The sequence below is a fragment of the Pelophylax lessonae genome (genome assembly GCF_965119305.1).
Source record: "Pelophylax lessonae genome assembly, chromosome: 3".
NCBI lineage: Eukaryota > Metazoa > Chordata > Amphibia > Anura > Ranidae > Pelophylax > Pelophylax lessonae.
Genome location: NC_138770.1, coordinates 467,792,612 through 467,936,790, shown reverse-complemented (window position 1 = coordinate 467,936,790; position 144,179 = coordinate 467,792,612). Strand labels below are relative to the sequence as shown.

At 43.0% G+C, this 144,179-nt stretch overlaps 2 protein-coding genes across 13 annotated transcripts in view; both read right to left on the bottom strand.

The window, feature by feature from the left end:
- Nucleotides 1-23,147: 23,147 nt before the first annotated feature.
- KIF25 (kinesin family member 25) lies at nucleotides 23,148-111,840 on the bottom strand (the record flags this gene model as incomplete). The annotated part of the gene is made up of 15 exons (XM_082252126.1): nucleotides 23,148-23,281; nucleotides 30,058-30,213; nucleotides 40,377-40,454; nucleotides 43,747-43,901; nucleotides 50,544-50,717; nucleotides 52,044-52,181; nucleotides 81,680-81,754; nucleotides 89,402-89,469; nucleotides 91,188-91,218; nucleotides 93,061-93,146; nucleotides 97,780-97,883; nucleotides 98,887-99,025; nucleotides 104,919-105,041; nucleotides 105,156-105,221; nucleotides 111,769-111,840. The coding sequence occupies 15 exons, from the start codon at nucleotides 111,838-111,840 to the stop codon at nucleotides 23,148-23,150; spliced, it is 1,599 nt and encodes a 532-aa protein (XP_082108252.1).
- A 26,569-nt stretch (nucleotides 111,841-138,409) lies between these two features.
- AFDN (afadin, adherens junction formation factor) overlaps nucleotides 138,410-144,179 on the bottom strand; it is a 438,519-nt gene continuing 432,749 nt past the window's right edge. For 7 of the 12 annotated variants that reach the window (XM_082249806.1, XM_082249812.1, XM_082249811.1 and 4 more), the window contains one exon: nucleotides 138,410-138,533. In XM_082249806.1, coding sequence (XP_082105932.1) covers nucleotides 138,448-138,533 — 86 coding nt within the window. In that variant the 3' untranslated portion in view covers nucleotides 138,410-138,447. The remainder of the gene's footprint in view (nucleotides 138,534-144,179) is intronic. The other 5 variants (XM_082249807.1, XM_082249815.1, XM_082249816.1 and 2 more) reach the window with 2 other exon arrangements.

The following is a 144,179-nucleotide window of genomic DNA, read 5'->3' as shown; positions in this document are numbered from 1 at the left end:
TTCTCACTCATGACATGGGTATTTGTGGAATGACACCCCAAAATACATTTGGGGTATCTCCCGAGTATGGGGATACCCCATGTGTGAGACTTTTTGCGAGCCTAGCTATGTACGGGACCCCGAAAACCAATCACCACTTTCAGGTTTTCTAATGGCGTAAATTGTGCATTTCACCTCCGCACTACCTGTCACAGTTTCAGAGGCCCTAAAATTTAAAGATAGCACAAAACCCCCCCAAATGACCCCATTTTGCAAAGTAGACACTCCAAGCTATTTGCTGAGAGGCATGGTGAGTCCATGGAATATTTTATATTTTGCCACAAGTTTCAGGAAATTTATTATTTTTTTTTTTTGTTTTTTGTTTTTTTACACAAGGTTGTCACTAAATGATATATTGCTCACACATGCCATGGGTATATGTGGAATGACACCCCAAAATACATTCTGCTGCTTCTCCTGAGTATGGGGATACCCCATGTGTGAGACTTTTTTGCAGTCTAGCCGAGTACAGGACCCCGAAAACCAATCACCACTTTTAGGCTTTCCAAGAGCGTAAATTTTGTAATTTGATGCCTTTTGGAGATTTTTCCATCTTTCCTTGGCTTCTTTATGCACATTAATACACATTTTTACCTGGGGTGCCCAAACTTTCAATCACCACTGTAGATGCATTTAGGCACATATAAGCATTTTTATGGTAAAAAAGCTCCCCTCAGAATGTGTAAATGTCCCTCCTCAAATACCCCATGTGAATGCCTATGTGTGCATGACCACATAGGCTAACATAGAGGTACTCTTACAGGCAAAAAAGCCTAATGTCTGTATAAACAGCATTTTTTAAGCTCTGTGTGCATGAGACCTATAGTATTTTCCCACTTTTGCAGGCAAATTGGAATAGCACCTACTTTGTATATGTTACATATTCCCTTTCATATAACCTAAAATCTAAAGGAGTTGGAAAGGCTCTATGCATTTATATGCATTAAGGTGAAAAACCTTTATGCTTCAGCTGGCCCCAGACCTCCCCCACCTTTTTCTTACCTGAACCCGATCGTTCCAGTGACGAGCACGGGCCCAGTGGCTCCAGCCACTGTCTGGGTTCCTCATTGGATAGATTGATAGCAGTAGGAGCCATTGGCTCCTGGAGCCGTCAATCAAATACAGTGAAACGAGAGCCGGGGGTGGGGCTGAGTCCAGCTGTCTGTGTCAATGGATGCAGCAGCGGGACTTGTGAGCGCGACCGCATGGGTGCCGCCATGGAAAGCGGCTCTATGTGGGGGCCCCCGATGAAGAGGCAGGAGCGACGCAGAGGAAACCCCAGAAAAGGAGGATTGGGGCTACTCTGTGCAAATCCCTTGCACAGAGCAGATAAGTATAACATGTTTGTTATTTAAAAAAAAAAAAAAAAAAACCTTTACAATCACTTTAACCACTAGCCACCCGCCCTATAGCAGATTGATGGCGGCAAAGTGGTTGCACTATCCTGACTGGCCATCATATGATGTCCAGCAGGGGGGCGCGCAGAGAAGCGATCGGTGCTGCGGTGTGTCACTCTGACCCACCGCATCTCCGATCTCAGTAAAGAGCCTAATGACGTAGGCTCTTTAACCATGTGACCAGCTGTGTCCAATCACAGCTGGACATAGTAAATAGGAAGTGCCATTGATCGGCTTTCCTCAGTTCGTCCCTGACAGGCATGAGTAGAGGAGAGCCAATCTGCAGCTCTCCTGACGGGGGGGGGGGGGGTCTGTGTTGGTACACAGAGCATTGTTTACCAGTGCAGACCCTTGGGGGGGTACCACTAGAGCCACCAGGGATTGCCTACCCATGGCCACCAGGGATGCCCACCCATGGCCACCAGGGTTGGCAATAAGGGCTCAGGGACCCTTTCAGTGCCCTTCCCTGCAGAGCTGCCCATGGTTGCCATCTATCAGTGCTGCCCACCAGTGCCCATCATTGCAATCTGTCAGTGCAACCCACCAGTGCCCATTATTGCCCACCAGTGCTGCCTATCAGTACCCATCAGTGCCACCTATTAGTGCCCATCAGTGCTGCCTATCAGTGCCCATCAGTGCCATCTATTAGTGCCCATCAGTGCCGCCTATGAGTGCCCACCAATGCTGCATATCAGTGCTACCTATCAGTGCCACATATCAGTGCCCATCAGTGCTGCATATCAGTGCCACTCCATCAGTGCCTCCTCATCAGTGCCTGTTAGTGTGGCCTCATCAGTGCAGGAAAAACCGTATCTATTTACAAAATGTTATTACCTAAGCAAAAAAAAATGGATTTTTGTAAGAACTTACCGTAAAATCCTTTTCTCTTAAGCTCATTGACAGACGTAGTCTTCTTGATTCTCAAGAGCTGGGTTATGTTGTCTCCGCAGGAGTAGGACTAGGCAGAATGACAAAAACGTTCTGGCTCCACCCTAGGGGGCAGTCCCTGAGGGTATATCCTCCCTCTCTCTGCTACAGGGAATCAGTTCTGTTTAAAGCAGTACAGAGAAATTAACCCAACCCAACTCAATGATAGAGGGGCGGGTACTACGTCTGTCAATGAGCTTAAGAGAAAAGGATTTTACGGTAAGTTCTTACAAAAATCCATTTTTCTCTATCGCTCATTGACAGACGTAGTCCTCTTGATTCTCAAGAGCTGGGACATCCAGAAGCAGTGCCACAAATGAGGGGTGGGATTGACAAAATCAAATCCAATCTAGTAGGCCCAACCGGTGCCAAACTAGAAGTTTTAAAGGCTCATTATAAACAAAGAATGAGACTAAAGAAAAAATTTTCCAACGGAAAAAAACCCTCGAGGTAGACCACTGGTCTCCTCAAATTGCGGCCTGCAAAACCTTGCGGCCAAATGAGGCATCAGACGATGCCATTACATCAACTTTATAATGTTTAGAGAAGGTATGCACCGACGACCAGGTAGCCGCCTTGCACACCTGGACCACTGACGCCTGATGGCGAAAGGCCCATGACGCACTAAGTGCCCGAGTGGAGTGCGCCTTAACAGGGAACGGGGGCTCCCGACCCTTAATAGAATAAGCCTGTACTACCGTCTGTCTGATCCATTTGGAAATGGTCGCGGCAGATGCAGGCAACCCCTTTTTGGGTCCATCTGGGATCACAAAAAGTGAATCCGTCTTGCGAAACGAGTCTGTCGTTTTCAAGTATACCCTGATCGCCCGTACACACATCCAAGGAGTGCAAAGCAAATTCCCGAGGATGACTGGGCTTAGGACACAGGGAAGGTAATACAATTTCTTCATTCAGATGAAATTCTGAAACTACTTTTGGTAGGAAGGATGGATTCGGACGAAGAACCACCTTATCTCTATGAACCACCAGATATGGTGAACGACAAGATAATGCGGCCAGTTCTGACACCCTGCGTGCAGAAGTAATAGCCACCAAGAAGGCCACCTTCTGGGACAACGTGGGTAGAGGAATCTCCCTAATATCTTCAAAGGGAGGTTTCTGAAGAACCGACAACACTAAATTAAGATCCCAGGGGGGTAACGGCGCGTGCACTGGCGGAGCCAGATGTCGCAGCCCCTGGATGAAATTCCGCACCAAGGAATGAGTAGCCAAAGGCTTCTGAAAGAAGATGGCTAATGCTGAGACCTGACCCTTGATAGTACTCAAGGCCAGTTTCTGCTCAACCCCTTGTTGCAGAAAAGCCAATATTCGACTAATCGAATAAGACCGAGGACGGAACCCCAAAGGTTCACACCATGCAATGTAGGACTTCCATGTGCGATGATAAATCTTTCTGGAAGTCGCTTTCCTTGCTTCAACTAGAGTAGGAATAACTGAAGCTGACAAACCTTTGTCCTTCAGCACCTGGGTCTCAATAGCCAGGCCGTTAAAGCCAGCGATCGTAAAGCAGGATAGAAGATCGGTCCCTGAGACAGTAGATCCTCCCTGAGAGGAAGTCTCCATGGGACGTCCGCCACCAGTCTGACCATGTCGGCGTACCAAGCTCGACGAGGCCAGTCCGGAGCTACCAGGATTACTGGGATTCCTTCCTCCTCTACCCTGCGAAGAAGTCTTGGCAGTAACGCGAGAGGAGGGAAGGCATATATTAGCTGGTATTGCCCCCACGGGGCGATCAGTGCGTCTGCGGTTTCTGCTAGAGGATCGCGGGAGCGAGCCACGAATCTCTGAACTTTCCTGTTGAATCGTGATGCCAACAGATCCACATCCGGGGTGCCCCACCGTAGGCACAACTGGTGGAAAACGTCTGGATGGAGGGACCATTCCCCCTGATCCAGGGTCTGACGGCTGAGATAATCTGCCTGCCAATTCTCCACCCCCGGAATGAACACCGCAGAGATTGCTGGAACAAATCGTTCCGCCCAGCGAAGAATGCAAGCCACTTCTTTGGCCGCTCGGACACTCTTGGTGCCCCCCTGGTGATTGACATAAGCCACGGCCGTGGCATTGTCCGACTGGATCCGAACCGGGCTGCCCTGGAGCTGCTCGGTCCAGTGAATCAGACAAAGTCTGATCGCTCTCAGTTCCAATACATTTATCGGTAATCTGGATTCTTCCGGGGACCAAAGTCCCTGGGCAGATAATTGACCGAGAATTCCTCCCCATCCGGATAGACTGGCATCCGTGGTCACTATCGTCCAATATATTGGCAGAAATGACTTTCCCTGGCTGAGCATTGGAGACCGAAGCCACCAAACCAGAGACTCTCTGGTCTGTTTTGCTCAATCGTATCTGATTGTCCAGGGATTCCGGATTCCGATTCCATCTGAGGAGAATCTCTTGCTGAAGAATTCGGGTATGGGACTGGGCAAATGGGACTGCTTCGAATGAAGCCACCATCAACCCCAGAACCCTCATGCAAGTCCGAAGGGAAGACCAGCTGTTGGACAGTAACAACTGGACTGCTGATTGAATCTTTCGAAGTTTCCCTACCGGAAGAAACACTCTTGTCCTGACTGTGTCTAGAATTAGACCCAGATATTCGAGCCTCTGGGTGGGAACCAGAAAAGACTTTTGCTGGTTCACCAGCCACCCGAATTCCTGTAAAGAAATCATAGTAATTTCTATGTTTTGTAGCCAGGTCTGAGGAGACTCTGCATGAAGCAGAAGATCGTCTAGGTAACCTAGAATCGATATACCTCTTTGGCGCAGAAGTGCCAACATTGGGGCCAACACTTTTGTGAAGACCCGCGGAGCCGTGGCGAGACCGAAAGGTAACGCCACAAACTGATAGTGGTTCTCCTCTACGGAAAAGCGTAGAAAACGCTGATGTCCTGCGAAAATGGGAATGTGAAGATAGGCGTCCTTGATGTCTATGGACGCTAGGACATCCCCTGGATGCAGGAAGGCTGCTACCGTGCGAATGGACTCCATTCTGAATCTTCTTATGTTGACGAAAGAATTGAGTGCTCTTAAGTCCAGAATTGGACGCACTTTGCCCTCTTTCCTGGGTATTGTAAACAGGTTTGAATAAAACCCTTGAAACCGTTCTGTCCAAGGAACGTGGACTACCACTCCTTGTTGTAGTAGATCTGTGACTGCTCTCCGCAGATCTTCTAGACGATCCGGAGATAGTCGGATATTGGAAGGGAAGAATCGCGCCGGTGGGAGAGATCGAAACTCGATCTTGTACCCTGACTTTATGACTTCGCAAACCCATTTGTCCGGGATTCTGGAAAGCCATGGATCCGGGAACCGGCGAAGACGTCCCCCCACCCCAGTTATGGGTGGGGGCGCACCTTCAGGCTTTGGATGGTTTATCTTCAGGTCTGGAGGGGGCGGGCTTTTGCTTGCCCGACCAACGACCCCTGACGCCTCCTGTAGGAACCTTGGAGGACTTAGTTTTTTCACCCGCTGGACGAAAAAACCTCTTGTGAGCAGAAAAAGAAGGCCCTCGTCTTTGACGAGTTCCTCTACCTTTAAAATTTTGCGGTAAAAAGGTGCTTTTTCCACCGGTGAGATCCTTAATGATCTCATCTAAGTTGGCTCCAAATAGACGTTCTCCTGAAAAGGGGATATTAGCCAATGCTTTTTTGGAACCTTGGTCGGCTATCCAACCTTTTAGCCACAGTGTACGCCTGAGAACCACTGCTGAGACTGATGCTCGCGCCATTAATGGAGTGGCGTCTAACGCCGCATCACATACAAACTGTAACCCCTGTATCATTTGTTCCAACAAATCTGATACCGCCTGAGGGACTTCTTCTAAGTCCCGGCGTAACCACTTGGTCCATTCAGTTACAGCCTGCGAAACCAGACCAATAGCAATTATTGGCCTGAAAGCTGATCCAATCAAGGAAAACATGGTGCGAGACATAGCTTCTATCTTGCGATCCACTGGATCTTTAAAAGACGGAGCGTCTTCTAAAGGAATAACCGTGGCTTTATTCAATCTAGCAATTGGTGAATCCACCACAGGTGGTTCTGTCCATTTCTTAATAAGGGTTTCCTCAAACGGATAACGCCTGTCAATGCGTTTGGAAATATTAAAAGTGCGTTTTGGCAGACGCCATTCTTCATCGATTGGATTGCCAAAACATTTGGGCAATGGAAAAACCTTTGCCACTTTGATGCGCTTTTTAGTCCCAAAAGGGATCTCAGTTTCAGCTATTTCTGATGGAATACCCTGTAACCTTAAAGTCTCTTGAACAGATACAATGAGTGCGTTTACCAACGCTTCCTCTCGGGCTATGGCGGATGCCGAAACATCCTCCTCACTGTCTGAAGAGACAGGACCCGAGACACCAATACCAGATGAAGTACCTGCAACTGCAGAAATAGGCTCAGAGTCTGAATCCGAGGTTTCAGATAATAAGGGGTTAGGCGGGGGTCGCTTTCTTGCGCCCTGTCCCTGACAAGCCACTTCCACCCGGGACACAAAAGTTTCCATAATGGCTGACAAAGATTCAATTGTCAATGGGGTGCTGGAGGATCCCGCAGACCCCTCGAGGGGATCCGGAGGAGATACATGAGTGGCAGGGTCCATGTTAATACAGGACACTTTTGCCAGCAATAAACAAAAAAACTTTTTTTTTTTTTTTGTGTGTCTCCCCCTAGCGCAATAGCGCCCCTCAGAGTACCTGCTTCTCGATCCCAGAGAGAGAGAGAGGGACCCCCAAGGCTCACCAACCGATGCAGTGCAGTTTCCAACAAACTGCAGCCAGCGTCTGTCTTACACAGACTGGAAGGAGCTGTTTGCTTTTTCCCGGGCAGAAGGCGTGGCTCCGCCCCCTGTGTACGCCTTCCGGCGTTCCCAGCCCTCCACGAGGAAGCTGGGCTCACAAAACATGGCCGCCCCCATAGAAGAGACATAAGACTCCAAAAACATGGCGGCCGGCGTGACCTGAGGACATACATGCATTCGGTCTACGGCAAAATGGCGGCGGACCGCCGATATAGTCTTCCCAGCACATCCACCTGCACTCTGCTGAGAGGTGACATATGGATCTACAGAGATACACTGCACATAAGGTAGGATTATACCTCCTATGTTTGCTGTAATGTTACAGTCTGCTGGGTAGAGTGTTAGCTCTTGAACCAAGTCCACTTCCCACAAACACATGCTGTATTACAAGGGGGACTTGTAAGTGTCAGATATATACTGACCATATATGGAGGGGCCCATAATATATACTGCCTCATAAATGAGGAAAAAAGGGAACGTTTTACTCACCATACCGAACCGACAGGCACCCTCTCTTCATAATACCCTCTCCACCGAGGTGGGGGTTTGTGGACGCCTCGACTCTCTGGTCCTGGCGTCCAAGCGAGCTTTTAACTCGCAAAGTCAGTCCCTTTACTGGGACTCCGTCGCGGCCGACTCAGCGCACTGGTCTGCACGCGCTTTTAGGCAGAAACCGGGGTGACCACTGGATCTCACATCCAGCCCGTCCCCCGGCCCCGCATACTTACTTGAATATGTCGCGGCCGACCAAGCGCAATGCCTGGTCTGCACGCGCTCGTAGGCCGGCTGGGGTGACCACAAGTGTCGCCCAGTCCGGCATTTTTGCTTGAAGATCTCACAGGAAAAAAACACTGGAGAAAACTACCTAAAAAATGTCTTTTTCTTAAAGAAAAAAAAAAAGTCTTGCCAGGACCAAAAGATCCAAGCAAGGAACTTAGGTCCTTACTCCTGACTAGACAGAAAAAAACTGATTCCCTGTAGCAGAGAGAGGGAGGATATACCCTCAGGGACTGCCCCCTAGGGTGGAGCCAGAACGTTTTTGTCATTCTGCCTAGTCCTACTCCTGCGGAGACAACATAACCCAGCTCTTGAGAATCAAGAAGACTACGTCTGTCAATGAGCGATAGAGAAACTTTTTTTTTATTTTTGTAGCAAAAAATAATAAACCTTGTGGTGATCAAATACCACCAAAAGAAAGCTCTATTTTGGGGGAAAAAATGACATAAATTTGGTTTAGGTACAGTGTTGCATGACCGCGCAATTGTCATTTAAAATGCAACAGCGCTAAAAGCTGAAAATTGGCCTGGGCAGGAAGGGGGTGAAAGTGCCCTGTATTGAAGTGGTTAAAGCCTTCATCTAGACAATTTGAAAAATTCTACTCGATCCTCCACTCCATCATGCTCCAGTAGTAGACTGTAACTAACTTGGCGTCATTGCATGCAATACAAAGCTAGGGACCCTGCATGGGTCTTTATGATGTCAGGACCTTAGATCACTGAAACATGGGGGAGAAGATGCTGAGGGGACCACAGCAGAGGGTCAGGTAAGTAAATCTTCTTTTCTATTCACCCTAGAACTAAACAAGCAGTTAATCCTTGCAGTGCATGCGCAGCTCGCTGCAAAGATGAATTTTCTATTTTCTTGAAGCCCTGAGGTTTCATTTATTGCATTAAAGACATTGCGTGTCTCTTCTGCAATAAAGAGTCTATCTGTTCACAGTTTTTAAAAGCAGGACTTGATCTGCTTTAATATAAATCAAATTTCTTTAAGTGGAAATTTCATCTGCTGTTTAGGTATGTATTGGTTGGAATCCAAATATATTATTGATTGATGTCTCTGTCAATGCAACAAGGATTTAAAGCAATAAAATAATCTGAGAAATAGAAAAATATTTAATTTTTTTTTTTTCACAAGAGGGCACTGTTGTGGCATGCACAATGCATTTTTAGACATACAGTAGTAATTTTTGGAGTTAACCTTACGTATTATGTGATACAGTTTATGTAACACAGCTGCATACATCCCAACTTTTTGTTCATAGGTTGAACTGGATGGACTGATGTCTTTTTTCAACCTCACAAACTATGTAACTATGAATAAGGGACACCTATTACCAAAAGTATGTAGTCATATGACATACCCCATGCCCCCTTAAAGGAGAATTATACAAAAAAAAGTTTAGTTAAACCCACAAGTGTTTTTTTTACCACTACTATTCTTTTTTGTTTTTGGCTTTTTTTTTTTTTTATAAAAGCCCGTGGTGTGTGAACACACTCGAACTGTCACCCGGTGCATAAAAAAGTGCACACACACAAACGTGAAGAACACAAAAAGTGCACAGGGTGTGCGGAATGATCCTCCTCCGAAGAGGGTGGACCCTGACCTTGATCCCCTGGGGGGCAAGACTCCTGACAGGGACTGAGGTACTTCACTTTGGCTTGCCCATCCAAAATCAGGCAAACCCCATTCTCCAGGGGGACTGCCGAAACAGTCCACCCCAAGTACAAGGTGGGGCTCCCCCGAAGGGAGACCCCATGAGAGAGGGCGAACTAAGACAGAAGGCAATATCCGCCCCCTCCCAAGACTTTCAAGGTAGGCCTGAGGACCCACACCCTACTCATCAGTGAAAAAGTGAATATGAAAGTGACAAACTACAAATAAAAAAAACATACAAGAGGGGGAAAGGGGAAGTGGAGAAGTGCAGGATTGTGTCAAGGTGCGAAACCTTGACAGGCCCCTCGGCCAGGGATAAAAAATCCCTCTGGTCCTGGCCAAAAGGCCCGTCCCAAGAGGCAGGTGTGAAAAAAGTGTGTGTGGTGCAGTGACCAAGGTGCCAAAAACTCAAGGTGAGCTGCCCCTCACCAGTGAGAATTACGGCACCCCTGGGCTGCCACCCCAGGGGCACATACACCATGGGCTTCATTCGGTCTCGGCTTGTTTTTGGCTTTTGACACATACAAATGCAGCTATTTAGAAATTGGATGAAAGGTTTAGTACTGGGAAACACTTTTTGAAAGATAAAAGTGCATTTTATATACAACTAAATGAGGGACAAAATGAGGGACAAATGAGGAGGAAAGAGGGGCAGAGGGACTTTGTTCCAAATCAGGGACAGTCCCTCAAAATCAGGGACAGTTGGGAGCTATGCACAGGGCCATTGCTACCACTAGGCGAAACATGCGGTCTCCTAGGGTGCAGCCATGGCCCCTGGGAGGGAGGAGTTTGGGAAGCATTCGGTGGGAGAAGGAAGTGAGGGGTGCAGAAATTAGTTCCCGTTCCCCAAAAAACCCATCCACCTGCTCCTCTTCTCCCCCCCTCCTCTTATGGCTGCCCTGTCCTCTGCCCTGTGTGTTACTGTGTGCAGGTGACGGCTCGGAAAGTGCAGCTGTTCTATGTGGAGAGGATCCATGCCCCACACTGCTCCGTCCACTCCACCTCCAGCATGCCTGCCGCCTTCTCACACATGCCATGGGTATATGTGGAATTACACCTCAAAATACATTCTGCTGCTTCTCCTGAGTACGGGGATACCTAATGTGTGAGCCTTTTTGTCTAGCCGCGTACAGGATCCCAAAACCAATCACTGCCTTCAGGCTTTCAAAGGGAGTAAATTGCTAATTTCACTTCCTCACTGCCTATCACAGTTTCGGAAGTCATGAAATGCCAAGATAGCACCCCCCCCCCCCCCTCCAATGACCCCTTTTCGGAAAGTAGACACCCCAAGCTATTTGCTGAGAGGCATGTTGAGTATTTTGCAGATCTCGCTTCTTGTCACAAAGTTTTGAAAATTGAAGAAAAAAAAAACATTTTCCATTTCTTTCTTCGTTTTCCAAAACAAATGAGAGCTGCAAAATACTCAACATTCCCCTTAGCAAATACCCTGGGGTGTCTGTTGTGGAAATTTTATTAATATTTATGTGGACGTTTCCTTAGGATATATTTTTAGTTAAATTGCCATTATCTCTCCCAGTGTCAGTTTACCAGTAATCGCTATGCACAGCGAATATTGCTTTAACTGGCATTGAGGAAAGACCTGTAACTATGTAACTATGTAACCTGTAGATGTGGAAATCTTCCATTAAATGGAGACTGCACGCTACTTGTAGCCTGATCATCCCTATCGGCTGTGCCGTTCCGGATCTATGGCAGTGCAAGGAGAATTCCACCACACAAATGTATATCCGTCAACTGTTGCCCCGGTATTCACTGACGGAGATGTGTTTGTGCTATGGAACGCTTATCGTATTGATAATATCTGCCCTACCAGGATTAATAGCTGGCACCTTTCTGTCATATTTGATTCATATGATTGAAATACTGCTGCTATTGTCTTTTACAGATATAGTTAAGTCTCATTCACTGGAACAATAGCATGATCACTATCAAATATGGTTCTGTATGAACTATATTATATAGGATCCACTCTAACATGTTGTGATGGAAGTGCATGCACACGTATTAGCGGGGCAATGTTCATGAGATACACGCTAGTTCCATTGCATAGTGTTTGGCGGGCATTTTGTTCTACACGTGGGTCTCATTGTAGTAATAGTGCATGGTCATGCGTGCACCCAACAGTGGGAAACTCAGGCACGCGGCTCCGCTCGTTCATGAACATGCACTCCCCTTCCTTTTTTATTTCTGAATGTATGCATGTCTGTGATTGGTGGTCTTGAAGCCAATCCCCCTGTAACCCCCTTTTTGATCTATGGCTATAAATAAACCTGCTCTGTAAAGCAGAGATACATCAGTTTGCATCGAATTTACAGCGAGTGTCTAGCTGTTTCTTTCTTTGCCACCTAGCGTGCTGGGATTAACTTTATACAAAAGAGCTGTACATTGTTCTTTTAAGCACAAGGGATTAATGGCGCTTTCCAGCGCAGTGAATTCTTCAGCGCACCTAAGAGAATTTCTATATTCCAAACCCCATTCATTTCCACAACATGTCCACTTTCCGAAAACAGGTCAGATAGGGGGGGGGGGGGGGGTTTGCTATCTTGGCATTTCATGGCCTCCAAAACTGATAGGTAGTGAGGAGTGAAATCAACAATGTATGCCCTTAGAAAGCCTGAAGGCGGTGATTGGTTTTCAGGGTCCTGTACACGGTTAGGCTCCCAAAAAGTCTCACACATGTGGTATCTATGTACTCTATTACTTTTGGGGTGTAATTCCACATATACCCATGGCATGTGTGAGCAATACATCATTTAGTGACAACTTTGTGCAAAAAAACAAAAACAAAAAACAAATTGTAATTTTTCCAAAACTTGTGGCAAAATATTCCATGGACTCACCATGCCTCTCAGCAAATAGATTGGGGTGTCTACTTTCCAAAAAGGTGTCATTTGGGGGGGTTGGAACTGTCCTGGCATTTTATACCAAATATTAGAAGCTTATGCCACACATCACCCACTCTTCTAACCACTTGAAGACCAAGCCTTTTCTGACACTTTTTGTTTACGTAAAAAAAAAATTTTTTACTAGAAAATTACTTTGAACCCCCAAACATTTTATATATATATATATATATATTTTTTTTTTTAAAGCAGAGGCCTTACAAAATAAAATGATGGGTGTTTCAAATTATTTTGTAACATAGTATTTGCGCAGAGATTTTACAAACGCAACTTATTTGGGGAAAAAAACACTTTTTAAAATCTATTGCACAAAAACACAATATATTGCTCAATTGTTTGGTAAAATATATAAGATGATGTTATGCTGAGTACAAAGATACCAAACATGACATACTTTAAAATTGCGCACGCCTGTGCAACGGCGACAAACTATGTACATTTTAAAAGCCTTTACAGGTTAAGACTTTAGATTTACAGAGCAGGTCTACTGCTAGAAATACTGCCCTCGATCTGACGTTCGCGGTGATACCTCACATGCATGGTGCAACTGCTGTTTACATACGACACAATGCTTGCGTTCACCTTTGTGTGCAAACATAGAGGGACAGGGGTGCTTTAATTTTTTTTTTATTTTATTTTATTTTTACACCTTCCTTTTATTGTTATAAAAGGGAACATAAATATTATCCCCTATGATAGCAATAAAGCATCTGACCACCTTAAGCCCCCGTTCACATGCAGGCGACGCTACTTCGCACCGCGACCTCGGAGCGGCCGCCACGGACTTCGTAACATTGAAGTCTATGGCGGTCGCCTCCTGGTCGCCCCAAAGAAGCTCGGGACCCTTTTTCTAAGTCGGAGCGACTTGTGTCGCTCCTATTAGAACGGGTCCGCAGCTTCCCTATGGGAGGCGACCTACGCCTTAGTGTGAACGGGGGCTAAAGCATCTGACCACACCAAGATCAATGTGATAAGATGCTTTCCCAATTTCCCAATGGCGCTGTTTAGAACCAGCAAAACTGAAGTGCTAAAATGCTCGTAGCTTCCGGTATCTTAGGCCATAGAGAGCCATAGGCCATCGAGCCGTTCCGCACTCCAATCAGCTGTTTGGTCAGCTGACGGAACCACAGGCTGCATTCTCGGGTTACCTGGTGGGACAGGTGAGCCCAAGAAAACTGTGGAAGGTAGTGGGGGGTGTCATATTTGCTAATTAGCTTGTAGGATTGCTTTTACATGAAAGCCGACCACCTCATCCCGATATGACCACTCAAAGTCCAGGGATGTACCAGTACGTTGCTGGTCCTTGTTGGGCATATATATATATATATATATATATACTGTATATATAATGTTGCGTAGTTAGGTTGAAAAAAGACACAAGTCCATTTGGCTCAACCAATATAAAACAAAAAACTGTAAAGAAAACCCAACCATACAATCCCATATACACAATCCTATGCCCGCAGTTGATCCAGAGGAAGGCGAAAAACCCCAGCAAAGCATGATCCAATTTGCTACAGCAGGGGAAAAAAATTCCTTCCGGATCCCCCAAGAGGAAATCCGATATTCCTTGGATCAACTTTACCTATAAATATTAGTACCCAGTTATTTATACCTAGGAAAGAATCCAGGCTTATTTTTAAAGCAATCTAGTGAGCTAGCCAGAACCACCCCTGGAGGGAGTCTATACCACATTTTCGCAGCTCTTACTGTGAAGAAACCTTTCTGAATTTGAAGACGAAATCTCTTTTCCTCTAGACGTAAAGTGTCCCCTTGTCCTCTGTGATGACCTTAAATTGAATAACTCAACACCAAGTTCACTATATTGACCCCTTATGTATATATACATGTTAATCCTATCCCTCCTTAATCTCCTCTTCTCAAGAGGAAATTAATTCAGTTCCGTTAATCTTTCCTATATATAGTAAGTTTATTTTTTCATGAACAAAAAAAGAGAACCAAACAGATTCCTCCATTCACATTGATCGATATGGATGAAGAAATCACTGCCAGAAAGTGTGTGCTATCCCCAACATTAGACCTCCCAGCATCCACCCACTTCTAATAATGGGCATACATGCAATGAACTTTTATTTTTTTAAGCCTATGGGCTGAATGAAAAAAAAGAACAAACGGATTCCTCCATTCACATCGATCGATGTGGATGAAGAAAAAAATCTCTGCTAAGAAAAGTGTGAAAAAATATATGGTGAAGCATAGGCGAGATCCGCCCTCTGTGTCCAACCCATCCCCTATGCTTAGCCATATATGGTCTTTTTTTTTAACTGCGGTGGTGAAATCACCTCCTACAGCACTGTAATCATTGATTTAAGTATATGCTGAAAGCAAATGCTGCTGCTGTCAGGATAAACAGATCAGTGCTGCAGCTGATGGGTGTACTTGCAAAGCAAACAATGGTTAACAATAAAACATTACAATATAATAGTATACAGTACCGTAAAAAAGTAGAATGGCAGTATCTGCAAAGCAAACTATGGTTAACAATGAAAAACAATAATTCTAACACATTACAGTATAGCAGCAGTATATTATAAAGTACAGTAAAACAGTTAGAACAGAAAATTACCTCAATAAAACGACAACTATTTTTGGCTTTTTTATTTTTTATTTTCTTATTTTATTTTTTTATGGTTTTTATTTTCACACTTTTTTTGTAACTGTAAAAAACTTTAAACGTTCCAGGCTAGGGTCTTTTAAAATGCGATAGCCATCTAACATCTTTTGAGACCCTGTGTGAAAGTGTGCCCTAGACTGTGCCATGCTGTACCCAATACTAATACTCCACTAGTGTGTGGTAGCGACGGAAATAAATAGTCCCCGATGCAGAGACCAGGTTGGCCTATATCCACGTTTTCCACAGACACGACATTTTGTTTGTGGTTCCTCCTTCCCCCCTCTGCCTCCTTACCTCCTTACTCCTGTCTCCCTGACCCCCTATCTCTCTCCCTCCCTGACCCCCTATCTCTCTCTCCCCCTTACCCCCTCTCCTCTTTCTCACACTCCCTGACCTCCTCCCTATCTCTCCCTCCCTGACCCCCTCCTCCTCTCTATCTCCCTCCCTGACCCCCTATCTCTCTCCCTCCCTGACCCCCTATCTCTCTCTCTCCCTGACCCCCTATCTCTCTCTCTCCCTGACCCCCTTTCTCTCTCTCTCTATCCCTGACCCCCCCCTCTTTCTCTCTCTCTCCCCCTTACCCCCTCTCCTTTTTCTCACACTCCCTGACCCCCTCCCTATCTCTCCCTCCCTGACCCCCTCCTCCTCTCTCTCTCTCCCTCCCTGGCCCCCTATCTCCCTCCCTCCCTGACCCCCTATCTCTCTCTCTCTCCCTGACCCCCTTTCTCTCTCTATCTATCCCTGCCCCCCCCCCCTTTCTCTCTCTCTCCCCCTTACCCCCTCTCCTATTTCTCACACTCCCTGACCCCCTCCCTATCTCTCCCTCCCTTACAACCCTCTCTCTCTCTCTCCCTCCCTGACCCCCCCTCTCTCTCCCTGACCCCCCTTTTTCTTTCTCTCTTTCTGACCCCCTCCTCTCTCTCTCCCTGCCCCCTTCTCTCTCCCTGACCCCCCTCTCTCTCTATCACCCCCCTCTCTCTCTCTCTCTCTCTGACCCCCTCCTCTCCCTCTCCCTCCCTGACCCCCCTCTCTCTCTACCCCTCTGACCTCCCCTCTCTCTCTCACCCCTTCTCTCTCTCTCTTTTTCTCTCCCTGACCCCCCCACCCTCTCTCTCCTTCCTTGACCTCTCTCCCTGACTTCCTCTCCTCTCTCTCCTACTTCTTGACCCCCTCTCTTTCTCTCCCTACCTGATGTGTACTTCGCTGGGGTGGGTTACATGCTATGAAATGGTGAGGGATGGGTGACACGCAATGACATGGTGGGGGATGGGTGACAAGCAATGACATGGTTGGGGATGGGTGACACACAATGATGGCGTGGGGGATGGTTGACACGCTATGATGGGGTGGGGGATGGGTGACACGCTATGACATGGTAAAGGGTGGGTGACACGCAATGACAGGGTGAGGGATAAGTGACACACTATGACATGGTGTGGGATTGGTGACACACAATGACAGGGTGGGGGGATGGGTAATACGCTATGACAGCATGGGGATGGGTGACACGCAATGACATGGTGAGGGATGGGTGACACACTATGACATGGTGGGGGGTGGGTGACACAATGATGTGGGGGTTGGAGGAGAGGACACACAATGCTGGGTGGGGATGGTTTAAAAATAGAAATAAATTTGAAGTGAAATAATAAAAAAAAACTATGAAAACAAAATATGCCAGAAGTTATATGTTAAAATATAACTTTATTGAAAATGGCCATGCCTTGTTCCTAGCTATGCTGCTGTCACTGTCCCAGGGTACATTTATCTTGGAGCCAAGGAACAGAGGACTATTCATTACAGAGCTGCTGTCAATCTAGGGTGAACACATTTCCAAACTGCCATTCAGGGACAATTTTGGAAAGTACCGAGGGGTGAAAAGTCTCAGGGTCGACTGGGATTTCTGTCGGACGAATGGCTGGTGTTAGCACTTAAATCATCCCAACACCATCCTTATGGTGTCAGGATGATCAAATCATATTATTTCTATTACTACATTGTAAAATATAATGAAATATTTCAACTCCCCATAATGCAGAATCAGTGGGAACCCTGCGCTTGTCACTTGTCATCAGATTCTGTGTGCCACCATTGCCTGCCAAGAGATGCAGCGTGTCACTTGCCACCGTTGCCTGCCACCAGATGCATCTTGTCACTTGCCGCCGTTGCCTCCCACCAGATGCAGTGTGTCACTTGCCACCCATAGCCCACCTACACATGCAGGAAATTATGTGGTCCTGGGGGAGTTGGTGGTCCTGTGTGGCTGAAGCCCTCCCGATTCATACAAAAGTGAGATTGCAGAAGGGAATGCAGGGAGGATCCCCAGGGCAGATGATCACAAGGTCCTGTGGGACCTTGAGTGGTCCCTCTCAGACAGTCGGGCCACATGGGCAGGAAGAGGAGAAGTCAGGCAGCCGTAGTAGATCTGAGCCAGCAGCACACAGAAGAACAGATGATCACTCACAGAGACACCAGTCCCGGCCGGGCAGCTGCTGTCACTCTGAGTTCCTCTGCATGCTGCCGCACAGGGGTCCACGGGTGCCATAGAAGGAGGTGGGTGGAGATGGAGACACTGTCTGGACTGGAGAGAGTGAAGAAGATTACACTGACCAGCCCCTGTGCGCCGGAGAAGGAGGTGGTGCCGGTGGGTGGAGACAACAGTGCAGCACTAGGCATGGGCCTCACTCTGATAGTCTGTGATGTCACTGGTTATTAGGCGGCCCTAGCAACCAGTTCCCACAATGTAGTTAGCGGGGTGGCTGTGTCCCCTACTACATTCCGAGACACTGTATTGTCCAGGAAAGAAGGTGCCCGGGACCCAGGACAGAGATAGCAATTGCGAGACAGTCCGGGACACGTGGGCACCCTATGCCAATCATGTGAGACATGGGGAAGAGCAGAGGTGGGTCTAAAGTCCAGAGCTTCACATTCCCATGCCAATCAATGGACATTGGAGGCCGAGTTACAGCGAACTCCATGGCTGGGGGGGGGGGCTCCTGTGCTTGCGAGCCCAGCCAGTGTCTCCCCCGCAGGGATGTAGTCCTAGTGGTGGAAGCGCACATGCATGGGTGCCCCCTTGAGAACGGCGCTGCAGAGGGGGCACCCATCTGGGAGAAGAACAGTAAGTGGGGAAAACAGACCCCAAAAAACACATTTCCAAACTAAAACGAATTAAAAGGTTAGTGGATATATACTACACTCGTGGAAAGGAGTATACTTTTTTTTTTAAACGGGACAGTTTAGTATCAACATTGTTTTTGCGAACAGGTACTCAATACTGAACTGCATACTCTAGATAAGGTCTTACTAATACTTTGTACAGGGGAAAAATTATATCTCTCTTGACTCAACACCTCTTTTTATGCAAGAAAATATTCTGCTCACTCAGGAAGCAGTAGTTTAGCATTACATGCTGTTATTAAGTTCATGCCAGAACACCCAGATTCTTCTCTCTCAGCCCCTAGATTGTAGTATGAGGCATGTATGTTTTTAGTTCCAAAGTACAATACTTTGCATTTACCAACACAAAACCTAATTTGCTGTATACAGCCATGTGAAAACACACACATCTGATTGAAGTTGCTGACTTTTTTCAACACATTTGAACAAGATTTTTATTCTAACTGAGCCTACAGATAAAGCTGATATGCTTAAAAAAAATACATAAAATTGACATGGTGCATTCATCCTCACACTCTAAACCAGGGATCCTCAACTACGGCCCTCCAGCTGTTGTGGAACTACAAATCCCATGAGGCATTGTAAAACTCTGACATTCACAGACATGACTAGGCATGATGGGATCTGTAGTTCCTGGGCAGCTGGAGGGCCATTATTTGAAGACCCCTGCTCTAAACTAACAAAAAATGCAACTCACGGAAAAAGCACACTCCTATATTTACCATCATTTTCAGTCTATGAAAGTCTAGCAAATAAAATCATGTGCCAATCATTAGATCCTTCTTAGAGAGTATGCAGGTGGAACTAATTTTTTTTTTTTTTTAACCTTATATATTCAGGAGTCTGGGGTTTCTCTTTGCTATCAGGACTTGTGGGGTCCTTTTGCCGAAATCAAAACAGTTCTTCAAGGCCCTCCGAAAGAAGTTTGGCAGTGCCTAGGAGTCTGGCAAAATGTAATGGCTAATTGGGCCCAATTTGGACATTTTCACTTAGGGGTGTACTCACTTTTGTTGCCAGCGGTTTAGACAGTAATGGCTGTGTGTTGAGTTATTTTGAGGGGACAGAAAATTTACACTGTCATAAAAGCTGTACACTCACTACTTTACATTGTAGCAAAGTGTCATTTCTTCAGTGTTGTCGCATGAAAAGATATAATAAAATATTTACAAAAATGTGAGGGGTGTACTCACTTTTGTGAGGTACTGTGTGTATGTTTGTGTATATATATATATTTATTTATTTTAGCAACAGGCAGCATGGATTCACAGAAGACCAAAGTTGTCAAACAAATTTGATCAAATTTTGAGCAAGCAAACAAAATTTAGACAAAGGAGTGACTGGATATAAAATACTGTAGTATACATGGGCTTTACAAAAGCATTTGGCACCGTTCGCCACACACAGCTAACATGTAAATTCTAACAAGCTTAGAAAATGTAGCTTGTAAATTGAAAGACTATATTTAAAGAGTAGAGATTAATCATTCATTCTCTGGTCTATGGTTATTAGTGGTATACCATAAGGTTTAGTGTTAAGAGCCTTTTTAACAGTTGTAAATGTTCTAGAGTTTGGGATTAAAAATACCATTTCAGTGTTTGTAGAGGACACACGCTGTTTAGTGGAATAACAACCGTACAAGATGTCTTAAATTTACAAGCAAACCCTAGTGCATTCTCTGATTGGGTAACTTTGTCTCAAATAGTTTTTATTGAGTTTTCAAATAACAAAATACTTGCATTAAAAAGAGAAAAAAAAAAGAGATCAGTTACTTAGTAGAATAGTAAATCTGATCAACAAACATTAGAATGAAGATTACTTCTCATCAGAACATCGTATTCAAGAACAACACATAAGGAGAAACAGAACAGATTAGCAGAGCTCTAATATATTGAAAGTTGTGAACGGACACTACCCGCTTCGAACCATTCAAGGGGGGTTGTAGAAAGATTTCCAGAGGCGCCAATTAGATTCATATTTTTTCAGTGTGCCATCTCTGCATGCAATACATTTTTATATTATGCAATAACATTAATCTGTTTAAGGAGTTCACAAATGTGGTACTTCATTGGATTTCCATCTACAAAGGATTGCTGACCGTGCGGCGTATAATAATTGAGTGGCAACAGGTCTGGCCAGCAGTGGTAGGGAGGAGATGTTGATGCCGAGTATGGCCTGTTCCATATTCAGTTTTATCAAAATTCCAGTGATTCTGGAGATTGTTTTGAAAGTTTCTGCCCAGAAACTGTGGAGATGGCGGCAGTCCCAGACCATATGGAGCAGGGTCCCCACCTGTCCGCAGCCTCTCCAGCACAAGTTACATTGTGTTCTATAGAATTTTGAAACTATGTAAGGGGTAAAGTACCACCTCAGCATCAATTTCATCGTCATTTCCCAGTAATTCGAGCACCTAGAAAACTGAAGATTATTCCGTATTGCTTGTATCCATTGGCATTCAGAAAACGATTTCCCCAACTCTGATTCCCACTTGAGCAGAGGTGATGATTTACTGAAGGTCTGTTTAGAATTTAGTTTAGAATAAAGAAGTGAAATTCCCCCTTTTTTGGCCATCTGAGACTGCCAGAATTCCCATACATCCTCATCTACTACTACATGGGTACCTTTAATATTTTTACTAAACGAAGATATTTGGTAATATGTCAGAAATTCTTTCGACGGGATCTTATATTTCCTAATTATTGCGTTGGGAGTCATAATTTTATTCTGATCTAGTATTTGATGAACGTTTATTATCCTTTTCCGGATCCAGGAATCAATTAATATGTTGGGGATTCTGATTGGGTAACTTTGTGGCAAATGAGATTTAATGTTGAACTGAATTCATTCTCTCTTGAGAAGAGGCAATCAAGGGGGATATGATCACCATGTATAAATACAGAAGTGGTCTATATAGTGAACTTGGTACAGAGTTATTCATGGTAATGTCGTTACAAAGAACAATGGGGGTACTCTTTACATATGGAGGAAAAGAGATTTAACCTTCACATACGGAAAGGCTTCTTCAATGTAAGAGCTGTGATAATGCAGAAAGGACTACTTCTGGCCAGCTCAGTAGATTGTTTTACAAAATAAAACTGGATGCATTCCTAAATGCACAAAACCTAACTGAATAATACCATTTATAGAAAATAATGCCAGAGATTGTTGGGCCAGGGAATATTCAATTGCCTTCTGAGGGATCAGGAAATAATTTATTTTTCCTCCACTGGAGCAAAGTGGACTATGCTTTATAGGGTTTTCTTGACTTTCTCTGGATCAATTAAGCTAAAAATTCTGTAAATAGATGTTTTCAATGTATTCCATTTATTTTTTTCAACCTGAGTAATTATGTACCTTTGTAACATTAGCTTGCATTGGCTACAGAGAAGTGAAGTTTTATACATAATACAGTCCTTACATTTAAACAACTTTGGCATGTACAAAACCACAGTAAAACCTTGGATTTGGGAGTAACTTGATTTGAGAGTGCAAGACAAGCAAAATTTTAAATTACATTTTGACCTGATAAACAATGTTACGTCACGTCACAACTAGGTATAAATAAGAAGAGAGGCGCCTCTAAGTGTAGCAATATGGTTACATTTAACCACTTAAGTCCTGGAAGATTTTACCCCCTTCCTGACCAGGGGGTATTTTGCGATTCGGCACTGCGTGACTTTAACGGACAATTGCACGGTCGTGCGACGCTGTACCCAAATGAATGTCCTTTTTTCCCACAAACAGAGCTCTCTTTTGGTGGTATATGATCACCTGTGCAATTTTTTGATCATGCGCTATAAACAAAAAAAGAGCGACAATTTTGCAAAAATAACAATATTTTTCACATTTTTTTATATGAAATTCCCAAAAAGAATTTTAAAAATCAAATTTTTTTAACATTTTAGGTCAATTTGTTTTCTGCTACATATGTTTGGTAAAAAAAATTGCAATAAGCGTATTTTGATTGGTTTGCGCAAAATTTATTGCGTTTACTAACTAAGGGAAAGATTTTTGTCATTTATATTGTTATTTTTTTTAATGACTAATGGCGGCGATCTGCGATTTTTTTTTTTGCGGGACTGCGACATTGCGGCGGACAGATCGGATCCTTGACTGACATTTTTGACACTTTTGGGGGTACCAGTGACATTACTACAGTAATCCGTGCTATACATATGCACTGTTACTGTAAAAATTACACTGTCAGGGAAGGGGTTAACTTTATTTGAGAAGGAGGGGTTAAGTGTGTCCCTAGGGGCGTGCTTCTAACTGTGCAGGGATGTGGCTGTTTGTGTAACTACAGAGATATACGATCCTGCATAGCAGGACCGTATGATCTCTGCACTTACACAAGGGAGAATGACAGGCGGCTTTGTTTACATTAGCCGCCTGCCTTTCTCCCTCTGTAACGGACGATCGCGAGTGACCGGCGGACATTGGGTCCGCCGGTCACAAGCGTGGGGATCACAGTGAGCGAGCGGGGGCGGGAGCGCGGCTCTGGCAGCGCATGCTCGCCCCCTATTGGCTCACAGGAGAGTGATGTACCCATACATCACTTTGCCTGCACGGGGCTGACCGCCACAGTATATGTAATTGCGGCGGTCGGCAAGCGGTTAATGAAGGTACAACATTTAGAAACTCCTATGGTTGATGATTAAAACAGGCACATCTAAGTATGCAGGCATCTGGGGTAAAGCTGTCCACATAGACCATCCTCCGCACCACCATTGATTAATTGTGTGATCATAACAAAAGGCACATGAACAGCAGAATATTAGTAGTGTGTTTTTAATTTAATGTTTCTTCTTTGCAGGAACTCTGGATACTTGACAGGCACGTGTTCCAAATCCCAGCGTCTGCAGGGTTTCAGTTGTGAATTTCTGACAAGGAGAAATACACAGCATCACCAGCAGCTTTGCATCACCACCTGTTGTAAGACAGAAGAGTTGAATGCTAGAAACAAACTGTCCAAAAAGTATGTATAGTTTTTAACTCACAGAATTTTCTAGGGTATATCTTAAAATGAACCTTTCTGTAATTATGCAAATCTGTATGAATGATTTCCCGATATGTTGCAATAGACAGCAACATTATAATAACAATTTAAATAAAACAACTCAAGATTGTATCATTAAAATTAAGTGCTTGCGCTCCAGTGACTTTACCTACTTTCATTTACATAATAAAATGTAAAAAAAAAAAATTAAAGAATTGCATTTTACCATTTTACATGCTGTTTTCTGATATCTACAACACTGAAAAATCCTACATAATTCTCTTTGTCTATGAGGGAGCCAGGGGGAAATGTGTTTGCTATAGACGACCCTGTCTGTACTGTGCTGGCTCATTATCAGATGAAAAAAGGATTAAGAATAGCTGGCCATCTTCATTGTATATAAGAGGGAGAGGGAGAGTTCAGCCTGTCCTAGGTCTTTCTATTGGGACACACTGAAACTGGTTGAGCTAGATGGACTTTTTTCAACCTATGGTAACTATGTTTAGAAATGCATGCAGTCTGCCATGACATCTTCACCTAAGAAACATTGAAAAGGTTAGAAACACAGGTATGCTGTGTGACAGGGAACATATAAGAAATATATAATTGTTTTCTCATATTTGACTTAAAAATTGAAAATATACTTTAAAACTATGTAGCAATAGTTAGGGAATAAATTTAGAAGAGACAAAGCCAAACCTGGCTGGCTAAACCGTAGCGTTAAAAAACTTATTAGGGGAAAAAAATTGGCCTTCAAGAAATATAAATCAGAGGGCACAGTATCGGCCTTCCAGCAATACAAGGAGGAAAATAAGAAGTGTAAACACGAAATCAAGATGGCTAAAATCAACTTTGAGAGACAAATAGCGGAGGATAGTAAAAAAAACCCAAAGAAATTCTTTAAATATATCAACAGCAAAAAAACTAGGGCAGAGCATATTGCACACATAATTAACGATGATGGGAGGATGGTTACAGAGGACACTGAAAAAGCAACCGTGCTGAATTCTTTTTTCTCGTCAGTCTTTACGCAGGAAAAGGAAGGGTACACTGACCATGACTGTATGGTTAGTAGTAATACACAGGACTTGCCACTATGGCTAACAGAGGGGGAAATCAGGGAAAGACTGGATAAACTTAACACAAACAAATCACCAGGCCCGGATGGCGTACATCCGAGAGTGCTCAAGGAACTCAGTATGGTTATATCTAGACCACTGTTCCTGATCTTTGCTGACAGTATTAGGACAGGAGATGTACCAGGGGATTGGAGGAAGGCTAACGTGATTCCGATATTCAAAAAGGGCCAGAGACATATCCCGGGAAATTATAGGCCTGTCAGTCTGACATCAATAATATGTAAACTTTTGGAGGGGATGATAAGGGACTATATCGTAGAGTATGCTAAAGACAACAACATCATCAGTAGTAACCAGCACGGGTTTACAAATGGGCGTTCTTGTCAAACCAATCTCTTAGCATTCTACGAGGAAGTGAGCTGTGAGCTAGATAGGGGGAGACCAGTGGATGTGGTGTACTTGGATTTCGCTAAGGCGTTTGATACAGTTCCCCACAAGCGCTTAATTTATAAAATAAGGTCTGCAGGTATCGACAGCAGGGTTTGCTCTTGGATACGGAATTGGCTAAAAGGCCGTGTCCAAAGGGTAGTAATAAACAGCGCATACTCAGACTGGTCTGAGGTAGTAAGCGGGGTGCCCCAGGGCTCAGTCCTGGGACCAACCTTGTTCAATTTATTCATAAACAGCATTGAGGAAGGGATCAGTAGTTCGTTATCAGTTTTTGCAGATGACACAAAATTGGCCAGGGCAATAACTGCACAGCATGAAGCAGATATCCTACAGAATGACCTGGACAAAATTACGGAGTGGGCAACGACATGGCAAATGAGGTTTAATGTGGAGAAGTGTAAGGTTTTGCACTTGGGGACCAAAAACATAAAAACACAATACACGTTAGGAGGGGAACCCTTGGGGGAATCAAAAATGGAGAAAGATTTGGGAGTCTTAGTTGATGATAGATTAGGCAACAGCATGCAATGCCAAGCGGCAGCTTCCAAAGCCAACAGAATATTAGCATGCATAAAGAAAGGGATGTATTCCAGAGATAAGACTATAATCCTTCCACTTTATAAAACTCTGGTCCGACCGCATCTGGAGTATTCTGTCCAGTTCTGGTCGCCAGTCCTCAGGAGGGATGTGTTGGAGCTGGAGAAAGTCCAGAGAAGGGCAACTAAACTGATTAGGGGGTTGGAGGACCTTACCTATGAAGAGCGGCTGCAATCGCTCGATTTATTTTCCCTGGAGAAAAGACGTCTGAGAGGGGACATGATAGCAATTTATAAATATCTTAATGGGGATCTCAGCTTAGAAGAAAAGCTGTTCATTCGAAGGAATTGCATGAGGACTCGAGGACATACAATGCGATTAGAGGAGAAGCGTTTTAACCTCAGGCAACGTGGGGGGTTCTTTACTGTTAGGGCTACAAGATTGTGGAATTGTCTACCACAAGAGGTGGTTTCTGCGGGTAGTATGGTGACTTTCAAAAGACTCTTAGACTTACATCTCAAGGATCAGGAGATTGAGGGCTATGTTAGATGATTACAGTCACACACACCTACACAGGTTGAACTGGATGGACTATTGTCTTTATTCAACCTCGCCTACTATGTAACTATGTAGCAATTAAAGAGTAACGCAACTCCAAGGGGATTGTCCATATCAGACATTTGTTATTACAGCCAAAACATTGTAAATGCAATCTGGTTCCGCTCTCGGTGTCATCCGTGCCGACTGAATGCCACAGGGGCATTTCTAAGTAAAATTATGCCCAATGTCATAAAACTTGTTCCTGTTAGTCTAGGTAGTCAATTACACACCCCTGCCCTGAGCTCGGCATCATGAGGCCAAGGCTCATGATGGATACAGGATAATAGAAAAATGCCTCATGCTTTTGGATGCATTTGGATTTAATTTGTGATCAGTTTGAGATGTTTCTGAGTGTCATTTATTTGCCTTCACATGTGCATTGGAATTGCAGTTGACTTATTTCTAAGCTGCTGTACACCAGAAGCCGGGCTGTAACTGCAGTAGAGAAAGTGAGCTCACCAACATGGCTCTGCTGTCTGGCAGGGCTGTGTAAATCACTGCAATGGTTTCACAAAATTTGCAAATTGGCATTAATAGGTAAAACAGCTCCATCTTTGCTTATAGTACAGCTTTAGGAAATAGCATATTTATGAAATGGAGACACATATAGTTGGAGTGTGCCAGTTTTCTCTTTCTTCTTTCATATCCTATATATATATATATATATATATGCACAGGAGAGGAGTCATGAAGACTATGACGGCAAGCTATATGTGCAGGAGTGCTTGAGGGTATGATGGCTGCCAGTATGTGCAGAAGAAGAGTGCCAGATGGGAAGATGGCAGTCATTATGTCCACAAGAGAAGTGCCGGATGGTATGGCAGTGGGCTGTTTTCTGTAACCGATAACTGCAAGGGGTATGAGAATGGGGGGTATGAGAATGGGCAGTATGAGCTGGAGAAAAGTGTGGAGGTTATGGCAGCAGGAAGTATGTGCAGGAGAGGAGTGCCAGATGGTATGACAGTGGGCACTATGAACAGGCATGGAGTGAGGAGGGTATGACTGCAGCCAGTATGAGAAAGAGAAGAGCACCAGAGGGTATGACAGCAGGCAGGGTGTGCAGTGCAGGAGAGGAGTGATTAAGGGTTTGGCAGCAGGTAGTATGTGCAGGAGTGGAGTGATTAAAGGGCAGCAAGTAGTATGTGTAGGAGTGGAGTGATTAAAGGTTTGGCAGCAGGTAGTATGTGCAGAAGTGGAGTGATTAAGGGTTTGGCAGCAGGTAGTATGTGCAGGAGTGGAGTGATTAAAGGTTTGGCAGCAGGTAGTATGTGCAGAAGTGGAGTGATTAAGGGTTTGGCAGCAGGTAGTATGTGCAGGAGTGGAGTGATTAAGGGTTTGGCAGCAGGTATTATGTGCAGAAGTGGAGTGATTAAGGGTTTGGCAGCAGGTAGTATGTGCAGGAGTGGAGTGATTAAGGGTTTGGCAGCAGGTAGTATGTGCAGGAGTGGAGTGATTAAAGGTTTGGCAGCAGGTAGTATGTGCAGGAGAGGAGTGATTAAAGGTTTGGCAGCAGGTAGTATGTGCAGAAGTGGAGTGATTAAGGGTTTGGCAGCAGGTAGTATGTGCAGAAGTGGAGTGATTAAGGGTTTGGCAGCAGGTAGTATGTGCAGGAGAGGAGTGATTAAAGGTTTGGCAGCAGGTAGTATGTGCAGAAGTGGAGTGATTAAGGGTTTGGCAGCAGGTAGTATGTGCAGAAGTGGAGTGATTAAGGGTTTGGCAGCAGGTAGTATGTGCAGGAGTGGAGTGATTAAAGGATTGGCAGCAAGTAGTATGTGCAGGAGTGGAGTGATTAAAGGATTGGCAGCAGGTAGTATGTGCAGGAGAGGAGTGGTTTAACCCTCCTCTTATGTTAGAATTCCGTTACTATCCATTATGTTAGGGTCAGTTTTGACCCGTGTTTTAAATCAGCCATAAAATACCCTCTGAATAATTATTTATCATCAAATTTGTTTCTTACCTCTTGGTTACCTTGTTAGGCTTCTTTATCCTTGAAAAGATTGGTTTTAATATTTTTGGTGTGACCCCTAGACCTTTCTTTTGATAGCATACCTCTCATTATCAAATTTAAAAAATGGTAAAATAAAGTCAGCAACTCTGAAATGAATTTGTCCTATGTTTCTTCACTTTATTTAGAGAAGCAGACAAGCAGGAAAAGAGATAGGCCCCTCCCTAACTACAGCTCACAGGGTTGAGAGGGGATTGGCTGTCACTGTTACTAAGCAGAGAGAGTGTTTATGATTTCAGTTTTGGCACTTATTAGTGTCCTAAAATCCTATATTATAACTGGGTCAGAATTGACCCTAACACCATGAACGTCTTAATTTTCACCACAGTATTTTATAATTTAGTGAAAAGGATTATTTTTCTATTACATTGTTTAAATAGAGGTTCCTGACAAAGTAAAAAAATCTTGATGCAATAAACAAATTTATGTGATACTTATAGACATTCAAAACCTGAAAACGGGTCAGTTTTGACCCTAACACAAGAGGAGGGTTAAGGGTTTGGCAGCAAGTAGTATGTGCAGGAGTGGAGTGATTAAAGGTTTGGCAGCAGGTAGTATGTGCAGGAGTGGAGTGATTAAAGGTTTGGCAGCAGGTAGTATGTGCAGGAGAGGAGTGATTTAGCGTTTGGCAGCAGGTAGTATGTGCAGGAGTGGAGTGATTAAAGGATTGGCAGCAGGTAGTATGTGCAGGAGAGGAGTGATTAAGGGTTTGGCAGCAGGTAGTATGTGCAGGAGTGGAGTGATTAAGGGTTTGGCAGCAGGTAGTATGTGCAGGAGTGGAGTGATTAAAGGTTTGGCAGCAGGTAGTATGTGCAGGAGAGGAGTGATTAAGGGTTTGGCAGCAGGTAGTATGTGCAGGAGTGGAGTGAAGACATGAATAATGAAAGATTATCTGCAGGGTGTAGTCACTACTGTATAAACACTTTATGCTTGGGACCTGTCGGCATTGCAGGAAAAGGAGAAATACAATATCTCTTTAAACCAGAAAAAAAAAAACGATTGAAACTCCCCTGTACCATGAGCAGGGAAAAATCATCCTGTCCTTTGAGACTACTATATGCTAAGAACTCACAGGAAACACATGGCAAAAAAAATTGTTTTAATTCTCCATTCACAGCTTTGTGTTTTCCGGGAGTGTGAGCAGAAATGTTTGTTTCTCCATACTTTCCCAGAAATATACAAAAATGCGCATTGCACTTGCAGTACCATTATTTCTTAATGGTACCCACAAACGCCGCTATGAGATGCACATTTTTTCAAGTGACAAAATACGTGAAACATCCGCCAAAACTTTCATTACAAAAACACCCAAGGCTTACTGACAAAAAAGGTGCAGGAGCTACTTTGGCATGTTTGTTGCACGACAGCATAGGGCAGCCCATTCTCTTGAATGGCCTGACCAACGTGTGACAAATGTGAGAAAACCACGCACATAAAATGTGTTGCATATCCTTCACGGGAGCCTTTAAAGCAATTGTAAAGGCTTCATTATTTTTTTATTTATTTTTTTAAATAACAAACATGTTATACTTACCTGCTTTGTGCAATGACATTGCACAGAGAGACCCTTATCCTCCTCTTCTGGGGTCCACCGCTGGAGCTCTAGGCCCCTCCTCTTTTTTGCGCTCCACCATAGGAAGCCACTTTCTATGTTGGCACACCTGCAGGCCCGCTCCGGGAGCCGGGCTGTGTGCGTCTATAGACACACACACACACACAGGGTGGCTCAGCCCCCCCCCCCCCACACTCCCTCCTCAATGGATTTGATTGACAGCAGCCAATGGCTCCTGCTGTTGCTTCTGTGCCTGTGTAAATAGAAAGAGAGAGAGCAGACAGAGCTGGATTGATATAGGAGCCAGGTAAGTATAGGGTGATGAGGGGGCAATACACTTATTGGGACATTTTTACCTTATAGCAGGGAATGCGTTAGGGAACAAATGCCTTGAAAGAAGTGGTTCTAAGGCAAGACATTTCAAAATGCCTACATCAACATCTCCTGCATTTATACACACAATTATACAAGGAAATGCACTCACCAATAGAATCCTGTAGCAAGTGTGTAAGTTTGCTGTTACGATAAGGAATGTGAGTGCGATGTTCTGCTAGGGCTCCCAGTACGTCTGACAGAGCAGATAGGCTCCGATTAATAAATGAAGCCTCTCTCAATGCTGCTCCCTGTACGCCAGACATACCTAATAAATAAATTAAAAAATATCCGGTTGTCATGTTGCCACTTCTTTTTTAGGACTAGGTTAGAAAAATGCATTTTTTAAAATTAAAAACAGCTGAAAAACGATTATTTTTTCAAAAGTTAAAGTATATCTAAACCATACCCTATTTCAGAAACCAAACCATGATGGGACATAATAGAACTCTATGGTAAAGAGCAGCTAACCAGCACAAAAAACGTGTGTACACTGTGCTGCAGTCAGAGATCAGCAGGGACAGTGTGAAAGCGCCATAAACATTATTGTTACATTGCTTTTACTGTTTTACTCCTCTGCAGATTAAAGAGATGAACAGCGATTTGCATATGATGTGGTTGTTGTTTTTTTTGTTATAGATTGCATAGAAAATATCAGCAAAAAACTCTTGCTTGTCCCCCAAAAAAATAGATATATCGTGTCATTAAAAGCAGAACTTTCGTTTTTTTTTTTTTTTTAATTGCTAGGAGATAAACGTTTTAGTTGAAGAGACTTTGAAACCCCTTTCCTGCTAAAAATAAACACTTTCTCCTAGCACTAGGCCATATATTATACAATTTTCTTGTATAGTACAATTTTCCTTTAGATTTACCTAAATACTGTCCTTTGTATGCAATCAGGCAGGCCCTTACACTACACAGTTGAAGGTAAGTCTAAAGGAAATTGAAGAAGAAAGTTGTATAATGTATAGCCAGCCTAAGTTTGCAATTGTGTGCTTTCACACTGCACTTTGGCCACAGCATGGGTACAGCGCAGTGCATCTGCTGTTTTGATGCAGGTCAATTGTGCCTTCCCATAGAGTTCTATTATGCCCCACAGTTTTGGTGTGCATTTAGAAAATGCATTATAATAATATTATCAGACATGGGAGTATGTCACACATGTGCAAGTCTCAAGTTTTAACCTTCAAGTCTCAAGCAAGTCCCAAGTTACTGTGGCGAAAAGCAAGCAAGTCAAGTCGAGTCCCTGCTAGAAGTCAAGCAAGTCAAGTCATTTATTTTGGTCAAGTCACAAATCAAGTCAAAATACTGATCTACCCCAATTTTCACCTTTAAATCAGTTAAAAGTCAGTGGTCAGGAAAGGTTTTGTTTTATTTCCAACATTAACAAAACTGCTTAGTGCTTTTTTCTTGGCATATTAAAGAAACACTTTGAATGCCCAAACAGTTCAAAATCCTCGTCCAGTCATGTTTCAACACCACAGTCACTAAAAACATGTTGAGTATTTCCATTGTTAAACAGCCAGTATCCTAAAAATCAGAACACACTGACAAGTGACTGTGGTGTCAGAAACATAACAGGCACATTCATTTTGCTTTAAACACATCTTGAGAAAATGCAAATATTGAATAACTTAACCGGTTGCCGACCGCCGCACGACTATATACTGCGGAGGTCAGCCCCGGCCAGGCAGAGTGACGTATGGGTACGTCACTCGCCTGTCACTGACTTGAGAGCCAATTGCGGGCGCGCGCCCGCCACGGCTCGTTCACTGACAAGTCAGTGCGTGTGACCGGCTGACCCGATGTCCGCCGGTCACACTACGATCGCTCCAGTGAAGGGAGAAAGGCGGAGCGGCTTATGTAAACAAGCTGCCTGTCATTCTCCCTGGTGTAAAAATGAAGATCAGACGGTTCTACTATGTAGGACCGTTGATCTTTGTTTTTACACCAATAGCCATGTCCCTATACAGTTAGAATCACGCCCCTAGGACACACTTAACCCCTCCCTCTCCAATACAGTTAACCCCTTCCCTGCCAGTGTCATTTTTGCAGTAACAGTGCATATGTATAGCACTGATTACTGCAGTAATGTCACTGGTAACCCCAAAAGTGTCAAAAATGTCAGTCAAGGGTCCGATCTGTCCGCCGCAATGTAGCAGTACCGAAAAAAAATCGCAGATCGCCGCCATTACGCGTTAAAAAAAACACCAAAAATGACAAAAATCTTTCCCTTTGTTAGTAAACGCGATAACTTTTGCGCAAACCAATCAAAATACGCTTTTTGCGATTTTTTTTTACCAAACATATGTAGCATAAAACAAATTGACCGAAAATGTTAAAAAATTTTGATTTTTACATTTTTTTTTGGGGAATTTCATATAAAAAATGTGAAAAATATTGTTATTTTTGCAAAATTGACGCTCTTTTTTTGTTTATAGCGCATGATCAAAAAATCGCACAGGTGATCAAATACCACCAAAAGAAAGCTCTGTTTGTGGGGAAAAAAAGGACGTCAAATTCGTTTAGGTACAGCGTCGCACGACCGCGCAATTGTCCGTTAAAGTCACGCAGTAAAGAATCGCAAAAAACCCCCTGGTCTTTTAGCAGCCAAATCCTCCGGGGCTTAAGTGGTTAAAAAAGTAAAGTCATTTCGAGTCATATGTCTCAAGTCAAAGTCAAGTCTCAAGTCATGAATACCAAGTCAAAGTCAAGTCGAGTCTTTTATTAATTTTAATCAAGCAAGTCTCAAGTCCTCAAACTGGTGACTTAAGTCTAGTCATGTGACTCAAGTCCCCCACCTCTGATGAATAGCAAGTCAAAGTCAAGTCGAGTCTTTTTTTAATTTTAGTCAAGCAAGTCTCAAGTTCTCAAAGTGATGACTTAAGTCTGACTTAAGTCAAGTCATGTGACTCAAGTCCCCCACCTCTGAATATTATAGAACTCTATGGAAAAGCACCACTAACCCGAATGAAAACTGTGGGTACACTCCACTGCTGCCAAATCACAATGGATCAGTGTGAAGTTGCCCTAAGAAGCTCGATTTCAGCCAGCAGCAGCTGCAGCCACTGTTGTGATGAAGAGCAAGTCCCATCTGTCATTGGTGTCATTGAGGGAGAAGGACATGGGTAAAAAAGGGGGAGGGGTATGTTTGTATATTAAGAACAGTATACAGGTAAATATGAGGGATGATATTAATAATGGAGCTATGGACGAAGCAGAATCCCTATGGGTAGAGCTTCAAAGGGAAGGCACGGTGGGGAAGGTAATATTGGGCGTATGCTATAGGCCCCCAAACCAGAGGGAGGAGGGTGAGGTGGACCTCATGTTACAGATAGGATTGGCAGCAAGGATGGGAAATGTCATTATAATGGGGGACTTTAATTATCCTGATATAGACTGGGCAGAAGGAACCGCGCATTCAGCCAAGGCTCGACAGTTCCTAAATGTTTTGCAGGACAATTTCATGGGTCAGATGGTGAATGCACCGACAAGAAACAATGCGGTACTTGACCTACTGATTACCAACAATACAGACCTGCTCACGGATATAGAAATACGGGACAACTTAGGGAACAGTGACCATAGGTCAATTGGTTTCAGTATTAATTACAGTAATAGGAAGCACAAGGGTAATATAAGGACACTGAATTTCAAAAGAGCCAATTTCCCTAAACTGCGCTCGCTGCTAGAAAATATCAAATGGGATAGAACACTGGGAACAAAGAACACAGAGGAAAAATGGGAGTGCTTCAAGAGCATACTTAACAAGGGGGTGGGCCAGTGCATTCCACAGGGAAATAAATTTAAAAGAGCAAAACTAAACCCTGGGTGGCTAAACTCCAACATAAAAATGTATATTAGAGCTAAAGAAAAGGCCTTCAAAAAATACAAGACTGAGGGGTCATTGGCAGCATTTAAGCATTACAAAGAGTGTAATAAGAAATGTAAAGATGAAATCAGGGCGGCTAAAATAGAACACGAGAGACATATAGCGGAGGAGAGTAAAAAGAACCCCAAGAAGTTCTTTAAGTATATAAACAGTAAGAAAGCGAGGCCAGAACACATTGGCCCCATAAAAGATGATAAAGGAAAAATGGCCACTGAGGACAGAGAAAAGGCGGAAGTGTTAAATAATTTCTTTTCTTCAGTCTTCACAAAGGAATCGGGGGGCTACACGAACCCCGCTTGTAAGGCCGAACTAAATAATACACCTCAGGAAGTGCCGCCATGGCTAACAGAGGATAGACTTAGAGCTAAACTAGAGAAACTTAACATAAATAAATCCCCGGGACCGGATGGCTTGCACCCAAGGGTTCTTAATGAGCTCAGCCAGGTGATTGCCAGACCATTATTCTTGATCTTTAAGGATAGTTTACAGACAGGTATGGTGCCAGCTGATTGGAAAAAAGCCAACGTGGTACCAATATTTAACCGGTTGCCGACCGCCGCACGACTATATACTGCGGCGGTCAGCCCCGGCCAGGCAGAGTGACGTATCGGTACGTCACTCGCCTGTCACTGACTTGCGAGCCTATAGCGAGCGGGCGCGCGCCCGCCGAGGCGCGCGCCCGCCGCGGCTCGTTCACAGGCAAGTCAGTGCGTGTGACCGGCGGACTCGATGTCCGCCGGCCACACTACGATCGCTCCTGTGAAGGGAGAAAGACAGAGCAGCTTGTGTAAACAAGCTGCCTGTCAGTTCTCCCTGTGTAAAAGTAAAGATCTGACCGTTCTACTATGTAGAACGGTTGATCTTTGCTTTTACACCAATAGCAATGTCCCTACACAGTAGAAAGCACGCCCCTAGGACACACTTAACCCCTCCCTTCCCAATAAAGTTAACCCCTTCCCTGCCAGTGTCATTTTTGCAGTAACAGTGCATATGTATAGCACTGATTACTGCAGTAATGTCACTGGTAACCCCAAAAGTGTCAAAAATGTCAGTCAAGGGTCCGATCTGTCCGCCGCAATGTCGCAGTACCGAAAAAAAAATCGCAGATCGCCGCCATTACGCGTTAAAAAAAAAAACACCAAAAATGACAAAAATCTTTCTCTTTGTTAGTAAACGCGATAACTTTTGCGCAAACCAATCAAAATACGCTTTTTGCGATTTTTTTTACCAAACATAGGTAGCATAAAACAAATTGGCCGAAAAATGTTAAAAAATTTTGATTTTTACTTTTTTTTTTGGGGAATTTCATATAAAAAAATGTGAAAAATATTGTTATTTTTGCAAAATTTACGCTCTTTTTTTGTTTATAGCGCGTGATCAAAAAATCGCACAGGTGATCAAATACCACCAAAAGAAAGCTCTGTTTGTGGGAAAAAAAGGACGTCAAATTCGTTTAGGTACAGCGTCGCACGACCGCGCAATTGTCCGTTAAAGTCACGCAGTAAAAAATCGCAAAAAAACCCCTGGTCCTTTAGCAGCCAAATCCTCCGGGGCTTAAGTGGTTAAAAAGGGGCCGAGATATATCCCGGGTAACTATAGGCCGGTCAGCCTAACATCAGTAGTCTGCAAAATTTTGGAGGGGATGATAAGGGACCACATACAAGACTTTAGTAATGAAAACGGTATTATAAGTAGTAATCAGCATGGATTCATGAAAAATCGTTCATGCCAAACCAATCTATTAACCTTCTACGATGAAGTGAGCTGCCACTTAGATAAAGGTAAGCCTGTGGATGTGGTGTATCTGGACTTTGCAAAGGCCTTTGACACCGTTCCCCACAAACGCTTACTGTACAAACTAAGGAAGGTAGGTATGGATCATAAGGTGAGTACCTGGATAGAGAACTGGCTCCAGGGGAGAGTCCAGAGGGTGGTGATTAATGGGGAGTACTCTGATTGGGCGGGTGTGGAAAGTGGGGTCCCCCAGGGTTCTGTCCTGGGACCAATCCTGTTTAATTTATTCATAAATGATCTAGAGGAGGGGATATCTAGTACAATCTCAGTATTTGCAGATGATACTAAATTAGGCATGCCAATATCTTCTATGCAGGATGTGGAAATCTTGCAAGCAGACCTGAACAAAATAACGGGGTGGGCAACTACATGGCAGATGAGATTTAATGTAGAAAAATGTAAAGTAATGCACTTGGGGGCCAGAAACCAGAAAGCAAGCTACTCACTAGGGGGGGAACCTCTGGGTGAGTCTAGGATGGAAAGGGACCTGGGGGTACTGGTAGACAACAGGCTTGGAAGTGGCATGCAATGCCAAGCCGCTGCAAGCAAAGCCAACAGAATACTGGGTTGTATAAAAAAGGGGATTCACTCCAGAAATAAAGAGATTATTCTCCCACTCTACAAAACTCTGGTCCGGCCACATCTGGAGTATGCTGTCCAGTTCTGGGCACCGGTCCTCAGGAAGGATGTGCTGGAACTGGAGAAAGTCCAGAGAAGGGCAACAAAAATAATTAGGGGAATGGAGGACATCAGCTATGAGGAAAGACTACAAGCACTGAACTTATTCTCTCTGGAGAAGAGACGATTGAGGGGGGATATGATATCAATGTACAAATACTGTACTGGCGACCCTAGCATAAGGAACAAACTATTCAGAGAAAGGAGATACAATAAGACACGTGGCCACTCACTAAAACTTGAGGAAAGGCGGTTTAACCTTAAAGTGCGTAAGGGGTTCTTCACTGTAAGAGCGGTAAGGATGTGGAATTCTCTTCCGCAAGCAGTCGTATCAGTGGGGAACATTGATAGTTTCAAAAAACTATTGGATGGACACCTTAAAGCAGTGGCGGAGCCAGAGGGTTAGCTGGGGTGGCAATTGACACCCCAGAAGAAGTCATTGCCACCCCTGTTGCCACCCCAATCCTGGGTGGGTGCATGGCAGCGGAAGAATCACACAGGGGATCGCCGTGCGGTATGGCCGGGAGCTGCGGGGGGAGGAGGGAGGCGGAAGGAGAGCAGTTAGACAGGAAGACCGGACAATCGTCCTGTGTCTTACTTTGTGTCCTCCCAACTCTCCGTGATCATGTCATGAGGGAGCAGTGGCGTCGGCAGGGGGGGCTGCTAATTCAGCCCCGAGTGTCAGTGTGCCCCCAAAAAGCCCTGCCCCGGGTCTCCTGTGGATCGTAGCCCCCGAGTGTCAAATATGCCATTGCTTGCTCCGGCTCCTTCCTTCGGCTCTCAGCTGAGCAGCGCTGCAGCCAGAAGAAGACGGAGGGGGTGGAGGCGGAGCCAATGCTAGCCTAGGCGGCAAGGAGAGGAATTTGAAATCCTCCTCCGCTCCGAGAACCTCTTCTGCTGTCACATGACAGGAGGAGGAAATTCCTCTCCTTGCCGCCTAGGCTAGCATTGGCTCCGCCTCCACCCCAAGAATGTGAGTGCCCGACTGCCCGAGGGGGGTGGAGGAAGAGGAATGTGAGTGCCGGAGGGGGGGGGGGGAAGAGGAATGCGAGTGCCCGAGGGGGGGGGGAAGAGGAATGCGAGTGCCCGAGGTGGGGGGGAGGAAGAAGGTGAGTGCCTGAGGGGGGGAGGAAGAAGGTGAGTGCCCGAGGGGGGGGGAGAATTAGGTGAGTGCCCGAGGGGGGGGAGAATTAGGTGAGTGCCTGAGGGGGGGGGAGGAAGAAGGTGAGTGCCCAAGGGGGGGGGAGGAATTAGGTGAGTGCCTGAGGGGGGGGAGGAAGAAGGTGAGTGCCCAAGGGGGGGGGAGGAAGAAGGTGAGTGCCCGAGGGGGGGGGGGGAGGAAGAAGGTGAGTGCCCGAGGGGGGGGGACGAAGAAGGTGAGTGCCCGAGGGGGGGGGGGGAAGAAGGTGAGTGCCCGAGGGGGGGGGGGACGAAGAAGGTGAGTGCCCGAGGGGGGGGGAGGAAGAAGGTGAGTGCCCGAGGGGGGGGAGGAAGAAGGTAAGTGCCAGAGGGGGGGGGGGAAGAAGGTGAGTGCCCGAGGGGGGGGGAGGAAGAAGGTGAGTGCTTGAGCAAGTCTCCCTGTGTGAATGGATAGGAGGGGCATCCTTGGAATCCATCCACAGTGGCGGCCGGTGTACAGAGGGCGCAGGGGCGCCGCCCCCCCATCCATGCGTCCGGCCTCCTAATCTGCATGCAGAGGCGCTGGACGCATGGAGTTCAATGGGATTTTTTCTTTTTTTTTGCATCACCTGATTAGAGCCAGAGGCTCAAATAGGGCGATGCAAAGGGTGGACCCGGGGTGCAGAGCAGTGCGTCCCGAGCCCACCCATTGCGTGACAATAGCGAATGAAAATTCGCTATTGTCACACCGATCCTGGCCAATCAGGAAGCGCGTCCGATACGCGCTTCTTGATTGGCCGCAAGGCAAACCCCTTGCCATTAGCCGAGGAGGAGGCGGAAGGACTCGTGGAGAAGCGCCGCCGGTCACCGGGACTCAGAAGAAGCCGCCTGCCGCCGCTGCTGCTGGAAGGACTCGTGGAGACGCGCCGCCGGTCACTGAGACTGAGAAGAAGCCGCCCGCCGCTGCTGCTGCTCCAGGTAGGTAAGGGGGCACACACACTGATCTCTGCATTGGGGGCATGTATGCTGATCACTGCATTGGGGGCACGTACGCTTATCTCTGCATTGGGGGAATGGTATGCTGGTCACTGCATTGGGGGAATGGTATGCTGGTCACTGCATTGGGGGAATGGTATGCTGGTCACTGCATTGGGGGGATGTATGCTGGTCACTGCATTGGGGGAATGGTATGCTGGTCACTGCATTGGGGGAATGGTATGCTGGTCACTGCATTGGGGGAATGGTATGCTGGTCACTGCATTGGGGGAATGGTATGCTGGTCACTGCATTGGGGGGATGTATGTTGGTCACTGCATTGGGGGCACGTACGCTGATCTCTGCATTGGGGGCATGGTATGCTGGTCACTGCATTGGGGGCATGGTATGCTGGTCACTGCATTGGGGGCATGGTATGCTGGTCACTGCATTGGGGGGATGGTATGCTGGTCACTGCATTGGGGGGATGGTATGCTGGTCACTGCATTGAAGGGGGCATGTACGCTGATCTCTGCATTGAAGGGGGCATGTACGCTGATCTCTGCATTGGGGGAATGGTATGCTGGTCACTGCATTGGGGGAATGGTATGCTGGTCACTGCATTGGGGGGATGTATGCTGGTCACTGCATTGGGGGCACGTACGCTGATCTCTGCATTGGGGGCATGGTATGCTGGTCACTGCATTGGGGGCATGGTATGCTGGTCACTGCATTGGGGGCATGGTATGCTGGTCACTGCATTGGGGGGATGGTATACTGGTCACTGCATTGAAGGGGGCATGTACGCTGATCTCTGCATTGAAGGGGGCATGTACGCTGATCTCTGCATTGGGGGAATGGTATGCTGGTCACTGCATTGAAGGGGGCATGTACGCTGGTCACTGTGCATTGAAAGGGGGCACACTATACCTTAATTACTGAAGGCCCCTTTCTCACTTTTGCGACCTCAAAGTCACGCAATTTTTTATTATTTTTAGCAGAGTGGCAGATTTGTATGGGGCTAATAACACGTAGAGGGGTTCCAGTTGTGATCTAGACTTTGAGTTGCCTGTTTTTACCATCCCCTGACCGCTCAGAAAAAAGTCTTAAATGGGCAAAATTATCTGAAAAAACTGACCCTTTAACTACTTCAGCTCCCCCTTAATGACCAGACCATTTTCTGCGATACGGCACTGCATTGCTTTAACTGACAATTGTGAGGTCGTGCGACGCTGTACCCAAATACAACTGATGTATTTTTTTCCCCACAAATAGAGCTTTCTTTTGGTGATATTTGATCACCTCTGCAGTTTTTATATTTTGCGCTATAAACATAAAATTAGCAACAAATCCTTTTTACTTTCTGCTATAAAACATTCCCAATGAAAAAAATCAAATTTTTTCATAAATTTAGGCTAATATGTATTCTGCCACATATTTTTTGTAAAAAATCCTAAGGGTATTTTGATTGGTTTGCAAAAAAGTTATTACATCTACAAACTATGGAACTTTTTATTTTTTAATTGTTTTTACTAGTAATGGCAGCGATCAGCGATTATTAGAGGGACTGCGACATTGCGGTGGACAAATCTGACACTAAATAACACTTTGTATATTGACCCCCCAAAATAATACCTTGCCACCCCTTTGCCACCCCTGTTTTAAAAGTCTAGCTCCGCCACTGCCTTAAAGACCACAACATACAGGGGTATACAATGTACGGTTAAAAGCAAACACACACACACATCATAGGTTGAACTGGATGGACTGATGTCTTTTTTCAGCCTCACTAACTATGTAACTATGTAACTATGTAACATGGCATGTGACGTCGATAAGACGAAAGTAATTATAGAAATGTGCTGTAGTTAAGGTTCTTTTATGATATATTTATTCTAACTGCAACAGGACACATGTGTGAGTGATACATAATATGTTTTACATTCTATTGTAAAAAAAATGATAACACATACCTACACATTCACTTCCAGCTAAGTCAACCAACTGCAGTTTTGTTTTGACTGGTTTGTGTTTTTGACTGTTGAATGTACCTAGAAAAAAGAAGGTGTTAACTAAAACTGAATAAGTTCTTTAACCGCTCAAGAACAGGAATAAACATTAAATTGACGTAAGCAGCGCAAAGGGCCCATTCGCTCCAACCTGCGTTCCACGTCTACCAGCCCATGGACTTCCGGTTTCGATCTACTTCCAGACACCATTTGGCATACCATTCACAGTGAACCGGCCTAAGGACTCAGGACTTAGCCTCTCGGACACGCTACTTGTGGGAGATTTACCTCTGCTTAAAGAGATGTGGAAAGATGGACTTGACTTGACAGTAAGACTGGGGATACAGCAAAGGTAGGAGAATGGTCAGGCCTGGAAGACGGGTGAGTCCCCCCATGATACCCTGGACCTAATATACCAATACTCTGATACCCCATGCTGTGCCACATCAACCCCCTGTGACTGCATTGAGGTTAGTCTATCTAGTGTCCGACTGACTGGAACTACCAGCTACAATTGGGACTTATTATCAACAATGAAAAAAACACTTTTTTTCTGCATCTTGAAAAGGGTAGGCCACGGATTAACAAGACTTTGCTTCTTACTCCAGTGGTTCATCTAAATCGCCATTGTGGCTATGCTCCACTAGTGGAATTTAGTTCCCTATGACCAGCCTTTGAATTGACACCACCTAGACATATGTTCCTGTTAAGAGATTTAGACATGGCTGGATCTCACTTTGCACTTGTTTTGAGTCTGTGCTTCTATCAAGCCTAGGCTTGAACCCTATGGGAGTCATTCCTGGACATTTTTACAATCTACAGCACCGGCCATGAATATCCTATAGTGCTATGAGATTATTTGAGTGGAATGCGAGAGTGTGTGCATGGGGCCCGTTTTATGTGCTTGTCTAGACAACGGTATTTTTGTGTTTTCCACTGGGTGTTTTACATTTTTGTAATCTATACTTTATGCCAGTACGTGAATCAAAATTGTTGCATTATATACCAATGATGGTCTTCTGTTACAATTTTTCCTTTGGAGTACCCCCCATTTGGGGGATCTCATGTATTACATTCAAACCCATTTTTTGTGATTCGGCACTGCGTTATTTTAACTGACAATTGCGAGGTCAAGCGACCCTGTACCCAAAAAAAAAAGATGTCTTTTTTTTTTGGTGTTTGATCACCTCTGCGATTTTTATTTTTTGTGCTATAAAAAAAAAAAAAAAAAGAGCAACAATTCTGATAAAAAAAAAAATATATATTTTTTACTTTCTGCTATATAACATTCCCAATAATAAAAAAAAAAAATTAAAATCAAATGTTTTCATCATTTTAGGCCAATTTGTATTTTTGGTAAAAAAAAGTCCCAATAAGCATATCTTGATTGGTTTGCGCAAAAGCTATCGCATCTACAAACTAGGGGAAAGATTTATGTAATTTTTATTTATTTATTTTTTTATTAGTAATGGCGACGATCGTCGATTTTTAGCGGGACTGTGACATTACGGCAGACAGATCAGACACCTAATTGACGCAAAAACCTCCATGGTTGCTACTAGCAGGTGTATGAGTGTATTGCAGACACCTAATTGACATTTTTGACACTTTTGAGGGGACCAGTGACATTACTACAGTAATCAGTGCTAAAAATATGCACTGTTACTGTACTAATGACACTGACAGGGAAGGGGTTAACACCAGGGGTGATCAAAGGGTTAAATGTTTGCCTAGGGGGTATTTTCTAATTGTCGGGGGATTGGCTTATGGAATCAACACAGAGACCTGTGTTCCTAAATGTGAGGAACTCAGGAACCCTGTGTTAATTGCTGATAGAACAACGGTCTGCTGTGTTTACAACAGCAGACCGCCGTTCTGTCTCCACGGGAAGCGATCACGTGTGCCCGGCGACAATCGTGGCCACCGGCCCCGCATAAAAGCTTCCCCACTGGCGAATGGGGGCGCAAAGCGACGTACGGGTATGTACGGGATATCTGCGGCGGCTGGTTGGCAAATGGTTAAGCCAAAAGGTGAATAAATCTTTTTTTTTCTTCTTAGAGTATTTTGAAGGCTCCCTGCATTACATTTTTATCTGTGAAAAAAATGTTTTCATTATCTAAAATGACAAACATTTATATTTAAAGCTGTAGAAGTTCAAAAAAGATTTAAAATATTCCTAAAATATAGTAAAGATTCTGCAAACCAAATAGTTTCTTTTGGCCCCTGCTGGTCTTGCATGTGGTTATACCCTAGATATGTACGCTGAGGGTCTCGCAACACATTTTTGATATATAACGATTAGGATACATTTCATTAACCATTCACTGACCTGACCTTTTTCTGACATTTGTTGTTTACAAGTACAAATCAGTATTTTTGCTAGAAAATTACTTTGAACCCCCAAACATTATATATATTTTTTTTTTTTTAGAGAATAAAATTGCGATCATTGCAATATTTTATGTCACATTATATTTGCGCAGTGGTCTTTCAAAACGCAATTTTTTTAAAATTAAATTTTAGTTTAAAAAAAAAAAAAAACTGAGTAGTTTTATATAGCTACCCCAATTTTTTTTTTTCTATAATGTGAAAGATGATGTTACACCAAGTAGATAGATACCTAGCATGTCATGCTTTAAAATTGTGCATGCTCATGGAATGGCGACAAACTACGGTACTTAAAAATCTCCACAAGTGACACTTTAAAATTTTTTACAGGTCACCTGTTTTGAGTTGCAGAGAAGGTCTTGTGCTGGAATTACTGCTCTCACTCCAACGATCCCGGGAATACCTCACATGTGTTGTTTGAACACTGTTTACATATGCAGCGCAACTTACGTGTGTGTTTGCTTCTGCGCGAGAATTGAGAGATGGGGCGCTTTAAATTTTTTATTTTTGCACTGTCTTTTTTTTTTTTTTCATCGCTTTTGTTCCTATTGTTTATGCCCAAGAACCAGAAATGATGTCAGTTTGCTCTGGTCCTCCAAGGGCATAGAGCTGAGTGGGGGCCATCTGGACTTCCTGCCCAGCGATCGGCCGCATCGGATCGGTTCCAGGCTTACCGGAGGCTCCAGTAAGCTCAGAAATTACCGGGAAGCGGCGGGGGTGGGGCACTTCTCCAGCCACCTATAACAGAGATCTCCCGGCGAATCCGCTGCTGGTATCACTTTTATCGGAAAGCTGGCCCCCTGAGGGAAAATACCCCAGCATTTAATGGCAAAATCGTGACGTACATTCCCAGTTAGGCGGTAGGCAAGGGTATTGACATAAAAAGGTTGTCAGCGATATATGACATACTAATTCAAGTATTTATAAACTGTACAAATGTACTTACCGACTGTCTCACCAGACTTAGCACTAGTTGTGACAGTTAAGGTAACAACTAAATGGGAACGAGAAGAATTTGCATGAATAAGAGTTGAATGCTTAACTCTTAACTGTAAACCTTTTTTCACCAAATCCAGAACATCTTCAATATATGCAGCATGTCTGTAAAACAATAAAATAGTTTAAGCTTTGCAGGTTAGTGAAATCTTATCTAAGAAAAAAAAAAAAATAGGATAAAATAGATGAGTGTGCAATGTGTGCATTTTTTTTTTTTTTTACATGAATGGAATAATTTTACCACTTTGCCGTGAATGGGCTTTAATATAAGAATTCACACCCAGCTGAATGAAGGCAAAAAGATCAAAACTCCTTCCTGACCATATTATTCTAAATCAAGCTTTCGTTTGAAAGAAAGTATTTTTGAACTGCTAGGCTATGCTCTGCTAATACTACATAATAAAAGGGAAAACACAATAAACAAAATACCTAATATATTATAAATGGTGCACAATGTGAACATAAACGTGCTATAGAAATATGAGCAGTCCAAAACAAGTCCAAAATGAAAAAAAGGCTGAAATCTTCTTGATGGTGAATGAAGGTAAAGAAGAGGACGTGCAAACACCAAATCCCTCTTGGCACCCACGTGTAAAGAAAAGAGAGGTGATACCCTTACCAACTCAACATATTAGAACACTTGAGAAGATGACACCAGCCAGTGTAATAGATATAAAGTCCTGACCTTTCACTCTTCCACCCGATATGTGGTATATCAAAACTCTTACCAAAGGCAAGTATTTCACAGGTCAGATGGTGAATGATAATGTTCTCCAAATCATCAGGCAAATTATCCAGACTAGCAGGCAGTGAATTTTCTAGTAAATCTTGTTCTGACTCCTGTTGCTGTGAGGGGTTTGGTTTCTCTCCTATACCCCTCAAACTCAGTGACAGATAGTGCCCAAAAAAGAATGGAACAGGCAACAGTGCATTACCTCTTAAACGACTTTATTAAAAAAGGTAGAACACTTACAGTTAAGTTGATTAAATAGGCGAATGCAAATTCAAAGGTGGCCGCTCTGCAGAGCGGACCACGGATGGTGATGGCGCAGGCTTCTCCCCCCGACGCGTTTCCCCTGGTTCTACCTTTTTTAATAAAGTCGTTTAAGAGGTAATGCACTATTGCCTGTTCCATTCTTTTTTTGGGCACTATCTGTCACTGAGTTGGAGGGGTATAGGAGAGAAACCAAACCCCACACAGCAACAGGAGTCAGAACAAGATTTACAAGAAAATTCACTGCCTGCTAGTCTGGATAATTTGCCTGATGATTTGGAGAACATTATCACTCACCATCTGACCTGTGAAATACTTGCCTTTGGTAAGAGTTTTGATATACCACATATCGGGTGGAAGAGTGAAAGGTCAGGACTTTATATCTATTACACTGGCTGGTGTCATCTTCTCAAGTGTTCTAATATGTTGAGTTGGTAAGGGTATTACCTCTCTTTTCTTTACACGTGGGTGCCAAGAGGGATTTGGTGTTTGCACGTCCTCTTCTTTACCTTCATTCACCATCAAGAAGATTTCAGCCTTTTTTCACTTTGGACTTGTTTTGGACTGCTCATATTTCTATAGCACGTTTATGTTCCCATTGTGCACCATTTATAATATCTGTGTATAATTATATTAGGTATTTTGTTCATTGTGTTTTCCCTTTTGGTTCAACACACATAGTTCACATCTAGCGCACTGCGCACCCATTTTTTGCACATCACACGTTTACTTTATCAAGGTTAAGGTTTCGGATGCTGCTGGAGATTCATTTTTTGTTTGCGCACCTCATTCTTCAACACTACATAATAAAAGCCTCCTGCATTTAAATATGAATTTTTAAAATGTCTACAAATATTTTTTACAGTTATAGACAAGAATTTAATAAAATTAATGTAAACGACAATTTTTAGCCCTGTAAATACTTAACATATTTAAAATAAAATTGACTAATACTATTGTAGGCTCCATTTAAATGTTTTAGGTTCCAGGGCTATCAATGTTCTCATAATTTTAGGACAAGAGGTCAAACCTTTTAGTATTTTCTGGCTGCATTGTTGTCCCAGGTTAGTATGATATACTGTGATCAGCTTGAATGCTGTGGAAACTGAACCGCTAAAAAGACATCTGCAAAGACAGCTTATACGTATCTATATTCCTAGGTTCCCATTTAATGCAAATCTTTACACAATTACATTCTGCACTTATGCTTTATAATCATTAAAAACATTTTTTGCTCTTCAGCCATGTTAGCAGTTCTGACATTTTCTTTATATGTGATCTCTTTCTCACAGCAGTGCAGTGATACAAATTCATACATTGTGCTGTTGCATAATTCCAAAATTTCTTTAATTGCATTAATTTACAGTATCTACACTTTGTTCAGCTATACCAACCTAAAGCGTAACTCCACTTTTGTTGAGAAAAAACATTCCCTCTGGGTGATCTATGTACATTACAAGGACTTTAACAAACTTTGTTGCAGATTCCAACCTTTTGTTATTCTAAAGAAATCATTATTTGTTCCTCTGTGCTGAGTGGGTCAAATGGGAGTGGTTTCATAATTATCTATCAGCTGTGGCAGCTGCAGGGCTCTAATGAGAAAGCTGCTGGGTCTGCATCCCTTTAGACATGTTCCCAGTGGGAGTAGCCCACCAAAAATGACATTGTTGCAGGGGATGCCAGAAATCTGACTTGTATCTTAGGGAGACTTCTGGGAAAATTGGTGAGCCAATCATACAAGCAGGAAATGATGTTTCTGGGGGGTGGTCAGTATACATTCTGTGTACAGAACCCCTCCAGGTAGCCATATTGCATTGCATTTTCAGAAAATGACAACAGCTGCAAATTGAAAAGGAAAGGTCATTTTTAATAACATTCAATTACAATATGATTTGTATTGCAATTGTATATGCTATATTGTTTTTTTCTTTATTTGCTATTTTTTCCCCCCAGGAAAGTGGAGTTACCCTTTAAACTTTAATGTTCCTGTTGCATGCGTGACACTTTGATGGATCAATTTGACCAAACAATTTGCAGGGTTTATTGTTGCAAGGGTTTGTTCCCTTGTCAGTGTGTCTGTAATTGGTGCTGATTAGTCTGTATCTCAGGATAGCTGGTCATCTGAACACCATATTAGAGGCTGCCAGAAGCCTCCTTTCAGTGTTTCATCCTCTGTTTTGTGTTGCAGGCAGTTACCAATCATACATATATATTTTTTATTTTATTCTTTTTCTTTTTTTTTTTTATTATTGTAAATTCTACCTCTGGGTTTTTAAAGAAATATTTAAGTTTTCGTTAACCACTTCACCTCTGGAAGATTTACCCCCCCACCCCCTCCTGACCAGGCCATTTTTTACGATACGGTAATGCGTTACTTTAACTGATAATTGCACATTTGTGCAACGCTGTGCCCAAAAAAAAGTTATGTCCTTTTTTTCCTACAAATAGAGCTTTCTTTTGGTGGTGTTTTTTTTTTTTTTGCTATAAACAAAAAACGACCGACAATTTTTTTTTACTTTCTCCTCCAAAACACATCCAGTAAAAAACCAAATGTCTTGTCATCAATTTAGGCCAATGTGTATTCTGCTACATATTTGTGGTAAAAAGAATCCCAATATGTGTATATTGAATGGTTTGCGCAAAAGTTATAACGTCTACAAACTATGGGATATATTTGTGGAATTTATATTTATTTGCTTATTTTTTACTAGTTATGGTGACGATCAGCGACTTATAGTGGGCCTACGATATTGCAGCGGACAAATTTGACACCTGACACTTTCGACACTTTTTGGGGACCAGTGACATTATTACAGTGATCACTGCTAACAATATGCACTGTCACTGTACTAATGACACTGGGTGGGAAGGGGTGAATGTCAGGAGCGATCAAAGGGTTAAATACGTGTCTAGCTATTGTTTCTGTGTAGTGGGGGAGGTGCTTTTACTAGTGGAAGGCATGGATCGATGTTCCTGCTTTACAGGAACATAGGATCCATGCCTTCTGTATTGACAGAATGACAATCTGCCTTGTTTACATAGACTGCTATTCTGCCTGTGTACCGAACGATTAGCGGATGCCAGCGGACATCTGGAACGAGCCATCATCAGCGCACACTCATGCTGGATACCCAGAAGTGCAGGATCATGAAAATAAATGTGATCCTGAGCAGTGCGGCCTCCCTGTAGCAGTAAATGGGCTGTAGGGTGGTCGGCAAGCATTTAATGGTTTTGATGGAACCAGCATCCATTTGTGGTCTTTTGGGTCAGTGCATACGGTGGTATCTTATTGTCTGACAGTGCATGATAGGCTATTTGTTATGATGGGGTGAAAGCAAGAACTGCATCTATCAGTAGATGTCTTGTACACAGAATTAAAAAATCGGGCATTATTGACATACATTTAGGGTTTGATTTACTACTAAATGCAAAAAGGCTGTTCACTTTGTGTGGAAAGTTGCACTTTTTTCAAGCAATTCGCCCCAGAGCTTAGTGAATGAGATGAAGCTCTGCTGACTTCCATCATCCAATCATGTGCAAGCAAAAATGCTGTTTTTTTTATTTTCCTTGCACATTATTGGTATTCTTGCTAGGTGAAACTTCACCACATTTACTAAATTCTAGGGGAAACTCCATTGCAAAGTGCAACTTTAAAGTGAACAGCCTATTTGCCTTTAGAACTTTACGACAGAGTAAAAATGTTTTTGTTTATCTTCTCCTTCTACCCATTCAATAAAAATACAGTAAATTTAGTGGTAGCAAATACACTGATCAGCCATAAAGTTATGACCACTGACAGGTTAAGTGAATCACTTTGATTATCTTGTTATAATGACATCAGCAAATAAACATGTTGTCCCTGATACTATTGTGTGGAAAGCAGAAAAAATGGGCATTACAGTTTGTTGTATATGGGGTTGCGTAGCCACAGACAAATCAGGGTGCCCATGCTGACCCCTTGTCCTCAGCCAGCAGTGCCTACAATGGGCATGTGAGTATCAGAACTGGACAACAGAGCAATGGAAGAAGGTGGCCTGGTCTGATAAACCACATTTCATTTAAAACCATGGGGATAGTAGGGTGCGTGTGCATCGCTTATCTGGGGAATGGTTGAGAAGTAGGCAGCATGGGGAGAAGGCAAGCCAGTGGAGGCAGTGTGATGCATTGGACAATGTTCTGCTGGGAAACATTGGCTTCTGACCTTCAAGTGGAGGTTACTTGACACGTACCACCCACATACATATGAATTCACGGGAAATGTTGGATATAGTTACATAGTTTGTGAGGTTGAAAAAAGACATCAGTCCATCCAGTTCAACCTATGATGTGTGTGTGTGTTAGTACATTGTATACCCCTGTATGTTGAGGTCTTTAAGGTGCCCATCTAATAGTTTTTTGAAACTATCGATGCTCCCTGCTGATACCACTGCTTGTGGAAGCGAATTCCACATCCTTACTGCTCTGACAGTGAAGAACCCCTTACGTATTTTATGGTTAAACGGTTTTTCCTCTAGTTTTAGTGAGTGGCCACGTGTCTTATTGTATTCCCTTTCTCTAAAAAGTTTGTTCCTTCTGCTAGGGTCCTCACCAGTACAGTATTTGTACATTGATATCATATCCCCCCTCAGTCGTCTCTTCTCCAGAGAGAATAGGTTCAATGCTTGTAGTCTTTCCTCATAGCTGATGTCCTCCATTCCTCTAATTATTTTTGTTGCCCTTCTCTGGACTCTTTCCAGTTCCAGCACATCCTTCCTGAGGACCGGTGCCCAGAACTGGACAGCATACTCCAGATGTGGCCGGACCAGAGTCTTGTAGAGAGGGAGAATAATCTCTTTATTTCTGGAGTGAATCCCCTTTTTTATACATGCCAGTATTCTGTTGGCTTTGCTTGCAGCGGCTTGGCATTGCATGCCACTGCCAAGCTTGTTGTCCACTAGGACCCCCAGGTCCTTTTCCATTTTAGACTCACTCAGAGGTTTCCCCCCTAGTGAGTAGCTTGCTTTCTGGTTTCTGGCATCCAAGTGCATTACTTTACATTTTTCAACATTAAACCTCATCTGCCATGTAGTTGCCCACCCCATTATTTTGTTCATTGTCCGCTTGTAAGATTTCCACATCTTGCATAGAAGATATTGGCATGCTTAGTTTAATATCATCTGCAAATACCGATATTGTACTAGATGTCCCCTCCTCTAGATCATTTATGAATAAATTAAACAAGATTGGTCCCAGGACAGAACCTTGGGGGACCCCACTTTCCACACCAGCCCAATCCGAGTACTCCCCATTAATCACCACCCTCCGGACTCTCCCCTGGAGCCAGTTCTCTATCCAGGTACTCACCCTATGGTCCATACCTACCTTCCTTAGTTTGTACAGTAAGCGTTTGTGGGGAACGGTGTCAAAGGCCTTTGCAAAGTCCAGATACACCACATCCACAGGCTTACCTTTATCTAGGTGGCAGCTCACTTCATCATAGAAGGTTAATGTATTGGTTTGGCAAGAACGATTTTTCATGAATCCATGCTGATTACTACTAATAATACCATTTTCATTACTAAAGTCTTGTATATGGTCCCTTAACAATATAGGGCTGCTTGTGCCCACAATTATTTTGATGCAGGCTAGAAGGAAACTTCTCTGATGGGCATTGGGTGGGGGGTCAACATAAGAAAAGTACAGACATCTAGTTACTTCAGTGACTCTTCTCAATCAGAAAGTAAGCCATGGATGACTTGCACAGGAAAACTTACTTATATGTCAGTGAAGGCACATCACTCTTCCCATCTTTACCAATCACAATATCACGCTTTAGGCATAGATCTGCATGACTGTCATATGCCAGAAGATCATAAAGGTCATTATTATATACTTCAAGTATGGAAACTTCCACTGAATGACTTTCTTCTGGCTTTTCCAAAATGAGTCTAGAATGGGGTAAAACTTTTTTAGAATATGCAAGGTGAAAGGTCAAATTATTTACAAATGCAGTTCATTTGGGCAAAGGCCACATCATGCACCAAAATATTTCCCTTGTTTTTTGTATAAATATATTTCATCTACTAGGAGCAAGATCCATGTTCTATACAACAGCACTACATTCAAAATTCAAAAAAGGCAGTCCTCACACTATGACTGCACACACTGCAAGGGTTAAATGATCGTTTCTGTCTATCGGACTAGAAAAACACTTTTTCTTATTTGATCCTCCCTATCCTGTGGCAGCCAGCTTCAGGTGTAATGCAGGGCATCAGTCTTAATAATGTCACAGGTCCTTAGACCTCTAGACTGCAGGGCACAAGAGGCTGCCAGGACTGGCCTAGCAGCATAGAGAAACCTGCTGGAGTGGAGGATCAGGTAAGAAAAACTGCTTTTCCAATACCCTAAACATAATGACTATTGAAAGGTTTCCCCCTCACTTTCATTCCTGGGGATATTGGTGTTCAGGACAATTAGAGAGGGTGAATCTCCCTAAAAGCCCCTTTCACACAGCACCTCCGTGAAGCGGGATCTGTTTGCTCAGCGGGGGATCTCTCCGCTGATCCCCGCTAAGCAGGCGAATGACAAGTCTGTGTCCGCTCCGATTTGCAGAGCAGAAACAGAGGATACAGCCCGCTCTAGATAAAAACGGACCACCGGTCTGTTTACATCCTATCTGCCATACTGATGGGGAATAGGTCCCCCATCCGTCAGTTTTTGGCAGACCGAATTGGACCGGATAGTAGTGGGTTTCAGCGAACATGTGACCGCTGACATCCGTCGCTCCATAGAAGAAGCTGGAGGGTCCGATCAGGTCTGCCTGGACAACTGACAGGTGACCTGATCAGATCACCCTTGTGAAAAGGGCCCAATGGGGGGATTTATTTCTTTTTTTGCTATGTTTTATTTTTATTTTGCTGTTTTATCATTTAAATCAACACATTTGCTGCCTGCTTCTAAAACTGCCCATTTATGGCACCCATAGATAAGAAATTATCTTTTTTTTTGTGAGCCTTAGTGGATGCTGACAGACATCTACCACTGGCAAATATGGGGTAGATTATTAGGATGACATCTTTTCATGGAGAATAATCTGATAAATCATCTTGCCACATCCTTTGACTAAAGTGGGTTTTTAGTAGGGGTTTGCAGACGAGATGGTTCAGGATTCTATACTCTGATATCTTTAACATGTATTGCAGTGTTTTGATTCAGGTTATCAAGATTTAGTTACTGATCAATTCTGCATCCACAAACAGAATATCATTTTTTACCTGAATAGCTCTTCTGCTGCTCTTGGGATAATTCCAAGTTCTGTGTGGTTTTCCCTCTCACATTCCGAATGGGGTCCCATCATCGTGTAGGTTTTTCCACTTCCAGTTTGTCCATATGCCATAATGCAAACATTGTAGCTAAAGAATTAATTGAAAACATATTGTAGGTAAATCTAGGTCACACATCAGCCAGCAGACTAAACAATGAGCATAAACCTTTCCAGCATTTCCAACTACATGGTTGCCATTGCTTAAGTCCTTTTGTAATGCTAGTTGCCTGGTTAATTTTGGTTTCTGTGCTTTCTGAGTCACTGCGCTGGAAAAGGTATGCAGTCTGTGAAGTAAGTGTAAAGTTTGAACTCCTGATCTGTTCTTCTGAGTTTTAAACTTGAACCCATCGTGAATGATGGTGGGATAGATGCCTATATCTCTCATAAACCTAAGTGGAAAATCTCCACATTTCTCAGCCCTGCCTTACCTCCAGTGGCGTAGCGTGGGGGGTGCAGGGGGGCCACTGGCACCGGGCACAACATTTAGGGGGGCGCATCCCACGCCCGCCATCTGCGGGATCATAGCATCCCTTTACAGGCATCTCAAGTCTCCCGCATTTCGCCCTGTACTCACGGACACCCACGAGCGCAGGGCGATATCCCGGCAGGGCTGAGGACGGCAGTGTCAGAGGTGAGCTCAGCTGTAATGACTGAGTAGGGAGCTGCTAATTGCCACATAGTACCATATCTTCATGCTACACCGGCTCACAGGTGGAGTGATATCAAGTGCACTCCGCCTGTGGGAGGAGGAGACATACAGAGGAAGCAGGCTCTGCTCTCTACTACAGCCGTGTGCTTCCTCTGTATGACTCCTCCTCTCACAGGCGAAGTGCACTTGATATCACTCCGCCTGTGATCTTCCGGAGTCTCCCCCTGCTGTCCAGGCCGGCCGCCGATACGCAGTCTCTCCCCTCCGCTCCGGATCGCCTCCTCAAGTTGCCAGTGTCTGGACACAGAACAAGGTAAGTGATGTGCTGCCAGCCCCCGGGGGCCCAGGGAAGTGGGGGGGGGTGTATGTGTCAGTGTATGGGGGGGTCAGTCAGTGTAGGTGTCAGTGTATGGGGGGTCAGTGTATGAGGGGGTCAGTGTAGGTGTCAGTGTATGAGGGTCAGTGTAGGTGTCAGTGTGTGTGGGGGGGGGGGGGTCAGTGTAGGTGTCAGTGTGGGGGGGGGGTCAGTGTAGGTGTCAGTGTAGTGGTCTGTGTAATGGTCTAGTAGGTTTGTGTAGGGGGCGCAAATGACTTACCTTGCCCTGGGCGCTGACAACCCACACTATGCCACTGCTTACCTCCCAAAGGTTATACATTGTTCTGCAATATTCTTACAACAACAATATTCTTGGTGATGTAAATTAGGTGAATAATTGAAAAAATTGAGTTAGAAGCCCTTTAAAGCTGATCTCCAGGCATAAAAACTTTAATTCAAATATATTCCTCACTAGCCACAAAGAATATAAATCTATTTTGCGTACACCAAATGCATTTATAAACCCATATATACACTGCTCAAAACAATTAAAGGAACACTTTTTAATCAGAGTATAGCATCAAATCAATTAAACTCCTGGCATATTGATCTGGTCAGTTAAGTAGCGGCGGAGGTTGTTAATCAGTTTCAACTGCTTTGGTGTTAATGAAATTAACAACAGGTGCATTAGTTGGGCAACAATGAGGCAACCTCCAAAACAGGAATGGTTTTATAGGTGGAGGCAACTGAGAATTTTTTCCCTACTCATCTTTTCTGACTAATTTTCACTAGTTTTGCATTTGGCTAGGGTCAGTGTCACTACTGGTAGCATTAGGCGATACCTGGACCCTATAAAGGTTGCACAGTCAGTCCAACTCCTCCAGGATAGCACATCAATACGTGCCATTGCCAGAAGGTTTGCTCTGTCTCCCAGGACAGTCTCAAGAGCATGCAGAAGATTCCAGGAACAGGCAATTACTCTAGGAGAGCTGTACAGGGCTGTAGATAACCCATCAGCAGGATCGGTATCTGCTTCTTTGTGCAAGGAGGAACACAATAAGCACTGCAAGAGCCCTACAAAATGACCTCCAGCAGGCCACTGGTGTGAATGTCTCTGACCAAACAATCACAAACAGACTTAATGAGGGTGGCCTAAGGGCTTGATGTCCACTAGTGGGCCCTGTGTTCACTGCCCAGCATTGTGGCGCTTGGTTGGCATTTGCCATTGAGCACCAGAATTGGCAGGTCTGCCACTGGTGCCCTGTGCTTTTCAAAGAAGAGAGCAGGTTCACCCTGAGCACATATGACAGATGTAAAAGGGTCTGGAGAAGCCGTGGAGAATGTTATACTGCCTGTTTGTTGGTGGGTTAGTGATGGTCCAGAGAGGCATATCCACGGAGGGATGCACAGACCTCTACAGGCTAGACAATGGCACCCTGACTGCCATTAGGTATCAGGATGAAATCCTTGGACCCATTATCAGACCCTTTGCTGGTGCAGTGGGTCCTGGGTTCCTCCTGGGGTTTGACAATGCCCGGACTTATGTGGCGAGAGTATGCAGCCAGTTACTGGAGGATGAAGGAATTGATACCATTGAATGGCCCCTGTAGGAGTGTGGAGCATGCTCCTCCATTTTGTATCCATTTTGTATATCTATATTTTGCTATTTGTTTAAACTCCATTTCAGACAAAGATTTTGGCACGTATCTCGCAATTAACACATTATAGCATGTTCTAATTATACTATCTGTTTCCTGTAGATGTTGTTGCCTTTAGTTCCTCTTTCTTAGTCTGAGATCAGAAATGTTTAAGCTTTCTTGTGTAACCAATAGAATCTACTGAATAAGTTAATCTCCGTAAATGGAGCGCTTCCTATAGCTTGGAATTGATCAGTTTATATTCCCTTATAAGGGAATTATTCTAGACCACCCCCTTTTGATGATGCATGTATATATAGTTTTGAAACTTAATAAACTTTTGAGTTAGCCTTTGTACCAACCATACTCTGACTAGCTTGATTTATTTCAGAGGCAGAGGTTTCTCCCGGAGACTCCGCCCTTGCACAGAACCGATTAGACTTTTGTAGTCCGGGACTACTTGTGTACTTGTGAGGTTGAATTGAGTCATTCACCTTCAGCCCCCGTGCTCACCTGACCTAAATCCAAAAGAACGCCTCTGGGACAATATGTTTCGGTCCATCCGACGCCACCAGGTGGCACCTCAGTCTGTTCAGGAGCTCATTGATGCCCTGGTCCAGATCTGGGAGAAAATACCCCAGGACACCATCCGTTGTCTCATTAGGAGCATGCCCTGACGTTGTCAGGCATGCATACAAGCAGGTGGGGGGCATACAAACTACCAAGTATCATTTTGAGTTGCTGCAATGAAATTTCAGCAAAATGGGCTAGCCTGCTGCATCAATTTTTCGCTTTGATTTTGAAGGTGTCTTTGAATTCAGCCCTCTGTAGGATGATAATTTTCATTTCCATCAAATGACGTGGCATCCATTTTTTTCCTAACGGATATCAGTATACATATCCAGCATAATATCTTTCCGCATTGAGATCTGATGTGTTTTCAAAGTGTTCTTTCAATTTGTTTGAGCAGTGTAAGTATGTAAAGGCAGCAGTGACAACATGCTGCACTTAGTGTTGCCCATCATCAGTATTTTTACTGGCAGCCAGTAAAAAACAGGCACTTTTCTCCTGCCAGTAAATGCCAGTGACATGAAAAGTCTGCCAGTAAATATAGTAAAGTGTATATGGCTGTGACACTTGTTTACGGAACTGTCCATGCGTGGTTTCCGTCCGGAGCCCGCCAAGACCATCCGAGTGTCTGCTATAGTGTGTTCGGGTGGCGTTGGCAGATCTGGAGGAGGCCGTGCAAGTCGGGAGCGGGGCTGTCAGTGCTGTTTGGACTGGATGGAAATTAATGGACCACCTGGGGCGGAGAGAGATCACTACTGTCACTAAAGAGGGGATGTGACGTGTCGGTGAGGTGTCATCAACATGTGTGCTGCTGCACACATCTGTCAGTGTCACTGTGAGATTCAATTTCATGTGTTTGTGCCTGTCCATTCTAACTTCTTGCCCTCCTGAATCCTATCCCTGAGCTACTTACTTACTAAACCGAAAATAAAATAGGAAATTCGTTTTTTTTTGCCTTAATTTCTACCTTAAATCACAATGCTAATTGCATACCTTACTTCTTTGTAGCTGACATTTGCACTTAAAACCAATTTTGGAAACGTTGGAAATGCCAGTAAAAACTTGGCTGTGCCAGTAAATGTTGGGTGTCGTGTCTGTAAATTTCAATCTGGTGGGCTGGCAACACTGACTGTACTGCATATAGCCTGTGCGGAGATCAGAGCTGAAGAAGGGGCTCAGCAGGCCCACCCACTACAGGCTGGCGTTAGAAAACTACAGAAGGGGACAAAGTCACCCTGCATAAGGAGAGAGCAGCAGTGAGCGGTCTTTCCTATTACAAGAAGCTCCTGCACAGAGGCAAAGTTTCATATTGGATTACTGCACAGATCTGGAAGAAAGACATAAATAACACCAAAGTTCAAGTATGAATATACATGCTGCTTGCATTTAGTCATAATTTGCTAATCCCAGATTACAGTAGTTTATAATCTAAGTTCCCTTTCTGATATACTAGGGCCAGTTTTAACATTAGCTAGTTAAACTACCGACATGTTTTTGGAGTGTGGAAGGAAATCCATATAGGCGAATCCCACATAGATAGTGTCCTGACTCCTGACCAGAATTTAAACCAGGGACCCCAGTGCTGCAAGCCAGTGCTAACCACCAAGCCAGTGTGTGTAAATGGCAAGACAAGTGACTGAGGGTTTTGTTGTCCCACACAGACAAACAAGCTAGTGAGTGAAAAAAAAACGGCAAATATCTTTTTAAATTTGAGTTGTAAAGAAACCATACTGACTTCCTAAAAACACTAGATGCCTGACTGTTTTGATAATCTCCCAATTTGCTCAACAAATCTGTCGGAACCCGCCGATCGTTCTGGACACAAGCAGGATGGCGGTCTGCCTATGTAAACAAGGCAGACTGCCGTTCTGTCAGTAGGGAAAGTATTGATCCTGTGTTCCTGAAAAACAGGAACATGGATCAATGCCTTCCCCTAATACAGGGCTTCCCAAACTTTTTTGGGCCTAGACCCACTTCTGAATACAGTTATGTTTTGGGACCCACTTGCTTGTAATTGAATATTGTGAAGGGCTACAGAATTTGTTGGTGCTATATAAATGCAAATAATAATAATAATAATAATAATACATATTTTAAAGCGAGGGGGATGTTAAATTAAAAATATCAAGAAAAAATGTCCTCCTATGACACGGAGGCTGCTCTCTCTGCCATAGCTGAGCCTGAGAAAATCCCGCTGCCAGTATAGCCACCACCGCCAGCAGGACAGAGGAGCTGGCTCTGCACCCCAAGAACATTACCATACCCAGGGCTGTCTTTAATTTGGATTGGACCCTGGGCAAACATTTTATTGGGCCCCCCCCACCCCCCATGCACCATTACACATCACAGCGCCCCATTACATTGCAGCCATTTTCACGTCATAGTGCCCCTTTACAAGTCACAGTATCCGTTATATCACATCGCAGTACCCCATTACATTGAAGCCATTTTCACGTCATAGTGCCCCTTTACAAGTCACAGTACCCGTTATATCACATCGCAGTACCCCATTACATTGAAGCCATTTTCACGCCATAGTGCCCCTTTACACATCACAGTACTCCTTTACAAATCACAGCGCCCCATTACATTGCAACCATTTTCACATCATAGTGCTCCTTTACACATTGCATCGTTAATGTTGCGTAAACCAATCAGAATACGCTTATTGCGATATTTTTTACCAAAAATATGTAGCAGAATACAAATTGACCTAAAAAGATGAAAAATTTTGAGTTTAAAATTTTTTAATTTGGGGAAGGTTATACAGTAGAATGTGAAAAATATTGTGTTCTTTTTTCAGAAATGTCACTTTTTTTGTTTATATGCTTTCCGCGTTTTTATATATACGTGGGGCCCAGCATTTAAAAACAAAGTTTGGATGTGCAGGAACTGCAGGTAAGTCGCATGGTGCAAAAGCAGGATGGATTTCATGGCCACTGCATTTTTTAAATTCTGCATGCACCCTTTTTCAGCGGAAAACGCAGGCATAGGAGCCTATTCGAATCAATGGGCTGTTATGCCTGTGCAAATGTGGGTCGCCAACCCGCATACATGTGAACCAGGCCTAAAATAAGCCATCAGGCACTGTCTGGCCTACCTGGTGACTTGTCCTGGCACTCAGCTCCGATCCGATGGCCTGCACTCTGATAATGGCTCCACTCAGTCCGACTCCTACCCCGAGGCGCCGCCTCCCGTACAGAACACAGCGTGCATGGGAAAGGGGTGAGATCAGAGCATCAGTGGAGCTGAAGGCCCCGTCTGCTCCTTCCCTGTAACACAGTGCCGATGCCTGGGCAGCCCTAACCTCTCTCAGTAAAATCTGCCGGCGACCCACTCAAACTTAGCTCGTGACCCATCAGTGGATCCTGACCCACAGTTTGGGAACTCCTGCCCTAATACAAGCACCTCCCACACAGTAACCAAGCACTGGTTAGGCACACAGTTAACCCTTTGATCGTCCCTGATGTTGACCCCTTCCCAGCCATTGTCCTTAGTACAATGACAGTGCATATTTTTAACACTGATCACTGTATTAGTGTCACTAGCTCCCACAAAAGTGTCACTCAGTATGTAATTTGTCCTCCAAAATGTGGCGGTCCCACTATAAGTTGCTGGTCACCGTAAAAGAAAAAAAAGAAAACAGTAATAAATAAATACAAATTACATAAATATATCCCATAGTTTGTAGAAGCGATAAAACTTATGAGCAAACCAATCAAATTTTGCATATTGGAATTTTTTTTAGCAAAAATATGTAGTAGAATACATATTGACCTAAATTGATAAATAAATATGATTTTTTACATTTATTATTGGATATGTTTTACAGCAGAAAGTAAAAAAATATTGTTGGTTGTTTTTTGTTTAAAGCGCAAAAAATAAAAACCGCAGAGGAATTTAAAAACCACCAATAGAAAGCTCTATTTGTGGGGAAAAAAAAGGACATACATCTTATTTGGGTACAGCATCGCAAAACCTTGCCACTGTCAGATAAAATATCACAGTGCCGTATCACAAAAAAGGGCCTGTTCATAAAGGGAGGTGTGGAGTGATTGTATACACTGTAAGAGGAGACATGCAGAACATACAGTTAGGTCCATATATGTTTGGACACAGGCACAAATTTCATACTTTTGGATTTGTCTGCTACCAAAATAAAATTAAGACAAAACAATCCAAGTGAAGTTGAAGTGCAGACTTTCAGCTTTAATTCAATGGATTGAACATAAAGATCAAGTACAAATTTTAGGAACTGCAACCATTTTCATACACAGTCCCCCATTTTCAGGGGCTCAAATGTAATTGAACAAATTAACATAATCATAAAAATGGATTTTTGTAAAATCTTACCGTAAAATCCTTTTCTCTTAGCTCATCGACAGACGTAGTCCTCGGTGATACACCACCTTCGGGTTATGTTACCTCCGCAGGAGCAGGACTAGACAGGAAATTAAAAAGCTCTGGCCACACCCTAGGGGCAGTCCCAGAGGGTATATCCTCTCTCTCTCTGCCTCAGCAAATCAGTTATGTGAAAAAGCAGTGCTTAGAGAATTTAACCCAACCCAACTCCAAAACAGAGGGGCGGGGACTACGTCTGTCGATGAGCTAAGAGAAAAGGATTTTACGGTAAGATTTTACAAAAATCCATTTTTCTCTAGCGCTCATCGACAGACGTAGTCCTCGGTGATACACCACCTTCGGGACGTCCCAGAGCAGTATCACAACTGAGGGGTGGGAAAATGGAAATCAAATCCCAATCTAGAAGGCCCAACCGGTGCCAACTAGAAGTTTACAATGCTCATCCTTAATGATGAGACTCAACAAAAAATTTTTCAAACAGAAAAAAACCCTCGAGGTAGACCACCGGTCTCCTCAAATTGCGGCCTGCAAAACCTTGCGGCCAAATGAGGCATCCGCCGATGCCGTCACATCAATTTTATAGAATTTAGTAAAGGTATGTACCGACGACCAAGTGGCCGCCTTACATACCTGGACCACTGACGCCTGATGGCGAAAGGCCCAGGAAGTACTGAGCGCTCGAGTGGAGTGCGCCCTAACAGGGAACGGAGGACTCTGACCCTTAATAGAATAAGCCTGTACCACCGTTTGTCTAATCCATTTGGCAATGGTCGCGGCAGATGCAGGCAAACCCTTTCTGGGGCCATCCGTGATCACAAAAAGTGAATCCGTCTTACGGAATGATTCCGTAGCTTTCAGGTATACCCTGATTGCCCGAACCACATCCAAGGAATGCAACGCATGTTCCCGATGATGCTTGGGTTGAGGACACAAGGAAGGTAGTACAATATCTTCATTCAGATGAAAATCTGACACCACCTTAGGAAGAAAAGATGGCTTAGGATGAAGTACTACCTTATCCCTATGAATCACTAGGTATGGTGACTGGCATGATAATGCAGCCAGTTCTGACACCCTGCGAGCAGAAGTAATAGCCACCAAGAAGACCACCTTCTGGGATAAAGTAAGCAAGGGAATCTCCCTGATGTTTTCAAAGGGAGGTTTCTGTAGAACCGACAAAACCAAATTAAGATCCCAGGGCGGTAAGGGCGCGCGGACTGGAGGAGCCAGGTGCCGCACCCCCTGGATGAAATTCCGCACCAAGGATTTGGTAGCTAAAGGTTTCTGAAAGAAGATTGCTAATGCTGAAACTTGACCCTTGATGGTGCTCAAGGCTAGCTTCTGCTCAACCCCTTGTTGCAAAAAGGCCAATATTCGAGACACCGAATAGGTACGTGGAGGAAATCCTAAAGATTCGCACCACGCAATATAAGTCTTCCATGTGTGATAATAGACTTTGCTGGAAGTCGCTTTCCTTGCTTTAATAAGGGTAGGAATGACAGAAGTAGACAAACCTCTGTCCTTCAGTACTTGGGTCTCAATGGCCAGGCCATTAAAACCAGCGACTGTAAAGCACGAAGGTAAATAGGTCCTTGAGACTACAGACACTCCCTGAGACGAAGTTCCCACGGAACGTCTGCGACTAACCTGTCCAAGTCGGCCAGGCCGGCTTGAAGAGGCCAGCCTAGAATTTCTAGGACCACTGGCGCTGATTGGATCTGAACCAGGCGTCCCTAGAGGTATCTGGCCCCGACCATCCGAGAAAGTCTGGTCGTTTTCTGTTCCCACACATTTATCAGATACCTGATAGTTATCAGGCAAGGTGATCTTTTCTGGTTGAACCTCAGGGACCGAAGTCACCCGACTAGAGGCTACTTGGCCTATCTGGTCAATCAGATCCGATTCCTGTGAGGTATCGGGACTAATCTTAGGAAAAGGTAAAGGAAAAGATCTATACAGGGAACGGTAACTACCGCTTCCTGTACTTAAATGTTGGAAGGGAAGAATCGCACCGGTAGTAGTGGTTGATGCTCGATCTAATGTCCTGAATACCGGTGAAAACGTCCCCCCACCCTGAAATTGGGTGGGGGCGCACCTTCAGGCTGTGTACTCCTTTACTTCGGGTTTGGCTGGGTTGGTCCTCTGCTTGTCCGACCAGCCCTTCTTGAACCCTCCTGGAGGAGTCTTGCCTTTCCCGGAAGTACCAGCCGGGCGTCCTTTATGGGCGGTAAAGAAAGGTCCTCGCTTGTTGCGAGGTTCCTTAGCTTTTGCAGCCTGTGGCAAAAAAGTACTCTTGCCCCCGGTGGCATCCTTAATGATTTCATCTAGGTTGGCTCCAAATAGACGATTCCCCTGGAAAGGGAGATTGGTCAAAGTCTTTTTGGAACCTAGGTCAGCTGACCAGCATTTTAACCACAGCACACGTCTGAGGATCACTGCTAATTTAGATGCATGCCCTAACAAGGGAGTAGTGTCCAAGGCTGCGTCACAGATAAACCGTAGCCCTTGTATGATCTGTTCTATCAAATCAGATGTCTCCTGGGGAATATCTTTTCCCCTAAGATCTTGGCGTACCATCTTCGCCCATTCTGTAAGTGTCTGGGAAACTAGACCAATAACAATTACTGGTCTAAATGCTGACCCTATCAGAGAAAAGATAGTGCGGGACTCCGCTTCTATCTTTCGATCCACCGGATCCTTAAAGGACGAAGTGTCCTCCACTGGAATAACCGTGGCTTTATTCAGCCTGGAAATAGGCGGATCCACGACTGGTGGTACCGTCCATTTCTTAATGATGGATTCCTCAAACGGATAGCGTCTAGCAATACGCTTGGAAATAGTAAAGGTACGTTTAGAATGTTCCCATTCTCCTTTAATCTGATTTCCAAAACATTTAGGTACAGGAAAAGCCTTCGCCGTCTTGATGGGCTTATTAGTCCCAAAAGGCCTCTCTGTTTCAGTTGCCTCTGCCGGTAAAGCCTCAAGTTTTAAGGTTTCTTGCACTGCCACAACTAGTGCGTCCACCAATGCTTCTTCCTGAATTATAGCAGGAGAAGAAGCGTCCTCCTCACTGTCTGAGGGGGCTTTACCTGGGATAGCAGCCCTTGCAGAGGAACCTGCAACTGCAGTGACCATCTCTGAATCAGAGTCAGAGGTGTCAGATAGTATAGGGGTAGGCGGGGGTCGCTTCCTTGACCCCCGTCCCTGACAGGCCGCCTCCACCCGAGCCACCATAGACTCCAAAATTGCTGTAAATGACTCTATACTCTGTACACCGGCGGGTCCCGAGGCCCCCTCGAGGGAAACAGGTGGGGGAATCTGTGTGGCAGGGTCCATAATAACTCCAGTTACTTCCTGGATGATATAATTCAAAGTAAAGAAAAACTTTTTTTTTTTTTTTTTTTTTTTTGACCCTCAGCGCCACAAAAAACCCCTTAGTGTTACCTGCTAGGGATCCCTATCGATCGAGAGAGAGAGAGATAGACCCCCAGGCTCACCACTTGATGTTCAGAGTTGAACTGCAACAGCTTACAGCGCTGTCTTAGACAAACAGGAAGTCTTTTGGCTGGCTGCCCAGGAAGAAAGGAGGCGGCTCCGCCCCTCTGTACGCCTTCCGGCGCCTCCCCCAAGCTCCACGAGGTGTAGAATCACCTAAAACATGGCCGCCCCCATGCTGGAGACACGAGGCTACGCCAAAATGGCGGCTCGTGCGATCCAGCAAAAAAAATGGCGGCGGCCTGTGCTGACTAGCGGTGTGCTGCAGGCACACAACACTCTCTCTGCATGGGGATATGGCGTGTTTGGCGGTACCGGCCCTGGCGGACCGCATGGCCGTTCGGGAGGCCTGCTATTAGCTGGAGATCTGACTTGGAAGGCAGTCTACATGTCCATGGCTTCTGACTGGTAGGTAGCTTATACTTAACCCATAAGATTCCCAGAATGCCACAGATTACATCTTTAAAACATGTATACAATAGATTGTTAGCTCCCAAACCAAGCCTCCTGGCTTTTGCACACATAAAATCACACTCAAAGTAGGAGGATTTGTGACATGTTATAGGATAGAAAGAACTCTTTCTTACCATACAGAGAGGGGCCCGCGTTCACCACAAAACCCGTCAGGGAAAACAGGGGGAACATACTACTCACCATACCGGAACCAGGCGGGCACCAACTCCTGACAGTACCCCTCTCCACCGGGGCGGGAGGGCTGTCGACCGATACAGACGCCGTGACTCATGGTCTTTGGCGTTTCAGCGAGACGTTTAACTCGCGGGTTCAGTCCTTTAATGGGACTTTGTCGCGGCCGACTCAGCGCGGAGCTATGGCCTGCACGCGCTCGTAGGCTGAACTGGGGTGACCACCGGATCTCAACATCCAGCCCGTCGCCCAGTTCAGCTTTCTTGCTTGAAGATCTCACAGGAACACTGGAGAAAAAAAGCTGTCCAAAAATCCTTTTAGAAAAAAATTTTCTTGCCAGGACCTAAGATCCCAGCAAGGTATCTAGGTCCTTACTCCTAACTAGACAGAAAATAACTGATTTGCTGAGGCAGAGAGAGAGAGGATATACCCTCTGGGACTGCCCCTAGGGTGTGGCCAGAGCTTTTTAATTTCCTGTCTAGTCCTGCTCCTGCGGAGGTAACATAACCCGAAGGTGGTGTATCACCGAGGACTACGTCTGTCGATGAGCGCTAGAGAAATAATATTTTGTTAAGAATCCTTTACTGACAACGACTGCCTGAAGTCTGGAACCCATGAACATTATCAAAGACTGGGTTTCCTCCTTTCTGATGCTTTGCCAGGCTCTAACTGCAGCTGTCTTCATTTATTCTTTGTTTGTCGGTCTTTCTGCCTTCAGCAAGCGAAATCTATGCTCAGTTGGGTTGAGATCAGGTGACTGACTTGGCCATTGTAGAATATTCTACTTCTTTTACTTCAAAAGCTCCTGGGTTGCTTTGCAGTGTGTTTTGGATCATTGTCCATCTGTACTGCAAAGCACTGTCCAGTTAACTTTGCTGCATTTGGCTGAATCTGAGCTGGCAGTATATATCTAAACACTGCAGAATTCATCCGGCTGCTTCTGTCACATCATCAATAAACACCCAGAGCCACTGGAAGCCAAGCATGCCCATGCCATCACACCGTCTCCAACATGTTTTACAGATAACGTTGTGTGCTCTGGATCATGAGCTGTTCCAAACCTTTTCCACATTTTTTTCTTCCCATCATTCTGGTAAAGATTGATTTTAGTTTAATCCGTCCAAAGAATGCTTTTTTAAATGTTTTTTTTTGTTGGCAAAGTCTAATCTGGCTTTTCTATTCTTCAGGCTTATGAATGGTTTGCACCTTGTGGTGAACCCTCTGTATTTGCTCTCGTGAAGTCCTTGTGTGATTGTAGAATTTGATAATGATACACCTATGTTTTGTCACGTTTTTAGGGCTGTGTTTGATATGTGCAAAGAGAGATCACACAAATACTTAAAAGTATAACATTTACTAAAAGTATTGACAGATACAGATAATATTAGAAAATATAACAAGAATACTTAACTAAAGATGCTGTTTCCACAGAGTCCCCCTTTAAGGCGTGGACAGGTAATCAAACCAATTGAACACTGGGGAGAAATTTGGCTCCACCTCTAGCGGTTTAGCTAATCCCGAGGTTACTGGTACCAATTCCAAAGAGACACAGGAAACTATGAGTTCCAATAACCAAAAACTCCCTTCTATGGGAGATGCGGTACCCTCCACGTCTGGAGCCCATTACTCCAAATTCAAACCCCTAAAAGAGTTTGCTCCCTTAAAAGGGAAGGGAAACAGTGTCAAAGGGTCTAAACACCCTCAAGTGAAAAACTTAAGGTGGGAAGAGGAAGGTCATAAACCCACTAGACATCATGCCTCACCCTCTCCTAAATCATCCAGGAGATCTTCCCTGGACTATGAAGGAAACTACCCTGGACCTTCATATCAAGATCCAAGACAGCTAGTGTCTCATAACAGATATGAATCTTTGCAAGAAGACACCGAAGAGAGTGAAGACGATGAGTATGAACCTCCAAATAATTACCAAAAAAATACCCCCATTAGCCAGAAACCGAGGGGTTTTTTAGGGAAGGGCCACAACAAAGGCAAAAGAAAAAAACGAGGGGGTGCAGAGGAGGTGACTCCCGGAAAAAGAAAAAGATGAAAGGGCAGGGCATCTTTAATTTAAGTGGAATCACGCTAACAGACTCTGAACAACGTACCCTCGATAAAGGCCTAAAATATGCACCAAAGAAAGGTATCAACAAATTTGACACATTTATTGATGTGCACAAATTTGTCAGAAAACTCAATGTGAAGAGACACTTTCTATCAAATGCTAGGGAAAGAAATTATACCAGCTATCAAGTCTCTCCATATACCCATACCAAACTTAAAAATGCCTCACTTTTCAACCCTTCAGGTGTAAAAAGTAGCAACATCACGGTATTTAAAGACCTTGTTCTGAAAGACCTAGATGAAGCCAAATTTCACCATCACCGTCAGAAGGATTTAATGACAGGAGTTAAGTCACTGTGTGAACGGAAAGACTTAATTATCCGCCCTGCTGACAAAGGAGGCGGAGTTGTACTGCTTAAGAAAGAGGATTATATAGAGGAAATGGATCGCTTGCTGTCTGACAGCGACACATATCGGATCCTTCCCAATGATCCAACCTATTCATACAAGAGACAACTAGAGCGGTTGATATTGAGGGGTCACCAAGAGGGCATTCTCAATGATAAAGAGAAAGAACATCTTGTTCCTTTAGCCCCGAGAATCCCACTTATTTATTATTTACCTAAGGTCCACAAAAGTTTAATTAAACCTCCGGGCCGTCCAATAATAAGTGGCATAGATTCGGTGACCTCCCGAATAGGAAAATACGTGGATCATTTCCTCCAACCTCTGGTACAACAAACTCCTGCGTACCTGAAAGATACGTCCCAATGCATCCAGGAACTTACAAACCTGGACGTAGAAGGTGAGGTATTGATGGTTACAGCAGATGTTTCATCCCTGTATACCATCATACCTCACCAGATGGGATATGAGGCAGTCAGCACTTTTTTGGAAAGCAATTACGACCTCCCACTCAAACAAAAAATATTCATTCTTGAGTTATTACAATTCGGAATGGAGCATAATTATTTTTTCTACGGTGGGAATTTTTATTTACAACAGACTGGCGTGGCAATGGGAGCTAAATTTGCTCCCAGCCTTGCCAATCTGTTTATGGCACTCTGGGAGGACCGCAACATTTATGCCGCTAGAGAACCCAACATCTTTCTATGGAGAAGATACATAGATGATGTTTTATTGCTGTGGAAAGGTGACATCTCTTCTCTTCAATTATTTATGGATAGACTGAACTGCAATGATTGGGGCATTCGCCTCACTTATCAGTTCAGTGAAACATCCATAAATTTCCTAGATCTGGTTATATACAGGATGGGAAGTAAATTTGGTACGAGAACCTTCTTTAAACCCACGGACAAGAATGGGTTCATCTCCCTAGATAGCTGCCATCACCCTAACTGGCTAACCTCGGTCCCCATTAGCCAATTTAGGAGGATACGTCGTAACTGCACTGACTCCCAAGATTTTGAGGTGCAAAGTAAAATATTGAAGGATAGATTTGTGGAAAAGGGGTTTAAAGAGGAAATTCTGGAACAGAATATCCTTCAAGTTAAAAATGTACCTCAAAAAGAGTTAGTGGTGCCCAAACCCAAACCAGAAAGTGCCTTTTCTAAGTTTGAATATGCCTTTATTACCTCATTTTCAACTGGCTATAGGTGGGTCAATCACACCTTCAGGAAGTATTGGCATATATTAAAAGGAGACAAAATACTAGGACCAACACTTCCTGAGAGACCCCCTATTATTTTCAGGAGGACTAAGAATTTGAAGGACATTATTGCCCCTACTCCAGTAGAGAAACCCACCATCCCGAAAATGTTTTCTAATATGAAAGGTTTTTTTCCCTGTAAGAAATGTCGGGTTTGCAAAGAGTTGAATACACAGAGAACTCAGTCCTTCAACTCTACCGTTACCAAGAAAAAATATGACATCCAAAACTTTACCACTTGCCATCACAAAGGGGCGGTGTATCTCCTAACGTGCGGATGTGGATTACAATATGTTGGGAGAACGATCAGGACCCCCAGTATCAGAATAGGTGAACATCTCACCAATATACAAATAGGTTTCCCTGGTCATAGTCTCTCTTCCCATCATGATAAGTGTCACAATAGAAGCTACTCAAATTTGAAAGCTGTTGTGATTGAGTGCTATTCCCCACATTGGAGGGGGAGTGACATGAAGAGATCTATTTCCAGGAGAGAGACGTTTTGGATTCATGAACTAAAATGCTATCAGCCATGGGGTATGAATGTGGAATGGGACATTAATGCCCACATCAATAATGAATAACCACACACCCACATAGGATAATAACATTCTAAGTTTTTTCTGGTCTACCTTTCCCTTCCCGCCCTGCTTTATTACCTTCCCTTTTCCCCTTTTATGTTTGAAACAAGAGCCTACATTAAGTTTTTATAATGTCATTATATGTTTTTATTAGCATTTAGGCCATATACGTTTATATAAATGTGAAATTGGCGGATGGAGACTTTTGGTGCCATACACCCCAAAAATTACACAACGTTTGATGACCCAAGATGTTTTTTAAAAAAATTTTTTTATATATTTTTTATATATTTTTTATACATTTTTTACATATTTTTATATATTAAATGCTTTAGCCATAATTATCAAAGCCACTTCCGGGTCCTTAGACCAAGTTTGTGGTATTTTTAGGGAATTTATGTGTTAATTTTAAACCCTTTTAATAAAACTGAATAGATTTCACATCTGTCATATATTTCTAATAAGAGAATTCTGTCTGCCTTTTATTTATAATGGATTCCTTTTTGATACTTATATAGACAGATGAAATCGCTTGCCTTTATATATAATTCCAATATTTTTGGCACCGATAAGAACAGTTATGTTTTTTATACTCCGGTGTTATGGATGATTAGTTTTGTTGACATCCGATGTGATTGGCCGCAGAAGCCTCCGGAAGCGCTTTTTAGAACTTCCGGGTCTTCATCTCAACATACCGTGATTGGCTAACATTTGAACCGGAAGTGCGTCACAACACTTCCGGGTCCTCGCCACGGCCGCACCGGAAGTGTCCATCAGCCACACTATTTACATGAGAGATGCGAGCAGCACGGCTACAGCTCCAGTCCCAGAAGCCGACTTGTTAGTGGAAACGCGTCGGGGGGAGCTAGCCGTGTTGCCTATGATCCCGGACTACTGCAGAGGTCCTCGATCCAAAATTTACATATGCTGTTTTTTCTCCTGAAAATGTAAGTGTTACTCTTTCTTATTGGTTCAATAAAGTGAGTTAATGCACTATAGTCCCCTTCTCTTCCTTGGGCATGTTCTTGGTGGCGATATCCCCTTGAGTGGAAGCCTCTAGATCCCCACACTTTGGAAGCAGATGGTCGCTTTATTCCTCTTGTGAATTCTCTCCTACAAGCTGACCTAACGGACTCCAGGGTTATACACTATATGTTTGCATCTCTCCATCATCTGGTAAGAGTCCCTTCTTAACACTGGGTGCATCACGTGTACATTTGAGCACTGTCTGGATCACCGTTTGGGAAGAGGTTACCCTTATCCTTCATCACTCCCCAACCTCACTATATTCTTTGGATTTTCAAGACTTTTGCACAGTCTCATCATTTAGAATATAGACTTTGTGTTTAGCTGAACATCAGCAATCACCATTTTTGTGAATATTTGTGTTCCATAACTTTTTAGCGCACTCTGTAATTGATGTTTTTCATTTGTTACAACCCCTCACATATTTATATTTTTTCAGTGCTGCTTTTTTTCCACTCTTTTTCTCATTAAAGGTTCGCGCACCTATTTTTCTTTTCACCACCAATCAAACCAGACACTTGCATGTTACATGATGCTGCTCTGGAGACAGGACCAAACTCTTAGAAGTTTGGGCAGTGGTATTTATACTTGTGTATAAGGAATATACCGCTCCAAGGTAACTCCCTTTGCAATATGACCCCTCAAGTACTTGACCAGTTAACAATAACATTAATTTGGTATATGGTAGAATCATGCTCATGTCCTTATATGGCTCCTTCACCAGGATTTGGAGGCCTAGAATGCATTAGTGAGCCACTTTTATAACAAGGAAATATAAATTATACAGTTTCCCCATCACTCCACCCCCTGGCTCACAAATATCATATAATGCCTCCAACTTTACATAAAGGCAACATGTCAGAAAGCCCCTGATAAGTGTAAACAAAAAGAATAATTCAAATAGTCTCTATCCCCCCCCCCCCCGGATTACCTATGGAAAATGGGGGAATGGGGGATCTAAAGTGTAGATACCTACTTTCCTTTCCCTGTCTGATTCACCTGCACAGACAATCTCATTTGACTATGTTAGAGCTAAACTTTATAAAAATATCCAAAGTTCAAAAAATATAAAACACAACTACATGTTGGACTAACAGAAGAACACCAAACGTTTCCTTTTCGAAAGCACAGGAGGGAGCGGGTAGGAGCATGGAACTTTATTTTTCAAGAGTTTCAAAGCATAGAAACTTGTCAAAGTCCTCCATACCTGATGATGGACAGCAGAGTCTTAGACATCCGTTGATCAGATCACAGCATAACAATTGCAATGTTGTAAAACTGTAGAATACAAAGTCCATATCCTCTGGACTATTGCAGCTCAAAAGTCATAGACGTGCAGGCACATAACCACATAGTATCTGAAACTTTACAGACAGTTCAGGCACTTGACCATCAGAGCAGATAAAACCATTCAGGTGCTTGACCATAATAGCGGATAGAACAGTTCTTGTAATTTGTCCACCAGAACAGGTGGAACTTGCACCAACAGTTCAGCTGCTGATCAGTGGCAAAATCTTATTAGGCGGTTGCTGCTGTAAAAAGCATTTGTCTCCTTTCTCTAATATGTTTGTGGTTGATGTCAAGGCAGATGTGTTACCAAGACTGTGAGCCCAACATTCCATAACTAACAACAACATATAGCCCCCCATAGATTTCTGACCAGTTAAATCCATGATCCCTAGCGACCTGGCCGAACACTAAGAGAAAAACTCAGCTTTATTCGTTCAGGGTGAAATATTGGTGCAGGTACACCGCCACTCATCTCCCACCTGAGCTCTACCTTACTTTGTATCTTTTTTTATTTACTTTCCTTTATTTGTTTTTCATAAGCGAACAGAAAAATATAAAACTGCATGCAGTTCAATATATATAAACATTCATATTGCAACAAAAAAAAAAAAACAACCCTTGCCCCTCCTACCCACTCCCTCACACTTTTCCCTTCTCCATATTTTACCAATTACTCTATTTCTCCTGCCACCTTCTTGTTTTCTTCTCTTCTCTTTTTCTCTTTCTATTCCTTTTCACCCCTTATCCCCACATATTTCATCGTTCTTTGGAATTCTGCCCATTTTTCCCAGATGGTGTTAAACCTCTCTAATTGATTTTCTTCACAGCTACCTAAAAATTAAATTTCATAGATATACTCAATTCTTTTATACCATTTCTTTATCTTAGGACTCTCTGGGTCTCCTCATTTATTGGGAGTTTTTTGCCCCTTTGCTGCATTCATCAAATGGGGCAATACCGTATTCCTATATTGCTTTATTTAACTGTTTTCTTTAAGAAATAGGCATACCCATGGGTCATCTTTATTATCTATATCCATGATCTCTTTTATATACTGTCACACTCTTTGCCAATTCTCCTGTATCTTTGGGCACTCCCACCACATATGTGCCCCTCTGATCACACCCTCTCCAACACAATGGGGGATTTTTCTAATTGGTATTTACTTGCTTCCACAGGCGTTATATACCACCTACTCAAACATTTATAGTTCATCTCTATCGAGTTTACATCTACCGTCGTATTATGAACAGCTCTCATGATTTTACCAAATTGTTGTTCCTCCAACTCTGATCCCAAGTCTTTTTCCCACTTTTCAATGAATGGCGATCTTCTCGGCTCTGCTGTCTCTGTAAGTATTTTATAAATCTGAGATATATGATGTTTTGACCCTGTCTGGGAATTACACAGATGTTAAAATGGAAGAAGTTCCTCTTCTGACCTAATAGGCTGTGGTAATGTAAATATGAAGTGTCTTAGCTGGGAATAACGCCATTCATTCAAAATCATTAATTCCTTTTTCTGTTTCAACTCCTGATATAAAAATATCTTTCTCTTTGTCAATATATCCTTTACCTGTGCATTTTTATCTATTATCCAATCACCAAATTGTGTTGTCTCTGTGACTGAAATTAACGATATATTAAACTCCCATTTTGCTTGTTTATAAATTAAATCCCAAACTATAAATGCATTTCTAGTCAACTCGTGTGTATTTACATCCAATTTTCTATACTTGTGTGGCACCCAAATATTATCACCTAACTGTGTTTCACTCAGTAAATTTTCAATTTTTACCCATGATTTATCACTGCCTTTTTTTCCCCATTCCACCAATCATTAGATAGTTACATAGTTAGTGAGGTCGAAAAAATACATCCGTCCATCCAGTTCAACCTATGATGTGCATGTGTGTGTGCTGTTAACTGTACATTGTATACCCTTGTATGTTGTGGTCTTTAAGGTGCCCATCTAATAGTTTTTTTAAACTATTGATGCTCCCTGCTGATACGACTGCTTGTAGAAGAGAATTCCACATCCTTACTGCTCTTACAGTGAAGAACCCCCTAAGTATTTTAAGGTTAAACCGCCTTTCCTCTAGTTTTAGTGAGTGGCAACGTGTCTTATTGTATCTCCTTTCTCTGAATAGTTTGTTCCTTATGCTAGGGTCGCCAGTACAGTATTTGTACATTGATATCTTATCCCCCCTCAATCGTCTCTTCTCCAGAGAGAATAAGTTCAGTGCTTGTAGTCTTTCCTCATAGCTGATGTCCTCCATTCCCCTAATTATTTTTGTTGCCCTTCTCTGGACTCTCTCCAGTTCCAGCACATCCTTCCTGAGGATTGTGATATCACTATGGCATTATAACACCTTTTATAGTCTGATGCCACTAATCCCCCTTGTGCTTTTCCTTTACTTAGTGTTAAGTACTGTATTCTCGGTTTCTTGTTTCGCCATATGAACTTTGTTATCATTGCTTTTAATATTTTAAAATAATTCTGAGGGAAATGTAATAGCAACATCAGGAATTTATAAAGTATTTTTGGCACTACCAACATTTTTACCATATTGATTCGTACCATCCATTAAAGTGGTTTTGTTGTTATTTTTCTGCTTTCTGCTCTAATTTCATTCAGTAGTGGTATGTATTTTGCTTGATATAAATTTTTTGAAGATGAGGTTAAATTTATCCCAAGATATTTTAACTCTCCCCCCCCCCCCAGGTAAATGGGAATTATTTTTGCAAGGCTAGTTCTTCTTTCTTATTCATATTTATATTTAGAATTTCAGATTTTACAGGATTAATTTTTAAGTTTAAAAATGCTCCATATCTTTTCATTTTTTTTTGTTAAGTTTGGTAGGGTAATTCTTGGGTAAGTTATATAAAACAAAATATCATCGGCATATGCCGCAACTTTATGTTCCACGTCTCCAATCTTTACCCCTCCAATATCTGCGCTGTTCCATATGGTGGCCAAAAATGGCTCCAATGACAGCACAAATAAAAGGGGGGAGAGCGGACATCCCCATCTTGTTATGCATCTCAAATGGTGCCGACAGGGTTCCATTCACCTTTACCGATACAGTGTTTTAATCTACTGAATAATCCTTGGACCCAAACCTATCGCTTCTATTGTATTCATCATGAATTCCCAGTCTACCCTGTCAAACTATTGACAAGAGTACTGCTGGGAGCCCATGACTACCCCCTTTTTGCATTAAGAGCAAATCCTTTCCTTCTCTCCCTGGTACAAATCCTGTTTGATCCAAATGTATCTATTCGGGCATCAAGTCTTTTAATCTGGTGGCTAAAATTTTTATGTATCATTTTGTACCTGCATTTAATATTGCTATAGGTCTATAGCTAGAACACAAAGTTGCATCCTTTCCTTCTTTTGGTATCACTGTAATTACTCTTTCCTCATCCCCTTTCCTTCTCCTAATCCATTCATAGAGTAGCATAATTTAGATAATAATTGTTCTTTAACCACTTTACCCCCGCTCACTTTGCTGCTACTGCAGCAAAGTGGCTCGTTCCCGTCCAGCGACGTAGACCTACGTCGCTGGACTCCGCCCTTTGTGGGCGGCGCGCACGCGCCGCCGGAGGCTCGCTCCCGCTGTTTTCAGTCACAGCGGGAGTTGGGCCAGGGGAGGAGCAGCGGCGATCGCCGCTGCTCTTACCCGATCGTCGGGGATCGAGTCTGGAGATCTGCCCGCTGTGTGTAAACACAGCGGGCGGATCTCTGAAGTGACAGGCAGGGTCAGATTGCAGGGTTCAGCATAGCTGAACCCTGGATCTGTCCTTGTGTCACTCTGTCACCTCCCCCCCCACACGTCAGTAAGCACCAGGCATACATTAACACCTCCCTCTCCAATAAAATTAACCCCTTCCCTGCCAGTGTCATTTTTACAGTAACAGTGCATATATATAGCACTGATTACTGTAGTAATGTCACTGGTACCCCCAAAAGTGTCAAAAATGTCAGTCAAGGGTCCGATCTGTCGCAGTCCCGCAAAAAAAAAAATCGCAGATCGCCGCCATTACGCGTTAAAAAAAAACCACCAAAAATGACAGAAATCTTTCCCTTAGTTAGTAAACGCAAAAACTTTTGCGCAAACCAATCAAAATACGCTTATTGTGATTTTTTTTACCAAAAATATGTAGCAAAAAACAAATTGGCCAAAAATTTAAAAAAAATTTGATTTTTTACATTTTTTTTGGGGGGGAATTTCATATAAAAAAATGTGAAAAATATTGTTATTTTTTCAAAATAAATGCTCTTTTTTTGTTTATAGCGCAAAAAGTAAAAATCGCACAGGTGATCAAATACCACCAAAAGAAAGCTCTGTTTGTGGGAAAAAAAGGACGTAAATTTCGTTTGGGTACAGCGTCGCATGACTGCGCAATTGTCAGTTAAAATCGCACAGCGCCGAATTCGCAAAAAGTGGCCTGGACGGAAGACAGCAAAATCCTCCGGTGGTAAAGTGGTTAAATATATGATTCGATTACTTTTTTTGTTGTCGGTTCTTCTAATAATTGCAGTTTTTCCTCTGATACTTTAGGTAATTTTGCATCTCTAATATATTCCTGTATTTTTTTTTTATTCTATTTAATTCTACTTCTTGAAACCCTTTTTGTCTTACGGAGTACAGGGAACTATAGTATTTTTGTAAGACTTCTGCGATTTTTGATGTTAAATATACCATCTCCCCTTGCTCATTTTTTAAATGAAATTACCGGTAATTGATTTTTTATTTTTTAAGGCTCTTGCCAAATATTTCCCGGGTTTATTTCCTCATTTATATCTATCTTTAGCTACTTTGTTAAATACTTTTCTTGTTTCCTGATCCATTAATCTTTTTAGTTCTTCTCTTTTTAGAAATAAGGCGTATAATGTTTCTACATCTGAAGTCTTTTTATGTGTTTGTTCTTATTCATATACCTCTCATTTTAGTTGTTCTTTCCCTCTTTTTTTTTTGCTCCAATAGAAATCAAAACACCTCTTGTATAAGCCTTACATGCTTCCCATATTGTGGCTTCTGATATTCCTGGGGTTTCATTAAGCTTAAAGTATAGTTTTAATTCTTCTTTTATTCTACCTACTACTTCATTCTCTTGTATCGGTTCCTCGTTTAACCTCCAGTTGCTTACCCTATGTTGAGTTTCTACTGTTTTCATCTTCATTAGTATTGGGGCATGATCTGATAGAGAAATTACATAGTTACATAGTTACATAGTTAGTGAGGTTGAAAAAAGACACCAGTCCATCCAGTTCAACCTATAATGTGTGTGTGTGTTAACTTTTAACCGTACATTGTATAACCCTGTATGTTGTGGTCTCTAAGGTGCCCATCTAACAGTTTTTTGAAACTATCAATGCTCCCTGCTGATACGACTGCTTGTGGAAGAGAATTCCACATCCTTACTGCTCTTACAGTGAAGAACCCCTTACGCACTTTAAGGTTAAACCGCCTTTCCTCTAGTTTTAGTGAGTGGCCGCGTGTCTTATTGTATTCCCTTTCTCTGAATAGTTTGTTCCTTATGCTAGGGTCGCCAGTACAGTATTTGTACATTGATATCATATCCCTCCTCAATCGTCTCTTCTCCAGAGAGAATAAGTTCAGTGCTTGTAGTCTTTCCTCATAGCTGATGTCCTCCATTCCCCTAATTATTTTTGTTGCCCTTCTCTGGACTCTCTCCAGTTCCAGCACATCCTTCCTGAGGACCGGTGCCCAGAACTAGACAGCATACTCCAGATGTGGCCGGACCAGAGTCTTGTAGAGTGGGAGAATAATCTCTTTATTTCTGGAGTGAATCCCCTTTTTTATACAACCCAGTATTCTGTTGGCTTTACTTGCAGCGGCTTGGCTTTGCATGCCACTGCCAAGCCTGTTGTCTACCAGTACCCCCAAGTCTTTTTCCATCCTAGACTCACCCTATAGATGTTTTAACTATTGAATCCAGCTTTCTATGATCTACCATGATTGGTCCAATCTAGAGTACGTCCCATGCACTGCGTAAAATGTGTAATCCTTCACACCTGGATGTTGTATATGCCATACATCCACCAACTAGGCTTGATAAAATTCCTTCTTCACCCTCCTCAGTTGATGGCTTTCCTTCCCCAGTGCATGTAACATGCTATCTACATATGGATCCATACAAAAATGTAGGTGTACCGGAAGGACAGGGTTGGTAAAAGAGGGGGAGGGGTATGTCTCTATGTCAAGAACAATATAAAGGTGCTAGAAAGGAGTGACATTACGGATGGGATGAGCATGGATTTAGAATCTGTGTGGGTTGAACTCGATAGGGAAGAAAATAAGGGAAAAGTAGTTGTGGGGGTTTGCTATAGGCCACCTAACCAAGGGGAGGAGGTAGAGCTGGAATTTTTAGCACTAATAGGTAAAGCGGCAAAACTAGGATCAGTCATCATATTGGGGGACTTCAATTATCCCGACATTGACTGGGAAGAGGGGACTGCACACTCGCATAAGGCCCGGCTATTCACGGAAACCTTACAGGATAACTACATGTCGCAGTTGGTGGATTCCCCTACTAGAGAGAATGCTATCCTGGATCTATTGCTCACTAATGACCCAGACATAATGTCGGAGGTAGGAGTCCAGGACAACCTGGGCTCTAGCGATCACAGGATGATCACATTTAGTATAAATAACAATATAAAAAGGCAAGTGGGGAACATAAGAACCCTAAACTTCAGAAGGGCAGACTTTCCAAAATTGTACTCATTGATGGAAAGGGTAAACTGGGACCAAACCCTGGGATCACTGACCACAGAGGAAAAATGGGAATGCTTTAGAACAATATTAAGCAAAGGCATCTTGCAGTGCATTCCTATGGGGAATAAATTTAGAAGAGACAAAGCCAAACCTGGCTGGCTAAACCGTAGCGTTAAAAAACTTATTAGGGGAAAAAAATTGGCCTTCAAGAAATATAACTCAGAGGGCACCGTATCGGCCTTCCAGCAATACAAGGAGGAAAATAAGAAGTGTAAACACGAAATCAAGATGGCTAAAATCAACTTTGAGAGACAAATAGCGGAGGATAGTAAAAAAAACCCAAAGAAATTCTTTAAATATATCAACAGCAAAAAAACTAGGGCAGAGCATATTGCACACATAATTAGCGATGATGGGAGGATGGTTACAGAGGACACTGAAAAAGCAACCGTGCTGAATTCTTTTTTCTCGTCAGTCTTTACGCAGGAAAAGGAAGGGTACACTGACCATGACTGTATGGTTAGTAGTAATACACAGGACTTGCCACTATGGCTAACAGAGGGGGAAATCAGGGAAAGACTGGATAAACTTAACACAAACAAATCACCAGGCCCGGATGGCGTACATCCGAGAGTGTTTAAGGAACTCAGTATGGTTATATCTAGACCACTGTTCCTGATCTTTGCTGACAGTATTAGGACAGGAGATGTACCAGGGGATTGGAGGAAGGCTAACGTGATTCCGATATTCAAAAAGGGCCAGAGACATATCCCGGGAAATTATAGGCCTGTCAGTCTGACATCAATAATATGTAAACTTTTGGAGGGGATGATAAGGGACTATATCGTAGAGTATGCTAAAGACAACAACATCATCAGTAGTAACCAGCACGGGTTTACAAATGGGCGATCTTGTCAAACCAATCTCTTAGCATTCTACGAGGAAGTGAGCTGTGAGCTAGATAGGGGGAGACCAGTGGATGTGGTGTACTTGGATTTCGCTAAGGCGTTTGATACAGTTCCCCACAAGCGCTTAATTTATAAAATAAGGTCTGCAGGTATCGACAGCAGGGTTTGCTCTTGGATACGGAATTGGCTAAAAGGCCGTGTCCAAAGGGTAGTAATAAACAGCGCATACTCAGACTGGTCTGAGGTAGTAAGTGGGGTGCCCCAGGGCTCAGTCCTGGGACCAACCTTGTTCAATTTATTCATAAACAGCATTGAGGAAGGGATCAGTAGTTCGTTATCAGTTTTTGCAGATGACACAAAATTGGCCAGGGCAATAACTGCACAGCATGAAGCAGATATCCTACAGAATGACCTGGACAAAATTACGGAGTGGGCAACGACATGGCAAATGAGGTTTAATGTGGAGAAGTGTAAGGTTTTGCACTTGGGGACCAAAAACATAAAAGCACAATACACGTTAGGAGGGGAACCCTTGGGGGAATCAAAAATGGAGAAAGATCTGGGAGTCTTAGTTGATGATAGATTAGGCAACAGCATGCAATGCCAAGCGGCAGCTTCCAAAGCCAACAGAATATTAGCATGCATAAAGAAAGGGATGTATTCCAGAGATAAGACTATAATCCTTCCACTTTATAAAACTCTGGTCCGACCGCATCTGGAGTATTCTGTCCAGTTCTGGTCGCCAGTCCTCAGGAGGGATGTGTTGGAGCTGGAGAAAGTCCAGAGAAGGGCAACTAAACTGATTAGGGGGTTGGAGGACCTTACCTATGAAGAGCGGCTGCAATCGCTCGATTTATTTTCCCTGGAGAAAAGACGTCTGAGAGGGGACATGATAGCAATTTATAAATATCTTAATGGGGATCTCAGCTTAGAAGAAAAGCTGTTCATTCGAAGGAATTGCATGAGGACTCGAGGACATACAATGCGATTAGAGGAGAAGCGTTTTAACCTCAGGCAACGTGGGGGGTTCTTTACTGTTAGGGCTACAAGATTGTGGAATTGTCTACCACAAGAGGTGGTTTCTGCGGGTAGTATGGTGACTTTCAAAAGACTCTTAGACTTACATCTCAAGGATCAGGAGATTGAGGGCTATGTTAGATGATTACAGTCACACACACCTACACAGGTTGAACTGGATGGACTATTGTCTTTATTCAACCTCACCTACTATGTAACTATGTAACTATGTAACAGAATGTATTACAGTACAGCCTTAACAAATTTAGTACCCCAAAGCCATGTGACACTTTGACAGAGCCAAAGAGCACATGCTGTGCTATATTATTATCCTAATACTAAAGATCATAAGGCTCATAAGGATTCTGCAGTACTTAAAAAAATAAAAGTCAGCAGCTTCAAAAAGTTAAGCTGCTGACCTTTAAAAACAGCCCCTCACCTGTCCCACGGTCCAGCGTTAAACTCACCCCAGCTGTCTTTATCCTCCGTCCTCCCTCAACGGCGCCGGAATCTTCACTATGGGTACCCGGCTGTGACAGCTTGCAGGTTCACAGCCGGGTTCCCACTGCGCATGCGCGAGGCACGTCATGGATTGGTGAATGCAGACTTCTGGGACCTGTTAGTGTCAGGGGGGAGGGAGGAGAATTTGGCACTCGAAACAGAAGTGGGAGCAGGTACCTTTCAAAATTGGGTACCTGCTGCCCCCACTCCCGCTCCTCAAATGTGCCAATTGTGCAAGAAGAGCAGGGGACGAGTCCTTAAAGCGGAACTTCCCCTTTTGGGTAGAGTTCCGCTTTAAGATATTAATTCTAGTTTTAACTCACTGTGTGCTGCCAGCGCCATGCTACCTGCCACTGCCAGGATTTGTGTAACCGCTCCCTGTCAGCCACCTCACATAAGTCCCGGCATCTGAGGGAGCGGAGCGAAGCAAATACTTTACATCAAATCGCAACACTCAGATCACTCCACTGCTAGGGAAGGCAGTGAGCAGCCGTCTGGAACAGCTGAGAATGCGCTGATGCAGGATTATCTACATCCTCCTGAAAATGAAGAAAGAGTCCGTGCAATGCTCCCACCTCTTGGGCCCCTCTGTTGACCTGATGGGGCCGGAAAAATGTAATTATACATAAAGCAGAGCGTGACTGAACAGGCATGGCTAAAGCATAACAATCCTTCAGCACTGGGGGATTTGAGCTCATGATCCTAAATTTGCATTTTAGTTTCTTTACCCATGAGCCATGCAGTAACTGGGCACATATAGCATCATAAGCTAAAGCATAACAGGCATGGTGAAATAATGCAATGATGGCAGAAGCATGGCCCTCTTTGGTAATGCTAATTATGTTAGACTATCAATGTACAAATGTCTGATGCATGACTGCAATAAAACCAGCTTCTTTATTGAAAATGGTTAAAAGTTCAAGCCATCATCACAGCACAAAAAAGAAAAACCTGGAAGGCATGCCGCTATTCTGCAACTTGATAGCTTCTGCATTTCTGTTCCAATCACATCCTCCATTGCAGCCCTGATGTGAAGGGGCAAACATTTCCCCAGGGCTATTGTTAGAAATCACCGGGCCCCATAAAACCTAGCTGAAAGGGCACCCCTCACCCCCTATCAAATGTTCTCCCATGAGCGATTCAAATATATGACAGCTTTTCTGAGAGCAAAGCACATGTGAACGAGCCCTTCATTTTTTTTTTTACTTATTTCAGGTAGAATTTTATTTTTTTAACTGCCCTGCTGGATGGGAGGCTTTGGTGATGTTTCACTTTTGAAACATAGAAAGGGATTGAGGACATAGATTCCTCCATTCCCTTTTCTACAGCCTCAGATGCAAAGTTGTATGAACATAAAGCGTTTAGAGGCTTCCTGTTTATTCACAAACTGAAGTATAGCAAACACAGTTTAATATGCTTCAGTGATGAATGAACACAGGAGTGATCAGAACCGACCACTCACTGTGTTCTTTCAGAAAAGGAAGGGGCTGATAAATATGACATATTTACTGGCCCCCGTTCTCCATCGTGAAATGATCCCCCTGTGTGCCCCAGTGGGAGGGAAAGGAATAGAGGGAAACCGGCAGTGCTGCCAGGGAAAGGGTACACAGGGGGCCCAGGCAGCAGGTGCAAGGGGGGTTCACAGCGATGGAAGGAGTGTGGGGGTGCAGATATTTGAAACTGATCCCCCTGTGGTGCAGCTGGAAGGAAGGAGAGGAGTAGAAGCAGCAGCGCTGCAGGGGGAGCCACGAGAGGATCAGTGTCAGCAATAGGGCAGTACAGCCACTCCTACAGCTCTCCTGCTCAGCAGCTGCCCGTGCCCCCCTTTTGAACTGATGGGGCCTGGGCCCAGTTCAGGAGGGCCAGCTGTACTCCCTTATCAGCGGCCCTGATTTCCCCTCAAACTTATGAAAAGTATGTCTCTTATTACATAAACCATTGGCAACAGTGAGTAAAAAAGCAGCCAATGCAGAAAAGCAATATATGTGTCAAATACTTTTCTGGGGGTAAAAGAGCTTCCAAGAAGTAACATTGTGAGCTGCAAGTTATTCTCGCTATCCAGGTGTTTATATTACTTAGCCAAGCCTACATGGTTAATTAAAAAAATGTCTTACCCATCCAGTACGGATGTAATAAGGGGTCGCACTTCTTCAAATACTGCACTTTGAGATTCATGTGGCTTGAACACTCTGTATGAAAAAAACAAATTTACAGTGTTACTGAGCATGTTAAATTTAGGGGTGTAAAGGAGTATACAGTTCATTGATTAAAGTAGAACTGAAGGCAAAACTTGATTTTTTCACTTTGGATAGAAAAAGGGAGGGTTATATCCCCTGTCATTTTTTTTTGCCATCAGTGTCCCATTTGGGAGATTTCCATTCACTTCCTGTCCTATATCAGCAGCAGGAAAAGAGGGGAAATCCCTGCAAAGTGAGTGAAATGCCTGGTAGTTACCAGGGTCAGCAGAATTTGTTTTTGGGTTGTTTTTTTGCAACTATTGCCCCCTCTATTCCTGCTCTGCCGACAACTCAAAATTTGGGATTTTCTTTCACTTTCAATGAAAAAGGTCACCAGGATAAATAGTGAGGGTGAATCTTCCTAACAGGGATACAAACCACAATGAAAATCTAGCAGGTTTCTAAACTCAAACTAGAAAAAAAGTTTTGCCTTTATGCTTTTAAGTGCTTGTAAAGCCTTAAAGTGGTTGTAAACCCACCTTAATAACTTTTACCTATAGGTAAGCCTTTAAAATAAGGCTTACCTAAAGGGACTGCACATATCTCCTAAACTTGCACTATTTAGGAGATATTTACATTGCATGCAGCCAATGACGTAATCGGCGCATGCGCTCTGAAGAAACGGCCGCCCATATGCAATGCATACTAGCACATTATGCATTTACTTTACAGGGAATAAAAAACTGAAAAAATATGGAAGAGTTTACTTCCTCTTTAAGGTTTTTCACCCTAATGCATTTTATTTATTATTATTTATTTTTTTCTTACCTGAGCCCAATCCTATACAGCGATGTGAACGAATGCAGTGGCTCCAGCCGCTGTTGCTCTCCTCATTGGACATATTGATAGCAGCATTAGCCATTGGCTCCCGCTGCTGTCAATCAAAAACTGTGACACAGAAGTGGTGGGCAGGGCCTAGTCCCGTTGTCTGTGTCAATGGATGCAGCAGTGGGACTTGGGAGCGGGCCCGCACTGGTGCCCCCATGGAAAGCGGCTTTCTGTAGGGGGCAATTGTTGAAGAGAAGGGGCCTGGAGCGCCGGGGGGGGGGGCACCCTAAAAGAAGAGGATTGGGGCTGCTCTATGCAAAACCAGTGCACAGTGCAGGTAAGTATAACATGTTTATTATAAAAAAAATAAGGCTATGCTATGTATACAATGTGCGTGCATGTGCTTGGTAAAAATGCTTGAGTTAGTTACTGTTTTAGCCTTTTTCAAGAACACACATTTAGGAGAGCTGCTGAGGAGAATGAGAGGTGGGGTCAGCAAGGACCAGCTTGTAGTCTGTGTTCAGTTCAAATTAACAACCCATAAATCCAATGTTTTCTTAAAATGTCACTGACCGCTTTATGTATTGTGTAATTTGTGAATGTGAAGTGCAGGGATATGCAGTCCATTCTGCTACTTGTGTATATAAGCCTCTGTTTCCATATAGCTTATCTGTACCTAAAACATGTTTAAAGGTTTATGTGCATAGGGGTGGCCATATATGCTCATTAAATATGTAAGATTGTTATGTACTTGTCACTGTGAAGTGCTGTGCCAAGAAAGCCTTTTTACCAGTGGTGTTCATAAGTCAGTATCTTTTTAACTTTTTTGTACATAGGAAAAAGCTCATCCTAAAGCTGATAAAAACCTGTTTTTATTGGGCACTGTATTTTAGAACCAGTGATGTCATCACTGGTTCCCTGTGCTTCTTTATGTAGTGCAATCAGATAAAGGCTGGTGGGAGGTTCCATCAGGATGCCAAACATCATTTCTGTAAATACCACACCCAGGGCCAGATTAAGAGCATCATGGGCTTGGTGCTGAGGATTTTGAAGGGCCTTAAGGGCTGTGCCTTGGCATGCACCCAGAGGAGGAAGGGTGCAGCCATGCATGCCTAATTCAACATGGGATGCTGTCTCTGAAGCCCATAAACACATCCATGCATCGGCAACTGTCCCTCCTTGTCCGGCCTTCGTGCTGTGTGGGGAGGTTCTGAGGGAGCTGCCTGGGGAAGCGAGCATAGAAGCCAGACTTCTGTGTTTACAAGTGACAGAAGAGCGGTAACAGTGAATATGGCCAACCCGGGGCCTATATAAAGGTAGGGGCCTGGAGCTGCAGCTCCAATAGCCCCTACGTTAATCTGGCCCTGACCACACCACCCTGCCTCAGTTCTCCTCTCAAGCCCTCAGCTTTAATGCACGCAGTGGTCTGGCTCTTGGAAGGAATTATATAAAATATCAAAATACCTTAACAGGGGTGTATGAGCCTTGGGGAATGGGAGTTCCTAGGCAGATGGCATTTGCATGCAAACTGACCCAGGTAACAGTGACATGCGGTGAGGTCAGTGTCTGGTGAGGCACTGGCTAGTATCAGAGACAGATACAACTCCCACATTATTTAGTGAATAAATCCCCACATCACCATTTAGTGAATAAACCCCCACCTCGTAGCCAAGCGCTGTGAGATGAAAAATTCCATTTTCATCTTTAGCCAATTGGCTTACGCTTCAAATCCCGCGCGTCAGGACGCAGGCAGCCAATCAGATTCCCCCAGACAAATAAGCATCTGGTGAAAGGAATCTATTGGACAGCAGATTTTTATTTTTTATTTCTGCATTCTGTACCAGCCCTGTAAATGCTGAGATTTCACTGGTCAAGTAACAGGGCTGTTACAGAATGGAGAAATGAAAAAAAAATAAAAATTATACTGTGATCTATATAGCTACCAACAGTCCTGATTTTATTAAAACAAGTCCTTATGTTGGTTAAATTAGTAAACTGTGAGAACTAATGAAAGCAATTATATAATCTATATCATAAAATAATAGAACCTGAACCATTCTCTGATTATATAGATTATATATAGCACCTTTATTAGTTCTCAAAGTTTTTTTATTTAACCAGCATAAGGACTTTTTTTAGCATATGTAAACAGCATTCAAACCACACATGTGAGGTATCACCATGAATGTTAGACCGAGAGCAATAATTCTAGCCCTAGACTTTCTCTGTAACATGTAAACATGTAACCTGTAAAAAATTTTAAAGCGTCGCTCATGGAGATTTTTAAGTAATGAAGTTTGGCGCCATTCCACAGGTGTGCGCAATTTTAAAGCGTGACATGTTAGGTATCTATTTACTCGGCATAACATAATTTTTCACATTATACAAAAAAATCAGGCTAACTTTAGTATTTTTTTTTTTTTTTTTTATTCAGGTAATAGTTTTTTTTATTTAAATGCATTCGAAAAATTGTTGCACAAATACCACGTGATATAAAAAGTTGCAACGACTACCATTTATTCCCTAGGGTGTCTGCTAAAAAATATATATAATTTTTGGGATTCTATGTAATTTTCTAGCAAAAAAAAAAAAGATGATTTTTACATGTAGGAGAGAAGTCTCAGAATTTGCCTTGGTGGCAAGTGGTTAATTACCATAAGAAATTAATAGACAAATAATTATTATATATTGTTTTTCAGGTAATTTACTATATTTTAAAAATCTATACTCAAGCAGGTGGCTCAACTGACAAATTACTGAAGTTTGAAGTTATAACTTTAAACCAGTAATTTCACAGTAAATAGATAAATAATAAATTATTATGTTACAACATATAGCATAATAATATAATATTTTGCTTGATTAAAAAAGTACCTTTTCAGAAGCAGCAGATTCTCCCTCTTAACTGTGCGAGAAAAAAAAAAAAAAAAGGGATTAGGGGTAAACCTTATACCCATAAACCTATGATTTTTCCTTGTAATTAAGAGGGCTGGGCAGGAAGGGAGCATTTGACTTTTAGACACCTGCCCCCTTCTATGACACTGCAGTGAGAGGAGAGTCTCCCCTGTAGCATTTTTATTGGACAGCTTGGACCAATGGTGCTTTACCATTGGTCCAAGGTTTCAAGCTGTCTATTGAGCTCAGGGCTCTACCTCACCTGCCTTCCCTGACTGCACGTCCCTGCTAGGTAAAGTCAACATGTGATTCTGATCTTCCATTATTGAAAGAACTGAAATCCAATGAATGTCCTCCAACCAGGAAATGGAAATGGGGGGTTCCATAGGACTTGCTATAGCTTTGAATGCACACAGTGTGCAGTAAAATCATAGGAAGCAATTTCAGTACAGGAGAGGAGCCTGTACAACTGCATGACTAAAAGGGAAGGCTGACGTTCTACTTTAACTCTTTGAATGCAAGTAACTTACTTCATATACTACGGTAGTCCCTATCCTGGCTAACCAGTAATGTATAGGATATATCATGGAAAACATGATTCATATGCACATATAATCAGAGGTGTACCTAGAACCTTCAGGGCCCCGGTGTAAGAAACGATGAAGGGCCCCCTGACCCTCGGCTGGGGCCCTTCCCTGTGGGCCCAATGCCCATTACTCCCATCACAAGGCCCTTTATTGTGGTGCCACAGCAGGACCCTTTGATACGTTCTGCAGTGGACCTCCTTGGGGCCCCCCCACAGTGGCAGAACACCAGGTCCTGGTCACAACTGCAACCTTTGTGACCCTGGTAGTTCTGTCACTGGTGTCAGAAGTTTTTATTTTTGTTGTTTTATCTAGGGAGCAGCAGGACCTAGGTTAAAGCGGGCTTTCAGCAGCTGCAGGAGGAAAATGGAAGGCATCCATTCCTCTATATTAAACAGTATATATATATATATATATATATATATATATATATATATATATACAGTATCTCACAAAGGTGAGTACACCCCTCACATTTTCATGAATATTTTACTATATCTTTTCATGTGACAACACTGAAGAAATGACACTTTGCTACAATGTAAAGTGGTGAGTGTACAGCTTGTATAACAGTGTAAATTTGTTGCCCCATCAAAATAACTCAACATACAGCTGTAGCAGGATTTCCAGGCATTGGGCCTGATGTGGGTCTGCCATGGTTACCATTAACACAAACAACACATTTAAGCTGATTGTCCAAGTGTGAGATCGGAGACAATGAACAGTCCGGCATCTTTGGTTGTTTTTGTTTATTTTATATGGGGATGGGTGAAGGGAATGAGTGGGATACTCCTCTGGCTCAACTAGGTACAAATCGGGACACTTTGAAGACAAATGCCTTTCAGAGCTGTCTTGACGCTGGCTGAATGCCGACCAACGCTTGCAGGCGCTTGAAATCACTGACTTGCTGTACTGTGATGAAAACTGACTTTTGACACTCTGGCTAGCTCAAAAGTCCTTAACACGGCTTCCTCCAGTCCTTCCTGACTGAGGTAGCCTCTTGTAGACACTGCTGCTACTCTCAACACTGTAACACTGTACACTTCAGGGCCCAACACCTGGCACCCCCTTTACTCTTCGGGGTTAACACTGGCACCCCCTTTACTCTATTCCTGCATGGCTAGCTAGCTCCTGGATTCCTCTGACCTTCTCTGGAGTGGTCCCCTCTGACTAGGCAGACCCCCAGGGACAGTTCACAGTACTCACGACTCAGAATGCTTTCCTGGAACTCGATCCCCTTTAGGTCCACTGGTCCTCAGCACACTGGATCGTTCCTGCAGCTCAGCTCAACCCTGTATCCCCTCAGGCCAGCCGCCTGGGATACCTGATTCTTCCTGACAGGAGAGACAGTCATACCCTCCCCCCTGGGACTTCCCGCCAAAGACAACCTGTCATGTGCTCCCCACAGACTTATACCCCCTCCCAGAATGCTCTGCGGCAGAATCTGCCCTTCCAGGATGAATACAAGCCCTGGTGTGCTATTGGTCAGGTTTCCTCCACTGCCCAATAAGAGCCCTCATTGGGACACAGTGGGGAGACTCCCCAACTCAACAGGCACACCTGGGAACACATGCCAGCCAAGCTGAAAATCATGGCCATGCTGATAAGCAGACAAGGCCCACTATACTTTACCTAGCACCTACTTTGGAGGGTGCTACACAGCCATTAATGTCTAAAGCACTGGCAACAAAGGTGAGTACACCCCTAAGTGAACATGTCCAAATTGGGCCCAATTAGCCATTTTCACTCCTGGTGTCATGTGACTTGTTAGTGTTACAAGGTCTCAATGTGAATGGGGAGCAGGTGTGATAACTTTGGTGTTATCACTCTCACTCTCTCATACTGGTCATTGGAAGTTTAACATGGCACCTCATGGCAAAGAACTCTCTGAGGATCTGAAAAAAGAATTGGTGCTCTACATGAAGATGAGCTAGGCTATAAGAAGGTTGCCAAGACCCAGAAACTGAGCTGCAGCACGGTGGCCAAGACCATACAGCGGTTTAACAGGACAAGTTCCACTCAGATTAGGCCTTGCCATAGTCGACCAAAGAAGTTGAGTGCACATGCTTAGTGTCCTATCTAGAGGTTGTCTTTGGGAAATAGACGTATGCTCAGACCATATGCCACACACTGCATCAAATTTGTCTGCATGGCGGTCATCCCAGAAGGAAGCCTCTTCTAAAGATGATGCACAAAAAAGCAAACAGTTTGCTGAAGACAAGCAGACTAAGAACATCGATTACTGGAACCATGTCCTGTGGTCTGATGAGACCAAGATAAACTTATTTGGTTCAGATGGTGTCAAGCGTGTGTGGCAGAAACCAGGTGAGGAGTACAAAGACAAATGTGTCTTGCCTAGAGTCAAGCATGGTGGTGGTAGTGTCATGATCTGGGGCTGCATGAGTGTTACTGGAACTGGGGAGCTACAGTTCATTGCGAGAACCATGAATGCTAACATGTACTGTGACATACTGAAGCAAAGCATGATTTCCCTCCCTTCAGAGACTTGGCCGCAGGTCAGTATTCCAACATGATAATGACCCCAAAAACACCTCCAAGACGACTACTGCCTTGCTAAAGAAGCTGAGGATAAAGATGATGGACTGGCCAAGCATGTCTCCAGACCTAAACCTTATTGAGCATTTGTGGGCATCCTGAAATGAAAGAAAGAGGAGTGCAAGGTCTCTAAAAATCCACCAGCTCTGTGAGGTCTTCATGGAGGAGAAGAAGAGGATTCCAGTGGTAACCTGTGAAGCTCTGGTGAACTCCATGCCCAAGAGGGTTAAGTCAGTGCTTGAAAATAATGGTGGCCACACTAAATATTGACAATTGGGCCCAATTTGGACATTTTCACTTAGGGGTGTACTCACTTTTGTTGCCAGCGGTTTAGACATTAATAGCTGTGTGTTGAGTTATTTTGAGGGGACAGCAAATTTACTCTGTTATACAAGCTGTACGCTCACTACTTTACATTGTAACAAAGTGTCATTTCTTCAATGTTGTCACATGAAAGATATAATAAAATGTATACAAAAATGTGAGGGGTGCACTCACTTTTGTGAGATACTGTATATATATATATATATATATATATATATATATATATATATATATATATATATATATATATGTGTGTATTTATTTATTTATTTTCTGACATGTTGGTGTTATATCTTTCACTTGGATGTGATAAGTTTCATAGTGTGATGCAGCTGGATAAAACACAAATTGTGTCTGTCTTCATTTCAGGCTGCAAAGCAACAAAATGTGATTATTTTAAAGAGGGGTGATTGTTTTCTATATCCACACTTTCAACCATACAATAAAATAACTGATGATTTTGAATTTATACCTTTCAAAATGAAATATTTTATCCACAGCTGGTTGGCCTGGTCGTTTACATTTTAGCGAAACTGTTTCCTGATTATAAAACAAATATTACAATAAATAAATGCAATACAGTATTTAGAAAGCACATTAAATGTAATATATTAAAAAATGGTGTTTCTTTTTTTATTTAACATACAAATAGCAATTGGTAATGTAAAATGTAAAAGCACATACAGTATCAGTCTATCAGACATTTTTTTAACTGTGCTGACTACAGAAAACTGAACCCTTATTGGTTGTTAGGAGTTGTGCACACCCTGGATGCTCTTTGCTCTGCCTTACTTAACAGGTTTGAAAATAAAACCAAGTTAGGGCCCTTTCACACGGGCGTTCCGCATGTCCGTAAATCATCCTATTTATTTGCGGATGATATACGGACATAATGTATGTCAATGGCATCGCAGATGTCAGCGGAATTCCATCCGCTGACATCCAATTTTCTTCCTTTCAGTTCTGTTCCATTTTTTGGAACGGAACAGAAGCCTATTTTTGTTCCGTGTAAAAAACGGAACGGATGCAAAATCGGATTTCAGCAGTGTCATCCGCTGACATCCGCAATCCCCATAGACATACATTATGTCCGTATATCATCCGCAAACGGATGGGATGATATGCGGACATACGGAGCAGATGACACAAATGTCATCCGCTCCGTGAAAAAAAAAAGTGCCGGAGCGGATCGCAATGCGGTCCGCTCCGTGTGAAAGAGCCCCAATTCTAAAATAATAATAATAATAACAATAACAATAATACATAATGTAACCCAGCTGGTAAAAAAAAAAAAAAGAGCACCTCTTATTTTATAGCATTTTACCAATGCAAAAATCATTGTTTACTTAAATTTTTTTTAATGTGGAAAAAAATCTGTCAGATATAATACAATTGCATATAATTCATAATTAGGCAGCAAGTGAAAATATGCAACTCAGATGGCAATAAAAATATTTTTATTAGTTGAATATGGAAGACAAGGACTGCAGACAAAATTTCTTTTCATACTTTTACATTACAAAGGGGTTCATTTACTACAGGGAAATACTTGCAAAGTGCACAGAGCTAATTGAAATCCCCAGATCTTATTGAATGTGGTGAAGCTCTGCTGATTTCCATCATCCAATCATGTGCAAACAGAAAATGCTTTTTTTTTTTTCTTCCTTGAGCATGATTGGCTATTATTTGCAACAACTATAACACATTCACTAAGCCATGGGGAAAATGAGTGCAACTGCACTTGCAAAGTGGATACCCTTTAGTAAATCAACCCTAAAGAGTAACAAATACAAGGTCTTAGCGTACATATTGACCTTCAGTAATAGAAAAAGGAACTTTTCCCATTAATGTTCACAAAGGTCAAAACATAAAAACTAGGGCGCCAAGGCTGCTGAGACCAAAAGGGAGCCAAATAGAGGAGTCCATGGTGCGGTCATGTTGCCAGAGCAACAGGTTGCTGAGTGGCACAGCTGCTTGAGTCAGCAGGGATGCGCTGGAAAGTGGCATGATCTAGGCAGGTCTTTACACTTTGCTGATACAAGCATTTGACATTTTGACCTTTCAGACCAAAAAGTGTGAAATACCTGCAGAAGCATGAAGCAGAGAAATGGCATTCTTTAAAGGCATGGGCCAGTGAAAAAGTATAAACGATCTTTTTTACATGACAAGTAACCATGTGGTGACAGGGTAATTTTGTGATTCACATTAGTTCCAGCCAAATGTATCAATTGAACAGCAACCTTGTATCGGATACTTACATCATCCAAGCCAAATGTAACTACTGTGGAGCTTTCATGCATGGTCAAGAAAAGAAAAAGTGACTATTAGGACACAATATTATATACTGTATGACAGGCAAGAAATATACATTATATATATATATACAGTATCTCATGAAAGTGAGTTCACCCCTAACATTTTTGTAAATATTTTATCTTTTCATGTGACAACACTGAAGGAACGACACTTTGCTACAATGTAAAGTAGTAAGTGTACAGCTTGTATAACAGTATACATTTGCTGTCTCCTCAAAATACCTCAACACACAGACATTAATGTCTAAACTGCTGGCAACAAAAGTGAGTACACCCCTAATTGAAAATGTCCAAATTGGGCCCAATTAGCCATTTTCCCTCCCCGATGTCATGTGAACCGTTAGTGTTACAAGGTTTCAGGTAGGAATGGGGAGCAGGTGCGTTAAATTTGGTGTTATCGCTCTCACTCTCTCATACTGGTCACTGAAAGTTCAACATGGCACCTCATGGCAAAGAACTCTCTGAGGATATGAAAAAAGTATTGTTGATCTACATAAAGATGGCCTGGGCTATAAGAAGATTGCCAAGACCCTGAAACTGAGCTGCAGCATGGTGGCCAAGACCATACAGCGGTTTACCAGGACAGGTTCCACTGCGAACAGGCCTTCTCATGGTCAACCAAAGAAGTTAAGTGCACTCAGAGGTTGTCTTTGGGAAATAGACGTATGAGTGCTGCCAGCATTGCTGCAGAGGTTGAAGTGGTGGGGGTCAGGCTGACAGTCAGGGCCAGATTAATGTAGGGGCTATTGGAGTTGCAGCTCCAGACTCCTACCTGATATAGGCCTGGGTTGGCCATATTTACTGTTACAGCTCTTTACTGTCACTTGTAAACACAGAAGTCTGGCTTCTGTGCTACAAGCATGCTTCCCAAGTCAGCTCCCTCAATACTTTCCCACACGGCACGAAGGCCGGACACAGAGGGACAGTTGCCGATGCTTGGATGTGTTTATGGGCTTCAGAGAGGGCATTCCATGTTGTATTAGGCATGCGCAGCTGCACCCTTCCTCCTCAGGGCACTGCCAAGGCATGGCCCTTAAGGCCCTTCAAAATCCTCAGCACCAAGCCCATGATGCTCTTAATCTAGCCCTGCTGACAGTGCTCAGACCATACGCCGCTTACTGCATCAAATTGGTCTGCATGGCTGTCATCCCAGAAGGAAGCCTCTTTTAAAGATGATGCACAAGAAAACATGAAAACAGTTTGCTGAAGACAAGCAGAGTAAGGACATGGATTACTGGAACCATGTCCTGTGGTCTGATGAAATCAAGATAAAGGTGTTTGGTTCAGATGGTGTCAAGTGTGTGTGGTGGCAACCAGGTGAGGAGTACAAAGACAAGTGTATCTTGCCTACAGTCAAGCATGGTGGTGGAAGTGTCATGGTCTGGGGCCGCATGAGTGCTGCCGGCACTGGGGAGCTACAGTTCATTGAGGGAATCATGAATGCCAACATTGTACTGTGACATACTGAAGCTGAGCATGATCCCCTCCCTTCGGAGACTGGGGCGCAGGGCAGTATTCCAACATGATAATGACCCCAAACACATCTCAAACATGACCACAGCTTTGCTAAAGAAGCTGAGAGCTCCGTGATGTCATCATGGAGGAGTGGAACAGGGCTCCAGTGGCAACCTGTGAAGCTCTGGTGAACTCCATGCCCAAGAGGGTTAAGGCAGTGCAGGAAAATAATGGTGGCCACACAAATATATTATAAAATATTTACAAAAATGTGAAGAGTGTACTCACTTTTGGAGATACTGTGCATGTATATATATATATATATATATATATATATATATTTTTTTTTTTTTTTTATTACCTTTCCTGCTGGTTTAATAACTTCCGTCTATCAAACGGTAGACATGGACGTATTCTGCAATGAACTCGAATATTTCCCTTAAGTTCCTAAAATAAAAAAAAAAATGCCATTACAATTCTTTGCTTTGATTCTCTGAATATGAGCAAAAAAATGAAATAAAAATACCAATTGATGATGATACAAAATATACTATAAATAAAACAAAATACAATATATGATTAATATATTTTACCAAATATCTACCGGCTCAATAGTGGCCATTTATTGCTATAGATTAGTTCATAGTCTGACAAACAAAGCTGTATGGAAATTTTGTGTTGTTCCTTGTTTTAGGAGGCTTTGCTTTTGTTGGCCCAAAAACATACTAATGTAATACCCTTCTCAAAAGAAGGTAATCAGATATGTGCAAGGAGCATAAGCTGCCAGCTACCATCCATTTGTTATATCATCAAAACAGGTTATTACTTTAAAAACTAAAGAAAACAGTAAGGTTTAGACATCCTTTTATGTACGATTGATTTTCATACAATAGTTCTGTTTTGTATTTTTCATTGTGGACTATATATTTTATGGTAATTTTTGTAAAATTCAAACGTGCAAGGATGCAAATTTCCAACACACAAACAAAATCAATTGTTCTTGATGTGCCCAATAGTTGCACATCTCTACAATGATTTTTCATGCACCATAGAGCAAGTTCATATCTAGTTATGCGTAAAACACATATACTGTATATTGGTTGTCTTGGTTGTGGGTTTTTTTTTTTTTTGTTTTGTTTTATAACTGCAAAAAATGTCAGTATAAATTATTGGATAAAAAAAAAAAAGAAGAGCCAAACATCGCAGAAAATTGTCGGGCAGGAACAGTCAATCAATGTGGAGGTCAAAATATACAGCAAGCAGGAGTGGCCAGGTAAAAAGCTAAATGTCAATACAGGAAGCAGGGCCGGTGATAGACTATTTTACGCCATAGGCAAGACCAGCTACTTGCGACCCGCCCCCAAAAAAATAAAAAGGGAAGGGGTTAAAAACTCCTCTATGTCATACCCAGTGACCCTGATCTGATGGCTCCTCTGTTATGCTGTCATACCCAGTGACCCCCATATTCCTCCATGTCACACCTGGGGACCCTAATGTCCCTCTATGCCACACCAAGGGACCCAGATGATCCTCCATGTCACACCAGGGGCACCTGATGTTCCTCCATGTCATACCCAGAGACCCTGATGTTTTTCCTTGTCACACCTGGGGACCCTGATGTTCCTCCATGTCACACCTGGGGACCTCAGTCCCCCATGGCACACCCAGGGACCCCAATTCCTCATTGTACACCTGGTGACCCCGAAACCCTGTTACACCCGGTGACCCCTATCCCCCATGGCACACGTGGTGACCCTGATTCCCTTTGACATCAGGGAACCTCCATGTCACACCCAGGGACCCTGGTCCCCTGTTCTGGGGACACTCAATGGGCGGTATGAAGAGAGTGGCCCGCACTCTGCCCTCCTTCACCGTGATCCTGCTGATTCCTTCTTCTAGGATGCTCCTCTTCTGGACCACAGTGCTCACCACAGCTCCAACCGGCTCCTGGTCAAGGGAGAAGCAGCAGTCCGAGAACTCCGCACGTCCCTAATCCCAAACCTCCTCAGACCATTCCGGTGCCTCATCGTTTCTGCTCCAGTAAAGGTGCCACCCTCCAGTGCCAAGCTTGGGGTCAGGTTCAGCTCTCCTCCGCTCCCTGCCTAATACCGACCCAGGGAAATGAACAGCTCACCACCAGCTCAGTGCAGAGAGTCACTTCCTGCCCAGGGTTTACACCATTCAGCTCCAGCCAAAGAGGATCATCATGCAGGCAGCACTCCTGTGGGCTCCCTTTCTGCCTCTTGGGCCCCCCCTTCAACAGTGGTGGGAAGCCAGGGCCTGGTAGTTCAGCCACTGCCCCAGACACCTGGCATCTTCCTCTGTCCATTCTTCCTCCCCCACTGCCGCCCCCTCCCCTCAGCTCACAAGGATCATTTATGATGGACAGAGAGTGCCAACTCATGGCTGCGCCCCTAGGTTGCAATGCGCAATAGGTGGCTGCCTAGTTTGCCTAGTGGAAGCACCGACCCTGACAGGAAGCAGTCAAAAAAAGCAAAATTTGAGGGAAGCGCAAGTCATTATCACAAAAGAATCTCTAATCCCATTGATGCCCAACTCTGGGGTCAGGATTTCCTGCCCCGTTTGCTCCTTCCCATTGAAACATCTTTTTTTTTTAGGTGTCTTCAATTTGCTCCAGCGACATAACAGGTCCCAAAACAACTTAATGTAATGATATGGCACTGTTCTTTGCAGCATTCTCCTGTAAGTCCAGGGCAGGGGGCTGACCATTGATGGCTTGGGCTTACAGGAAGAGGACCAGCAGAGGATTGTTGAGCTGGGGAGTCTGCAAGGTACACTTTTGGAGAAGAGGTATTGCAGATTGAGATGCCTTTTATTTTTAACAGTTGCTGGGGGATGAATACTTTTTTTTTATGCCCAAGCTAAAGTTGAGCTTTAAAGCATAAGTTCAAAAAAAAAAAAGAAAAAAAAATGTTTTTGCAGATAAAAAAATGTGCAGTTATTATTTTTTCTTCTCAGGAGCTTGCTGAGCATTGCATCAGCAAAAGCTGGCTACAGCTTTCTGCCCATACCTCTCTATAGGCTCTCTGTTTGAAAGCTGAAGGAAGAGTCAATGATGAACTATGAGAGTGCTTGCAGTTCACCGAGAACTAGAAGCCGAAGATGGGACTTGTAGTTTTTTTATTCCCAGACTGCTGTGAATAAATGACACGGCTGAGCTGAGCTGAGCCCTGCACAGTTGCACTGTAATTAAATTGAGTCAGCAGGTGCAGGGAGCTAAACCCCTGCTCGCTGTCCTGGGTGGGGGCTGGGGATGGTGGGTGCGGCTACTAGTGCATATACACGTTACATGGTACACCCTAAATACAGTCCCTGCTGTCAAAATACAATAGCGCAGCAGGGAAGACCTTCACCTTTTACTATCTCATCATTACTATTTTGATGTTTTTTTTTTTTTTTTTTTTTTATCCCTCACAACTGTATACGAAGAACAATTTCTGTCTTTTCTTTTTGGGACAGACAAAGCTAAACAAAAAAATATATTTTTTCTAGTTTGAGATGTATTACTGTATTAGAAGTGCAAACATTATCTTGTGTTTGTCCTCTTTATAATGGTGCTAAAATTATTTTTCTGCTGCAAAGCACAGTGAGTTGTTTTACGAGTTGAATAAAGACTCCTTTGATCTACAAACAAAAAAACAAATCTAAATATATTGTATCAACAATATTGTTACAAAGTATTTATCAGTGAAAGCGCAAACGCGCTTTTCAGGATTAAGTGCCGGTTCACATTTGTGCGATCACAGAGATTGCATGTAATTCGGAGCGCACTGCTCCTAAAATTATATGCGATGTCTGTGCGGTGCAAATTCAGCCATACAGTTTGTATGGCTGAATTTGCACAGCAATCGCACTAAAACACGCACAGGACCCTTTTTTTGGTCCGCAGCAGAATCGGATCGCATGGTGGTTCACACCAGTGTGATCCGATTCTGTGCGAACTTTCAGATCGCACTGCGATATGCGATCTGATCTGGGGGTGTCATTAACTTTTAATTGACACCCCCAGCGTATTGCATATGACAGTGTGAACTGCCAGGGGCGTGGATGCGATGCGGGAACACGCTGCATATTCACAGCGTTCCCGCATTGCAGAAATGTGAACCGGCACTCAGTTACAAAGAAATCACTAAAGTTATGGGTATACCCGCACTATATAAAAAGTGATTAATATGCGTATCGGTTATGTAAAACAAAGTGGAAATAAATTATAAAAACTGTGAAAAATATTGTATAAATACATTTTTGAAGCTCCTGCTAAAGTGAAAGCTGTAATACCTCATGTGTTAATGACAGAAATCAAACTAGCGCTGCTTCCACATATAAATCACATATAATGAATAATACCTGAATAATACATAAAAAGTGCCAGTGCATAAATAAAGTTCATTAGTGCAAACAAAGAGTCAGTGCTGATGAATTCTTCTGGTGAACTCCAAGGTGCAACTCCGTGCTCCCCTCCTGAAATCCCCACTCACCAACAGCCAACCAATTCAAGCAGGCATGGAATACTACCTTAGGCAATGTATGTACAGTAGATATGACTCCGCTCCTCTCTTTCAATAATAAGGCTCTCAGCAAGGTTGTGTTATAGAAATCAATGAGAGAAAGATTTCCACAGCGTGATACTGTTTCATTTATTAGAAGTTTAAAAAGCAAGTACACTTACAGAATTAAAAACAATTCTAAGCATGTATAAGGGTTATGATCGCCGACTGGGTGTGCGTTCCAACCACAGGATCTGATGTCACACTATCATCCCCGCTTGACGCGTTTCACCCCTCCCACTGGGTATCTATCCATGTGTCTGCATTAGTGACCTGGACCCAGCTGTCAAGTGATAGTCAGTCCCAATGATATTATAGGGTACAGCAGCAAGCAATGGTGGAGAAAGCCCACTGTGTACTCCTCATGCTCAAGAAAGTTACTGTAATAAAAGGTTTTTTTTTTTACCTTATACCCCCAAAAGTCTACAATTTGCTGCAATACAATTAATAACAGCACTATGCTATGAATAAAACATTTCTGCAAAATAAAAGGTTTTAAACCAACTACTTACTATTAAATTATTGTGCATTATCTTCCTCCTCTCTTTCTCAGTATTGTACTTTTCATTAACTTCCCTTAAAGATCTTTCAAGCATTAGTACTTTTTCAGTTATACCTAAAAATAAAAAATAAATGTAATCAACCATAAGATGACTTACACAAAACATCACAACTTTGAGCAGGGCATTGAACCTACGGTATAATAATTTAAATTAAATTGACACTTTACTTGGATCAGTGGGTAGATTTCACCATGCGGATTGGTGCAGCATGTTTTTGGAAGAGTCAGGTACTTCTCTTCCACTAGGGCAGCTCACTGAAATGAATGGGCTGCCCTACACGTGATGCATAGGAACGCGTCTTTGTTGGTAGCACTTGATGGTGTGAACCAAGCCGTAATGTGTAAATGTCTAGCTTACTCATATACCAGATTGCTATCTGTCTGTGCATAACTTACAACAGATAAAAGGACTAATAAAGGCAGCCCTCAACTACAAAGATAAATGCAATCTATATACAGAACCAATATTTATAGTTTAATATTTACAAAGGTCCTGAGAAAAGTAGAGGAATTACCATTACTAACCTCCTTTTTAAAATGCTAGTTGCCTGGCAGTGTGTGGATTCCAGACTCAAAACAAGCATGAAGTAAGTAAAAGTCTAAGCAAAGTTCTAATTTTTATATATCATACTATTTATCTGAAACAATGCATCAGTTTGGTAGCCTAGCAAATAGCATTTTTAGAACTAGTAGTCAGCAATGGCAGTCAATGGAGCCAGCTTGTCAGTTTTTCTGGAGGCCCTAAAGGTGAGCCTTCAACCCCTGCATTGCTACAGTGCTTGTTACTATGACTTATGGGCCTCACCCTTGCCTTACAGCATTATTATCACTGTGAACACCTGGATTTAAATCACAAGGGGGTGGGGTCACCCGCTGACATCATCAGGTGATTCGTATAGTGTCTTTATTCACTTTTAATACTTTTTTAGCGAATGGGTAGGGGTACTATATACCCCATACTCATTTAAATGGGGGGGGGGGGGGGGGAATCTGGGTGCCTTCTTGTTAAAGAGGGCTTCCAGATTCCAATAAAGTTTAAATATTATTTGCCTCTTACCTTGTAAACATTGGTTACTGTGCTGTAATATTTGGGCATTGTTCAGTAGTAGTTGAAGCTGTTCTTTGAATCGGTTTTGAATATTTTCCAAATGCTCAACTACAAATGATCTCAGAAGTCCTAAATTTTGTTTTAAACCCTGTAATAAAAAAAGTTAATATAATATAATTATTTACTTGACAAGCTAAAATATACTGTAACCTGAGCTGATAACTGCTGTGAAACTTCCTCTTTTGTTGCTTCTGTATTATCTTTCTGCAGTGAGGACAGGGGACCATGTGCTTGAGAGAGAGAGAGCACCACAAGGTTGCAGTGAAGTGATAACAGTGGTGTATGGTCAGATTTTGCTGTAGCTGATGAAATGCTGCCCAGGAGAAGAGGGCTGATGAGAGACTATTGCTGCCATAATACTCTGTGCAATGCTACATGTTGGGGGGACAATCGAGTGAGACCACAGTCAGGAGAGAATCAAAGAGACTGAGAACCTTCTCCCTGAGAGGGTCTGATTTGGATGTCTGGTGAGATCAGACTGCATATAGCACTCCCACCACTTGTAAGAAATAAGAAAAGTTAGGGACTTTCTCAGTACGATTGAAAGAGAGAGATTATCAGCAACTTCTATCCCTGTCTGACTTGAAATGGACTTTCACTGAATCAGAGAACGTATCTGGAGACCCAGAAAAGGGTGCCCTGAGACTGGTAAGAGACTAACATCATATGAGGTAATCTGTTGTCTAGGCATGTGCAATTTGTTTTCGTCTGGACGGTGGACACATTTTTGCTTATTCAGAGATTCAAATGTATCCGAATCTCCAAATTAAATAGTAACAAATTTAGTTGAAATTCATTTAATTTAGTTTCATTTATTAGTTTTCTAATGAATTTCAAATTTTTGCAACGATTCCAATTCTCATCAGTTGAAAAATGATGGACCAATTCGAATTCTGTGTGAAGAATTGCTGGTTTTAAGGAGGGGGCCAGGAAGCCTGCCACCGCATCCTTAACAACCGATGACTCCTCAGCTGTCAGCGGGCTTTTCCACCGAGAGCTGAAATGTAAACAAAAGAATGCCGGCAATAGAATTTTTTTTTTTTTTTTAAAACAGCGTGGGTCCCCCCAATCTCTACCAGGCCCTTTGAATCTGGTATGGATTTTAAGGGGAACCCTATAACAAAAACTGTCTGGGGTCCCCCCAAGATCCATATCAGACCCTTATTTAAACATGCAGCCTGGCAGGTCAGGAAAGGGAGGGGACGACCGAGCTCCCCCGCCTTCTGAACTATACCAGGCCACATGCTCTTAATGTGAGGAAAGTGCTTTGGGGCAGGGGGGGCTCTGAGACAAGGGCCTCTTCCCTACAACCCTGGGAGGTGGTTGTGGGGGTCTGTGGGCTGGGTGTTTTTCAGAATCTGGAAGCCCCCTTTAACAAGAGGGCCCTTAGATCCTGCCCCCCCATGTGAAAGAGTATGGTGTACATAGTACCCCTACCCATTCACCAGAAAAGTAAATAAAGACACTACACAAGTTTTTGTCAATTCCTTTTTCTAAAAAATAAAAAAAAAGTGTCCCTGATGTAGATCCATCGTCAATCACGATGCCTGCCACACCCAAAAAAAAAGAAACCTCTGGCCTCATCGAAGGCTCCCTGCCAACTGCCTGCTCCTCCATCTGACATTTCTAGCTAAGGGGCAGAGTCACCTGATGATATCAGCTTGTGACCCTGCCGCTTTGTAATGGGGAATGCTTGGTTGATGTCATCACAAGGGGGTGGGGTCACCCGCTGACATCATCAGGTGATTCGTATAGTGTCTTTATTCACTTTTAATACTTTTTTAGCGAATGGGTAGGGGTACTATATACCCCATACTCATTTAAATGGGGGGGGGGGAATCTGGGTGCCTTCTTGTTAAAGAGGGCTTCCAGATTCCAATAAGCCCCCCACAAGCAGACCCCCCACAACCACCGCCCAGGGTTGTGGGGTAGAGGCCCTTGTCCCCATCAACATGGGGACAAGGTGCTTTGAGGTGGGGGGGCGTGTGGCTTGGTATCGTTCAGGAGGGGGTCACTCGCACATCCCCTCCCTTTCCTGACCTTCAGATTTTTCTATTGCCGGCATTGTTTTGTTTATATTTCAACTCCCAGCAGGGAAGCCTGCTGACAGCTGTTAAGTCATTGGTTTTTAGAGACGCAGCAGCCAGCTTTCCTGCTCGCTCCTTAACAACCAGCTATTCTTCACACAGAATTTGAATCGGTCGATCATTTTTCGACCAATCCAAATTCAAGTTATTCTGAAAATTTGGAATTCATTCAGCAGACCGACAGACTCCTTAGATAAAAATAGAAAAGGTAGACAGCAGTACAGAAAAAGACCACCATGGATCCCAATGTGCATGAGGAGAATTAGTTTTCACTGGTCCATCCACCTACTATGCAAACACCGAAATTCAATAGAAGCATGTAATATAGAGTGTGGTTCTTGCGCTAACACAGAGGATGGTAAAGCTACACCTCAATGCTGCATATACTGAAGCTGGTGCTAAATAAAACAGCTATTCAAGGTATTGTATAGGGGGTTGTAATGCGCTTTAAGGTGTACTAAAACCGATATAAATAAATCTGTATATAATTATAAAAACAAATCATATAAACATCCTATTCCATATGGTGAATATAAAAGTAATAAAGTGCTCATGTGCTTCAGGTATGGGTGATATAAGTAAACTTAATCTCCAATGCCACTGTGCATATCATAAATTATCATCAATCCTTATTAGTATATAAGATGAGGTGCCTTATACCAAATACATATATAAGGTGCTTAATGTAAAAAGAGTGCCAGTGCATCAATAAAAGATCATAGTATAAAATGTGCTTCTATAAATCTATAAAACCATATGCTTCTTCCAGTGTTAAATACTAAAATAGTGTCCAAAAAATTAAATAGTCCAATCAATAAATTAGATTATAAAGTGATCCGTAGTGCTTTCTATTTTCCTCCACCTTTAATCCATGTGTCTTGCGTGTCTTCAGTGCATACACTCCTAGGTGCCCTAAATGCTCACCTTATTCAGGTAAGTAATACACCTGTATCACTTAACCAGTAGTGCCTCTGGTTTCTATTCCTCTCAGCGTGGTTCGTCTCCCTCTGGGATGATCCCTTATCTCCTGAGTGGTATCCGGTACTTTCTCCTATGTCACTTTCTCTCTTTTATGGATGCTTCCTATATCTTTCCCACTCGCGATTCTTTACTGCTCCTCTTTATCCATATAGCTCATGTAAATGATAGGGGCCAACATAGTGTAGTCGTTCAAGGTATTTATTACATAAAAAAATAGCCAACTCACATTTAAAATCACAATCGAGCGTTTGCTGCGGTCTGTTCCGGGTTCTATGTCCCGTTCCGATACGTCACTTCCGGGTAATCCTACGCGTTACATCACGAGGACACGTGACTTCCTCAGGGCCCTGAGGACCCTACTATACCCCCCCCCCGGACCACACCAGGCCGCACAATACCTCCCCCCCCAGGACCACGGCAGGACCCCCGGCTCACTCCCCCTGGCATGGCATGGCTTCTCCTTTCGGACAATCAGGAAACTGGTTTCAGGACCTGCTTCCTGATTGGCCAGGAGGAGGGTCCGTGTGACAATAGTGAATTGTCATTCGCTATTGTCACACAACTGGGTGGGCTCGGGGCGCAGTGCTCTGTAGGAAGAGAACCAGTGAAGAGTACAGCCACGGAGACCAAAGGTGTGGAGTTTTTTGAGGAGGAGGGGGGTGGTCACCCATATCAAAGGCAGCAGAAAGGTCCAGGAGTACGAGTACAGAATAGTGTCCATTGGTTTTGGCCGTTAGTAGATCATTTGTTTGTTTTAGCAGAGCAGTTTCTGTGGAGTGTTGAGGCCGAAATCCAGACTGAAGGGGCTCAAGAACGCTATTCTTGGCAAGGTGGTCACTCAGTCGGTTGTAGATCAGACGTTAAAGGAGTTTGGATAAAAAGGGGAGCAAGGAAATGTTAATGGCATAGTTTGTTAAGATTGGTTGGGTCCAGTGAGGGCTTTTTAAGTATGGGGCTGACTAGTGCATGTTTTAGAGAGTTTGGGACGATGCCAGAAGAGAGGGAGAGATTGAAGATGTGAGCTGGAGAGTGTAGAATAGAGCCAGAGGGTGACCGTAGCATTTGTGAGGGAACAGGATCCAGAGGGCAGGTGGTTAAGTGGACGTTAGCAAGTAGTTTAGTAACCTCATCTATAGTGGTGGGGCTGAATGAGGGAAGTAGTGATTGCACCTGGGGGTAGGAAGTGTAAAGCATGGAAGGTATTTGAACAGCAGAGATCCCCTCATGAATTGTTTCAATCTTCTGTTTGAAGTGGTTGGCGATCTCCTGGGCAGTGAGTGAGTTAGTGGGTGGGCAGTGGAGGACGAAATAGAGAATTAAAGGTAGCGAAGAGTTGCCAGCGGCAGGATGATAAGTTGTTAATGAGAGTGATAAAATAGGTCTGCTTGGCAGTGTGGAGACTGGAATTGTATTTTTAGAGGTCAGATTTATATTGGTTGAAATCTTTCTGAGACCTAGTCTTATGCCATAGGCGCTCAAGAGTATGGCTAATGTCGGCTATACTTTTTCAGACTTCTAGTGTTATCTGTTTGCCAAGGTTTAACCACTTAAGCCCCGGAGGATTTGGCTGCTAAACGACCAGAGGGTATTTTGCGATTCGGCACTGCGTGACTTTAACGGACAATTGCGCGGTCGTGCGACGCTGTACCTAAACGAATTTGGCGTCCTTTTTTTCCCACAAACAGAGCTTTCTTTTGGCGGTATTTGATCACCTGTGCGATTTTTTGATCACGCGCTATAAACAAAAAAAGAGCGTAAATTTTGCAAAAATAGCAATATTTTTCCCTTTTTTTTATATGAAATTCCCCCAAAAAAAAATGTAAAAATCAAAATTTTTTAATATTTTCGGCCAATTTGTTTTATGCTACCTATGTTTGGTAAAAAAAAATCGCAAAAAGCGTATTTTGATTGGTTTGCGCAAAAGTTATTGCGTTTACTAACAAAGGGAAAGATTTTTGTCATTTTTGTTGTTTTTTTTTTTAACGCGTAATGGCGGCGATCTGCGATTTTTTTTGCGGTACTGCGACATTGCGGCGGAAAGATCGGACCCTTGACTGACATTTTTGACACTTTTGGAGTTACCAGTGACATTTCTACAGTAATCAGTGCTATATATATGCACTGTTACTGTAAAAATACACTGGTAGTGAAGGGGTTAACTTTATTTGAGAGGGAGGGGCTGTGTGTGTCCCTAGGGGCGTGATTCTAACTGTGATTGGCTGTGGCTTCAACTGTATGCAGAGTGATCAATGGATCTACATAGTAGATCCATGTGATCAGCTCTCATACAGAGAGGAGAATGACAGGCAGCTTGTTTACACAAGCTGCCTGACTTTCTCCCTCTCCCCCGCCGATCGCAGAGTGGCCGGCGGCGATCGGGTCCGCCGGTCACACGCGCGGGGGGGTCCGTGACCACGCGGGAGCGGGAGCGCGCCTCCGGCGGCGCGCGCTCGCTCCCTAAACCCTCACAGGCGAGCGACGTAGACCTACGTCACTTTGCCTGTGAGGGGCTGACCGCCGCCGTAGATAGTCGTGCGGCGGTCGGCAAGTGGTTAAGGGGTCGGGGCCTGATTCGATGTGTAGTTAGGGGGGGCAGTGTGTTCAAGGAGGCTAAAAGTGAAGCGTTGTAGACAGAAGTGGCTAGGTTGGTGCAGGACAGGGGTGCAATTTTGTCATAGAGGTGGTCAGTATCAGACTAGAGAAGAGAAGGGTTGAGATGGCGTAGGTTTCTGTGGGTAACTGTAAGGCAGTTGGAGGGAGAAGAGGTGGAGGAGAGGGAGAGAGTGAAACTAATAAGGTAGTGATCAGAGAGAGAGGGAAAATATAGTTTGAGAGGTTGTACGGAGTGCATAGGTGGGGCAGTGCTACACAAGTAAACATCTTTTTTTAAGTTGCATTTATCTTGTTACATACCTGCATTGCCAAACTGACTTGGATGAGAGTATCACTGGTGATTTGGTGTACTTTTTTTTTCTGATTGTAAATTTCATAAATTTGTGCATATCCTTCATTTGACTTTAAAGTTTGAGTCATACACTAAAAGAGAGTAATTAACATTAGCTTAAGGTCAGACAGACAGATAGATAGAAACACGCATACACACACAGTACATTTGAAACTGAAATACAGCGTCCCGCCACAGAAATTTACCTCTGCCAGTTTCAAATGTAGGATGGCATTTTCTGTTTTCAGAACAATAATATTTTCTTCTTTAACCTAAATGATAATGTTTTTATTATTAAACAATTCAATTATAAGGCAACTTTAATGGCCTTTGAAGCTCAAAAGTACTAGTGAGTTAAAACATATCTGCTTTGTTTCTAAAAATATTGTTGTTTCTACAAATATTACAGGTACTTATATAGCACTGTCAATTTATGTCTGCTTTACACATATATATATATATAGTTCATTCACATCCATCCCTGCCCTCAAATCTAAGATCCTTAAATCACATTCATACATCCACATACTAGGGCAAGTCTAGACAGGAGCCAATGAACCTACCAGCATGTCTTTGGAGTGTGGGAGAAAATTGTAGTACCTAGAGGAAACCTTCACTGCCAGCACTGATCAGTGCTGGCAGCCATTGGCTTTCAGCATTCATTTTCCATCATGCCTGTTTGACAGTAGCCAATTGTTAGACCGGCTTCTGTCAGGCAGGCAGCTGTGCACATGTCCCGAATGTCAGCCTGCTCCTGCTAACCCAATCCATTTTCTTTTTTCAATTTTTTATTTAGAGGTTTGCAATAAAAAGGCAATACAGGGATCACAAACAGTACAATGTAACTTCCATCAAGAATCATAAGGTTACAGAACACAGAACATTAGAGGTGGCAGTCATAAACAATGTTATTATACAAGTCCCGTGAAATGGGTAATTAAACCGTATTGTAATCCCAAAAATATAACGTAAGGAGAGTGAACACTGAAGACCTATAACCAGAGTGTCAGGGGTGAGGGGAAAGTCCCGCAGGGATCCATCTGTTGGCCCAGCAAGGACCCCCACGTGCCACCCGTATGTAAAATGAAGAGCCTACACATGAGATCACTTTCTTGACAGGATATACAGTACATACCCATAAAGCACTTTTTTCCATTTATTCAAGAGGAAAGGGATGAAACTACACAAATTTGTCCTAAAAAGAGAAAGGGGGTAGAAGGAAGAAAAGTAAATGCAGGGAATGGAGTGGCAGGTAGGAAGTGGAGAGGCAGGGTTGAAGATAGAGGGGAGAAGAGGAGAAAATAAAAAAAAAAAGGGGAGGGGGGGTGGGGAGTGGGGGGGGGTATACTCCAGTGCCGCCGCAGGCCTAGAACCTTGTCGCTCCACCAGGAGCAGGGTCCAACTAAAGATATGTCAGATATTCATCGGAGGAGAGGAACAAATCCCACTGAAGCCATTGGTCCCCGTGTATCACTGATTAGTCCCTGAGGGCAGCAACTAGGCCTTCCATTCACTGTATATCATTCACTCTGGAGAACCTCTGTGCAATGGTAGATGGGGCCTGCTGCTTCCAAACACTGGGAATGCATGCTCTTTGCGGCATTAAGGAGATGTTTTAGTAAAGATTTACTGAACTTTCAGCTAGACACGGGGGTGAGGTTAAGAAGTAATGCAGCCGGCTTGTCTAAAAGAGAGAAGCACATAAGTTTGAAAACAATTGCCAGTACCCCTTGCCAAAACGTGAAAATTCGTGGACATTCCCAAAACATGTGAAAAAGTGTACCCGGGAGTGCGTTACAGGGCCAACATAAAGGGCTGAGGCCTGGGAATATTGACGCCAAGATGGAGGGGGTACAATACCAGCATGAAACGATTTTATATAAGATTTTCTGGTATTTGCTACATAAAGAAGGCTTATGGGCAAAGAAAAGAATTCTGGACTTCTGGGTCTCTGTGAACGAGACGTGGAGATCCCTTTCCCATTTGGACAAGTACGGGGGTGTCAGTATGAGACAAAATAGATTGTAAGATGTTGTAGGCGCAAGAGAGGGATTTCCGCAGGATTGCAACACCCACGCAGAGATCCTCAAAGGGGGTCAGTTGGCCAATCCATTTTCTAATCGTGTGTACCCAGCTTTACTAATACATACCTACAGTATTTGCATATTTTAATTTAATTAACAGTTTTTCTCCTTCTGTCATATGGCGAGAAATACTTTCAAGAACAGTTGAAAAGATTATTAAACTGGAAGAGATGTTGTAAAAGCAAAATTTTCCATATAGCTGTAATTTGGCATTAAGGGACATACTGTATATTAAAAAAAAAAAATCACAAAATTCAACATACAGAAATACAAAGGGAAAGTTAAAACATGGCTATCATTTATAAACTCTTTAAGGAAAACCTGTCATGATAAAATATAGATTTCCATTGCTGACCTCATCCTGGAAATGCCTAATTGTTAGGCTGATTTCTTGTTTTTTATTACAGTTTAATCCCAGATCCAAAATAGGTATGCAGCAAGGGAGGTCAGAATTCCTCATCTGCATATCTGTGCAGTAATCAGATATTGAAAGCCTGGTAACTCACATTTTTATATTTCTCTCACACAAGTTTCTGCGGCTAATTCAACACAATCTTATTGTATATAATACAATTAATAGCCAACGCATAAATGCTACAATGTGTTGGTAAAAAGTAAAGATTCTTAAAAGGTTGGATATTTTCCACCATTTTTTCCAGGATTTTCATTCACCAACATGCCGATGTCGGAAAATTTCTTCATGATATATAATACAACTTTTCCTCTACAGTACATTTAATTTATGAAAGAAATTGTAAATTCTGTATAAAGCTGTACTCCATATTGTAATGCTTTTCTTATGTATTGCTCACTGCACTTATTGTGTTTTGATTACGTATTCACATTCTTTTGATAAAAAATACGCCTTCCTATGTTACACCCCTTGTTACTATAAAAGCACATCTGTAATATTAGTGTGATACCTATGTAAGTATATGTATAAAAAAATATTTCAATTGTACCAAATAAACAAAACAGTCATTTGGAAAGATGCTGAATGTGTCTTTTTGTGTCTGTTCCCTAATGCAGTAGTTATTATTATTATTAATAAACAAATCAATACGAGGATAGGCGTTGCCTATCCATAGCATTTCCGAACAGGGGACGTGGCCAGAATGTGATCAGGAGCGGCTGTGCTTAAGCAGATCTCCGCTCATCCGTTCCTTATCTTGCTGATTCCCTGCTGCTTTGGCTGCTGCCATCTACCTGCTCCAGTAGGGGAAATTTGCAGTGACCCTGCAGCTTCAGATGCATGCCTGTAAGACACCGCTCCAGTGCTGCCAGGTTAGTCTAGCAGAGCTGGTCCCTCCTGGCCTCGTGCACCCGCCATCTTACATTGTTAGTCAGGTTGAAAAAAAGACACAAGTCCATCTGGCTCAACCAGATGAGGAATTCTGACCTACGTTGCTTCTTCTCTACCCACACTGCTCCAGCACCAGACATGCTGCAGCGGCCATATCAGCTTCACAGAGCAGCCTGGTCTCAGCCAGCTGTTTGCTCCTGAAGCTCTTCCATCACCAAAGTCATCCTACAAGTCATAGACTCCTGCAAATCTTCTCTCATGGATTTCATAATTAGCTGGTGATAGAGTGCAATCTCATCTGCTATTATCTGGATAAATTTTGCATTCAGCTTACGGAGCGCATGCCTGCCATGGAGGATACTAACCATTCACACACTGGCATCATAAAATAATTACAAAGCCACATTCAGAGACTCTTGGATAGGGCAGAAGATGAAGAAAATCCCCTTCAGAGGAAAACGTGTGGGTGGTGGGTCTCCCTGAAGGGTAATCCTCCTGAAATGTTTGCTGAATCCTTCTTGATGGAGCTTCTAAATCTGACAGTGGTCTCCTATGCTTCTGTAGTGGAAAAGACACACCTTGTCCCTATGGGCCCTAGACACCCGGGTGCTAATCCTGGACCTTTCCTGGTGCAGTTCTTAAATTACAGAGACCAAACCACATGTTATCTACAGTACAGAAGAAACCACTACTCTGCTTCCAGAATACCTCAGTCATGCTGTTCCCAGAATAATCAGTTGAAATCCAACGTAGAAGAAGAAACTTCCAAGATGTTCACAGGTGCCTGCGAGTAATAGCATGCTCTACCCCAGCAAACTCTGTGTGATTTATAAAGGCTTTATCAATTTTATTCTTTGACACCCTGGATGATGCAGCTGTCTAGCTGGATAATTGTTGCACAATTCTGTTGCTTCACTGGCTCATACAAATGTCTTTTTTTGCTTTGTATAGGGGTCCTTCCTTTCTAACTATCCTTTTATCCCCCCTACTCCAAGTGGTTCTTCCAGGCTTCATCCACACCACTCATCTCTCTACACTGCCCTATTGTCTCTGAACTGTCATCTCTGGATGCATTCGGACCTCTAGTCTTCCCCCTCGGGAGGGTTGAGTTCTTCAGCCTTGTTCTTGATTATTTGGGCCCCTATCCTGGACGTCTGGGATGCCACCATCAGTTTTTTTTCTGGTTTTGGGTATAAGTTGCACGATCCTGGTTAACTGTTCTGTGTCAGTGCAGGCTGTAGCAACAGGGAGTTTTTTTGGGACTGCTATTTGTTCATTTTGATGTTTGTTTTGGGATCTTTAGGGTCCCCCTTGACTTGCCTCTGTACACCCTCTCCCAGTCTTACAAGGACCTCCTTGATCCCCCTATCACAATAGAGCAAGTACAGGCTGTTACCCTAAGTTAAAACACCTGCAGAATGGTATAAACTGTATGTAGAGGAACTGTCAGCACCTCTCTGTGATCTTTACTCATATCTTGAGCAGGGGACCCTTCAAGATACCATGTATGGTGCCCATATGATCCTCCTCCAAAAGCAAGGCAAGGGCACATCATGTTGCGGCTCCTACAATCTCATTAGTAAATATAGATCTTAAGCTCTTGACAAAGGTCCTTAGCACCCGCCTAAGTTAGTGGACGTGCTCTTGGATACTAATGAAACCAGTTTTATCAAACAGAAAATCCACAGATATTAGCATCTGGCGTATGTTTACTAACATTTAGGCATCAGATTCTAATGTAGGCAGGTACTCAGTGTTGGCCCTCAATATTAAAAAGGCCTTTATCTCACCCCACCCCCCCTTGTGCGTTGGAAATTGGACTTACATGCGTGCTGTACTGGAGTGGATGGGGTTTGGCCCTTCCTTTTTAAAGCGGACAGATATCATATATAGTTGCCCTAATGCCTCTATCAAGCTGGGAAACATGGTTTCTGCTCCCTTTATGGTTCAGAGAGGAACTCAACAGGGCTGCCCCTTGTCACCCATGATTTTTGCTTTAATAATGGAGCCTGTAGCAGTCACTGTCCGCAGTAGTGCCCAGAAGCAGATACTCAGACTGCAGAATTTAGAAAAAAAAGTAGCGTTATATAATGACTATATGCTCTTCTTTTTACAAGATTCCGATCTGTCCCTACATGCCGCCCTTACTATACTGGATGATTTTGACAACTGGAAATCTCTTGTTAACTCTGAGCTCCCGGCATAAAAGGTTCCTACAATAGTCAAGGATGTATGACTAAATTTGATAAAATCTGCTCCCAGTGGCTGGAGTACCCTGATACAACGATGGAATCCTGAGTAAACTTACTTTTAATGGGACCCCCTAACTAATCCTGGACTCTCCTCTTATTGCTCCCTGGGCTTACAGGCCTTGACCTAGGCTCTTTACCGCAAAGACGTGATTCCCCTACCTCACCTTACCTTATATCTTCTTTATCATATCATAGAAATTCAGAGTAATGATATTGCTTATTCTGTTATCTGGTGCCCTTGGGCTATTGGCTTTTCATATGTTTCTTGGTCTACTGTTTTTGAGCCTCTATTGGCAGCTATGTTACATGGCATTAAATTGTAAGAGTGGAGCTCAGTTTTATTTATTTATTTATTGGTAGCTGGTTGTTTTGCTGCCTACTTTTTTGCTGTAAACTTTAAACAATTATCAAAATAAATGAAAAAGAATAAAACGAAAAAAAAAAAAAAAGATTCCAGAGCAAATAGCACCCTAACACACAAAGAAAATGCAAATTCCATGCACAGGTATTGCAGCGCACCACAATGTTTGGTAACTCACTATAGTTCATTGTAATGTGCTGTTTTGGCAAAAATTCACCTGTCTATTGTTTGAAAATATGGGCGCATTATCACCTCATTCTTTTGGGTTGCCCTAACACAATGCATCACATCAGGAAAGTATAAATACACTTTGAAAGTTTAAGCATCACAGTCTCATGTGTTTATAAGCTAACAGATGAAAATATGCTATTTCCAGTCTGACACAGCATAGAATTTTCAAATTAAATTCATAACACACTGGAAAAGTTCTGCTTCAGTTGTGAGATAAAAACACATAAGCCTTTATAGATTTGTCCATGTTCATGAAGCAAAGCACCTGCCTTTTGGTTATAGATCTTTCCTGTGTGGCTGGTTCACATCTATACAGTGCAGTTTAGAGAAAGAGAGAGACTATATGAGGCCATTCACTCCTACACATGCTTCAACGCACACACAACAATATGTGCCCAGCCTAACTGCCTACTATGACTGCATGTTGGCACCTAATATTGTAACTACATTTGGTACATTTTGAAATGTTTTGGCAAAAAATGCTCATTCTGAAGTCCATCTTGTTTCTCTGTACTCCTAAAAGAGCTGATATGAAGAAAGGTACATATTTGCTATAGCTTGGTATCTTTTTGAATTCATAGGACTTACTTGTAATTTGTGCTCCAGTTGTTTCATTCTCTCCTGGTATACAAGGGGCATGTTGATTGTTCCTGCAGACATGTTTACTTAGATATCTTATGCCTCATATAAAATCTAACAATGAGATAAATTATGTGATGGATTAATCTAACGCAAGCTATATGCTGTTACTATACCAAGGCTATCCGTTCCTATGTCTTGTTTCACTTCTACAATTGTTAAGAGGATGAAAGATTTAAGATGCTTAGCGCGCTCCTCCTCCTCAGATGTACCACAACAAAAACAGTGGATTATTCTTTTGTTTCTAAATCGATATCTGTGCATTTCAGCAGTTGATAACATACAGCTGCAAGAAAAAGTATGTGAAACCTTTGGAATGATATGGATTTCTGCACAAATTGGTCATAAAATGTCATCTGATCATCATCTAAGTCACAACAATAGACAATCACAGTCTGCTTAAAGTAATAACACACAAAGAATGAAATGTTGCCATGTTTTTATTGAACACACCATGTAAACATTCACAGTGCAGGTGGAAAAAGTATGTGAACCCCTTTTCTAATGACATCTCCAAGAGCTAATTGGAGTGAAATGTCAGCCAACTGGAGACCAATCAATTGAGATGAGATTGAAGGTGTTGGTTACAGGTGCCCTGCCCTATAAAAAACACACACCAGTTCTGGGGTTGCTTTTCACAAGAAGCATTGCCTGATGTGAATGATGCCTCGCACAAAAGAGCTCTCAGAAGACCTACGATTAAGAATTGTTGACTTGCATAAAGCTGGAAAGGGTTATAAAAGTATCTCCAAAAGCCTTGCTGTTCATCAGTCCACGGTCAGACAAATTGTCTATAAATGGAGAAAGTTCAGCACTGCTGCTAATCTCCCCAGGAGTGGCCGTCCTGTAAAGATGACTGCAAGAGCACAGCGCAGACTGCTCAATGAGGTGAAGAAGAATCCTAGAGTGTCAGCTAAAGACTTACAAAAGTCACTGGCAAATACTAACATCCCTGTTAGCGAATCTACAATACGTAAAACAATAAACAATTTCATGGGAGGATACCACAGAGGAAGCCACTGCTGTCCAAACAAAACATTTCTGCACGTTTACAGTTTGCACAAGAGCACTTGGATTTTCCACAGCAGTACTGGCAAAATATTCTGTGGACAGATGAAACCAAAGTTGAATTGTTTGGAAGAAACACACAACACTATGTGTGGCGAAATAGAGGCACAGCACACCAACATCAAAACCTCATCCCAACTGTGAAGTTTGGTGGTGGGTACATCATGGTTTGGGGCTGCTTTGCTGCGTCAGGGCCTGGATGGATTATCATCAAAGGAAAAATGAATTCCCAAGTTTATCAAGACATTTTGCAGGAGAACTTAAGGCCATCTGTCTAACAGCTGAAGCTCAACAGAAGATGGGTTTTGCAACAGGACAATGACCCAAAGCATAGAAGTAAATCAAAAAACAGTTCTGTAAAGAGGAATGGTCAAGAATTACTCCTGACCGTTGTGCACGTCTGATCTGCAACTACAGGAAACGTTTGGTTGAAGTTATTGCTGCCAAAGGAGATCAACCAGTTATTAAATCCAAGGGTTCACATACTTTTTCCACCTGCACTGTGAATGTTTACATGATGTGTTCAATAAAAACATGGCAACATTCCATTCTTTGTGTGTTATTAGTTTAAGCAGACTGTGATTGTCTATTGTTGTGACTTAAATGATGATCAGATGACATTTTACGACCAATTTGTGCAGAAATCCATATCATTCCAAAGGGTTCACATACTTTTCTTGCAGCTGTAAATACTACACCAGAAGAGCCTCTGCTTTCTGCATCCTTACTGGGAGCTTTTTAGGAAACCATGATGCCTCCCACCCCCCTTGGATTGCTCTAGGAGAGTCAGGAGCCCCTATTACCAGCCCCATACTTGCAGCAGGAAGGATACCCAGGCACCCTCCAGTAGTGATGGACGAACATCTGCCTGGGCGGTTCGCGAACGTCAGCCGCAAATTTTCTCAAAAGTACGCGAACCGCGAGTTCGCGGCGGGCCCCATTGACTTTAATGGGAGGCAAACTTTAAAAACCTTTAGGTCATATTTGCAGCCACAAAAGACATACTGTATAACAGTAAAACCTTGCGCTTATGGTAAAATACAAAATAAATAAGTGAATAAATATGTGAATAAATCCCCAAGACCAAGGGGACCCCCGCCCTACCACAATCAACGCTACCAACAACCCCCATATAGAGGGGGTTTTTGGTACAGGGGACAAGGGAGACCCCCCTGGAGAGGAAACAGAGGGAGAGGTTCATATTGGGGCCCACCAAGGGGAAATCCCTATTATTGGAGACCCAGGGGTCGACACCAAGGACCCCCTTCACACACACAGCATACCGAAAGAAAAGAGGATGCAGAGGGGGGGGGGGGGAAGGAAAAAAAAGAGAGAAAATTAGGATCAGGTATATACAACTTATTAGTGCCACATTCAGTGAAGAGGAATTAAAGATTCTTGATCTAGGGCTCAAATATGCACCACCTAAAAATATTAATAAGTTCCAAGCATTCATAGACTTGCAAAAGTTTGTGAGGACATTAAATATAAAAAAGTTTTATGCAAATAAAACAGATAACGCCAATAAAGTGGAAGAGGAAAAAAGTTTTATACATAGTGGTCTTAAAAACAAATCCACGTTCAATCCTAAGATTAGTAACAACCAGTGCCTAGATGTTTTTAAACTAATGGTAGAACAAGACATTGAACAGATTTCTAAACACCCAGTCCCAGGAAGTAAACAACTACAATACAACATAGAATCACTAGAAAAGAAAAAAGATATAATAATTAGACCTGCGGACAAAGGGGGGGGGGGGGGGTATTGTTATTTTAGACAAAAAAACAATATATGGAAGAGTTGGATCGGATAGTAAATGACAGTGAGATATATGAGAAATTAAAAGGGGATCCAGTTAATAAACTAAAAGCTAAATTAACTAAAAAGATAAAAAAAGCTTATAAAGATGAGATTTTAAATAAAAAGGAAATGAGATACTTGGTACCTGATGCACGCAAAATGCCCATTATATATCAGGTACCAAAACTACACAAAGATTCCCAACAGCCACCAGAACGTCCCATTATTAATGGGATTGAATCCATATATTCCAGAGTAGGTGAATATTTAGATCACTTCCTCCAGCCTTTAGCGCGGAAGACAACTTCTTACCTAAAAGATAGCAAAGATGTATTAAATTATGTAGAAAATATGACAGTGACAGAAAATACAATTTTAGCAAGTGTAGACGTTAAATTGGCTCTACACAAACATAAAACAAAAGGATACCTTAGCAGCAGCGCAATGGGCTTTAAAGGAAGATAAGAGATTACCTCCAGCCCAAATTGATTTTTTACTAGAGATTTTAGAGATGGCTATGTGCAATAATTATTTCTGGCACTCCAAGTATTTCTTCAAACAAATTAAAGGCGTAGCAATGACCCCTCAGTCTTGTATTTTTTGAAGGCCTTTCCTTTAGCATTAATATGCATTTTTATAATGGAGTTTAGCCACCCAGGGTTTAGTTTTGCTCTTTTCAATTTATTTCCCTTTGGAATGCACTGGTCAATCCCTTTGTTAAGTATGCTTTTGAAGCATTCCCATTTTTCCTCCGTGTTCTTTGTTCTCAGGGTTCTATCCCATTTGATATTTTCTAGCAGAGAGCGCAGTTTTGGGAATTTGGCTCTTTTGAAATTCAGTGTCCTTATATTGCCCTTGTGTTTCCTACTACTATAATTAATACTGAAACTAATTGACCTATGGTCACTGTTTCCTAGGTTGTCCCGTATTTCTATATCCGTGAGCAGGTCTGTATTGTTAGTAATCAGTAGGTCAAGTACCGCATTGTTTCTTGTCGGTGCATTCACCATCTGACCCATGAAATTGTCCTGCAAAACATTTAGGAACTGCCGAGCCTTGGCTGAGTGCGCGGTTCCTTCTGCCCAGTCTATATCTGGATAATTAAAATCCCCCATTATAATGACATTTCCCATCCTTGCTGCCAATCCTATCTGTAAAAGGAGGTCCGCCTCCCCCTCTGGTTGGGGGGCCTATAGCATATGCCCAATATTACCTTCCCCACAGTGCCTTCCCTTTGAAGTTTTACCCATAAGGATTCTGCCTCGTTCATAGCTCCATTATTAATATCCTCCCTCATATTTACCTGTACACTGTTCTTAATATACAGACATACCCCTCCCCCTTTTTTACCTTCTCTGTCTCTGCGATAAAGGGAATACCCCTGAATGGTCGCCATCCAGTCATGAGAGCTGTCAAACCAAGTCTCAGTTATCCCCACAAAATCTAAGTCCTCCTCAAACATCAGCAGCTCCAGCTCTCCCATCTTGTTAGCCAGGCTTCTGGCATTGGTATACAAGCCTCGTAATTTTGACCGGTTACATATATCCTCATATGATGTTTTTAGGCTGCTTTCTTGATTTTTCCCCATACCCCCCCTGGGTTTAGGAGCTCCGAACACCCTACCGCTAATGTCCCCATTTCTGCTCTCTGAATCTTGCTTTCCACTGGCTAATTCTACATCTGTACCCTCCTCCCCATCACCTAGTTTAAAAGCCCCTCTAACTTTTCGGCCATCTTCTCACCCAGTACGGTTGCACCCTCCCCATTTAGGTGCAATCCGTCCCTACCAAAGAGCCGGTGGCCGACTGAGAAGTCGGCCCAGTTCTCCAGGAACCCGAAACCCTCCTTACTACACCAGCTCCTCAGCCACTTGTTAACTTCCCTAATCTCCCGCTGCCTCTCTGGTGTGGCTCGAGATACAGGTAGTATTTCTGAAAATACTACCTTGGAGGTCCTAGTCCTCAACTTAGCTCCTATGTCCCTAAAATCGTTTAGGACTCTCCATCTTCCTCTGCCTATGTCATTGGTACCCTCGTGTACCATGACAGATGGGTCTTCCCCAGCCCCACCCAGGAATCTGTCCACCCGATCCGCGATGTGCCGAACCTGATCACCCGGTAAACAACAGACTGTTCGGCGCACACGGTCTTTGTGGCAGATTGCACTGTCTGTCCTTCTAATGATTGAGTCCCCTACCACCAGCACCTGTCTTTCCTTTCCCTTTCTCCCGGCCTCACTGGAGGAGTTCTTCCCCTGGCAGCTAGGGGCATTGCTCTGCTCCAGCAATGCTGGTCCCTGACTGGTTTCCCCAACATCACGCAACGGGGCGTATCTATTGGGGTGCTCCAGCCCAGGATCAGCCTCCTTGCCTTGTCCCCTTCTACCCCTCCTAACTGTCACCCCTCTACTCTGATGCCTGCTCCTCCATTACTCCGCCCACCTCTGTGCAGGCCCCTGCCTGCGCCTGATTGGTACAATCCCAGCTCTCCTTTGGTATTGACATTCGGCTCAGTGTTGCCAGCTGCCTCCCTAGATTCAGGACCTGAGCTTCCAGGGAAGCAACGTGCTTACATTTTGCGCATTTGTATTCGCCCTTGATCGCATGACCGAGGAACGCATACATATCACAAGATGTACACCGAGTTGCATCTCCACACACGCCGGGCATTGTACCTACTAATCTAATGGGGATTTAGTAATTAAAGTCTGTCCTGTGTGGCTGTTTCCTAGCTTCCTAACTCTACCATCTCACCCTCTGGCACTCCGCTACACTCACTTGACACTTAATCGCACAACACTTTCACAATCACACAGCCTGGTCAGTCGCACAACACTGACAGTCACACAACGCCCAGAGTCGCACAACACTCAGACGCACAACACTCCCAGACGTACAATACTCTCAGACGCACAGCCTGGTGAGACGCACAACACTCTCAGTCACACAACACTCCCAGTCGCACAACACTCAGTCGCACAGCCCGGTCAGACGCTCAACAATCAGTCGCACAACACTCTCAGTCGCACAACACTCTGTCGCACAGCCCGGTCAGACACACAGCCCGGTCAGTCGCACAACACTCTCAGTCGCACAACACTCTCAGTCGCACAACACTCACACTCAGGCACTCAGATACTCAGGTACTCACAGATACTCCGATACTAATCTACACCCACAGTTATAGTCAGTCAGTTAGTCACAGTCCTAGTACAGTTACAGTACAGCAGCAGTCACAGTACAGCTACAGTCACAGTACAGTCGCAGCACAGCTACAGTCACAGTACAGTCACAGCACAGTCACAGAACAGCTATAGTCACAGTCCAGTCACAGCACCGTAACAGTCAGTCACAGTTTCTTCTGACTTCCCCCCCCAGCGGCCGAACAGCTGATTAGCTGTTCGGTCACCTACTCACGTCCTGTTCCTCCTTCGGTCCCTTCAGTCCCTCCGGGTCCTCCGCCGCTGCCGCCAGATGGTACACCCCTACAGTCTCCGGTCACCTCGGCTCCCCCCGAGATCTCCCGCACCTGCACCGGCTCCCCCTGCAGCTCCTTCTCCTCCTCACTCTCACAGCACTCGCTGCACACCCACACACACACATTCCTGCTTCCGGCTTCTCCCAGTGCCTCCTCCTCCTCCAGTCACAGCTCTCCTCCTTCTCCTTGTTCGTGGATGATCTGGAGCATCAACATTTGTGGTTTCGATTATACTCTCAAAATTGCCAGAAGAAGAGAACTTTCTTTTGAAACTCGACAGTCTATTCTTGTTCTGAGAAATTAAGGCTAATCCACGCGAGAAATTTCCAAGACACTGAAGGTTTCCTACAATGGTGTGTACTACTCCCTTCAGAGAACAGCACAAATGGGCTATAACCAGAATATAAAGAGAAGTGGGAAGCCCCGGTGCACAATTAAGCAAGAGGACAAGTACATTAGAGTCTCTAGTTTGAGAAATAGATGCCTCACAGGTCCTCAACTGGCAGCTTCATTAAAGGGTACCCGCAAAACGCCAGTCTCAACATTTGCAATGAAGATGCGACTCCGGGATGCTGGCCTTCTAGGCAGAGTGGCGATGAAAAAGCCATATCTGAGACTGGCCAATAAAAGGAAAAGATTAAGATGGGCAAAAGAACACAGACACCGGACAGAGGAAGATTGGAAAAAAGTGTTATGGACAGACGAATCTAAGTTTGAGGGGTTTGGATCACACAGAAGAACATTTGTGAGACACAGAAAAAATGAACAGATGCTGGAGGAGTGCCTGACGCCATCTGTCCAGCATGGTGGAGGTAATGTGGTGGTTTGGAGCTGCTTTGGTGTTGGTGAAGTGGGAGATTTGTACAAGGTAAAAGATTTTGAATAAGAAAGGCTTTTACTCCATTTTGCAACGCTATGCCATACCCTGTGGACAGCGCTTGATTGGAGCCAATTTCCACCTACAACAGGACAATGACCCAAAGCAGACCACCAAACTATGCAAGAACTATTTAGGAAAGAGGCAGTAAGCTGGTATCCTGTCTGTAATGGAGTGGTCAGTGCAGTCACCAGATCTCACCCCATTTGTGCTGTTGTGGGAGCAGCTTGACCGTATGGTACGTAAGAAGAGCCCATCAAGCCAATCCAACTTGTGGGAGGTGCTTCAGGAAGCGTGGGGTGAAATTTCTTCAGATTACCTCAACAAATTGACAGCTAGAATGCCAAAGGTCTGCAAGGCTGTAATTGCTTTCATCAAATAATTCTCCATTTGCAGCAAAGTTTGAAGGACAAAATTATTATTTCAAATAAAAATCAATATTTCTAACCTCATCAATGTCTTGACTATATTTTCTAATCATTTTGCAACTCATTTGATGAATAAATGTGTGAGTTTTCATGGAAAACACAAAATTGACTGGGTGACCCCAAACTTTTGAATGGTAGTGTACATATAGGTGTTTTTGAAAAATTGTGAATTCAGACACTTGGTTGGTAAAATATCAAATTTTTCAGAATAACTTTAAAGGGTAACTCCACTTTTGTGGTGGAAAAAAATAGCTAATAAAGATAAAACAATATAGTGTATACAATTGCGACACAAATCATATTGTAATTGAATGTTATTAAAAATTACCTTTCCTTCAAACTGTGTACAAACAGCTACCTGGAGGTGTTCTGTACACAGAATGGGCACTGACCATACCCCAGAAACATAATTTCCTGCTTGTGTGATTGGCTCACCAATTTTCCCAGAAGTCTGCCTAATATACAAGTCAGATTTCTGGCATCCCTTGCAACAAAAATGTCATTTTTGGTGAAATACACCCAATAGGAACACGTCTAAAGGGATGCAGGCTCAGCAGCTTTCCTCATCCGTGTCCTGCAGCTGCCACAGCTGATAGATAATTATGAAACAAACAATGATTTCTTCTGAATAATAAAAGGTAGGAATCTGCAACAAAGTTTGTTAAAATCCTTGTAATGTACATAGATCACCCAGAGGGGAATGTTTTTTTCTCAACAAAAGTAGAGTTACGCTTTAACCACCTCAATACTGGGCACTTAAACCCCCTTCCTTCCCAGACCAATTTTCAGCTTTTAGCGCTGTTGCATTTTGAATGACAATTGCGCGGTCATGCAACACTGTACCTAAACCAAATTTATGTAATTTTTTCACCACAAATAGAGCTTTCTTTTGGTGGTATTTGATCACCGCAAGGTTTTTTCTTTTTTGGTGAACAAAAAAAAAAAGAAAAGCTTAAAAAAAAAAAAAAGTTTTTTTGTTTGTTATAAAATTTTGTAAATAGATAACTTTTTTCCTGCACTGATGATTCCGCACTGACAGGCACTGATGAGGAGGCACTGATAGGGTGGCACTGATATGCAGCACTGATAGGTAGCACTGATATGCAGCACTGATGGGCACTGATATGTGGCACTGATAGGTAGCACTGATATGCAGCATTGGTGGGCACTGATAGGCAGCGCTGATGGGCACTGATAGGCAGCACTGATGGGCACTGATAGGCAGCACTGGTGGGCGGGACTGATAGATGTCAATAATGGGCACTGGTGGGCAGCACTGATAGATGGCAATGGTGGGCAGCACTGATAGGGAGGGCACCACTGGCAGGCTCTCTGAGCCCTGATTGCCATCCCTGGTGGTCATCCCTGGTGGCTCTAGTGCCCCCCCCCCAGAGCTGCACTGGTAATCAATGTTCTGATTACCGGCACAGACCCCCCCCCCCCCCTGTGATCAGTGAGTAATTAGAAAATCTCACTGATCCCCTGGCTGTAGCACAGATTGTCTTCCTCTCCTCACCGACAGGATCTGTGTGAGAAGAAGAGATCAAAGCCGTTACAGCGGCTGTATTTACATTACATGACGGCTGTGATTGTACACAGCCGTCATGTGATCAGGAGGGCCAATCACAGGGCCCTCCTGCCAAAACTTGTTGCTATGTGTCCAAAGGACACAGGCACACCGAGATCACGCCGCTGCGCGTGCCTGCGGCAGCGCAATCTCCCTCCTTCTGCAGGACGTTCGGGAATGTCCGATCAGAAGGACGAGACTCCCACCTGGCCGTATATGTACAGTGGCCGGGTGGGAGGTGGTTAAACCAGGCATGTCCAACCTGCGGCGCCGGGAGCCACATAGTGTAGTATATATTTTATATGCGGCCCGAGAAAAAATTTCTCTACACGCAATGTGGCCCAGAGAAGCCAAAATGTTGGAGCCCATGCTTTAAAGTAATTTTATGCAGGTTTTCATAAACATGTGCTAGGTTTATTGACTTGTGGAAAGAACTGCTCTGCTTAGACTCTTCATGTATCACCCCAGTCATAACTGACTGACGTAAGAAAGTTACCATTGATTAGCCTGTTTAAAGAGAGAACGACTTGTTCTCACACAATGACTTACAGTTGTGCTCATAGGTTTACGTACCCTGGCAGAATTTATGATTTCTTGGCCATTTTTCAGAGAATATGAATGATAACACAAAAACTTTTCTTTCACTCATGGTTAGTGTTTGGCTGAAGCCATTTATTATCAATCAACTGTGTTTACTCTTTTTAAATCATGACAGAAACTACCCAAATGACCCTGATCAAAAGTTTACATACCCCAGTTCTTAATACCGTGTATTGCCCCCTTTAACATCAATGACAGCTTGAAGTATTTTGTGGTATTTGTGGATGAGGCTCTTTATCTTCTCAGATGGTAAAGCTGCCCATTCTTGCTTCCTTTCTTTCACAGTAGGAATGGTGTACCTTTCATCAGGCCTTGTTGACTCCTCTCCAAATGTAGCATTTATGGTTGTGACCAAAAAGCTAAATTTTTGTCTCATCACTCCAAATGACTTTGTGCCAGAAGGTTTGAGGCTTGTCTCTGTGCTGTTTGTAAGTGGGATACTTTGTGTCATTTGCGTAGTAATGGCTTTTTTCTGGCGACTCGACCATGCAGCCTATTTTTCTTCAAGTGCCTCCTTATTGTGAATCTTGAGACAGCCACACCACAGAACATCAGGTGAAATACAGGACTCTCTGAAGACATTTGTGGGTTTTTCTTTGCATCCTGATTTATTTTCCTGGCAGTTGTGGCTGAAATTTTAGTTGGTCTACCTGACCGTGGTTTGGTTTCAACAGAACCCCTCATTTTCCACTTCTTGATTAGAGTTTGCACACTGCTGATAGGCATTCTCAATTCCTTGGATATCTTTTTATATCCTTTTTTTTTTTTTATATATCCTATTCCTGTTTTATACAGTTCAACTACCTTTTCCCACAGATCCTTTGACAATTCGTTTGCTTTCCCCATGACTCAGAATCCAGAAACGTCAGTGCAGCACTAGTTGAAAGATGTAAGGGTCTGTCAGGAGTCCAGAAACTTACTGACCTTTTATACACACACACTAATTACAAGAAAACAGATCACAGGTGAGGATAGTTACCTTTAATAGCCATTCAAACCCCTTTGTGTCAACTTGTGTGCATGTTATCAGGCCAAAATCACCAGGGTATGTAAACTTTTGATCAGGGTCATTTGCGTAGTTTCTGCTGTCATCAGGATTTAAAAAGAGTAAATAAAGTTGATTGATAAAAAATGGCTTCAGCCAAACACTAATCATGAGTAAAAGAAAAGTTTTTGTGTTATTCATATTCTTTGAAAAATGGCCAAGAAATCAAATTCTGCCAGGGTATGTAAACTTATGAGCACAACTGTAGAAGCTATCAATTAGATGTTGTTCATTATAGTTATAAGCTGAACATTTGCAAAGAAAACAATAAAAAAACATTTTGGGCTTTGTTACTATGATGGTTTAAATACACCTATAGAGGTGTACAGAGCCGCACTCAAGTGCACTAAGTGTAATGTTTTAATATAGTGAACCTATAGGACCCTTGACGACGGTCTGTGTGCTATCGAAACCGGTCAGGACCTAGGAGTGCAATCACACTGCCATGTTATTTCTGTGACCGGATGAGACGCATTGAGATGTGGAAGCGCCACCCGATATCCCCAGCATTTGTTTGATCCAATGCCTGTTTTTTTCCTGCTAAATGTAAGTGTATCTACCTTATTTCAATAAATTTAGCCTGTACGTACTTCACTATATTGGCCATTCCTTTACTTTACACTGCTGAGGAACGTGGGGCTGGCTAAGGATTCTGAAGTTATATATTATACTGGCGATTGCAAGGTGGATCATCCAGGAGGGCTCTAATCTACTCTGGAATATTGGTTTTTGATGAATATCATTCTGCTTACACTGACCCCCCTATAACTAAGGGGTCGGTGATTTCTGGTAAGCCTTTTCACACATTGGGTGTCCATGTGGTGAAGGGATTGAAGATCTGGTTGTGTGTGGAAGAATCCTTTGGAGACTGCACTTAAGTCTGTTGGTGCATGGGACTTTATTACATAGTTACATAGTTAGTGAGGCTGAAAAAAGACACAAGTCCATCCAGTTCAACCTATGTGTGTGTGTTTGCTTTTAACCGTACATTGTATACCCCTGTATGTTGTGGTCTTTAAGGTGTCCATCCAATAGTTTTTTGAAACTATCAATGCTCCCCGCTGATACGACTGCTTGCGGAAGAGAATTCCACATCCTTACCGCTCTTACAGTGAAGAACCCCTTACGCACTTTAAGGTTAAACCGCCTTTCCTCTAGTTTTAGTGAGTGGCCACGTGTCTTATTGTATCTCCTTTCTCTGAATAGTTTGTTCCTTATGCTAGGGTCGCCAGTACAGTATTTGTACATTGATATCATATCCCCCCTCAAGCGTCTCTTCTCCAGAGAGAATAGGTTCAGTGCTTGTAGTCTTTCCTCATAGCTGATGTCCTCCATTCCCCTAATTATTTTTGTTGCCCTTCTCTGGACTTTCTCCAGTTCCAGCACATCCTTCCTGAGGACCGGTGCCCAGAACTGGACAGCATACTCCAGATGTGGCCGGACCAGAGTCTTGTAGAGTGGAAGAATAATCTCTTTATTTCTGGAGTGAATCCCCTTTTTTATACAACCCAGTATTCTGTTGGCTTTGCTTGCAGCGGCTTGGCATTGCATGCCACTTCCAAGCCTGTTGTCTACCAGTACCCCCAGGTCCCTTTCCATCCTAGACTCACCCAGAGGTTCCCCCCCTAGTGAGTAGCTTGCTTTCTGGTTTCTGGCCCCCAAGTGCATTACTTTACATTTTTCTACATTAAATCTCATCTGCCATGTAGTTGCCCACCCCGTTATTTTGTTCAGGTCTGCTTGCAAGATTTCCACATCCTGCATAGAAGATATTGGCATGCCTAATTTAGTATCATCTGCAAATACTGAGATTGTACTAGATATCCCCTCCTCTAGATCATTTATAAATAAATTAAACAGGATTGGTCCCAGGACAGAACCCTGGGGGACCCCACTTTCCACACCCGCCCAATCCGAGTACTCCCCATTAATCACCACCCTCTGTACTCTCCCCTGGAGCCAGTTCTCTATCCAGGTACTCACCTTATGGTTCATACCTACCTTCCTTAGTTTGTACAGTAAGCGTTTGTGGGGAACGGTGTCAAAGGCCTTTGCAAAGTCCAGATACACCACATCCACGGGCTTACCTTTATCTAAGTGGCAGCTCACTTCATCGTAGAAGGTTAATAGGTTTATATGTGATTTATTTCACCTATTGTTGTTGCACTTTATATTCTCCACTGTTAATGCACTTTATATTTAGATCAATTGTTATTAGTGATTTATTTTTAATATATATACTATTACCCGTTAATGGTTCACTATATTAAAACACTACACTTAGTGCACTTTAGATGAGCGCGGCTCTTTACACCTCTATAGGTGTATTTAAACCACTCTCACGTTATCTACGATTCAGCTGCAGCTCCTTTATATGGTTCACGCCTATATGTTGCACTTTATGATTCATTAATTCTGCATAGAATTCACACGGTACACAATTTATTTCATTTTTAGCTTTATTGTAATTTTAATTAAATTTGCCATTTGCGCAGGTACTGTTGGCGATTAACGCCAACATATATATCTATCATTTGTTACTATGATAACTTGATATAAAGGTGGCCATAGATGGATCAAAATTTGATCATTGTGCAGGGTTGCCCCTGTTTGACAGAAGTTGAACATTGGACTGCAATCTGTCTAATGGAAGTGTTGTAAAACGTATCGATCAGTGCTGCTGAATCCCCCTGTTTACCCTAAAGTAAAAAGCATAACAGCCAGGCAAATTTAAACTCCATATTCAGATTTTTTTTTATTTATTACAGCTGAGATAATATATATTATATGGTCATAGGTATATGGATACCACTTCTAATTATTGAATTCAGATTATTCCAGTAAAGACTATAGCAAAGACATTTTAGACAATTGTGTGCATCCAGCCTTATTGCAACAATTGGGGAGGGCTCTTTTCTGTTGCAGCATGGTCCATATTGGCATGGGTTTGTCCAGTTTAATGTGAAGCAGCTTGAGTGTCCTGCATAGTGCTCTGACCTCAAGCCTATTTCAAACCTTTGGGGTAAGCTGGAAAGCCAAATGTAACCTGACCTCACAAATGTTTACTTTGGCTAAAGGGGCATACATTTTTATAGACACACTCCAAAATTTGGTGGAAATCCTTTCCATAAGAGTGGAGGTGGTTATAGCCACAAAGAAGGGAGAGGTTGCTTTTAGTATATCGGGTGACATCTGCATTTTATGTGGCTCAATTGTCTCTTTCATACACGTGCACACCCAATATGCGGGTTCGCCAGCAGCCAGGAGTAAAAACGTCTCCTGACTGACAGTTTGTTTACATGCTGGCGCAACTGCTACCTCTACAGCAGTGAAAGGGTTAAAGCCTATAGTTTTAGAATGACAAGTGCCACAGGGTGCGATGATCAGGTGTCAAACTTTTAGCCATAATTAGTGCATAATTTTCAACGAGTCAGCTAACTCATCAACAGTATTGTGAGAAGGAGCAGTAAAGCACATCCATTGTGTAGAACTGCAAAGAAAAACAGAGTATGTTTTGATCAAATATGACTACCCCTATATATATTTACAAACTATACACTGAAACAAGGTTTTTAAAACACGGTATTCACATCAAGCTGATCTCTTTTACATGTATACAGTGCCTTGAATGTATATGATTTTATGTGATAGACCAACACAAAGTGACAATTGTGAAGTGGAAAGAAAATGATAAATGGTTTTCAAAATATTATATAAATAAATATCTGAAAAGTGTGGCGTGCATTTGTATTGAGCCCACTCGAGAACCACCGTTTTTTTGGGTATGTCTCTACCAGCTTTGCACATCTAGAGAGTGACATTTTTGCCCATTCTTCTTTGCAAAATAGCACCGTCTAACGCAAGCTCTGTCAGATTGGATGGAGAGCATCTGAAAACAGCAATTTTTCAGTCTTGCCAATTGATTCTCAATTGAAATTAAGTCTGGACTTTGACTGAGCCATTCTAACACATGAATATGCTTTGATGTATACCCCTATCCATTGTAGCTCTGGCTATATGTTTAGGGTCGTTGTCCTACTGGAAGATGAACCTCCACCACAGTCTCAAGTCGTTTGCAGATTCTAACAGGTTTTCTTCCAAGATTGCCCTGTATTTGGCTCCATCCATCTTCCCATCAACTCTGACCAGCTTCCCTGTCCATGCTGAAGAAAAGCATCCCCACAACATGATGCTGCCATCACCATGTTTCACGGTGGGGGTGGTGTGTTCAGGGTGACGTGCAGTGTTAGTTTTCTGCCACACAATGTTTTGCTTTCAGACCAGAAACACTAATCTTTGGTCTCATTTGACTAGAGCACCTTCTTCCTCATGTTTTCTGTGTCCCCCGCATGGCTTCTCGCAAACTGCAAACAAGACTTCTTATGGAATTCTTTCAACAATGGCTTTCTTCTTGCCACTCTTCCATAAAGGCCAGATTTGTGGAGTGCATGACTAATAATTGTCCTGTGGACAGATTCTCCAAACTGAGTTATTATGGGCCTCTTGGCTGCTTCTCTGATTAATGCTCTCCTTGCCCGGCCTGCCAGTTTAGGTGGATGGCCATGGTTTGGTAGATTTTTTTTACTTTCCATTTTTGGATGATGGATTGAACAGTGCTCCGTGAGATGTTTAAAGCAGGGTTAGTTTATAAAAGAAATTTCTCTATCGCTCATTGACAGACGTAGTCCTCGGTGATACAGCACCTTCGGGTTATGTTGCCTCCACAGGAGTAGGACTAGACAGGAAATGAAAAATGCTCTGGCCACACCCCAGGGGCAGTCCCCGAGGGTATATCCTCTCTCTCTCCGCCACAGCAAATCAGTTTTTTTCTGTCTAGTCAGGAGTAAGGACCTAGATACCTTGCTGGGATCTTCGGTCCTGGCAGGATTTTTTTCTTAGAAAATAATTTTTTAAGACAGCTTTTTTTCTCCAGGGTTCCTGTGAGATCTTCAAGCAAGAAAGCTGAACTGGGCGACGGGCGGGATGTTGAGATCCAGTGGTCACCCCAGTTCAGCCTACGAGCGCGTGCAGGCCATAGCTCCGCGCTGGGTCGGCCGCGACATAGTCCCACTGGACGGGGACTGACCCTGCGAGTTAAACGTCTCGCTGAAACGCCAAAGACCATGAGTCACGGCGCCCGTATTGGTCGACAGCCCTCCTACCTCGGTGGAGAGGGGTACTGTCAGGAGTTGGCGCCCGCCTGGTTCCGGTATGGTGAGTAGTATGTTCCCCCTTTCCCCCTGACGGGTCTTGTGGTGAACGCGGGCCCCTCTCTGTAATGGTAAGGATGGGTTCCCCTCTATCCTACAACATGTCACAGATCCCCCTAATTGAGTGTGATTTTTGTGTACAAGAAGCCAGGAGGCTTGGTTTGGGAGCTGACAATCTAATTGTAAAAATGTGTAAATGATTGTAGTCAGTGGCAGTACTAGAACTTTACTGTGATAGTATAAGGTATCCTACCTGTCAGTAGCCACAGGGCGATGTCTATACATGTATACTGCATTCCAGATCATTCCTCCAGCTAAGCAGATGCCTCCCGACGGCCACGGACCGCATACGGCCCGCCAGGGTCCGGTACCTCCGACCACGCTGACCACCATGAGGGTGAAGGGTTGTGAGGCCGAGATCCTTCTGCAGACATGCCGCTATTCTGTGCAGGCCGCCGCCATTGTCTGGTAGATCGCACAAGGCCGCCATTTTGGTGTAGCCTCGTGTCTCCAGCATGGGGGGCGGCCATGTTTGAGGTGACTCAAACACCTCATGGAGCCAGGGGGAGGAGCCGGCAGGCGTGTTAAGGGGCGGAGCCGCCTCTTTTACCCAGGAAATAGGGCCAAAGACTTCCTGTCTGTAACAAGACAAGCACTGAGCAAGCTGATAAAAACTTCTGTGCATCAGGGATGAGCCTTGGGGTCTGTCTCTCTCTCTGTGGGGTCCAAAAGGCAGGTAACACTGAGGGGCGCTGTTGCGACTGGGGGACACAAAAAAAAAAAGTTTTTTTTTTTTTTTACTTTGTCATTTTTTGTCGCTGGCAAGTGTCTTGTATAATCATTGACCCTGCCGCATAGGTATCCCCACCTGATCCCCTCAAGGTGGCCGCAGGACCCTCCAGTACCCCACTTGTTTTTAATGCATTATCGACAGTTTTGGAGTCTTTGGTATCCCGGGTGGAGGTGGCCTGTCAGGGACGGGGGTCAAGTAGCGACCCCCGCCTACCCCTATTGTTTATCAGATACTTCAGATACGGATTCGGAACTGGTCAATGCAGTTGCAGGTCCCTCTTAGGGGGCTGTTGTCTTAGGTAATATCTCCTCAGCAGTGAGGAGCACGTTTCTGCCTCCGCCATAGCACAAGAGTGGTGGATGCACTAGTTGTGTCCGTCAGGGAAACCTTTAGTCTTGAGGTTACACCGGCAGAGGTAGCTGAGACTGAGATTCCTTTTTGGTACTTGTTAGCCTACCAAAAGGGCGAAGGATTTTCCTTTACCCAAATGGGGTCGTTTTGAAACGAACCCCTGTTATTTCCAAACGCATGGCTAGGTGCTATCCGTTTGAGGAATTCCTCATTATGGGATAGACGGTACCACCTGCTGTCTTGCCACAGACTGTTAGGATAAAAAGACCTCGTAACTAACGAGGACCTTCCTTTTCTGCTCATATAGAGTTGTTCGTTCCGCGAGGGCGGGCGATAAGGCGAAACCCTCCAAAGCCCCTTTAGAGGGGTTTCAAAGGGCGCTGGTCGGGTAAACAAAGAGTCCGGCTCAGCCAAGCCTGAAGTATATAGCCTGATGCGCCCCTACCCATCTCTGGGGTGGGGGATGTCTTCACCGGTTTCTGGAGGACACAGGATCGAGTTTCGATCACTTCCACCGGTGCGATTCTTCCCTTCTAACATTGAACGGTTTCAGGGGTTCTATTCGAACCTATTCACAATGCCCAGGAAAGAGGGCAAGGTGCGTCCAAATCTGGACTTGGGAAGAAATAGAGTCCATCCGTACAGTGGTGGCCTCCCTGCATCAAAGAGATTTCCTGGCGTCCATAGACATATAGGATGCCTATCTTTATATCCCCATCATCGCAGGACATCAGCGTTTTTTCGCTTTCCCAAAGATCATCCCTGGTTCCCACCAGGAGACTGAACTATCTGGGCCTAAGGTTGGATACATCCTGGGCAAGAGAGTTTCTCCTTGCTGGGAAACTCCAGAAGGTTCAGTCAACGATTCGGATGTTGCTGTCCGTCAATTGGCTGGGACTGATGGTGGCCTTCTTAGAGGCAGTACCGTATACCCAGTCTCATACCCGAATTCTCCTGAAGGAGATTCTTTTTTAATGGAATCAGAATTCCGATTCCCTGGACAATCGGATCCGGTTGAGCGAGCGGACCAGGAAGTCTCCGATGCTCAACCAGGGGAAGTCATTTCTTCCGATAGTATCCAGATTACCAATAAGGGTATCGGAACTGAGAGCGATCAGATTTTGTCTGCTTTACTGGATCGAGCAGCTCTAGAGCAGACCGATTCAGATCCAATCGCATATGGCCTCTTCATCCAGAGGTTTTTCCCTAGCTGTCCCTTCATTGGGACATCCCGGATGTGGATCTGTTGGCACCTTGGCCTAACAGGAAGGTGCGGAGGTTTGTAGCTCGCGCCACGATCCTCTAGCGGACGCAGCAGAAACGCTGATCGCACCGTGGGGGCAGTATCAGCTACGGCATGCCTTCCATCCTCTCAAGTTGCTGCGGGAACTTCTTCGCAGGATAGAGGTGGAGGGAATTCCAGTTATTCTGGAAATTCCGGATTGAACTCGTCGAGCCTGGTACGCCGACTTGGCGAGGCTAGTCACGGACGCTCCTTGGAGACTTCCTCTCAGGGAGGATTTGTGGTCTCAGGGACCGATCTTCCATCTTGCTTTACAGTCGCTGGTTTAATGGCCTGGCCATTGAGACCCAGGTACTGAAGGACAAGGGAGTGTCAGCTTCAGTTATTCCTACCTCCAGTTAAAGCAAGGAAAGCGACTTCCAGCACATGGAAGTCTTATATTGCATGGTGTGAATCTATTGGATTTCCCCCACAGACCTATTCGGTGACCCGAATTTTGGTCTGTCTGCAACAAGGGGTTGAGCAGAAACTATCCTTGAGCACGATCAAGGGTCAGGTTTTCGGCGTTAGCAATCTTCTTTCAAGAAACCTTTGGCTAATCAATTCTTGGTGCGGAATTTCATCCAGAATTTCCGCCAGTGTGCGCACCCTTACCGCCTGGTATCTTAATTTAGTGTGGTCGGTTCTTCAGAAACTTCTCTTTGAAGATATTAGGGAGATTCCCTTGCTTACATTCCCAGAAGGTGGCCTTCTTGGTGGCCATTACTTCTGTACGCAGGGTGTCAGAACTGGCCGCATTATCCTGTCGTTCCCCAGATCTGGTGGTTCATAGGGATAAGGTGGTTCTTCTTCCGAATCCATCCTTCCTTCCTAAAGTGGTTTTCGTAAGACGGACTCACTTTTTGTGATCACGGATAGCCCTTGAAGGGGGTTGCCTGTGTCTGCAGCGACCATATCTACATGGATCAGTCAGACGGTGGTACAGGCTTATTCTATTAAGGGTCGGAATCCTCCGTTCCCTGTTAGGGCGCACTTCACTCGAGCGCTCAGTACTTCCTGGGCCTTTCGCCATCAGGCGTCAGTGGTCCAGGTATGTAAAGCGGCCACCTGGTCGTCGGTACATACCTTTACAAAATTTTATAAAATTGATGTGATGCCTCATTTGGCTGCAAGGTTTTGCAGGCCGCAATTTGAGGAAACCGGTGGTCTACCTCGAGGGTTTTTTTCTGTTTGAAAATTTTTTTGTTGAGTCTCATCATTAAGGATGAGCATTGTAAACTTCTAGTTGGCACCGGTTGGGCCTTCTAGATTTGGATTTGATTTCCATTTTCCCACCCCTCATTTGTGATACTGCTCTGGGACTTCCCGAAGGTGCTGTATCACCGAGGATTACGTCTGTCAATGAGCGATAGAGAAAAATGGATTTTTGTAAAATCTTACTGTAAAATCCTTTTCTCTTAGCTCATTGACAGACGTAGTACCCGCCCCTCTGTTTTTGAGTTGGGTTGGGTTAAATTCTCTAAGCACTGCTTTTGTGACATAACTGATTTGCTGTGGCGGAGAGAGAGAGGATATACCCTCGGGGACTGCCCCTGGGGTGTGGCCAGAGCATTTTTCATTTCCTGTCTAGTCCTACTCCTGTGGAGGCAACATAACCCGAAGGTGCTGTATCACCGAGGACTACGTCTGTCAATGAGCTAAGATAAAAGGATTTTACGGTAAGATTTTACAAAAATCCATTTATCCCAAGCTTTGAACTTCTCCACAACTTTATCCCTGACCTGTCTGGTGTGTTCCTTGGACTTTATGATGATGCTTGCTTACTAAGGATCTTCAACAAACCTCTGAGGGCTTCATAGAACAGCTGTATTTATACGGAGATTAAATTACACACAGTTGGACTATATTTACTAATAAGTGGAATTCTAAACATAGGTGTGCACAGCCTATTGCATTAGGGTGTGCACCTCAAAGCTCAAACACGCATACCAGCCCTCCGCCAGCTGACGGAATTACACCCGATCTGAACACACTCACTCAGCACAACCCCACGCTTGGGATTTACTGAGAGTACATCACTAGTCCACCAGTCAATGACTGTTGGCAGTGGTGGCTGGGACTTAAATCTTAGTATTGGCAAAGGTGGCCCAGCCACTGCTGCCTGCTCCCCAAAAATTAAGAAACGTTTCATGGATACCAGCACCGTCACTCGGGGCCAGGCCCTAGGAAAATGTGGTGGACATATTTCTATTTATTCCATGTGGGCAGTGTGTGTAAGGGCAGGGTGGGCCCCCTTTCCCTTGGGGACCTTGTGCCCTGCACACATGGATGATTCACCACTGGTGCACACATAGTTGTCAACATTTTATAAACATTTCCTGGGAAATATTTCTTTGCTGTGTGTCCAGCCAGATACTATAGGTATTTTAATAGGGGTGGGGCATTTACTTAACCACTTAAGCCCTGGAAGATTTTACCCCCTTCCTGACCAGGGCCTATTTTGCGATTCTTTTTTTCCCCCACAGAGTTTTCTTTTGGTGGTATTTGATCACCTGTGCGATTTTTTGATCATGCGCTATAAAACAAAAAGAGCGTCAATTTTGCAAAAATAACAATATTTTTCACATTTTTTTATATGAAATTCCCCCCCAAAAAAAGAAAAAATCATTTTTTTTAACATTTTAGGCCAATTTGTTTTCTGCTACATATTTTTGGTAAAAAAAAAAAAAAAAAAAAAATCGCAAAAAGCGTATTTTGATTGGTTTGCACAAAAGTTATTGCGTTTACTAACTAAGGGAAAGATTTTTGCAATTTTTGTTTTTTTTTTAACGCGTAATGGCGGCGATCTGCGATTTTTTTTGCGGGACTGCGACATTGGGGCGGACAGATCGGACACTTGACTGACATTTTTGACACTTTTGGGGTTACCAGTGACATTACTACAGTAATCAGTGCTATACATGTGCACTGTTACTGTAAAATGACACTGGTAGTGAAGGGGTTAACTTTTTTGAGAGGGATGGGTGGTGTGTGTCCCTAGGGGCGTGATTCTAACTGTGATTGGCTGTGGCTTGAGCTGTAAGAACAGTGATCAACGGTCCTACATAGTAGAACCTTATGATCCCCATTCTTACACAAGGGAGAATGACAGGCGGCTTGTTTACATTAGCCGCCTGCCTTTCTCCTGGTGTCACGGACGATCGCGAGTGCCCGGCGGACATCGGGTCCACCGGGCACACACGCCACACGCGGGGGCGGTCCGTGACCGAGCAGGAGCGCGCATTCGGCGGCGCGCGCTCGCTCCCCAGAGCCTCACAGGCTAGCGACGTAGACCTACATCGCTTTGCCTGTGAGGGGCTGACTGCCGCAGTAAATATACCGTGAGCAGTCGGCAAGTGGTTAAAATTGGCGTGGTTTTAAAATATGCATATCATAAACCCAATGCTATACTTTAAAGCTGAACTCAAGAAATTCAGCCACTTTCTAAAATATGCTAGTTTATCATGGGCTAAGTCAACGAGGCGCATGTCACCTTGTGGACTTATCCCTTTAATTTACAATAGACAATTTTACTAAATGTCCATTCACAGAAAGCTTTGTATTTTTAAAATGGTTTCCCATAATACAAGTGCTCTGTGATTGGGCAGAAGGAAGGTAGGGGAGGGATGGGCAGAGTGACCACAGACATCTCTGTAGCTGCAGGAGCTGACACCCAAAGGTCCAGTGTGGAGCCCTGGAAGTATAGTAACAGCTGTACTCCTTGCACTCAATAAAAACAAACTGTAAACTGAAGAGATAAGTCTACTAATTGGTATGTACCTTGTTGAAACTAACCCACAGTATGCCAGCACATTTTAGAGTGTTTAAATTCCTGAAGTTCAGCTTTAATTAAAAAACATGTTTTGCCCTTAGTTATATTTTAAGTTTTATTTAAATCGGAGAGAGTTTAGAGCCCCTGTCTTTTTTTAATGCTGTCTGTGTCCGTTAGGGAGATTCACCCTCCCAATTTGTCTTGTTTACTGTTATCACAAGGAGTGAAAGTACACTATAATCACAAATGTTGCGTTCTCAGCAGACCAGGGATAGAAGAGGAATCCTCCAATGGGGACATCCAGGGATGCTCTCACTTTGGAGAGTTTTACTGCCCCTTTCCTGTTTTGCAACAACAAATGGCAGAAACAAACAACTGACAGGGGTTATAACCCTTCCTTACCCAATCATTTTTTTTTTTTTTTAAGTTGTCTTTTGTTCAACTTTAAACGTGTAAAACAGAGCTGTAGCTATTGGGCTAAAAAAAAATACATAAGCTAAAACAGCAACAAAACGGCACAATTAAGAAATGGGGGAAATTACCACATTCCGCAAATTAGGCAAACAAAGCTGTCCAATGCATTTAGTATACCTAATTGTATTAGTGCTTCCTCAGAACTGGACAGTAGTAATAAGCAGGGGAGTATTGTTAGAGCGGTGAAAGACCAAGGGGCTCCCCTGGATACCCCCTAGTGAAAAAGATGTGGCACACATAGCACGCTTCAGCTTATAGTATGGCTACACTGTGCTCACAGTGAGGGGGGCTTAAGGGCTCATTTACCCCAGATTAAGTATAATGCATTTTCAACCACTTCTGGTCTGTAAGGTTTACCCCCTTTTTGACCAGGCCATATTTTGCGATACGACACTGCGTTACTTTAACTGACAATTGCGCGGTCGAGCAACGCTGTACCCAAACAAAAAAATTTCCTATTTTTCCCCACAAAAAGAGCTTTCTTTGATTGCATTTTATCAACTCTGTGTTTTATATTTTTTTGCGCTAAAAGACAAAAAAAAAGCCAACAATTTTGAGTAAAAAAAAATAAAGATTTTTTTTACTTTATGCTATAAAACATACCCAAAAAAAAAAAAATGTAAAGATTTTTAATTTCTTCATCAATTTAGGCCAATATGTATTCTGCCACATATTTTTGGTAAAAAAAAAAATCCCAATCAAAAGTTATTGCGTCTACAAACAATGGGATATTTTTATGCCATTTTTCTTTTCATTTACATATATTTTAGCAGGACTGTGACATCGCGGTGGACAAATCGGACATGTCACTTAACACTTTTCTAGGAACCAGTAAAATTATTGCAGTAATCAGTGCTAAAAATATGCACTGTTACTGTACTTATGACACTGGCAAGGAAGGGGTTAACACCAAGGGCAATCAAAGGATTAAGTGTGTCCCTAGGGGAAGCTTTCTAACTGTGTTAGGGGTGGACTCACTGGATGAACACAGAGATCTGTGTTCCTACTTAGCAGGATCACATGGTCACTGTGTTCATACCTATCAGAATCCTTATTTACATAGGTAGACCGTCGTTCTACCTCTCTGGGGAGCGAATGCGGGTGGTGGGCAGATATTGCGATCGTGCTTCCGGTGGCAACCGCATGCCCCCTCTGGCTATTGCATGAAGCAACATACAGGTACGTCTTTTTGCACAATAGAGCCGACCTGCCACAGTATATATACTGTGGTTGGTTGGCAAGTGGTTAAACACACACATACAAACACGCGCATACAATCTCACATACACGCAATTACATACGCACACACACTATCACATATACCCATACATACACACAACTCTGCCACCAGTTTTCCACTAACACATGTCTGCATCCAGTGCTCATAACCAGCACATCCCTGCCTGCAATGCCTTTGCAGCTTAACTCTTTCTCCCCACTGTTCCACTCACCAACTTCTTGCCAATTCTCTGATGCTGGGCAGCCAGGAAGAGTACATAATGAGGGCGGAGCTAGAGGGATTGAACCCTCCCACATGGCTGGGTATACAGGCAGTTCTCTGCTTCTTTTTCAAGCCTGTGCCTGCAAAGAAAGCCCACTCCCCAACTGTACAGTATTCTATTGCAAGCTGTAATTGGAGAGGGGAGGTCCCAGGCAACAAAGTGCGCTGACTGTGCCATGGTGTACTCTGCTCACAGGGTTTCTGGGGCATAACTTGGGATGTGACTGATGCAGGACACCCTAAAAAAAGGCACTGTCCCAGGAAAGCACGGACAGTTGGTATGTATTGCAGGGGATAATTAGGGTGTGCCTGGGCACAACCGGCACACCCCGTGAGTACACCCTATGCTTTTGAAGGCAATTGGTTTCACTAGATTTTAGTATCAGTATCAGGGTATCAAGAGTAAAGGTGGCTGAATACAAATGCAAGCCACATTTTTCAAATATTTGTAAAAAATTTTGAAAACCATTTATCATTTTTCTTCCACTTCACTATTATGTGCAACTTTGTGTTTGCCTATCAGATAAAATCCCAATAAAACACATTTTACGTTTTTGGTTGTAACATGACAAAATGTGGAAAATGTCAAGGGGTGTCAATACTTTTTCAAGGCACTCTAATTGAAAAGATCAGGGGCATATTAATCTAGCAGTAAATATGACATTGCCCGCTTGCTGTAGGTAAATTGCCAATTTAAAAACATACACCAGGAAGAATATTCAAGAGTGAATGTTTGGGAATGTTAAATTCATTGTTCTATAATATAAATATACCCATATGTTCCCTTTAAAAACATAAAGAAAATAAATGGACTTCCTTCACTCTTTAGTTTGACAGATATCACTAAACTAAAAGCAGAGACAGCTTAAGAAGATTAAAAATGACAAACTTTACTTTGAAGTTAAGAATTAAATGTAATTTAATTACGTGTATCTTTTAAATGAAAATAAGACCACACTTTTCTGAAGGTCTCTTCATCAAAATATTCAGATGTGTTCATGTCCAAAACACAGACCAATTATACATATATTTGCAACAGAAAAAGGTTAAATTGCAAAATAAAAACAAAAGGTTTTAATACAGATTTTCAATATAAATTCATCCCTACTATATATTTTTACAAATTCTCCATTGTAGCAGAGTACATTTAGACCTTTCAGAAAGTCCATACTTTCAAATAAATGTGAAACTTAACTATAGCCTTAGCCTTTTTAAGTGCTCATAGACCTAAATTTGTTAAAAGCAGTGGTGATTGCCAGCCAAAAAAATGACACCCCCTTAACAAAGGAAAATGATCAATGATAAAAATATGTACTGACTCATCATTTCAGAATTTTCAACTGTTTGTTTATTCTGTATCTGAAAGATAATTGCTAGAACTGTAAAATGTACAATAACTTGAAAAATATCAATTGTAGTCCAGTGTCTGTAATCAAAAGCCTAACCAATTAAAGATATTAACATTAGATGCATTTTTATTATAAAAAATCTTTTCCATTACAAAGATCAGTCTATTAAAATGCATCCCTTGGAGATCCAATGTGCAGATTTTTTACAACGGCGACCAGGAAGCAACCATATAGTGGAGTTACCCCTTTAACCCTCCCCCAAACACTTTCCTTGCTCCAAAATGTACTCTGAAAAAACTGTCAGTAAAATATTTTGACAGGTATGACACAAAGGGAGGGAAAATAATCCAATGTGCAAACGAGTATTAAACATTTACAAGATTTGGTGCAGGCTTCCACAGTAGTGTAATATTCACTTTGACATATACAGTGGAACGCCTTCAGCAGTTCATCACAGGCTCTTTTTTTTTTTTCTTTTTAATTGATATCAGCTTGTGCCAGGATTCCAACATTTTTCAAATGTGTCCATATAATAGCAACAAAAATCACAAATAGTACTTGAGATTCGCAAACCTTAAAATCAGTTTGGAAGGAACTAGGATCATTCTTGTTATTGCAGTATCTCTAGGTTTCAAATTAACAGTCTCAAAATAAATGACTCATAAAATCACTCTTTACAGAAAAAATATATATATTTATATTCCTCCCTTTTACACTTTTGTCATCCCACCCACTTTAGTCCTTTGAATATGAATATATTTATTGGTTAAACTATAAGGTGCCTTATAGTAAAACACAAGGATCATTTTGTATTTAGTTCATTTTCCAGTTCCATTAGTTTGCGAGAAGCTTTAACTTTGTTGGACACATCCTGGCCTTGAGAGAAGAGGCGTTGGCGCTCCTTAAATGTCAAGCTTTCTGGGGCTCCACCAGTTGTAGAAAGATCTCCATCTTGGCTGTATGAAACAAGCAAAATATGAATCAAATCTTTCACCTCAAATACTGTAATAATATCACTTTTACACTGCATATTTTTACCTTTTTAGTCTGTCTCTTGGATCCCTATATACTTCATTGTTCCCAGCTATCGTACTTGATGATCCAGTGTAAGAATTTGATCCTAATAAAGGAAAAAAACATTTATTTGTTTGTAGTGGTTATGTTGTAATAATAAGGCTGATTTACTAAAACTGAAGAGAGCAAAATCTGGTGCAGCTTTGCACAGAAACCAATCAACTTCCAGGCTTTGTTTGTCCAAAGCGCAACTGAACAAGCTAAAGTTAGAAGCTGAATGGCTTCCATGCAAAGCTGCACCAGATTTTTCACTCTCCAGTTTTAGTAAATAAACCCCAATGTGTCTTTATTGAAAATGGCTTATTACTTTTGGAAACTCAAGTTAAATATTTTCAGACATAAAAAGAAATAATAGATTTGTAAATTATTTTAGCTGCGATTCTGTTGGGAAAGCAGGAAAACATGCAAAGTTAGTTTCAAAAGAGGACAGAAAAGTTACCAAGCAGAGCAGGAGCCATATCCTATAATGAATGCATCTATTAGCAATGAGAATTAAACTCTTAGTTCTATATTTTCTGCAGAATGTTCTTAACAGCAATCTAATTTATGCTCTACACTGCAAGTACATGAAATTCAAAATGTCACCTCTCTGTATTTTTGATATATATATATATATTTTTTTATATACACACATACACATATATACACACACAACGCATTCATAAAGTATTCATACCCCCTTCACCTTTTTCCAATTTTCTTATGTTGCAGCCTAATACTACAGTTATTTAACTTCATTTTTTTCTCATTAATCTGCACACAATACTCCATATTAAAAAAGCGAAGACTAAATTTTAGACATGTCGGAATTTATTTAACCACTTGCCAACTGCCACATGACTATATACTGCGGCAGTCAGCCCCCTACAGGCAAAGTGACGTAGGGGTACGTCGCTCGCCCACAAGCCTGTAGGGGGCGAGCGCGCGCCGCCGCCCCCACTCGTTCCCTGCCTAGCCAGCGCGTGTGACCGGCGGCTCCAATGTCCGCCGGCCACTTGCAATCTCCCTCAGGAGAGGGAGAAAGACAGACGGCTGTGTTTACATTATTCTCCCTTAGATCATCACAGAGGCTATGCGATCCTGCTATGTAGGATCGTATGTTTCTGTGATGATCCAACAAGCCACGCCCCCTGACAGTTAGAATCACGCCCCTAGGGACACACTTAACCCCCTTGATCACAAATAAAGTTAACCCCTTCCCTGCCAGTGTCATTTTTACAGTAACAGTGCATATTTATAGCACTGATTACTGTAGTAATGTCACTGGTACCCCCAAAAGTGTAAAAAATGTCAGTCAGGGGTCCAATCTGTCCGCCGCAATGTCGCAGTCCTGCAAAAAAAAAAAGAAAAAAAAAAAATCGCAGATCACCGCCATTACTAGTTAAAAAAATAAATAAATAAAAATGACATAAATCTTTCTCGTAGTTAGTAAACACAATAACTTTTGCGCAAACCAATCAAAATACGCTTATTGCAATTTTTTTTTACCAAAAATATGTAGCAGAAAACAAATTGGCCTAAAATGTTAAAAAATTTAGATTTTTACATTTTTTTTGAGAATTTCATATAAAAAATGTGAAAAATAGTTATTTTTTCAAAATTGTCGCCTTTTTTTGTTTATAGCGCGAAAAATAAAATTCGCATAGGTGATCAAATACCACCAAAAAAAAGCTCCGTTTGTGGGAAAAAAAGGACGTAAATTTCATTTGGGTATGGCGTCGCACGACCGCGCAATTGTCAGTTAAAGTCGCACAGCGCCGAATCGCAAAAAGTGGCCTGGACGTAAGACAGCAAAATCCTCCGGTGGTAAAGTGGTTAAACATCTCTGGAGAGATCTCAAATGGCTGTCCATTGATAATCCCCTACCAACCTGACTGAGCTTGAGATGATTTGCAAAGAAAAATGGCCGAAAATCTCCCAATCCGGGTGTGCAAAGCTTATCGTGTCATACCTAAAAGGACTCGAAGCTGGGATTGCTGCCAAAGCGGCTTTAACAATGTGCTGAGTAAAAGGTCTGAATATATCAATTACATGTGATACTTGTGTTTTTTTTCTTTTCAATAAATTCACAGGCATTTCCAAAATATTGTTTACAGTTTGTCATTATGGGGTACTGAGTATATGACTAATGAGTAAAAAAATGAATTTAAATAAATTTGAAAAAGTGAAGGGGATCTGAATACTATATATATATATATATATATATATATATATATATATATATATATATATATATATATACATATATATATATATATAAAACATTTTCCCAGGTGTACTCAAATTCAATATGCCTTAGCTAGGAAAATCATATACAAGAAATAAAATATGATACAGTAAGAATACAAAAAAATTCTTCAGGAAAAACAGGCTCTCATGATAGACCACAACTCCTATTCCCACCCACTGATACTCACCTTCATTACATTTCCTGCAGCTTCCTACAGTCTAAGCATTGTGTCAGAGTTTTCATAGGGTTAATTACCTCCTCCCTTCTCCCATGTGAAAGAGTTCAGTCTTGGAGATTGGCTGCTCAGCACTGCATTCTGGGAGTAAAGGGAGAGTGTGAAATGCTCCCTGTAGCCAGAAATACCCAGCACATCCAAATGCTTTCACAGCTGAGTGAAGCCTAGCAAAAAATATTCAGTGGTTGGGAGCAGCTTATCAAGGGAACAAGTCACTTTACTCTAAATAGGTAAAGTGACAGATTCTATTAACCACTTTACCACCAGCCACTGTGCTGCTACTGCGGCACAGTGGCTCGTCATCGTCCAGTGAACGTAGACCTACGTCGCTGGACTACTCCCCCTGTAGGCGGCGCTCGCGCGCCGCCGGAGGCGCGCTCCCGCTGTTTTCATTCACAGCGGGAGTCGGGCCAGGGGAGGAGCGGCGGCGATCGCCGCCGCTCTTCCCCGATCGTCTGGGAATCTAGTTTGGAGATCCGCCCGCCTGTGTAAACAGAGCGGGCGGATCTCCTAAGTGACAGGGAGTGACAGATCGGAGTGTTCAGCATAGCTGAACATCCGATCTGTCCCTGGCTCACTCAGTCACCTCCCCCCCCACACGTTAGTAAGCACCAGGCATACATTAACCCCTCCCCTGCCAGTGTAATTTTTACAGTAACAGTGCATATATATATAGCACTGATTACTGCAGTAATGTCACTGGTACCCCCAAAAGTGTCAAAAATGTCAGTCAAGGGTCCGATCTGTCCGCCGCAATGTCGCAGTCCCGCAAAAAAAAAAAAACACGCAGATCGCCGCCATTACTCGTTAAAAAAAAAAAACACCAAAAATGACAGAAATCTTTCCCTTAGTTAGTAAACGCAATAACTTTTGCGCAAACCAATCAAAATACGCTTATTGTGATTTTTTTTTACCAAACATAGGTAGCAGAAAACAAATTGGACAAAAATTAAAAAAAAATTTGATTTTTACATATTTTTTGGGAGGAATTTCATATAAAAAAAATGTTAAAAACATTGTTATTTTTTCAAAATAAACGCTATTTTTTTGTTTATAGCGCAAAAAGTAAAAATCGCACAGGTGATCAAATACCACCAAAAGAAAGCTCTGTTTGTGGGAACGTATGGCGTCGCACGACCGCGCAATTGTCAGTTAAATTCGCACAGTGCCGAATCGCAAAAAGTGGCCTGGACGTAAGACAGCAAAATCCTCCGGTGGTAAAGTGGTTAAAGAATTATTCAGATATATTTTAAGAAAAAAGTCTAGCTACTAAAGTATAACTTCAGCCAATGTGTCCCTATTGAAGAGATGGCCCCTCATTTTTTGTTTTGGTGACCAACATGACTATTACAGTAACAAAGTGATAGAAGTCCTCCCCAAAGAAGATGTATTGAAAAAAAAAAAAAAAAAAGTGGTGAATGAAATCCATATTCTCATAGCAGCTGACCAGACACTGGGTATAAGTTAATCATAAATCGAAATGTCACTCTTTTTACGCTTAACAAAAAAACAGAAGACAGGAAACTACACCCATACACAAAATTCTTAGAGGTTAGACTATGGAAGCTGATTTTTTCAATTTTGGGAAGATATTGACAGGTTGAATATAGGTAGGTGTGGTAGAGTAAAGAGTGAGCAATTCAACCCACCAGGATTCACTCAAAGTGGAAAAATCAGTTCGGGGACAACTTTCAATTAAAACTAACATTTACTTTTTATTCTTTAAAGGAGAATAAACAATGAAAATGCAAGCATTCCAAAGCGCTTTTGCTAGTGCTTTTTAGCCTCAGCCAGTGAAAAGAAAAATGAATTAGCAGTTAGCCATAAATATTGAGCAAATGGTTATAGCGGGAGCAGGACGAAAGCAGTTATGTGTAGTTCATCAATTACCTTTGTCATATCTGGTCTACATATCTGGAGTATAAAATGTATAAATTGTGAGTATTACTGGCTACAAAAACACTAACCTAAAAATAGAACTGTTTGGTAAACGTGAATGTGTTTATGGTGTTGTAATTATTATTTATCTTTGGATCATGTTATTATATACTTTAAGCTCTACAAATATTACTCTTGCTAAACTGCCATAAAGGAGGGTAACCAACAAGGTAAATAAAATCTAACATGATACTTCGCGAACGAATGCGTCACTGAAATCTTCCAAACAGAGTGCCTGTAGACAACCTACAAATCTGTGTAATATTTTAAAGTGTTGAGGTTTAGATGTGCTGAAAGGGTTTGAATAATTCACAGTGTGCATTAGAATGCACAATCTATGATGCTAAGCTATAAAAAAAAATAAATAATAAAAAACCACATTCGCTTGCATGAAGCCAAAGTTTTAAAATTATATTGTATTTAAAAATGTGAACAATATGCCTGTATTAATCAAAATGCTAAGATTGGTAGGCATGTTCATCTGAAAATGCACTATACTGTCTAAGCTCTAGCTCTATATGACAACAATTACCTGCTCTCTATGAATAGTATATGACTGTATTCCTATCACTCTGTATAATCATGTAATTTGCTTACCAAATAACCAATAAACACATACAAAACAAAAGGCTTTCTAAAGTATACTGATGCAAAATGAAGTCTATTTTTTTCCCCAAAGTGCCCCTAGATAGGAGAATATGACTTATTCTTACATACACTGAGAAAGGACTGCATCTGTTACAGATTTTTTTTTTTTTTAACAAAATTGAGTCAGTCTGAATGCTGCTCTATAATTCAGGAGAAGCCTTGCATTGTTATCAATAGTTCTCCAAGGTGTAGAGGCAAGCGGATGACATCACAATTTCCAGCTTGGCCAATCAGAGGAAGCCTTGCTTTCATAAAAAATGCAGAGCTTCCCCCAACTGGCAGAGGAGCATTCTGGCTGACAACATTTTGATCCAGGCAGCAAATGGGAACTGTACCAATCTATCTGGCAAAGCATCCTGTGAGTTAAGTACCTAACTTGTTTGTTATGTTCTTTTAATTGAATTTTTCTAAAAATTCAGAATTGAGCTAGGTGTGTTTTTTTTGGGGATGTACAGTACAGTATTTTTGGATGAACTTCTTGTTGTAATACCAACTGATCATAAAGAAGATTTAGCAGAGGAAAGAGTTATGTGGACACATTTTCATAAACTGTATAATGAGTGAGCAAGTGTTGTAATGAAACTTTTAGTCAGATGCTAACTGTGTATTTAAATGTTAGTTTCAAAGTATGTGAAAAAACT